This window comes from Pipistrellus kuhlii, unplaced genomic scaffold (genome assembly GCF_014108245.1).
Source record: "Pipistrellus kuhlii isolate mPipKuh1 unplaced genomic scaffold, mPipKuh1.p scaffold_m20_p_45, whole genome shotgun sequence".
In the NCBI taxonomy this organism is placed as follows: Eukaryota; Metazoa; Chordata; class Mammalia; order Chiroptera; family Vespertilionidae; genus Pipistrellus; species Pipistrellus kuhlii.
In genome coordinates this window covers 634,730-774,889 of record NW_023425546.1, presented here as the reverse complement: position 1 = coordinate 774,889, position 140,160 = coordinate 634,730, and the positions used below count along the sequence as shown (strand labels likewise).

General features: G+C 51.9%; 3 protein-coding genes, 1 long non-coding RNA gene and 4 other non-coding genes across 11 annotated transcripts; 2 read left to right on the top strand and 6 right to left on the bottom strand.

The window, feature by feature from the left end:
- Positions 1-23,567: 23,567 nt before the first annotated feature.
- LRRC75A (leucine rich repeat containing 75A) lies at positions 23,568-72,934 on the top strand. 2 transcript variants are annotated; one of them, XM_036412570.2, is made up of 4 exons: positions 23,575-23,902; positions 61,114-61,242; positions 69,055-69,170; positions 71,546-72,934. In XM_036412570.2, the coding sequence occupies exons 1-4, from the start codon at positions 23,654-23,656 to the stop codon at positions 72,078-72,080; spliced, it is 1,029 nt and encodes a 342-aa protein (XP_036268463.1). In that variant the 5' UTR covers positions 23,575-23,653; the 3' UTR covers positions 72,081-72,934. The 2 variants fall into 2 exon arrangements, with proteins under 2 accessions (XP_036268464.1, XP_036268463.1); XM_036412571.2 differs by lacking the exon at positions 69,055-69,170 and having other exon boundaries at positions 23,568-23,902; positions 71,546-71,991.
- An 875-nt stretch (positions 72,935-73,809) lies between these two features.
- On the bottom strand, positions 73,810-75,873 carry LOC118704677. 2 transcript variants are annotated; one of them, XR_006739920.1, is made up of 5 exons: positions 75,171-75,873; positions 74,906-74,948; positions 74,488-74,677; positions 74,122-74,193; positions 73,810-73,898 (listed from the first exon to the last, which is right to left on the bottom strand). It is a non-coding gene; the product is annotated as an uncharacterized LOC118704677 (long non-coding RNA). The 2 variants fall into 2 exon arrangements; XR_004983479.2 differs by having other exon boundaries at positions 74,488-74,553; positions 75,171-75,867.
- Positions 73,964-74,035, bottom strand: LOC118704710. Its single transcript, XR_004983491.1, has one exon. It is a non-coding gene; the product is annotated as a small nucleolar RNA SNORD65 (small nucleolar RNA).
- LOC118704713 lies at positions 74,633-74,700 on the bottom strand. The gene has a single exon (XR_004983494.1). It is a non-coding gene; the product is annotated as a small nucleolar RNA SNORD49 (small nucleolar RNA).
- Positions 75,031-75,100, bottom strand: LOC118704714. The gene has a single exon (XR_004983495.1). It is a non-coding gene; the product is annotated as a small nucleolar RNA SNORD49 (small nucleolar RNA).
- A 3,534-nt stretch (positions 75,874-79,407) lies between the features above and the next one.
- TRPV2 (transient receptor potential cation channel subfamily V member 2) lies at positions 79,408-105,207 on the bottom strand. Its single transcript, XM_036412560.2, has 15 exons — positions 104,962-105,207; positions 103,146-103,373; positions 101,182-101,312; positions 93,013-93,306; positions 91,971-92,269; positions 89,000-89,173; positions 88,540-88,695; positions 87,932-88,027; positions 87,119-87,189; positions 86,505-86,670; positions 83,298-83,364; positions 82,858-83,195; positions 81,896-82,023; positions 81,133-81,212; positions 79,408-79,517 (listed from the first exon to the last, which is right to left on the bottom strand). Exons 2-15 carry the CDS (start codon positions 103,343-103,345, stop codon positions 79,423-79,425), a joined length of 2,295 nt encoding a protein of 764 aa, XP_036268453.1. The 5' UTR covers positions 103,346-103,373; positions 104,962-105,207; the 3' UTR covers positions 79,408-79,422.
- A 12,864-nt stretch (positions 105,208-118,071) lies between these two features.
- Positions 118,072-118,199, top strand: LOC118704708. Its single transcript, XR_004983490.1, has one exon. It is a non-coding gene; the product is annotated as a small nucleolar RNA SNORA19 (small nucleolar RNA).
- A 12,764-nt stretch (positions 118,200-130,963) lies between these two features.
- UBB (ubiquitin B) lies at positions 130,964-133,831 on the bottom strand. Of its 2 annotated transcripts, none has more exons than XM_036412572.2 (2): positions 133,677-133,831; positions 130,964-132,253 (listed from the first exon to the last, which is right to left on the bottom strand). In XM_036412572.2, the coding sequence occupies exon 2, from the start codon at positions 132,245-132,247 to the stop codon at positions 131,102-131,104; it is 1,146 nt and encodes a 381-aa protein (XP_036268465.1). In that variant the 5' UTR covers positions 132,248-132,253; positions 133,677-133,831; the 3' UTR covers positions 130,964-131,101. The 2 variants fall into 2 exon arrangements, with proteins under 2 accessions (XP_036268465.1, XP_036268466.1); XM_036412573.2 differs by lacking the exon at positions 133,677-133,831 and adding an exon at positions 133,365-133,460.
- Positions 133,832-140,160: the final 6,329 nt, after the last annotated feature.

Genomic DNA, 140,160 nt, shown 5'->3' with positions numbered 1-140,160 from the left:
GCCAGAACGTCCTTTGGCCAACCAGTGGGAGCAGTGGTCTGAGGAGGGGTTATCCGTAGGACTGTCACAATTCAGATAATGTCAGCACGCTGATGTTTTCCAAAAACTAGATGCAATTAGTCTCCTTATCCTTTTTTCCCTCTGACTCCCTTTCTTTCTTTTTAAAAAACTAATAGTTTATTGATTTTTAGAGGGAGAGGAAAAGAGAAAGATTGATATGAGAGCATAGCATCGATCAGCTGCCTCCTCCATGCTCCCTGCCAGGGATCAACCCAAGCATATGCCCTTGACCGGGAATGCTGAACTAGACAACATGGAACCCGCTGAGGCACATCAGCCAGGGCAACCTCTGTCTCTCTGTGAGCCTCTCAAGTGTCAAGTTTATCACATACGCAGACTAATTTTTTTAAATTTCAATGACTGTTTTTCATTTTCAAAATGTGAAGATTTTTGAATTGTTTTTAAACATCATCAGTTCCCACTTTGTTTTTTATTACTTTTTAATAATTTCTTGCTTTTTTTAAAAACAAAGTTATGTTTTGAGCCTCTCTGAGCATGACACACACACTTTAAAGTCTTCATCAGAAGCGTGAATTTAGAGTAGATTCACATCCAAATCTTCTATTTTCTTGGAAAGTCATTTTTAATTTTTTCTTTCTTACTCTGGACTCAGCCCTCACTGTGGAGTGGTTTTGCAGCTGTTTCATCTGACGCCTGACTCAGCCGTGATCTCACAGTGACGTCATGGGCTGAGGAGTCAGCAATAGCCAGCTGCCTTCCTGTCTTCCTGCCTTCCTGGTCTTGCAGCTTTTGAAATGCCCCATCCCCAGGTGGTGAGCAACAATGGTTGTTTGTTTTTCCCCAATTTCCTTTCATGACCTATTTTGCCCCTCACTTCCAGCAGTGAGCCTTCTGTGGAACATTTTTAGTTCTCTTTGTCCCAGAGGATTCAAACCACCACCACCACCACCACCCACCCCCCAACCCCATCAGTTCTACCAACTTCCAGACTAGAACATAGCAAACCCAAACCCTGACTTACATTTCTGCTTCCTCTTCCCTACTTTCAAGTATTCATCTAACCTCTGAGCTTATATTGGGCAAAATTTTTCAATATTTTATCTGTCATTGCTATACGTTTGGAGCACAGAATGTATATCAAAGCATGAACTCTCCATCTGATCCCTCACCTTTCTTCTCTGCCCAGGTTTTTATGTCTCGTGGCCACAGTGAAAGGGAAGTTTTGTATCTATAGAGGCAATGGGGTATCTGGTTCTGTGTTTACAACCCACCATGTACCATAGAACTCCATCCACTGCCTGATCTTCACGAGATAGATGGGGAAGGCTCTATTTCTGAAGGACTTAATAGATTATCTCTCTCCATGTCTGGAAGCACAAAAGAGATGTTGAACTGCAAAATCAGAAGTCTGTCATAGATTCAATGACCTACCATTAAGATGCTACTTAAGAGGAATGCACAGCAGCCAAGTTGTTCTTGAGAGTTTTCATCGGTGACTCAGTAATAACCAAACGTGGTTAGGAGCGCGTTAGCTCATCTCCTCCTAGGATACGTAACACTGAAAAGCATGCTACAGCCTCCCCACAGGCTGTCCCTGCCAGCGAAGGGCTGGGGAACACTGGCCACCTCTAACCCTGGAGACCACTTACAAATGGGATGCCTCTAATTTAGGAAGTTCCTTCTCTCCGCTCCATGGTGGGCCTTCACCAGTTCACCAGTTCACCAGTTCAATTCCAGTCATGGCACATGCCTGGATTGTGGGCTTGATCCCCAGCAGGGGGCGTGCAGGAGGCATGTAACTATCTCTCTATTTCCCTCCCTTCTCTCTCTAAAAATCAATAAAATCATATTTTTTAAAAAGAAAAATATCCTTGGGTGGAGATAAACAAAAAAAATGATTAAGATAGTAAATTTTATGTTGTGCATATTTTATCACAATTTTAAAAGAGAAGAACCACCTGTCAGCATCTACATTGGCTGTACAACTGCTATTCATTTCTTTGTTCAATAAGCTTTATTGTCCTAGCCCAGTGGTCGGCAAACTGCGGCTCGCGAGCCACATGCGGCTCTTTGGCCCCTTGAGTGTGGCTCTTCCACAAAATGCCACGGCCTGGGCGAGTCTATTTTGAAGAAGTGGCATTAGAAGTTTAAGTTTAAAAATTTGGGCTCTCAAAATAAATTTCAATCATTGTACTGTTGATATTTGGCTCTGTTGACTAATGAGCTTGTTGACCACTGCCCTAGCCAGTTTGGATAGAGAGTCAGCCTGCAGACTGAAGGATCCTGGGTTCGATTCCAATCAAGGGCATATGCCCGGATTGCAGGCTCGATCCCCAGTAGAAGGCATGCAAGAGGCATCTAATCAATGATTCTCTCTCATCATTGATGTTTCTATCTCACTCTCACTCTCCCTTCCTCTCTGAAATCAATAAACATATACTTAAAAATAAACACACTTTTATTGAACAAACACTCTCCAGATCCTGTGTGAGGCGCAGTTACTCCCACGAGGATGAGGCCTGGCCCACCCAGAAGCGCAGCAGGCAAATAAGCCCCAGATGCACTGAAGTGTTCCGGGAGGCGAAGGCCTCATGATGACAGGAGAGCGCGAGGGAGCAAGCGGCCAGTTCTGGAAAGGCCACCGTGAACGTCAGAGATCTCTTCTGGAAACGGAATCCTGAAACCTGAAGAAATCGTCATGGAGGTGTGGGAGTTGGGGAGGGAGAAATTCGAGCGATGCGGGAGCCTGACTTGTCCAGTGTGGTCATGGCCACGCACTTGGTTCTGCTGGCCTCCGGATGGCAGAGGCCTGGGCCGAGCAGACGGGGCCTGAGCGGGAGGCAGAGGCCAGACCACAGAGGGCGTGTGAGCTTCAGGGGAGCCGTCCTTCAGCAACACAAGATTGTTACCCTGTCTTTCATTGTTGTTCCCTGACTACAGAGCGACTGGTAGAAGGTGCGGTTTTCAGGCTCAGAGAGAAGGGCGCGCCAGCCTGCAGACATCACTCGTGGGCAGGAGCAGCAGTTACCTGTTTGCACACAGAGCTGTCTGGCCTCACCTGTTACTTTGTGCGACTCCACAGCAGAGAGAAGGTCTCTCTTCCCTTTTCCCAGCAGGACTTTAAATTGAGTGTTACTGTTTTGGCCTGGCATTTCATTTCAATCAAGTGGCCTTCAAATTTAAAGGAAGATTTAGGTAACCAATTTTACTTAAAGGTCAGGAACCTTGCATACTCCCAGTAAGTCAGGAAACTATACAGTTGACCCTGAACAACACAGGTTTGTACTGTGTGGGTCACCCAGCCTTGTTAAAGGGTAAGGTGACCAGAAGTCCCGATTTTTAACAATTTGTCTAGAGTCCCTCGACATTTTTAAAACGCCACGGGACAAATTGTTAAAAATCAATTGTCCCGCCAAAAGTGGGACATCTGGTCACCTTATTCAAGGGTCAACTGCACTTTACACTGGCAGCTAACACAGGCCTAGAGTTCATGATCAGGGACTGCAGCCCAACCTGACGCTGGTCCCAAGGTCTCAAGGAATCTGAAGGAGCCTGGCTTCTGAGAACTAGCTTTCCTACGACGTCAGAACAGCTGTTGGGTTTCTGCGAGGAGGAGAGAACTGTGCTTTGCTCTCGGTAGTGCCACCAGTGTGCAGCAGGCCTTCGGTTTCCGCAAGGAGCCTCTGCTTCCTCCAGGACAGCCCATTCCCTGCAAACCGCCCTCCCAGGGTCTGCTCCCTCTAGTTCAGCATGCCCGTTCCGACCACAAACTCGCCAGGAGCTCACAAACATTGCCTGGGATAGGCAAGGGATCAAAAAACTAGACTTCTCCCCAAAATCTCAGAGAATCAGCACCACATCACTTAGAAGGCCAGTTCTTTGCAAACAAGCCCGTGGGGGCCTGGGTTTTGAATGGAATGGACTGAAAGCCTTCACAGAGCCTCTGCTTGCTTCTGCTCTGGATGTGACCAGCATCTGCAGCATCTCCTCAGCAGGATCCTCACCATGTGCTCAGGGCCTGAGGGCGGGAGTTCCCATCGCTCACGTCTCTGACTCTTCAAGGTGGCACCTCAGCTAACCTGTCTGTCAATCTGGTGAGCAAACACTAGACTCGAACCATGAACTTCCAAGCGATGAAATGTGTGGCCGCTTACTCTGTGCAGTTCATCCCTGGGTGACAGAAGATTCTGACGCTGTTCTCCCTGTCCAGAGCGGTGGTTCTCAGGCGGGGGGCGGGGGGAGGGGGGAATTCTGTGCCGCAGGGACACCTGGCAATGTCTGGAGACGTTTCTGATGTCTTCACTGGGACTGGACGAGTGGGAAAAGGGGTGCTATTGGCATCAAGTGGGTAGAGGCCAGAGATGCTGTAAAACATCCTACAATCCACAAGGCAGCCTCTCTCCCCGCCCCCTCCCCCCGCCACCCCCAAAAAACGATCCATTCTAAAATATCAGAAGTGTCAAGATTATGAAATTCTGGACTAGAACTAGATCCCAAGCAGCTGAGTGCGTACCATTTATTTAGTCCTGTCAGGAAGTCAAACGTTTCTACTCACTAAAACTATCCTCCCCGTTTGTAGCCGTGGGGTTTATAATAAGGTGCAAAACTAGACTACATTTCCCAGGCTCCTTTGCAGTTTGGCCATGCAGCTACCGTAGTTCTCACCCACAGAATGTGACCTGAAGTGACATGTGCCTCTCCTGGCCAAGGCTCCTGAGAATCACCTTTCCCCTAGTGCTGGCAAAGGTGTAGATGACAGGTAGGCTCTGGGGGAGCCATAGCGTGGGCCCCGCACCCCTGAAACACCGAACGGGAGAAAGCCAGCTGCTGAATAAGACCACGTGCTGTTCCGCGAGTGAGAAGTAAACCTGTGTGTGAGCCCGTGGTCGTCCTTGGGCCTCTGTCACAGCAGCTTAGCTCATCCTAGCCAGACGGTCCCAATGGGGAGCGAGACCTCTGAATGGGGCAAACATGGCCCGGCTCTTCGTCCCTGAGGAGATTTGGGGCTTCCCTCTCCTCCGTCTGGTAGAGCTACACATGTCAGAGCGCACTGTTGAGGGGCCCTGGCTTTGCTCAGCACAGCCTCAACTTCGGGAGCAGGCTGTGAAACCGTCCCGGCTCTGTGTGCCTTCCGTTGCTTCACCACGACTGCAAACGTGGTAAATGGCAGACCGCAACCAGAACTGAAGCATCCATCTTGTATGAAAACTGATGTTTGAAATTTTAACCCTGCTATTTAGCTTCTATGGACTTAACCTTCCCCAAACAAGGTCATCAGTGCTGGCGCCAGGCCAGGCCTCTGGTTGAGGTCTCAAGGCCCCAGTACACACTGACTCTTTAAGAACTTGCAAAAACCGGCTGGAAACACTCCATATTTGGGAGACAATGAGGGTAAATCATATAAAAAGGGAGAATTCCTGCATGTTGGGGCCCAGAATTTGAGATACATTTTCCTCTGGACCTACATGTATTAAATGTAGTTCCATCTCTCTAAGTATTGCTTTGTTCTTCTTCTGTTTTCTGTAATAGAACCAGCTTGGGCAAAAGAAAAGAGAGAAGAGGCTCAGGTAAGCCACCCACAGAAGGGACAGCCAGCGCAGCACGACCCTCTTCCCACCTCCCGTCTCCGCCTCTGCATAGGCCGGCTCCATTTCTGCTCTCTGCCATTCAGCCTCTTCACACGGAGAGGAAAGGCACCGTCATCGCTGAGTTCGTTCCCTCATGCTTGGCCAGAGGAGAGGGTCCTCCATCTCCAGCCGGAAAAGCACTGGGAGGGACTGGGGCTGCGCATGTTCTCAGGACTGAGGACTGGGTTCTACGCCAACAAGAACAACAGCCCTACACACACACTGCTCACCGAGTCTGCTCACCCTCCCCGTCACCTTCCCTTTCGCCCTCCTGGGGCCGTCCTGCCACCGCCTGCAGCTCTGCCAGAGGATCCGAGTGCGGCCTCAGGAAGCCCCGCAGGATTCTTCTCCCCTCCGCCCCTCGCGATGCTCCTCCCCACGATCCTCAACACGCTCCTCCCCACGTTCCTCCCTATGCTCCTCCTCACGCTCCTCCCCACGCTGCTCCTCACCACGCTCCTCCTCCCCACGCTCCTCCTCCCCACGCTCCTCACCACACTCCTCCCCATCGCTCCTCCCCACGCTCCTCCTCACGCTACTCCCCCCACGCTGCTCACCATGCTCTTCCTTCCCACGCTCCTCCTCACGCTCGTCCTCCCCACGCCCCTCACCACGCTCCTCCTCCACACGCTCCTCCCCATGCTCCTCCTCCCCACGCTTCTCACCACGCTCCTCCCCATGCTACTCCCCAGGCTCCTCACCATGCTCTTCATCCCAAAGCTCCTCCTCACACTCCTCCTCCCCATGCTCCTCCCCACGGTCCTCCTCACCATTCCTCCCCACGCCTCTCCTGACACTGCTCCTAACGCTCCTCCTGACACTCCTCCCCACTCTCCTCCCCACTCTCCTACACACACTCCTCCTCCTCACACTCCTCCTGACGCTCCTCCTGACACTCCTCCCCACGCTCCTCCCCACGCTCCTCCCCACTCTCCTACACACACTCCTCCTTCCCATGCTCCTCACCACGCTCCACCTCACCGCTCCATCTCACCGCTCCTCCTCACCGCTCCTACCCATGCTCCTCCTCACCGATCCTCCCCACGCTCCTCCACATGCTCCACCTCCCCACGCTCCTCCACATGCTCCACCTCCCCACACTCCTCCCCATGCTCCTCCTCACCGATCCTCCTCACACTCCTCCCCACGCTCCTCCCCACACTCCTCCCCATGCTCCTCCTCACCCTCCTCCCCACACTCCTCCTCATGCTCCTCCTCCCCCTCCTCCCCACGCTCCTCCTCATGCTCCTCCTCACCCTCCTCCCCACGCTCCTCCGCAGGCTCCTCGCTTGGCGGCCAGGGTTGTCTGAAATGTAACAGGACAGCTGAAACCGGTTTGGCTCAGTGGATAGAGCATTGGCCTGGCCTGCAGACTAAAAGGTCCCAGGTTCAATTCTGGTCAAGAGCATGTACCTTGGTTGCAGGCACATCCCCCATTGGGGGTGTCAGGAGGCAGCTGATTGATGTATCTCTTTCATCGATGTTTCTAATTCTCTATCCCTCTTTCTTCCTCTCTGTAAAAAATCAATAAAATATATTTTTTTTTAAAAAAAGAAAAAGAAGAAATGTAACAAGAGAAAATTCTAACTAGCACGACATGATAAATCATAAACCATGGTGGCATGTAAAACCTACTATGTGACTAAAGCTGGAAACTTTTCAGCAGCACATACTGATACCACAGATCTCAAGGAATCCTCCTCCAGCTTGTACTGGCTCATCCTCGTTCACTGCATTCACGGGATTTATCACCCTCTGCGGTCTGTGTCCACTGCCATCTCCCTACCAGGATGTAAGCGCCAGAGGGCTGGGATCTTGTTTGTCCCGCTCCCTTTGGCCCCTCCGTGCCAGCACAGCACCCAGAAGGCCCGTGTTCTGGGAATTCCCATTTTTCTCTGTGTGCAGATTTAAATGTCTGCAGGAACTTCTCTGAATCGACTCTTGCTTCACCCCTTGCAGACATTCCTTACAGTCTCTGGCAGCTAGACAGCTGCTTTCTCCGCATTTCTAGTGTAATTTCCTACTTCTTTGTGATACCCTTTTAGTCATCCCAGCGACAACCTGGAGGATGGAGGCTCCTGGCACAAAGGGAGGCCTGGAGAGCAGAGAGGCGTGGACTGCTAGGACCCCATCTCTGTGGGGATGGTATTCGTTGTCTCACCTCCCAGGTGTTCCACTTCATCCCAGGAATAGTCATGCCATTGGCAGCGGCTCAATTCACTTTCTTGAGCCGGAAGTTCCAAACCCCCGTGTTGCCCTGTCAGCAGCCCTAACCACCACTGACTGCACTTCCTTTTCTGGCCCTTTCTCCCTTGGCTTCCCCAGTGCCTCCCCTGAGCTTGCCCTCTTCCTGCTTGCATTCCCTCCTGGTTCTCCTCCAAGACTCCTCTTCCGCCTCCAGCCTGCCCTGCGACACAGGCCCCTTGGTCTGTCCCAGTCCATCTCCTCACTCCTATGGCCTCACCCCCTCACGTGGCTCTGCTTATTCTGACTGCGGTGGCTCTCCCTGCACAGGCCTCGCCGGGCCGCATTCCTGGGCTTCACTTGTGCTAGACTCAGAGCAGTCAATGTTTCCCACACTCTTGCTGCTCTAGCTTCTTCTCTTTTCCTTGGCATCTTCCCGGCCCTTCTTCAATTGTAACCAAGTCCTGTCAAATCCAAATCTTCTGCATGTCTCCTGACACTACTGCTCCACTCTGACCACCCTTCCTTTGAGGTCAGCACCAGTTTTACGTCTACTCTTACGTCTCTGTCTCCGTCTCCAGGTCGCCGCTCCTGCGCCGCCTCACACCTCCTCTAGAAGACTCTTCCCCAGCACAGCATTTCCTACACCCTCTGACTTTAACTTCTCAGCTCTCTAATATCTTCAACGCAGGATGGAGCCCCAAATCCTGGTGGAAAAGGCCTTTCATGGCCAGCCCCTGCCCACCTTTTCAGCCTCCCTCCCTCATCTGCACCCTGTATTCTAGCTCTACGGAACCATTTGCAGGTGCCCGATGTGTCCAACTACGTCCCACTGCTTCCCCTTTGCAAGGCGCCTCCTTGGTCGGCTGGGAAATGCCGCCATCTCCAGCACGAGGTCAGCGGGCCTCCGCAGGACCTTCTTCCTCCGGGACTCACTGTGCCGCCCTGTGGGACCTGTGCTGCTGGGCAGGCTGGAGAGGAAGGAAAGTCTTGGAGGAGAACGGGGAGGGAATGCCAAGCAGGAAAAGGGCAAGCTCAGGGGAGGCACCAGGGAACCCAAGGGAGAAAGGTTCAGAAAAGGAAGTGCAGTCAGTGATCTCCACAGGCCCTGTAACACTTGGTTTATTTTATTACAAGTCTGTCTTCCCGCCCAGACTGTACATTCCATGACACATAGTAGGCTTTCAATATATGTTCCATGAGTGAATATTATAAACACATAAACTCCCTTGTAGGGAGACTTTGTAATTTTATACATTGCTACATCCTTAGAGCCTAAAATAATGCCTGCATCCCAACAGATATTCAACAAATATTTGTTGAACCTGTGTGTGAATGCAATAAAAATACACACACCAAACATACATCATGTACACATGTTCTAGAGACTAACTTTCCAGGAGTCTTTAAAACACGCCCAAGGAGACATCCCTACTGCTCCTTCCCCTCAGCAGCTAGATGCCAGCCAGGCGGCTGCCAGCTTCCTCCCGGCCTCCGGATGACTCAGGAAAGCTTCCTTGGGGACGAGTGGGAGGTGATGGTTGGCAAAAATAACCAGACACTTGAGCATCATCCAGTCTCTGTCTGTGGAGTGAACAGCAGGGGGAAGGTTCCTCGCAGGCCGCATGAGGCAGGCTTTCATCCTCCCAATGCCGAGGGTTACCAAGCACAGTAAGACCGACACAGGGGGGGTGCAGTGAGACAGCCGGCTCCTGAGCAGCGAGCTGCTGGTGTCAGGTGCGGGCGCTCTCTGCAGACCGAGGAGAACACGGGGGAGCAGTGGTGGCTGTATGTTATTGTGCTGATCATTCCCTCTGTGTGATCACAAAGGGCTTTCCCATACTTTTTCTCATTTGATAATCATGACAACCAGGAGAGAAGGGCAATTTTACAAACGAAGAAAAAGACTCAGCGAGAACCTGTGACTCGCTTAAAGCATGATTCTCAAAGCGGTCCAGACCAGCAGCAGCATCACCAGGGAACATGTTAAACATGCAGATGCTGGCCCAGCCTGATCTCCTGAGCCAGACACAGGATGAGGCCCAGCCCGGGCCTGCAGCAAGCCCTACAGGGGATGCCAGTGCGTACCAGAACTTAAGAACCACTGACTTAGGATCACAGGGATAGCACGTCACAGACCTTGGGTGAACCCAAGGATGTGCTAAGGTGCTGTCTTTCATTGCGTTTTTGCATATTAATAGCTTATAGTTTCTTGTTCCTACTTTTCTATGAAGCCCTACCCAGGCCAGTTCCAGCTACATCTCCAACCTCCCTCCACTCCACTCTCCCTGCCACTGGCCTAATCTGTCCCTTAGTCATGCCAAGTTTGTTTCCACCCCAGGACCTTTGCCACACTTTTTCCACTGCCTGGAATGCCATCCATCCTGGCTTGATTCTTCTCAACTTAGGTCTCAAGGCAAGTATCCTCTCTTCACTGAGACCTTTGTAGGGTCCCTCCATGACTCTGTCAGATCCCTCTATTATTCCCCTTGCTTGCTTACTAGAAAGTAAACTCCTCGAGGGTAGGCTCCTGTCTTTCTAATCCACTATTATACTTCCAGTGCCCAGCACAGTATTAACAAATGGAAGAAACTCAGCAAACATTTACTGAATAAGTAAACCACAAACATTGGAAGAAACCAAGATGGCAACATATGAAATGCTGCCTCGCACAACCACTTCAAAACTACAACTAAAAGACAAAGCAAACATCACCCAGAACCACAGGAAGGCTGGCTGAGTGGAAATTCTACAACTAGAAGGAAAGAGAAAAGCACACTGAGACTCAGAGGAGCTGCGGAAGTAAAGGGAGAGGTAAGGAGACGTGCACATGTGGAGAGGGGTGGCAACTGAGTACAGGGCTGTCTTTTAGAAGCAGGAGGGAGACATAATCTCCTTACTGCTCTAAACTCCAATTCCAGGTGAGACTCTGGGGACCCAGTCTCATATGGGGAGAAACTGGACTGTCTGACAATGGGTGAAACTCAACAGTGGCTTTCTCTCAGAGGTGCTTACAGCGATTACTGTGGGACAATGAGACCCAGGGGCCTCTTAGGGCAGGAATGATGGGAAGCCATTGCTGTTTGCTCCACCCTAAGACTCCAACCCACCCCAGCTGTACACAGAGTCTTTTGCATTTGAATGGCCAGGTCCTTTGCAATCTAAACTTACCTACAAACTGCAGCTGAGTCAGTGAGACCCAGAACATCCAAAAGCAGGCCTAAGGCCCCAAAGCAATTTGCATTGCTTCACAGCTGGGCCTCATCTGGGCACCTCCAAAATACAAACAAAGAAGAGGAATCTGCATATCTCTCCTAGCTCCTGCTGGGTGGCATCAGGCAGAGACTAAATTAGCACCTACTTTGAGATCCAAGAGCCAGTGTACCCAGGGGTCAGAGTAGAACCATCCAGATTACAACTCCTCAGATCCATAAGGGACACACTCAGGGGGCAGACTCAGTGAACACCAAAGCCCCACTGAAGCAAGTTTTGCTTCATAAGGGTGTCTCCAGCACAGAAGTTCTCCCATAATAGATACAGCTGATCCTCACAGCCAATTGGCCTGGAGGTCAATTTCTTCCAGTGATACCAACAACAATCAAGGCTTAACTAGAACAAGACTGTGCACTCAGCCCACAGAGGGGTGCACCAAGAGTGTCCACCTCAGATAACTGGGGAGGCTGAGCCACTGGGTCCTATAGGACACCTAGCAGACAAAGCCACTCTATCAACTCAGGGAAGCAGCCAAAATGTGGAGACAAAGAAACAGGTCACAAATGACAGAAATGGAGGAAAACAAAACACTGGATATAGAGTTCAAAATTATGGTTATAAGGTTTTTCAAGAATTTACTAGAAAAGGCCAATAAATTTAGTGATACCCTCGAGGATATGAAAAAGGACCAACTAGAAATTAAGCGTACACTGACTGAAATAAAGAATAATATAGAGATCCAACAGCAGACTAGAGGATCGCAAGAATCAAGTCAGAAATTTGAAATACAAAGAAGCAAAAACACCCAACCGGAAAAGTAAAAAGAAAAAAGAATCCAAAAATATGAAGATAGTGTAAGGAGCCTCTGGGACAACTTCAAGTGTACCAACATCAGAATTATGGGGGTGCCATAAGAAGAGAGAGAGAGCAAGATACTGAAAGAAATAATGACTGAAAACTTCCCCCACCTGGTGAAAGAAATAGATTTACAAGTCCAGGAAGCACACAGAACCCAAACAAAAGAAATCCATAGAAGACCACACCAAGACACATCATAATTAAAATGCCAAGAACAAAAGACAAAGAGAGAATATTAGAAGCAGCAAGAGAAAAACTGTTAATTACCTACAAGGGAGCACCCATACCATTGTCAGCTTATTTCTCAACAGAAACTATACAGGCCAGAAGGGAGTGGCAAGAAATATTCAAAGTGATAAATAGCAAGAACCTACAACCAAGATTACTCTACCCAGCAAAGCTATCATTCAGAACTGAAGGTCAGATAAAGAGCTTCACAGATTAGAAAAAGCTAAAGGAGTTCATCACCACCAAACCAGTTTTATATGAAATGCTAAAATATATTCTTTAAGACAAGGAAGAAGAAGAAAAAAAATAAAGATAAAAATTATGAACAACAAATACATATCTATCAATAAGTGAATCCAAAAATCAAGTGAATAAAAAAATCTGTTGAACAGAATAAACTGGTGAATATAATAGAATCAGGGGCAAAGAAAGGAAGTGGACTGACAATTCTTGGGGAGGAAGGGGTGTGTGGGGTGCAGGAAGAGATTGGACAAAAACTGTACACCTTTGAATGAGGACAGTCGGAGGGAGGGTAAGGCAGAGGGTGGGTGGGAACTGAGTGGAAGGGAGCTATGGGGGGGGGGCGGAACAATTGTAATAATCTGAACAATAAAGATTTATTTTTTTAAAATGCACACATATGCACACAGTTATTAAAATAAAGTATAAATAAATAAACCACAAACTAGAAGCAACTCAGAAGAAGGAAATAGCAGTTTCCTTGGCTCCTGACTCCTAAGAACGGCCTATCTAGACTTTCCCTTGGGGAGGGGGCAGGGAAGGCAGGGAACATATTCTTAGACTGTCAGGGGGCATAGACCGATATGACAATGATCTCTCTTTGGAGATGGTATTCATTGTCTCCTGGCTAGTGGCTCCTGGGGTCTGGGTGAGGGCAGTCTTGATTTCTTGTATGTCTTTCCTCAAGGCGCCTGCCCAAGAGGGTGGGAGCAGTGCTCACCTCCTGTGGGATCAGTCTGCACTGCCCCTGGTGTTCAGGAGGCAAGAGTTGTTCCCATTACCTGGGTAGGCCCACCCTCTGAGAGCATGCTCCAGAGAAGGGCAGTTCTTTTTATATTTCCAGAATCAAAGGAGAAAGCATAAGGAGAGTTACCTGAAATCAACTGGTGATAGATTAAGAAGATGAGAGAGAGTAAAGAAGGGAAATCCTAGGATTAGATAAAAAATAAAATGGAGAGCTACATACTACCTCTACCTTGGTGGGTTCAGAATAGTTAACATTTATTTATTTATTTATTTATTTATTTATTTTTATTTATTTAATAAGTTTTTATTGTTCATATTATTACAAATGTTCCTTTCCCCCACCACCACCATTGCTCTCCTCCACCAGGTTCCCACCCCACCCTCTGCCCTTTCCCCTCTCCCCATTGTCCTCATCCATAGGTGCAGTTTATGTTCAGTCTCTTCCCACGCCCCCCTCTCCCCTTTTCTCCAAGAATCATCAGTTCACTCCCCTTCCATACCTCTAATTCTATTATATTCAACAGTTAATATTGTTCATCAGATTTTTTTAATTTCCTTGGTTTTTAGATTCACTTGTTGATAGTTACGTATTTGTTGTTCATAATTTTTATCTTCGTTTACTTTCTCTTCTGAAAGAACCCCCTTCAGCAATTCATATAATTCTGGTTTGGCGGTGATGAACTCCTTTAGCTTTTTTTTATTAGTGAAGCTCTTTATCTGGCCTTCGATTCTGAGTGATAGCTTTGCTGGGTAGATTATTTTTGGCTGTAGGTTCTTGCTATTCATCACCTTGAATATTTCTTGCCATTCCCGTCTGGCCTGCATGGTTTCTGTTGAGAAGTCAGCTGACAATCATATAGGTGCTCCTTTATAGGTTACTACCTTCTTTGCTCTTGCTTCTTTTAATATTCTCTCTTTGTCTTTTGCTCTTGGAATTTTAATAATGATGTGTCTCTGTGTGGTCCTCTTTGGATTCCTTTTGTTTGGAGTTCTGTGCGCTTCCTGGACTTGTAAGTCTAATTCTTTCACCAGGTGGGGGAAGTTTTCTGTCACTATTTCTTTCAGTATGTTTTCGATATCTTGCTCTCTCTCATCTTCTGGGACCCCCATAATTCTGATGTTGGTTCGTTTGAAGTTGTCCCAGAGGTTTCTTACATTATCTTCAATTTTCTGGATTCTCTTGCCTTCTAGCTTCTGTGGAGGAGTGTCTTCTGGCTCTTTATGTTCCAAATCTTTGACTTGATTCTTGCGATCTTCCCTTCTGTTTTTAGGACTCTGTAAAATATTTTTTTATTTCAGACAATGTATTCTTTATTTCTTGTTGATCCCTTATCATTTCTTGTTGACTCCTTATTAATTCTAGTTGATCCCTTTTCATATCCCCATAGGCCTTATCCATCTTTTCTAGGAAATTCTTGAAAAACCTTATAAGCGTAGATTTGAACTCTATATCCAGACTCTTTTTGTCCTCCATTTCTTTCGTTTATGATCTATTTTGTTGTCGCATTTCGCAGTTACAGATGGGACGGGGTTTCAGGGTGGAGCCTGCAGCTTTGGCTTCCGTCAGCCCCGCCCTATGCGGGTCCTTCAGTGCTCGCCGCTGCCGGCGCCTCTGAGAGAAAGGTGCCCTCAATTTTCGCCTGCTGCCAAACAGTCTATGCTCTCCCCCAATGAGCCTGGTATTGGGGTTCAGTTCAGTTGGAAGTGGAGTTGGAGGTGGCGTTCAGAGCAGTCTGGAGCCCCTGTCTCCTTCCCGTCAGGGCACTCCCATGGCACAGCCGACCATCCCTTCTCTGCGCGCAGTGTGCGCGCCACCGGGACCTCCTTTCGCCTCTCCCCGGGGTTCCGCCTTACAGCCCGGCTCCCTATGGCTGAGCCTGAGTCCCCGGGGTCTGGCCTAGAACTGGGGTTCAGAGCAGTCGGGGGCCCAGCACAGTCGGAGCTTTTATCTCCTTTCCGCTAGGGAACGCCCGCCAGGCACTCGGCCTTCCTCCTCTCCAGCTCCGTCCTCTCTGCGCGCGTGGGCACCACTTCTCCGTACCTTGGGCTTTTCCAGCTCCTCTGCGTCTCCTTCTGGTTTTCTCCTTGCTTCTCGCTGTAGAATTTCCAGTCAGTCAACCTTCCTGTAGTTCTGGGCAATGTCCGTTTTATATTTTAGTTGTATTTTATTGAAATTGTTGTGTGCGGCTGCGGCTAGGTGTTCACCTGGGCGCAGCCATCTTGGATCTCTCAGAATAGTTAACATTTATAGGAAACAGAGATGGTAGGCAGGCAACAAGGAAACAATGAGGATTTTCATAGTCATTGTGTTCCTGTGCCTGCATTGATGTGTCTAGAAAAGTACTCTGACATTTCAAAGGGATGTTATCCTGGATGCAAAAGAACAATGGATAGGGCTCACTAAGGCCAAGACTGACATTTTACTAAGGAAGCTAATCACCTGGGACTCTGCTCACCAGGACCTGCCCTGGTAGGAGTGTATGACCAGATCCTCCCGTAGTTACTTTCAGTCGCGTGGCTTGAGCCTGCCATGTAGCCTCTCCTTCATTCACATGTGGCAAAAGAACTTGCAGGTATTAAGAATCTTGAGGTGGGCTGAAACCGGTGTGGCTCAGTGGATAGAGCGTCAGCCTGCGGACTGAAAGGTTCCAGGTTTGATTCCGGTCAGGGGCATGTACCTTGGTTGTGGGCATATCCCCAGTAGGGGGTGTGCAAGAGGCAGCTGATCGATGATTCTTCCTCATCAATGTTTCTGACTTTCTATCCCTCTCTCTTCCTCTCTGTAAAAAATCAATTAAAAAATATTTTTTTAAAAAAAAGAATCTTGAGGTGGGAGAGGTGATGTTGTGATTTACATTTGGTCTTTGTTCACAATCCCTGCCTCGGAGCTCTGGGAACTCTTGGGATTTCTCAGCATTGAGAAGGGAGTTTTGTCTTTTGTCCTGTGAATGAGGTGACTTGTGGACCCCATCTAAGGATGGGGGTCAGTTGTCAATGAAACCAACCATGTGATTAAAATTTTGGAAGGTTTAGTCCCTCCCGCCACCACCCCCACCTCCACCCACCCTTGTCTTCACCCACCCGTGCCTCCCAGATGGGAGGTGGAATCAATCACCAATGCCCAATGATCTAATCAATAACACCTACGTGACAAAGCCTCCATAAAATAAATAAATAAATAAATAAAAACAAGAGTTGGGGGGCTTCCAGGTTGGTGAACATGTGAGATTCAGGGAGAGCAGCAGCTTGGAGAGGGCAGGGAAGCACCTCCTCTTTGCTCATAGATTCCCTATCCATCTCTTCCATCTGGATGTCCCTAAGTTATATCCTTTTACAATCAACCAGTGGTCTAGAAACATGTTTCTGAGTTTTGTTAGCCATTTTACCAAATTAATCAAACCCAAGGAGGGATGATCTACAGCCATTTGACCAGAAGTCCAGGTAACAATCTGGACTGTCAATTGATCTCCTGAATTGGAGGAGGTCATGGGAACCTTCCATCTATGGTCCATCGGCCAGAAGCACAGGAAAATTGGGTTTGTGTCTGGCATTTGAAGTATGCATGTGAGTGGGGCAGCCTTATAGAACTGAACGCTTAACTTGTAGAATCTGATACTTTCTCTGAGTAGATGGTTTCAGAATTGAGTCTGTATGCTGGTTTCCAAGAATTGTTTGTGGGGGTGGACCCCCTATGATGGGAAACTGGGTCTCAGAACACCAGTTTAGAAGATTATCCTGGAATATTTGGGAAAGACCAATGTTATCACAAGTGTCCCCCAAGAGGGAGAGAGGGGGTCAGAGAGAGGAGAGGTATGACAACAGAAACAGAGGTCAGAGTGGAAGAGGGACGGACCTGAGCAACAGAAGGAGGACAGCCTCTGGAAGACAAGGAAACAGATTTCCCCCTAAAACCTTCAGAAGGACAAAAGAAGTGAACAACAAAGGAAATACATGGGTCATTAAGCAAAGAGTCAACTTCAGGCTGCCAGAACAAAATGTGCAGACAAGGTGGCTTAGAACAGACCACAAAGAAAAGTCGGGAAGAAGAAAGGTGTGACAGGTACCAAGCAAGTCCCAAACCTATTCTTTGTTATGGCCATCTAAGCTAACTAAGACATCAGTTCCTGAGGAAGTTAAGGCTCCCAATAAGATTACATTTTAATTGGTAAAGTAAACGGCAAAAAGTAATAAGCCTATCAATACCAAGCATTAGAGGGAAGAGGATATGGAGGGGTGGGGAGTAGGATCTTTCATACAAAAGTAGGGGTGGGCACTAGTTAGCATTTATTGTAAAGTTACACCATTCGATTTCTAGTACCATCCTAGATGCTCAACAAAAACGTGCAAGAATATTCATAAGAGCACTCTTCTCAAGAGCAAAAGTCTAAAATCTACTTGAATGTCCTCCTGTGGGAAAGCGGAGGTAAACCAAGATATTTTCATACAATGAACATGAATGAATTACAATGACATACATAAACAAGGGTGATTCTTACCAATACAATAAAAAGGGGAACTAGCTACTTTTTTAAAAAATATATAGCTCTGAAAAAAAATGTCATGGTGCAAGATACAATTTTATAAAGGCAAAGACACCCAAAATAATAAACAGCTACCCATACGGAACAATGTAACTGCAATACCAGTGTGGAGAGAATATGGAAACAGAGGAAATAGGTGGGGATTGGATTAAACAAGATTGGGCATGACTTGGAAAGTCAAAATCTGGACCATAGTAACACCAGTCTCTCCCGTTTTGCATATAGTTGAAATCTTCCATTATTAAAAGAAATTTTAAATAATATAGAAAGGAAAGCAAGGAACAACAAACAGGGTTCAGTGGGCAGGGTCGAGGGACAGGTGGGAAACCTACCGATGAAATGACAGCTATTGCCAAGGGACTGGATTGGCTTCATTTTGTTTTGGATAGTGAGTTGATGGGCACTTATTACATAACTAATTAAGCAGATGTGTTAAAGCAAGCCAAGCATGGAGTAATGAAGAAATAATTAGAGAAGCAGAGAAAAAAGCACTGGAGTCAGCCTTGGATCCCAGGACCCAGCCCTCCAGTGCTCCGTGTGCAAGGAGAGATCCTGGAAGTGGTGGAGGCCTGGGTGCCAGTCCTCCCGCCCTCCGTGGGCCCCTCTCCCCTTGGAGGCTATGTCCCTCATCTGTGTGCCTGACCAAAGGCCTCAGCAAGGCATCCTAGAACTTCTAGGTTCCTAATAAGAGCTTGTCAGAGTTGCGAATGCCATGCAGGTTCCTACTGATGGACTTTCAGACTGAAATGTGGGGGTTGCCTTTCACCTCCCACACATGTCATTATTCAGAGACCCTGACATTTTACCTGGCAGCTGAGAGGAGGCACCAAGTGTCGGAGGAGCTGCTGAGAGAGTAGGCTAATGGGTCTCCTAGAAAGGATTAAGAGTCACAGAGCCCTCTCTTTCTCTCTCACCCCCCCCCCCATCTCTTTCTCTGTGTGTGTGTGTGTGTGTGTTTTCAGTGTTCCCTCAGGGTCAGTTCTTTTTATTTTATTTTATTGATTTCAGAGAGGGAGAGAGAAATAGAAACATTAATGATGAGAGAGAATCATTGATTGGCTGCCTCCAACACACCCCACACAGGGAGACAAGCCCACAACCCAGGCATGTGCTCTGGCTGGGAATAGAACCGTTACCTCCTGATTCATAGGTCAACACTCAACCCCTGAGCATGCCAGCCAGGCTCAGGGTCAGTTCTTTCAGGGGAACTCTGACTTCTGCTGAGTCCAGAAATGGTTCTGTCCCCTTTTGCAATCTTAATGAACCCACAAGAGAGAAAAACTGTTGCTCCCTTCCTCCCTAAGCCTCAGCTCTTCCAGATCTTCTCAAACTGTGGTCCCTAGACAGACCCAATGGCAACTTCAGGATCCCTGGAAATTCACTAGAAATGCAAATACCTCTGATTTACTGAATCATAAACTCTTAAGGGTGGCCCTCAGCATTTGGGTTGTTTTTTATAATTATTATATTTTTTGTATTGATACATCCCAGAGAACAGATATTATATAAATTAATATGTGATCACCCCAATAAATCCTGCATCCATCCAGCACCTAGATTATTGACTATATTCTCTATCCCGCACTTTACATCCCCATCACTATTCTGTAACAACCAATTTGTAATTTTTAATCCCTTCACCTTTTCTGCCCACCCTTCCTAATGGGCAACCATCAAAATGTTCTCTGTACCTATGAGTCTGTTTCTGTTCTGCTTTTTCATTTTATTTGTAGATTCAGTTGTTGATAGATATGTATTTATTGCCATTTTATTGATAATATATTTTATCTTCTTTTCTTCTTAAGAATACTCTTTAACATTTCATATAATACTGGTTTGGTGGTGGTGAACTCCTTTAGTTTTTTATTTTCTGGGAAGGTCTTTATATGTTCATTGATTCTAAATGATAGCTTTGCTGGGTAGAGTAATCTTGGTTGTAGGTCCTTGCTTTTCATCACTTTGGATATTTCTTGTCACTCCCTTCTAGCCTGCATAGTGTCTGTTGAGAAATCAGCTGACAGTCTTATGTGAGCTTCCTTCTAGGTTACTAATTGCTTTTCTCTTGCTGTTTTTAAGATTCTCTATTTGTCTTTAGCCTTGACATTTAATTATGACGTGTCTTGATGTGGGCCTGTTTGGATTCATCTTGTTTAGAACTCTCTGGACTTATAGGTCTGTTTCCTTCAGCAAGTTAGGAAACTTTTGTGTCATTGTTTTTTCAAACAAGTTTTCAATTTCTTGCTCTCGCTCTCTCTCTCTTCTCCTTCCAGTACCCGCAAGATGCGAATGTTGGTACACTTGCCCCAGAGGCTCCTTATACTATCCTCATTTTTTAAAATTCTTTTTTCTTTTTGCTGTTCTATTGGGTATTGTTGTTTTGTTCTGTTTTATGTGTTGTTGTGTTTTTGCTTCCTTATATTCCAAATCACTGGTTTGATTCACAGCTTCATCTATTCTGCTGTTAAATCCCTGTAAATTATTCTTTATTTGTTAGTGTAGCCTTCATTTCATTTCTGGTTAATTTTTATGCTTAGTTTTTATCCTCCCTAAGTTCCTTGAGCATCCTTACAACCAGTGTTTTGAACTCTGCATTTAGTAGATTGCTTGTCTCCATTTTGTTTAAAGGTGTGTGTTTTTTTGGAGTTTTGTTCTGTTCTTTCGTTTAGGATATGTTTCTTTGTCTCCTCCATTTAGTCACCTCCCTGTGTTTGTATTTATGTTTAGGTACAGCTGCTATGTCTCCTAGGCTTTGTAGCATGGCCTAATGTAATGGGTGTCCTGCAGTGTCCAGTGGCACAGCCTCCCCGATCACCCTAGCTGGACACTGGAAGGAATTCGGCCCCCTCTCCCCTTGTAAGATGTACACTTTCCTATTGTATTTGAGTTTTGATTAGGAGGAATTTACCCAGGCTGATCAGCTAAAAGGACTGGCTGTGAGCACTGACCACCAACCTCCAACCACCTTGGAGGATCAGCTATGCAGGGACCCACTGTACAGAGCAGGACTTACTTCAGCAGGGATCTGGTACCCAATGAGTCGAACCCTTGAGTGTGTTGCTTGTGGAGGTGGTTGGGTGGTGGTCCTTCTATGTGCTCTGAAGCTGTCCACTGGGTGTGCTGACTCTGGAGCTTCCCAAGAGGTGCAGGCCAAGGTCAGCCACAATTTTTGTTCTGCCTGGAGCCACCACACATAAGCTATATAAAGCAATATGCTAATGAATGCTTCTTGTGCTGGGCTTGGAGTTGCCTGGGAAAGGCCAAGCTGTGAACTGTGGGCTGCTGCTAGTGCTGGGCCTGGGGACACTTAGCTAGAAGTACAGGATTCACTGAGGCCAGATGCTGCTTGTTTGAGAGATCTTAGGAAAGTATGAGGAGTGAATGGAGGTAACAAAGGTGTGATAATAAATATAAGGATTTCCAAAAAGCTTAGCAAAAAGGAAAGAGCTCATATTGGTAAGCAGAGGGAATGGGAAAATGAAAGCATTCTTTCTAAGTAGGTGGAAGAGAGTGAGGAGAATAAGCCATTAAAGAGGGAAAAGTTGGGAAATTAAAAGCAATTTGAAGAGGATAAAATTAGGCCTTCAAAGAAGAGGAAAGGGATGACATTCAGATCCCAGGCGAGGGTCTGGGATGCCCCAGCCACACACCCTCAAGCAGGCTTACCTGCTAGCCTGCGCCATCCCTAGGGAGGGGCCTGTCCAGCAGGTTTCCATGTAACCACTTCGCCTGGTAGGCCTGCAGCCAGAGATGAGAGGCACCAAAGTGTTTTCCAGCCTGGGTTCTCTGGAGCTGCCAGCAGGGATGTTCCACACACAAAGGGTCCAGGCATGTCAGGAAGGTGCTGCCCTAAGCCCTGTGAGCAGTTGGCAGGCAGACTGAACGTTCTCTGCCAGCAGAGATGGGCATTTGGAAGTGGGCATCAAAGGGATGAAAGAACCTGCTGGGGGAGACACAAACCTCACCCCTCAGATACTCAAGATCCACAGAGAAAACACCTGTGGGGAAAGGCGGTGATTGCTGCCTGTGTAGGAAAAGGAGCTGTCCTTCGGGAGCACCTGTACTCTGCTTGGAGTTCTGTATCTGACTCTCCTGGGCAGTGTTTTATCCCAGTGGGACAGAGGAATTCGCTGGGACTTGCCTGATGCCCACCTGTCAGCACATGATGGGCTCCAGCTCTCTCTGATTTGGGATCTGCTCTCCTGCCCCTGTAGCCCACACAGTCCTTTCCTCCCCAAACAGCACCTAGGGCCTGGGCCAAAGGCAAGCACACACCCTGTGCCTGCGACCAGGACAGCCATGCCAGCCTGCCAGGTGGTCTGCGATAGGGAAGGTCCTCCAGGTGTCTTCCTTAGCCTTCTCTCTGGCAGGGCCCTGGTTCCAGACTTCAGGTGATTTGGTGCATAGAGACTCAGCCTGGCAGAGGCGGCCAGGGAGGGAGGGGCCAGCAGGAGTGTGCAGTGCCGCTGCTTTTTTGTACGGAGATTTGTTCTGTTCTGTTCTCTGTTCCCAGGACCCTCTCCAGAGGTGTGAGAATGATAACAAAAGGCAGCAGTTCTTTATACCTTGATGGTCTAGACTTGCGGCTTGCCACAGCAGGCACACTGGTGTGCCGCAAGAATTTTTATAACGTGCAATACCTGACTATTAATCAGGGTCACTGACTTCTTTTCCTTTAGATTGTCAAATTTAAAAAAAACGACAACTGTCAACACAACAATAGCCAAACCATGTGAATGAATCAAAATTATACCGTCAGATTGGCAAAAAATATATATTTTTTGGTGTGCTGCAAAATTTTAGTAGTTTATGTGTCATGAGATGAAAAATAAGAGACTGATGAAAGCAAGAGATGAACTCTCCAGAAAAGGACACACACACACACACAAACAACCTTGCAGTTTCTAGGTCCATTCACCCACCACCACCACCACCAACAGGCAGGTGTCAAAGGGTAACCGGACAAACAAGGGGTCCTGCTGCCTGTCAGTGGAGCAGAGACAGGGCTGAATCATACATGAGCGTTTATCCCACTGCTGCCGCAGTGGGGGGCAGGGGCAGCCACAGACATCTGCTCTGCAGCCAGCTGCTCATTTAGCAAAGGGCTGTGCACAGACAGGCAGAAGGACTAGGGGTCTTCAAAGGGCTGAGTGATGTGCAAGGGCTGGGGTTCCAGGGAAGAGCCAGGGGGCAGTTCACAGGTGAGAGGCTGGCGGTCTGCAAGGCCTGCGGGGACGCAGCAGGGCTGGGAGTCTGGTTTCCGCAGCACAGCTGTCCGTGTTTCCGGAGAGCAGGCAGCTCCGGGGCAGCTCCAGCCGGGGCGGAATGGGCCTCCTTTATCAGAACAAAACAGTCACGGGCAACAGAGCATGGTGCCTGTTTCTCACATTCTGGCTGGTTCCCCAGCCTTCTGTTTCTGCCCGCTTTCAAAAAGAGTGTGCATCAAAATCAGCCCGAAGCCTGGCTGGGAGACCGCTCTGCGTTCCAACTTTCCCCTGCGGCAGGGCACCCGCACCGGCTCCCGGGGCCTCCCCAGGGCGCACCGTGGAGGAAAAACCTGGGAAATCCGGTGGGACCGAGAGCCATGGCTCCCGGGGCCTGCCCGGCCCGCAGCCTCCCCGCCACGGCGCCCCGGGAGGCGCGGCGCGGTGCCCGCAAAGGGCCGGGTGCCCGGGCCGACGCCGCGGGGACAGCCGCCCGCCCCCAGCCGTTGCCCGGGAGGGGAAGCAGAGGGAGCGAGGGAGGAGGCGGGGAGGGAGCGGAGAGGAGGGAGGGCGGCGCGGCGGCGCGGAGCCGGCGCGGGCGCGGGGCGGGAGCGGAGCCGCGCCCGGGGCGGCCGGGGCGGGGGCGGCGGGCGCCGGGGAGCGCGCCCGGGAGCGCGGAGGGCGGAGCGAGGGCAGCGCGGGCCGCCGCCGCCCCCGCCCCGCCCCGCCCGCGCGCAACAGTTTCCCCAAAGTTGCAGCCCGGGAGGCGGGCCGCCGGCGCGGACGCGGCGGGATGGGCACCCGGCAGACCAAGGGCGGCCTGGCGGAGAGAGCCCCCGGCGCGCCGCCCGCCGCTCGCCGCGAGCGGCCCGACTTCTGGGCGTCGCTGCTGCCGCGCGCCGGGGACAAGGCGGGGCGCGCGGGCGCGGGCGCGGGGCTGCCCCCCTACCACCGGCGCGTGGGCATGGTCCAGGAGCTGCTGCGGATGGTGCGCCAGGGCCGGCGGGACGAGGCCGGGTCGCTGCTGCAGCACCTGCGCCAGGTGAGCGCGCGGGGCCGGGGGGCGCAGCTGCGGGAGCGCCCCGCCCCTCCCGGGAGGCCGGGCAGCGTCCAGGGGCACCGCCCTGGGCCCCCGACCGCGGGTACGGAGCCCGGGGTGGCAGCAGGTGAGCGCCGGCTCCCGCGGAATTTGAGGCCTCCGGACCGGGCGGAGGAAGGATGGCCGGGCGAGGCTGGGTTGCGGGGGGACCTGTTGAAATAATGTCCGCGCTTCTCTCCTCCCCTGGCTGGGAGGCTGGTCCCCGGGAAGGCTGGTGGGAAGGGGTTCGGGGAGGGTGGCCTGGGTTGGCCAAAGGCGCTTTTCTTCCTCTTTACCCAAGGGCAGTCCCCCCTGCCAAGGGTCCTCAAGGAATGCGTAACTGCCAGCTCCTCTGGGGAATCCAAGGGCGCAGCCGCGGGGCTGGTGAGATGCCAGTGTGTGTGGCTGCCCACCTGGAGGCATGCTGTATTGCGCCTCAGGTGGGAGACGGTGTTTACCTCCCGCTGAATAACTTGGGCAGGTGCTCAGCAGGCAGCGCCCGCTGAGCCGTGGAGGGGAGAGGGGGTTGGATTGGTTTCCTGGAAGCTGCCAGCGCTCTGCCCTCTGCCTGTCCCTGTGCCCCTGGTTAGCGACTGACTGCCAGTCTGGCGTCCCCTCCACTTAAGGGCTGTCCTGAGGGCATTCCTTTCCCACCCCCCCTCAACCACCCTCCTCTCTTCCACTCCTTTTCCTTCCTTACTTTTGAGAGCCGGCTGGCCTGGTCCATGGATTTTGTTGAGTGGGAGAGAGGCAGGAGGGTGTCTTCACTCAGCTTTGGGGGCGAGTTTGGACTTCATATTCTTGCTAGATTGACCCTCCTAGTGGTGGTGTCCATGCCGATGGGACAGGGAGGTCTCGGGTGGCCTTTCTGAAGTTTCCCCATCGCCGATGAAATATACAATAGTAATAATTATGTATGGGCACCTTCCTAGGAGGAGTTTCTACAACCGACTCAGAAGTGCATCCCTGCTGATTTTGTGGCGACCCCTCCCCCCTTATACCTGACACACTGGAACCCCCGGAGTGTGTGTTCCCAAGGTGTGCACAGCGCTGGGAGAGAGAAGCAGAGACCTAGGGGCTAGGGAGGGATGAGGTCCGCTCTTGGCCTCACTCTTCCAAACAGAATGAGGCCTGAGATGCCCCAGGATGCTCAAGAGCCTTCTCTGAATTGATTCATCGAAGAAAGATGACATTACCCATCACTAACCTCAGCTCGTGTATTTATTGGTCTCAACAATTGAAAACCAGTGCAAGGCCTTTGTGGAAACTCTTGCTTTCCAACAGAATAATGGATTTTCCAGACCATCACATCCCATTTGCACACCAGATAGCAAGAAGACTACTGATCCCATGCTGTCCCCAGCACTGCGGTGCCTGCTTCTGGGAAGCAGGAGAGTGGAGGGGCTGACGGGAAGGGTGCACACAGCTCTTCTTGGAGGGGAAAGAACAGAGTGAAGTCAGCATTCTTGAGGGCCTGTCACGGGTCAGGCACCTGGGGTCCCTCTGAGGCTGAGTAGGACCCCACATCCTGAAGCAGACCTTCTCCCTGGCTTTCGGAGGACAGAAGTCCCTGTGGCCCCACAGGGTCCTTGAGACAGGGAGTATTTTTTGAGAAATGTTGGTCTTGTCGGTGTCCTGACCCGCTTCTGAGTGGCGGGCCTAGGAGAGCTGATGGGGGCAGGATGGGGCTAATCAGACTCCCCTTTTTTGTGAGGACAGTGGAAGGACTTGCCCGCAGCTCTTGGCAGGTCGACCCCCTTAACCTTAGCTGTGGGTAGGGTCGGTGGGCCTCTGCAAGCCAGCAATGGGTGTGCCTGGGGGGGCCGGAGAGCTGCCCTGTTGCCTGGAGGGTACAGGTGAGGCACCCAGGCGGTGGTGGGAGGGGAGCACCAGGGTCCATATGTCTGTCAGGATCAGGGAGGCAGTTTTTCCAGGACCCTGAGGCTAAAGGAATGTTGAGCTGGGTCTGTGCTGTGTGCCAAAGTAGCCCTTTCTCCCAAATTGTGTTTCTCATTCTGGTCTCCTTCTCCAACCTGGAGTGGTGATGTTCAAAAAGGGGGTGAACAGTCACTGAGGCAGAAACACCAGGGCCTCTGGGGGCAGACAGCAGAGCTCAGGGTGCTCAGTCCCACGTGATGTTGTTGAAGCATCACACACACACACACCCAAGCTGTGTGACTTGTTACAGGCTCAATATATGGAAACAGACTGAGGGACCACGTGTGGCATTTCATGGTGGCTGCAGATGCTGCTGCTTCTGAGTGCCCCTCATTCGACTCTAAGATTGGGGTGAGGTTCCCTGATTGGAGACTGCACTGTCCGTGCTTGTCACTCGCTGAGAGATAGAAGGAGATCTTACTTAACGTTAACAGTGCTGAGCTGCGGCCAGTGGTGCATCCCTTTAGGAGCAGTGTGGTCATGGGAAGAGCCTCGGCTGAGAGTCCGTGCAGGCCTTCTGGTCCTCAGTCTGCTTTGGCCTTGGACCCCACAGATAACCCAAGTTGTGTTTCCTCATTTCCCAAAGGGTATCTGGGGTACTGAGCAGAGCAAACGCTGCAAAGGGCTTTGCAAATCAAGACAGGCTTTTCCAGCGAAGATGATAAGGAACAGAAGAATCTGCCCTAATTTGGGTCTGGCCAGGCCATGGGCAATGTCCCCTGTCTCAGGCCAGGCTCGAGGACCTTTGGGATTCCGTCTGCCTGGCCAGGGCTCCGGCTGGATCCGCAGCTCACGCAGATTCAGAAGCTGTCTGGAGCAGGTGCGCATGGGGATAAAAGAAGCCAACCATGGGAACAAGAGGCCATTACCGCCCCCCCCCCCCTTCCCCGGAACCCGTCCGCAGGCCTCACCCTGCCCCATGTGCCCTGCCCTGAGTCTGGGGATCAGAATTGCCATCTCTAAGGAGCGCTGGAGAAGAAGTAACATTTAGTCATGAAGTGGGGGTGAGTGCCAGGCTATGTGCAAGGTGGGGTGTCATCTAGTCAGCCCACCAGTTCCTGAGTCCCCAGTTTTCCAGACTGGGGTGTTAGCTAGCTTCATATAGCACCAGCACAAGGGGGTCCCAGGATACAGGCTGAAGTGACTCACTTCCGCCTGTTCACCAGCCTCCCTGCTTCCTTGTATAGAGGGTGTGATTGTGTTGTTTCACTGCCTCTCAGTATGGCTCTGCCCAATGGTGTGCTTGGACAAGGACTCAGTCCACTGTGGCCAGGGTGGCAGAAATGCCTTCACTGTACAGGTAGGAGCATGAACCACATCAGCTAATGCAAAACAAGAACGCCCACCCAGGACCGAGGGTAACTTGCTTCCCCAGGGCAGCTACATAATGGTCAGGCACTTGGAGGCTCCCTGGCATCGGGAAGTGGGGTAGGTCTTTCCTACTCAGAGGCAGATTAGTGGAATGGCCTCGAAAGTCACCTTTTCCCTCTGACATCCACCTATGAAAATCTCTGTAGGTGAATAGACTGCAAGGTCACCAGACACCAGCAGGGAGGCCTCCACCCTGGACTGTGATCTTAGCCTTCTTCACCTGGAATGCATTTCCAGATTTCTGCTGAATGTTCCTTACCTTTCCCAGGCTATCTTCCTGGACAGTGTCAGCCTGTGGTTCTGAGATGCAAAGGTAATTTAGGTCCTACTGTTGTGGGGTTGAACCCCACACTGGGTGGTTGTGGGAACCCCTTTCATGTCCCGCGTGGTTCAGGGTTCGGGTTCTGGAGAAGGCCACACGCAAATGAAAAGAGACTAGAAAAAATTTAATTTGGGGAATTGGGGGCCAGGCAGGAGCCCACCTCTAGGGAGAGGACTACCACTAGGCTCTGGCTTTGCTATCCCTTTTATTGAGACTATGGGATACACCCATAGCCCTTAGGCAGGTAATAGGCAAATTATCACATCAGTAAGGATTTACATGATTATTTGATGGGGAAGTTGCCTCAGATACCATTGTCTCAATTAGATAGGGAGTGGTTGGCTTTGACCTTTCAGAGCTTCAAGATTGACCAGCTTTCCACATCTTTCTATCAGTGAGACTGTGATCGGTTTCGGGTAGGTGGTATTTCATCACCATGCACAGATTCCCCTTGCACCCATTTTGTTTGTCATCTGATGTTTCCTGAGAGGAGACACTGCCACCACCTTCGGCCCTGGCATGGTACTGACCACCACAGGCCTGTAACATTCTTTTCTTAAAAAAATCTTTATTATTGAAAGTATTACAGATGTCCCTCTTTTTCCCCCCATTGCTCCCCTCCATGCAGTTCCCGCCCTGCCCCAGGCCTTCATAGCTACTGTCTATGTCTATAGGTAATGCATATCTATTTATATGTATATATAAAAGGCTAATATGCTAAGTGTCCGACCATCCAGGTAACGACGTCACGTAGCAGCAGCCAGATTCCTCTCCCTAGCGACTAGCCTCCTTGCAGTTTCTTCAGCCCAGGAATACGACCTGCTTTATATCCACGTGCAAACATTTCACACTTTAGCCAAATGTCTGTGAAGCCTTTTCCTGTGCCTCATCTCATTTGATCTTCACAGAAGTCCTGGAGTAGGTAGATAGGAGACTTGGTGGAATCTTATTTTCTTTTCATTAGCCGGAAATTAGAGATTTAGGAAGCTTAGAAACTTGAACCGACTGAAGAGAAATAAGGAATGGTGGACCTTGAAAATGACTTCAGCTTTTCTCACTGTGCAGAATATAGTCAAACACTGCTGCAATTACATATTTTACCTTTGTTCTCCCTGCATGATCTACAATAATAATCTGCTTCGTGTTGATATTTACTGCTGTGTTGATGACAATTACCTGAAAGAGAAGTTGGGGTGCTAGACCGGCAGGAAATAGTTTAGCTAAATCAGAAGCTAGTCTAATTAAGCAAGTTTATTCTATATCTGTAACAGGCTAAGTTGACTCATGCAGGTCGATACATATAAAGCTCTTGTTGGTACCAATTGCACACGTGTGTTTCCATCTGTCATTGTCTATTGTGAATTTGGTTGACACTTCTATTATAGAGAAAGGGTGAATAGTGACATTAAAATATTTCTTCTAATTAATTTCCTTTCAATGTGCACGAATTCATGCACCAGGCCACTAGTATGCATATAAGATCTTTGGTTAATCTCTTTCTACATAGCCCCTCTCTCCTTCCCTCTGTGTTTCCATGCCTCTGATTCTGTTATTCAACAGTTTATTTTGTTCATTAGACTTCTTGTTCATTTATTTTGATTTTCAGATTCAATTGTTAATAGGTACTTATTGTTCATATTTTTAGTCTCTTCTTTTTTTTCTTCTTCTTCTTCTCCTTTATTTGACCTTTAATTCTAAATTATAGCTTTTCTGAGTAGAGTAATCTTGGCTGTAGGTCCTTCCTATTCATCACTTTGAATATTTCTTGCCACTCCCTTCTGGCCTGCAAAGTTCCTGTTGAGAAATCAGTATGATGTATCTTGGTGTGTGCCTCTTTGAGTTCCTCTTATTTAGGACTCTGCGCTTCCTGGACTTGTACATCTATTTCTTTCACCAGGTAGGGGAAGTTTTCTGTCATTATTTCTTCAAATAGGTTTTCAATACTATTTTTGAATAATATTTTTCTATTCTGTTTCTCTTCTCCTTCTGGCACCCCATGATGCAAATGCTGGTACATTTGAAGTTGTCTCCAAGGCTTCTTACACTATCTTCATATTTTCTTATTTTTTTCTGTTCTCATTCTGTGTTTTTTGCTCCCTCATATTCCAATCATTGATTCGATTCTCAAAATATTGAATTCCTGATAATTATCCTTTATTTCAGTTAGTGTATGCTTTATTTCTGACTGGTCCTTTCTCATGTCTTTGACATTCTCACTAAGATCCTTGAAAGTCTCACTAAGTACCTTGAAGTTCTCATGAAGTTCCTTGAAGCACTCATTAAGATCCTTGAGTAACCTATAACCATTGTTTTTAACTCTGTATTCAGTAGTTTGCTTGTTTCCATTTCTTTCATTTGTGACATGCTTCTTTGTCTTCACATTTTGGCTGGCTGCTACCCTGTGTTTTTTTCTGTGTATTAAGTGGAGCTGCTCTGTCTCCTGGAACTGGTAGAGTGGCCCAGTGGCTCAGCCTCCCCATCACCTGAGCTGGGCATTCTAAGTGCGCCCCTGTGTGGGCTGTGTGCAGTCTTAGGGTTGAGCCTTGATTGATGTTGGCCTCACTGGGAGGAATTGATCTTCAAAGCAATTGGCTGTGAGGACCAGCTGCATATACAATGGAGGAGCTGTTATGCAGGAGACACCCCTAAGGAGCAGGACTTGCTTCAGTGAGTCTGCCCCTTGAGTGTGTTGCTTGTGGATGTGTAGAGTTCTATGGGGTGGTCTGAAGCAGTCCACCTGGTGCACTGGCTCTGGAATTACCCAACAGGGCTACAGAGAGATCTGAAGGTGGCTGCAAGTTGTATTGTGCTAAGACAGTGGTCAGCAAATCACGGCTCGTGAGCCACATGCAGCTTTTTGGCCTCTTGAGTGTGGCTCTTCTACAAAATATCACGTGCGGGCACACACGTACAGTGCGATTGAAACTTCATGGCCCACGCACAGAAGTTGGTTTTCAGCTCTCAAAATAAATTTCAATCATTGTACTGTTGATATTTGGCTCTGTTGACTAATAATTTTGCCGACCACTGTGCTAAGAGTACCCAGGTGAGGCCCCACTGTGAAGTAAGTCAGGTTGGTGCTAGTTCCAGGTCTTGGGCCTTTTATTGATAGATTTGGGGCATGCTGACTCCAGCTGCTGCTTGTTTGAGAGATTTTAGCAAAGTCTGAAGCCTGAGCCAGGACAGGCTATTCATATGAAAAAACAGCTGCAAACAGCTTGAGTGGGGCTGCAAATGGCAAGGGGTAGATCTCAGAGAATTATTAGGGTGGAATGAACAGTGTAGGCCAGGCTGATGGAAACTCAGATATGGCTGCCACTCAGCTCTGTGATGGAGGAGATCCCAGCACAGGGACAGTGACCCTGAGAGCACCCTTGTCTGGGAGAAAGTTCCTAGACAGGCACAGTCCAGTTTCTCCCCATGTGTCTCTGGATTCCCCCAAAGCCACTGCCTGGCATTGGAACTTAGAGGAAGCAGGACCATGTAAGTTTGTGTGTGGGCCCTTTAAGAGGATCACCTGGGACTGCACGGCTTCCTTATCACTAGCCACAATCCCCGCTGGTTTTTACAGCCTGAAATTACAGGGACATCTCTTCCCAGCTCTGGAACCCTGGGACCTCCTGTTTTTCACCGGACACGGACCAGCCCCTTTTGTGCCTCTGCCCCGCCCACCAGTCTCAGTGTACTTTCTTCTTTCCTTTTGTAGTTGTAGGACTTCCATTCAGCCAGATTTCAGGCAGCTCTGGATGATGGTTGTCTGTATTTTAGTTGTAATTTTTATGTGTTTGTGGGAGGCAGCAAGTACTGGTGGTTACCTACGCCACCAGCTTGGTTCCTCTCCCCATGTAACATTCTTCAGTGGGTCCGAGCTGTGAAGGTGTGTCCTCAGAAAGCATTTGGCTCCCTGGCCAAAGCTGTGTCTCTGGGGCATGTTCACCAGGCCGTGGCAGCTGGCATGTTTGCCTTCTGTGTGGTAGGATTCCTGGGAGCAGGGTCCAAGGGGCTTGGCTGTTCCTGGCAGCCTGCCAGGGGGTGGTATTCTTGGATAGAGGGGTGGCATGGTGCCCAGCCTCTGTGGGTACCTCAGGGATCCCATCTGGCAGGTGTGGTCGGGCACCTCCGCCAAAGTGGCGGGAGGGGATGGAGCCTGCGGGAGAGCCTGGCCTCTGCATCTCGGATCCGCTGCTTGTGCTGCATCATGTTCATTCCAGCCACAAAGAGGAGCCTGGCTTTTTACGTTTTATTTATTTATTTATTTATTTATTTTGTTAATTCTCACCCAAGGATATTTTTTCCACTGATTTTCTTTAATAGTATAGAGACTAACTTCTGAGGGCTACTTTTTAAATATATATATTTTTATCGATTTCAGAGAGGAAGGAAAAGGAAGAGCGAGATAGAAACATCAGTGATCATTGATTGATTGCTGCCTCCTGCATGCCCCACACTGAGGATCAAGCCCACAACCGGGCATGTGCCCTTGACCAGAATCAAACCTGGGACCCTTCAGTCCACAGACCAGTGCTCTCCACTGAGCCAAACTGGATAGGGCTCTATTGATTTTTAAAGAGAATAGAAAGGAGGGAGGAGTGGGGGGAGAGAGAGAAACATCGATGTGAGAGACATGCCTGACCACCAGGGCTGGGATCAAACCTGCACCCAAGGTACATGTCCTTGCCTCGGAATCGAACTGGTGACCCTTTGGGGCACAGGCCGGTGCTCTAAGCCAGCGGTGGGGAACATTGGCCCAAGGGCTGTCTAAGGCCACGAAATCATTTGGCCAAGGCATTAGGGGTGAGTAAACTAAATGTTTGACCAAATAGAGCAGGCTGATTTTTGAGTTGATGATTTTGTATTGCCCATGAATAACGTTATAAGTATCCAAGTGGTCCTTGGCAGAAAAAAGGTTCCCCACCCTCACTAACCACTGATGCATGCCCACCAGGGCAAAACCTCTCTGACTGGGCTGGTCACAGGCGCTCCCCATGCTAAAAATGCAGAAGGAATCAGAACCGGGACCTGCTTCACTGCTTCCTAAGGCCAGGGACACAGCCTGGTGCAGCCAGGCGTGACCTCAGGGCAGGTGCTGGGCCTGCTCTCCTGACTCCAGGTCTGGTTGGGTGGGCGGGGCTTTCTCTTTTGAAGCAAATGCCCACATTCTCAGCGAAGACCAGACCTGCTCTCTCCAGAGCCCACAGACACCCCATGCCCCTCCTGGAAGCACAGGCGCTCACTCTGCTCCTCCCCTAATGCTGTTCCTTCTCCCTGCACACTCTCCTAGGCAGAGGCCATAGACCTGTCCTGGGCACAGCGGGTTTTCAGGAAATCCTTAAGCTTCCGAAGGAACTGCTGCTCTCAGCCCATGGGGCCCAGCAGGCTCTGGCTCAGACGTACCTAGTGTTCCCCAGACCAGGCTGTCCTTCCAGCACCACAGTCACTCCCCTCCGTTCTCAGGGTTCCAGCTGCTCCTCTGCAACCCACACGCCTCCTGCAGGCAGGGCCTCTTTGCAGAAGGTCATACAGGTGAGTAGGGTCTTTCTCTGGCTTCCCCACCAGGATCCCCAAGAGGTGGGATCAGTATTTGAGGAGAGCCCTCGTTGGTTTGGCTCAGTGGCTAGAGCACTGGCCTGCAGACTGAAGGGTCCCGGGTTCCATTCCGGCCAAGGGCACATTCCCAGGTGGCTGGCTTGATCCCCAGTAGGGGGCATGCAGGAGGCAGCCAATCAATGATTCTCTCTTATTATTGATGTTTCTCTCTTATTATTGTGTTTATTTTCCTCTCCCTTCCTCTCTGAGATCAATAAAAATATGTTTAAAAGAAACATTCAGTGAGGTCAGTACTGAGGTGGGGCTCTGGGCCAGCCATCTGCCCCGCATTTCCTGTGAGAACAGCGCACACGTGCCCTCCGAGCTCCGCCTCCACTAGCTGGCTCCGATCGCTCTCAGATCGCGCTCACCGGGAGGAATGGGGCTGGAGGGCCCCGCCGTATCCTGGCTCACTCACCCGGGAGCTGGCTGTTCCAACGCGATCAGTGACCTTGGCGTATGACCTGCTGTCCACCCACCACCTCCCCGCCAGGCCTGAGCAGTGCCACGTGGCTCTCTGGGAGCCTTTCCCAGCTTCTTATTTTTATTTTTTTAACTTTTATAAGCTCAAACTCCTGGTTGCTGCAGCCATGTGGAGTTTTGCCAGTGGCTGCTGCTCAAGGGATGTGGCATTTGGATGTTTCCACCTTCTCTCCCTCAGGATGGACGCAGGAGGCCTGCCGGGTGGGCGGTGCCGAGCGCCTTTGCCCGCAGTGGTGGCCTCAAGTTGGGTCTGAGTTCTGTGCCCCCCTCCAGAGCTGCCCGCCACCCCTTTTTTGCCCTCCATGGCCATGCCTACCTTCCTGCCTCCCTCCTTCTCTTTGTGTCTGTGTATTTCCCTTTCTCTCCCTTGCCTGCATGAGAAGCACTTTTCATCTCTTGTTAGTTTGCGGGATCTTGGCCCGTGTCCCTCCGCGTTGGGTGCCCTGGCCTCCAGGGCAGGAGGACGGGAGGGGCCCTGAGAAGTGGGAGGAGGGGTTGAGAAGGTCCCTGCTCGTCCTGGTTGTGCGGCTGTTGGCTCAGGGCCCTGGGTGCAGGGCAAGCACTGGGACCCTTCCCACCTGCCCACTGCTTTCTAGTCCATGACGCGTGTCCTTGTGTTTATTTTGCTCCTTAAATAGTCTTGGTAGATTGGTAGGATGTTTCTTAAGTAAAAGGTGGCAGGTTTTGTAATAAAAAGCATTGTATGATTACAGGAAAGTGAGAAATACCAGTGAGCACGAACATGATGCTGTCCGCTCCCCCAGCTCTGTGTGGGCTGGAGGCAGCGGGCAGCAGGCAGGAGACCGTGCGTCCTTGTTCCCTGCCTCGTGGCGGGGCCTGCGGACCCAGGAGGACAGAGCTAGTGGCCAAGCGGAGTGCGGCCCAGAGGAGGGGCCCGTCCGTGGCTGTGGCTGTGGCTGGCTTCGCCGGGAGCCATGAGTTCTAGTCCCAGCTCAGACCCAAGCTCGCCCAGCCCCTTCCTTTCCTTCTCCGGCCCATTTTCCCTCTAAAAACGAGATGACCACTGAGCCCCCTGCCGCTCAGGTGCCAGTCCACCGTCTTCCAGAGGGGGCGCTTCCTCCCACGCTTGGTTGGTTGGTTGTTTCTTCAGCTCTGAGCGGCTTCACATCCGTGCCCGTGAGGTCACTCCCTCGACCCAGCCAGTGCGAGAGCCAGGGCTCAGGGAAGGGGCTTCCGCAGGAAAGCAGCCCCAGAGCCCTGCGGGTGCTCCCCCACCCCCACACTGGCCACTGCAGAGGCCCGCTGCCCTGGGAGCTGGGCCTCTCCCAGGGTCCGGGGGGAGAGCCGCCTGGGCCTGCTGCCTGCCGGACACCTCTCCCTCCGCCTCCTGTGAGGCTGCCCCCCCACCAGGCCCCGCTCCGAGGTCACTCAGTGCTCATCTCCCCAGGACCCAGACTGCCCGTCTAGGAGAGCTTTGGCGCCTGCAGTGCCTGGTCCCTCCCGGCCGCCGGTGCCTGCCGGGTGGATGGCACCAGGAAGAAGTGGGAGTGGAGGGCCTGCCAGGTGCTCTTTCTAGAACGGATCAGGGCACAGCTGGTGCTGTAGATGGGGGTGGTGCGTGCAGAGCGGCCGTGGCCGGTCAGATTCCGGCTCTGCCATTGCCTGGCCGGGCTGGGCAGAAAGCCAGAAGCGTGTCAGTAGGGACGGCGTTGGGGGAGGGGACACTCACAGGTACAGGGCACACAGCACACGCCAGCTGCCGTGCGAACCCTCCTCCCTAGGGTCCCAGACGGGCACGGGCTCGGCCGGGCTCAGGGAGTCATCCTCATTGGGCTGGGCCTGCCCTGTGCTGCGTGGACCCTCTCGGCAGCTCTGATGCTCAGTCCTGTCCCTCTCCTTCCCGTACCCTCCGCCCAGGGCTCCCCAGGGCACAGCATGCCCAGCAGGAAGCCCACCCCACCTCACAGTGCCGTCCCCGGGGAGCCATCCCCCACGGCTGCACCTGACCCAGAGGGCCTGCCAGGATGCTCTTTCTAGAACGGATAAAGGGATACCCCTCTCCAACGGAGGGCCGCCAGGCAAGGGGCAGGTGCCCTCCCCCTCCAGCACCCCGGCCACCGCAGGGAGTCAGGCGGGTGGCCTGGGAGGGGCAGCCTGCACCCCCAGCTGCTGCCCTGAGTGTGTAAATACAGTCACTGCCTCCTGGCACACCGCTCTGCCCACAGCGTCCTAGGATGGTGCTGGGGGCAGGCAGGGCTCAGGACCTGGACCTGGACCTGGACCTGGACCTGGAACTGCCCATCCCAGCACAGCCCTGCCACACCCCACTGGTCCCAGCACATGTGGGAGCCCCACCCCCTCCACCCCCTTCTCCAGGGCCTGGCCCCACAGCATGGGCCTCTGGCTTGTCTGGGACCCAGCCCAGGGCGCTGCGGTGCAGACAGGGTGGGAAGGAGGGGACAGGAGCTGCAGGTGCTGCCAGGGGGGCTTTGGGGTCCCAGAGAAGACCACACGTTCACTCCTGGGGAGTGGTCAGACTGCAGCTGCTGCCCGCCAACGGGCTGTTCCCAAAGGTTCGATGCTGGACTGGGCGTCACTTCTCCTCTGTTAAATCCAGGCTGCCTCGCCAGCGGTACACCAGCCTGGTGTCTCACTCAGGCCCCGCACAGCCTCAGACCCCTGCAGGGTAGCCCTCCGGAGGTTGTCCCTCGGTGCACCTGCCAGGACTCTGTGTTCTGGAGAGGACAGCAAAGGCAGCGTGCCTGCGAGGTGGTGGCTGAGACCCGTGTATGATCTCTTATTTGAGGCTCTCGATGGCCCTCCCCTGGGAGGTCACTGCCTCCCTGGGTGTGTGAGCGAGCAGGAGCAACAAGGGCTGCAGAGAGCAAACCTGTCCAGTGCTGGGCCAGCCAGCCAGCCCTCAGCGGGCCGCCTGACCATCTCATACATTGTGGTCTGACTGGCTCCAGCCACCCGAGTATGGACAGGGCTGGGACTTGATGTCCTCAGAGGTCCTAGGGGCCTGGGGGAGCTGGAGGGAAGGGCAGGGGCTCCGTGGCTTCCTTTGGTGAGCGGGCACGCGCAGTCAGAGCTGAGCGTTCTACGGAGCTGTGCACCCCCGAGGACTGGCCCGGCGCCTGCCAAGGCCCCCTCCCCCCAGGGGCCCCGGGAGCAGCGGGAGGGAGGCTCCGTCTCTCCCAGTGAATGGCTGGTTGTCTCCCGAGCCGCCTCAGGTTGGGGTGCTGGCTCGGGCCCATTCGCAGGGGCAGCATGAAGGGTGGGCTGGGGCTCACGTGGTGGGGAGCCCTGCTGTCCTCACTGCTGCCTGAACCTCCGGGACCGGAGGTGGGAGGGAGGGGTTGGGCAGCACCATTCCCCTGAGCATGTTCTAAGTGACGCTTCTTCAGCAATTTATTTTTTAAAGGAAGGTGTTGAGATGAGGCTCAGGCTGTGATGAACTGGCGATGGGGGAGGAAGCAAGGGTGGTCCAGCAGTGGCCTGTCCGAGCTCCCGCCCCCCTGTCAGCGGGGAGGCCACGGGTGTGCAGGTGTGGTTCAGAGACTCAGGCAGCTCCTGCCTGCACAGGGCACAGGGCACAGGGCTTGGGAGGAGGGGAAGCCGGCTGCCTGTGTGCACCGCCCCACCCAGGTGACCGGGCAGAGCACGCCTGGCAGCCAGGCCTGGCAGCCTCCGCAGCCTTGGCTCCAAAGGTCAAAGCCTGCCAGCTGAGGCCATGGGGAGCGGTGCGGGGACAGCCGGAACCCACCTCTGCCTCTGCCTCTGCCTCTGAGCAGGTGCTTCCCTCTTCCTCCTCAATCGAGGAGCTGAAAGAATTGGGCATCATATTCTAGAAGGTTCCAGCTCAACACTCTGGCCGCTCAGAGGGTGTCAGACAGAATAGAAGGTGGCCTGCTGGGTCTGGAGTCGGCCTGGAGGGGAGCACAGGGGCGGCGGCATCGTCCAGCTCTGAGGACGGGGGCGGCTTCCAGGCTGTTCCCACTGCGCCCGGGAGAACAGGGCTGGCTGCTTCCCTGCCCCTCTGCACGAAATCCTTCCATCCCATCTCGTTTCTCCTAGGCTGTACCAGTCTCCTGAACTTTTTATGATTCTCAACTACAGACTTGTTTCAAACTGCCTTCTATTGTAGATCTGTGGGTTTTGGAGTAAAAACGCTTTTCCGTGGGATCCTTGCCGATGGGGTTCCAGACAGCTGCCGGCCCGGAGCCCATGGGCGGGCGCTGGGGCAGTTCTTGGATGTGGGACTCAGACACGAAACATGCCAGTGACCTGTTCCAAGAATCCCATCTCCAGAGACTGCCTGCGGGTGGGGAACTGGCCAGTCACGCAGGGCGGGGACAATGGGAATGTTAGCTACGATGCATCTCAGGGGGAGGCTGGTCCGAGGGTGCGGCCCAGCGAGGGCCCTCCGAGGGGGACGGGACCGAGGGGGAGGCAGGCCTGAGCAGAAGACGGGGGTTGGGCTGGAGTTCGGGAAACCGGTTTGGAATTCTGGCCAGAGGCTGATGGGAACCCGAAGGGAGCAGGAGGGCAGGGGTGGAGCAGAGCCTGCGCTGCTCTGAGGGACGAGGTCCAGGAGGGGGTCCTGGCCTTCTCTGGCACCCCAGAATCCAGGCAGGGCTGCTGGGCTGGCAAGAGAGGCCGGGACCCTGTGAGAGCTCTGCCTTCACCGGTCTACTGCTTTGCTCGGTTCATCCCACCCCCCACCTCCACCTCCCTCTCCCCCCCCCCTCCTAGCGCCCCTGGGTTTGTGGGGAACCCAGTGACCTCCTAGGAACCAGGCAAAGCCCCTCCCTCCCCCAAGGACACAGCTTTCACACCTGCCTTACAGCCTTTCCATCTCAGAGTCCCTTCTCGCTGCTGCTGGTCGTGGCTTTTCTCCCTCTGCAGCAGGGTGAGGCCTGGAGAACAGGCTTTAAGGGGGGACATGTCTAAGGCACTCGGGGCTCCTGTCCTGGGGCCCCTGCCCTCCCCGCGGCCCAGAGAACCGCCTCGGCTCCTTCCTGGTGGCCTGGTGCCTGCTGGCCCTGGCCTGACAGGTCGGCTGAGCTTGGACACATAGGCAGGGCCTTGCTCGAGGCGGGGGCGGGGGGGGGGGGCGTCCTCCTCCCTCCCCAGGCTCTCAGGCGCGCCTGCTGGCCTCTGCCTGGAGTTTTAAAGTGGTACAGACCTTTGTTTATGTGGCAGCGTGCCCAGGCCGTGGTGCCCAGTTTTTGTCCGTTTGTTTTTGTTTAACACAGTGTTTCCCAAACTTCTGACATGTGTGCACCCCTTCTATAATTTCCGTAACGCTGAGTAGCCCTCGTACTCATGAGAACGTAGAATTAGGCGCAGCTAAGCAGGGCGCAGTGCATATCCCCACCAAACTCCGGTGCAACGCGTACCCCCACCAGACTCTTCCCGTACCCCTGAGGGTGCGCGTACCACACTCTGGGAAACACTAGCAGAAGCAGAGTTATGGAGAGCACCCATGTGGATTGAAGCCGCAAGCCACGTCCAGAACCCTGTGCCCTGGGCAGAGGGAGAGGGAGAGGGCAAGGGCACTTTTAACTCAGGGGGTGGACTCCTCAGTGTGTGCTCACACAAGCCTAGGTGCTCCTGCAAAGCTGTGTTTTAGAGGAGATCAACGCTTGAGCCGTTGGACTTTGAGTAAAACAGATGACCTTCCATAATGGGGTGGGCCTCATCCAATCCATTGAATCCTTCAGAGAAAAGACTGGAAGGACTTCTGCCTCCAGAACGCGCTCAGGTTCAAGGCCGCAACATGAGCTGTTCCCTGGTCTCCATCCTGCAGACTTCGGACTTGCCAGATCCCACAATCCCATGAGCCAGTTCCTTACATCAGTCTCTCTCCCTTCCTTCCCCTCCTCCTCCCCCTCCCTCTTGCCTTTCTCTCCTCCTCCCCCTCTCTTCCCTCTTTCTCTTCCTCCCTCTCCCTCTTCCTACACACACACACACACACACACACACACACACACACACACACACGCACTGTATGGTTCTGATTCTCTGGAGAATCCTAGCTGATAGCACACTTGTCCCCAAGGCCTGGCAGCTGGGAGAGATGGAGTTAGAAGCTTCCGGGGGCTCTGAGACCCTCTTGGCCCTGCCACTTGCTCACTGTTTGGGATGGCCCTCTAGCCCTCAGCTTGTCACGCTGAGAAATGGGCTGTTCTGGTGAAGCCGGAAATTCTTGGAAAGCAGGTTATCAGGGAGCCAGCATAGCCTCTGAGTCATTCCTCCACCTTGTTGTCATGGCCAGGAGTTCCTTTGACAATGAATCCAACTTTCCTCTGAAACAGACAGTGTGCCGAGGGGCTCGTGGCTTCAGCGCTTCAGCGCTCTCCCTGGGAGGCCGGACACTGACTCCATTATGTCCCCGCCAGCGGCCGGAGGCTCTGGGTGGGTCACACAGGCAGAGAATCCGTGGAATGAGGCGCGGGTGGGCAGGCCAGGGACTTCTGCAGAAGAATTCTAGTCCCAGGAGATGCTGGGGGCGGCGGGACCTTGAGAAAGAGCTTGGGGGATCCTGCAAATGCCACACCCTTCACTGAGTCATGGAGTGCAGAAGCTAGCCAGTCTGAGGGAAAAGGAAATGGCTATTCGTTGAATTTCTTACGTTCCAGACTCTGTGGCCCAAGGCTGTCGCCTGCCTCTCTCTGCTCTCTCTTTGGGAAGCATGAGCGGGTGGGCCTCGTGTGTGTGTGTGTGTGTGTGTGTGTGTGTGTGTGTGTGTGTGTAGCGAGCCAGGGCCCTCCACCCCCACCCCCGCACCATGCCCTGGGCCGCCTGCCCAGCCAGGGCCTGGGTGGAGCTCCATCAGGGGAGCAGACCAAACCCTGCTAGCTGCTGAGCCTTCCAGCGTTCCTTTTATTTTATTTTTTAGAGAAAGCATCCTGTTGGTATTTATTTGTTGTTGCTGCTATTTCTTGGACTTTAATTAAATTCCCTTTGGCAGCAGCCAGCATCTGTTCCCAAGGCCCGTTTCGTCAGAGGGTGTTCTTTTTAAAGACTTCAGGTTAAAATACAAACAGGGCAGCCATGAAGCCCTTCCCAGCAGGGCTGCCCGCCCCATAGGGGGCCATCTGGCTGGAGTGCTTGTCAGAAGGAGGAGGGCTGTCCCTGGCCAGTGTAGGTCAGTGGATTGAGCATCAATCCATGAATCAAGAGGTCGCTGGCTCCATTCCCAGTCAGGGCTCATGCCCGGGTTGTGAGCTCAATCCCCAGTAGGGTCAGCCAGCTCCATGTGATTCGCTCATTGATGTTTCTGTCTCACTCTCCCTTTCCTTTCCTGTCTCTAAACATCAATAAAAACATTAAAAAAAAAAAAAAAATCCAGGAGGGCCAGCCTGCCAGGATGCCTGGCTTCAAAACCCCGCAGGGCTAGGCGACCTTGAGGGAGAGGCACAAGCTGTTCATGGGGGGCGGGGAGAAGCAGCCCTGGGTGAGACCAGAGAACCCCACCCCCTGCCCTCACCCCGCAGCCAGGGGGCAAGTCGGGCAGAGGCGGCCAGTGGCGGCGTGGGGGGGAGCCTGTGGGTGTGGGGGGAGCCCGCGGGCCCTCGGAGGGGCCCTCTCCAGTAGTGCCTGGCTGGTGTCCCGTGAGCAGTGTGTCCCTTTGGGTGCCACCAGCTCACGGGCCTGTGGCGTGGTGCGCCCCCAGCCGGCCTGCCCTTGGGGCCAGCGGCCGGGCACTTGAGCAAGGCTGCCCGTGTCCAGGGCGGGGTCTGCTTCTTTCATGGTTTCTGCAAGTTTGCTTTGCTGCCTGCTGTTCTGAGCAGCAAGCAGCAGCCCTCCTCTGCTGGGCCGTGGGCTCCCCCACCCGCAGGCTCCCCACCCGCAGGCTCCCCCTCCCACAGGCTCCCCCCACACCTGCAGGCTCCCCCTCCCACAGGCTCCCCCCACACCCACAGGCTCCCCCCCACACCCGCAGGCTCCCACACCCACAAGCTCCCCCCACACCCACAGGCTCCTCCCCACACCCACAGGCTCCCCCCCACACCCGCAGGCTCCCACACCCACAGGCTCCCCCCACACCCACAGGCTCCTCCCCACACCCACAGGCTCCCCCCCACACCCGCAGGCTCCCCCCCCACAGGCTCCCCCTCCCACAGGCTCCCCCACACACCCACAGGCTCCTCCCCACACCCACAGGCTCCCCCTCCCACAGGCTCCCCCTCCCATAGGCTCCCCCCCGCAGAGGAAGAGCTGTCCTCCAGACCACAACTGCACAGTGGTCCCTGGGACGGGGTTAGGGGGCTGTTGGTGTGCCCGCGTGTGTGCGCGCGTGTGCACACACACACACACACACACACACGCACTCTGTTTATGGCTACTTGGGTTTCTTAGTTACTGTTCAATCTATTGAAGTGGAATTTTTAAAAAAATATATCTTTATTGATTTCAGAGAGGAAGGGAGAGGGAAAGAGATAGAAACTTCAATGATGAGAGAGAATCATTAATCAGCTGCCTCCTTCATGGCCCACACTGGGGATTGAGCCTGCAACCTGGGCATGTGCCCTGACCAGGAATCAAACCCTGACCTGGTTCATAGGGCTATGCTCAACCACTGAGCCATGCCTGCCAGACTCAAGTACATTTTAAGTTGGAATTGCAAGGCTAATCTGTAGGTGCTCTGAGAGACCTAGTTCTCTGAAGTGTTACGAATGTGTGAAATACCAGATTCATGCATTCCTCGATGTATCTGAGCAGATTTACTTCTGTGTCTCCTGGTTTATTTCAACCCTTTCTGGACTAAGGACACTTCATCACCAGGGAAGCAGCAGTTTTACTCTTTAGAGCCAGTGAGCTCAGAGATGTGGGTATTTGGGCCTTTGAACTCCAAGTGCCACCTCCAGCGGGTGGTACAAGGTACCTGTTTTGTTCTCCAGTCTTCAGTTCCCCCACCCAAACTCCCCCTGCCCACCCAGGTTACTTCATTGCAGGACTAGATTCTATTTATTTATTCACTAGAAGCCCAGTGCACGAAGATTCGTGCAGGAATGGGCCTGCCTTCTTCTGCTGCCGGCACCATCTTCGCTCCGGCCAGAGCCGCCTTTCCACCGTCCCACACTGCCCAGAGGCCCAGAGCCGCTGGGGTGGTGCGGAATGCCTGTGTCATCGCCATGGCAACGACACAATGTCCCGCCCCCACCACCACCACTCAGCACCCGTGTATGCAAATTAACCCGCCATCTTTGTTGGGTTACTTTGCATACTCCTGATTGGCTAGTGGGTGTTGCAAAGGTACAGTCCATTTGTATCTTTCTCTTTTATTAGTGTAGATTTATTTCTTTATTTTTATTGATTTCAAAGAGGAAGGGAGAGGGAAAGGTGGAAATATCAAGGGTGAGAGAGACTCATTGGCTGCTTCCTGCACGACCCCTAACTGGATATCGAGCCTGCAACCCAGGCATGTGCCCTCGACGGGAGTTGAATCCAGGACCTCTCAGTCCACAAGTTGATGCTCTGTCCACTGAGCCAAAATGGCTAGGGCATAGATTCTATTTATTGCTTGATTCTCAGTCCTCCCCCTTGCTTCCCATCCTCAGGGCCCACCTCTTGCAGCTATTTAGTGGCATCCTCGGATGGTGCCACCCTCACACCTCAGCTCTGCCAGCATGCTTCCCAGGCCATGCAGTGTCTCACTCCTGCTTACAGCTTCCAATGACTGAGTGCCCGCGGTGGTTTCTTAGTGGCAGAGAATACGTAACATGGAGCTCACCATCTTGGCCACCTCTAGGTGAAGAGTGCGTTGCATTAAGTACATTCCCATTATGGTGCCACCATCACCTCCATAGTGAGCTCCTCATTCTCCCGGACTGAAGCGCCGTGCCTGTTAAGCACGCCCTCTCCCTCCCCCAGCCCCGTAACCTCCGTTCATTCTGTCTGAGTTTGATGGCTAGGTGCCGCATGTAAATGGAATGATACAGTATTTGTCCTTTGTGTCTGGCTCATTTCCCTTCGCATGATGTCCTCAGGGTTCACCCATGTTGCTGCATGTGTCCGAATTACAACTTGATTTAAATGTTCTTTCTTATGTTGAGCTGGGATCCATCTTAGGGCGGCATTTCTGACTCGCCCAGACCCCCTCTGGGAGCAGAGAGCGAAGTGCCACCCGGGACCAGGCTGAGGCAGCAGCAGGTGGGGGTCTGACCGCCGCGGTGCGTGGGGTGCAGGCTGTGGTCCTGGCCGAGGCCAGCGCCGCCCGCCCGAGGGTGCGCTCCCAGCCTGTTCGCCCTCCCTTCGGCTGGTGCACCCGGGGGATGCCACCGCCAGTCCCATCTGGCGGTCAGTTCCCTGGAACGGCCACAACAAAGGACGGCGACTTGGTGGTTCAGAACAACAGAGACGTGGTCTCTCACAGTCTGGAAGCCACAAGTCTGCAGGGCCTGCTCCCCAGACAGGCTGTGGGGAGCCTCTTTCTCTGCCTCTCAGCTCCCAGGGCTTATGGCTGCGGGACCCCTGCCATCCCTGCCTGTCTCCATCGCCTTCTGTGTCCTTACAAGGACACCTGTCTCTGGGGTGAGGGCCCACCTGGGTAATCTAGGACGTTCCCATCGCAAGATCCTTAGTCACATCTGCAAAGACCCTTTTCCAAAGGCGGTCACCTTCAAGGTCACATTCGGACGTGGACATGTCTCTGGGGGCCACACGAGCCCCCGCCTCCCACACCTGTTTCTGCAGGCGGTGTGGGGGTGGCCCCGGCGTCCGCTCCCCTGGGCACCCTTAGGGCTCTGCCCTTCCTCCAGAGAGCCCGCACCTGCACCAGCCCCTTCCCTCTGAGCCCTGAGCGCTTCCCTCCTCTCTCCTCTCTCCTGGGAACCCTCCCCGCCCCAGGCAAGCTAGCGTGGGGGAGGGACAGGGAGTTGAGTCACAGCTCAGGCCTATTCCCCCACCCGTCCCCTTTCTCGGGAGCAGCTGTGTGATGCTTCAGGACTGCAAGAGGCAGCCTGCCCCGCCAGCCGCCCCTGGGCCAGGCCCTGTCCCCGGTGACGGTGATGGTGACAGTGATAGTGATTACGGCCCTGGAGCAGCTCTGCGCAGGGTGGGTGGTGTGACATCCCAGCTGTCCACCTTTCTTCGCTGTGAATACTTAATGCTCGCTGCCTCCCCCCCCCCCCTGCTGCAGAAGCTGTGGGGGGAGGGGGGAGGGGGGAGACAGATACAAGCTCATTGCCTGGGGGGCCTTCCTCCTGGGAAGGGGAGTGGCTGTGGTTTAAATTAGCCTGACAGCCTCCTGTGGCTTCCCACCCCCACTGAAGTCAGGTACAAACCGGGAAAAGGCTGAAAACAGATGGGGGAAGCGGTCCCCAGAGCCTCCCCAGCTCTGAACGGTGGCGTGGTTCCAGGCTCCCAGGAACCGAGGCCCCAGAGGCGGGCCCTTTCTTCCTCAGTCCGAGCAGCACAGTGGCCGTCAGCCGGCCCCTCCGCACGGGAGGGAAGATTTGGGGGAGAGTGTTGCTTCTGCCTTCTCCACATGCCTCCCCCCGACCTCCTACCCCCTTCCCCCCCCCCCCCCCCCGAGAAAGCAGCTCACGGAGTCCCCTCCGCAGCCGGGGAGAGGGTCCGAGCCGAGGCCACCGCCGTCCCGCACGGCCAGTGTCTGGCCACGGAGGAGGAAAGCCCTGGAACACGGACGCTGTTGTGGGTGCCGTGGACTCCGAGTCGCGGGCGCTCCTGGCACCAGCCCATCCCCAGGTGAATTGGGGGCTTGCCAGCAGTCACCGCCTTAACAGGCACACGATGCCTTTGTCACTGTCTTCACTCGGGAAGTTCGGGGGTTAGGGATTCTGGCCACAATGTGATCTGTCAGAGTCCTCGTGACAGACACAGCGTGCCCCTGACAGCCAGAGTGTGGGCGACTGGCGGGGAGGCTGGGTCTCCCTGGACATGCCGCCTTCAAGGGTGAGCCAGTGGGAACGCTCTGGGCGCTTCCACGTGCTGCGAAGTGAACCCGGCACCCGAAAGTGACCTACGTGGGGTCCGAAAACCATGGGGGGGGGGGGGAGGGCCAACAGGGCACCAGGGAAAGGGAGATTAATGAGCAAAGTAAGAATCTCGGGTGTGACATGGAGCCCACATGCAGAGGCAGCGGAAGTCCAGTGGATGCTGCCGAACAAGAAGTGAGCGATGGGAGGAGACGGGACCCCGCGAGGGTGCGCTGGGGCAGGGCAGGAAAGACCAGGTCCGGAAACGCTGAGCCCGCACCACTTTTGCTGGAGAGACAGGCTGTAAGGTCCGTGTTGGTAGATGGAAAGCCCCAACGCTGAGGGTGAATTTAAAACAAACATCTGCAACATTTTTAATGACCACGTGTGCTGGCAGAAAAAGTGTCCAGATACACGTTCCCCCTACTCTGTCCCCTCCTGTCTCAGGAAGCAGCCTGTGTTTGCCTGACAGGGTCTTGGAATGTTTTATTCTTCAAATTGTGGCATAATACACAACACAAAATTTACCATCGGAAGAAGCATTTTTACAGTTCAGAGTTAAGTACACTCACACTAGGGGCCCGGTGCACGAAATCATGCATTGTAGGGTGCCTAGGTCTGGCCGAAGATCCGGGCTGATCTGTGGGGCGACTGGTGGAGAGATTGCCCCCCACCCCTGCTGGCACCTGCCTTGGCTGGCCTGGGGCCTGCAGGTGGGGGCAGCTCCTGCATTGATCGTCTGTCCCCTGGTGGTGAGTGTCTGTCATAGCGACCAGTTGTCCCACTGTTGGTTGAGTTGCATATTAGGCTTCTATTATATAGGATTGTTGTATGACCCATCTCCAGAACTCTTTTCATCTTGCACAAGTGAAATTCTGTGCCCATTGAACACCCTCCCCCAGCCCGTCTCCCTGGCAGCCCCCACTTACTTTGTGTCTGTGAATGTGACTGGTCCAGGTACCTCACAGAAGTGGAATCATCCTTTTGTGACTGACCCATTTCACTTAGCATAAGTCCTCAGTGTCTTCTATGTCATATGACATAGCGTGTGTCAGGTTTCATTTTTTATGGCTGAATAATATTCCATTGTATGCATAAGGCACCACATTGTGTTTATCCCTTTACCATAGAAGTCAATGGACAGCAACTTGGGTTGTTTCCACTTTTGGGCCATTGTGACTAATGCTGCTGTGAGCGTGGACATAGAAATAACTCAAGTAACTTTTGGGTCCCTGGTTTACATTCTTTGGAGTGTAACCCAGAGTGGAAACTTGTGTTTAATTTTTTTAAAATAAATCTTTATTGTTCATATTATTACAAATATTTCTCATTTTTCCCCCCTCCACCAGGTTCCCACCCCACCCTCTGCCCTTCCCCTCCCCCCATTGTCCTCATCCATAGGTATTTGTTCAGGCTCTTCCCGCACCCCCCCACTCTCCTTTTCCCCTAGAATCGTCAGTCCACACCCCTTCCATACCTCTGATTCTATTATATTCACTAGATAATACTTTTCATCAGGTTTTTTGTGTTTTGTTTTTTTTACTTTTTTTCATATATTTTATTGATTTTTTACAGAGAGGAAAGAGTTACAGAGAGTTAGAGTTAAAAACATCAGATCAGCTGCCTCCCGAACCTCGCCTGGCTGTGCCCAGGGCCCCGATGGCGATGGCGGGATCTCGAGGGGACCCTCCGACGACAGCCAGGTGGCCGTGGCCAGGGAGACGCCAGGAGGACCGGACCGCCCTGGGCATCCACAGGCCTGGCCGCCCCGTCTCTCCATGTCCGCACGCCTCACGGTGCTCCCTGCAGACGGGGTGTTCATCGGGTTTTTTAATTCCCTTGGCTTTTAGCTTCACTTGTTGATAGTTATGTATTTGTTGATCATAATTTTTATCTATATCTTCTTCCTCTTCCTAAAGAACCCCTTTCAGCAATTCATATAATTCTGGTTTGGCCGTGATGAACTCCTTTAGCTTTTTTTTATTAGTGAAGGTCTTTATCTGGCATTCGATTCTGAGTGATAGCTTTGCTGGGTAGAGTATATTTGGCTGTAGGTTCTTGCTATTCATCACCTTGAATATTTCTTGCCATTCCCGTCTGGCCTGCATGGTTTCTGTTGAGAAATCGGCTGACAATCCTATGGGTGCTCCTTTATAGGTAACTACCTGCTTTACTCTTGCTGCTTTTAATATTCCCTCTTTGTCTTTTGCTCTTGGAATTTTAATTATGATTTGCCTTGGTGTGGTCCTCTTTGGATTCCTTTTGTTTGGAGGTCTGTGCACTTCCTGGACTTGTAAGTCTAATTCTTTCACCAGGTGGGGGAAGTTTTCTGTCACTATTTCTTACAGTATGTTTTCGGTATCTTGCTCTCTCTCTTCTTCTGGGACCCCCATAATTCTGATGTTGGTTTGCTTGAAATTGTCCCAGAGGTTTCTTACACTAACTTCAACTTTCTGGATTCTCTTATCTTCTTGCTTCTGTGGAGGAGTGTCTTCTGGCTCTTTATGTTCCAAATTTTTTACTTGATTCTTGCGATCTTTCATTCTGTTTTTAGGACTCTGTATAATATGTTTTCATTTCAGACAATGTATTCTTTATTTCTAGTTGATCCCTTTTCATATCCTCATAGGTCTCGTTTATTTTATCGGCCTTTTCTAGGAAACTCTTGAAAAACCTTATAAGCGTGGTTTTGAACTCTATATCCAGTTGCTTCTTGTCCTCCATTTCTTTTGTTTGTGATCTGTTTCCTTGTCTCAGCATTTTCACAGCTTCCCTGAGTTGGTAGGGTGGCTTTGTGTGCTAAGGTGTCCTATATGGTTCAGTGGGTCAGCCTCCCAGTTACCTGAGGTGGACAGTCTTGGTGTAGCCCTTTGTGGGCTGTGTGTGCAGTCTTGTTGTTAAGCCTTGCTTGTTGTTGGTATCACTGGGAAGCGTTTATCTCCAAGCCAATTGGCTGTGAGGATCAGAAGTGTCTCAGCTAGGACACACTTGAATGGGGCAGAGTCTCGGGGTGGCACAGCCAAGCTTTGGTGAATCCCGCAAGATTGGTTGCAGGTGCGCGCACCTCTTTGGTATAGGTGCAGATAAGCTTTGGATTCCTGTCTGTCCCTCCTTAGGAGAGTCCTACTCCCTGCAAACGAGGAAGCTAGCCACTGGAAGGGCTTCTGTGCTCTGCTTGGATGGGGCAGAGTCTCGGGTGGTGCAGACAAGCTTTATTCAGCCCCTCCCTACGAGGGTCTGGTTTCTGAGTCCCGCAGTAATGGCCACTGGCTTCACACACCTCTGAGAGATCTCTGCCCACTGCCTGACAGTCTGGCCTCTCCCTGTCTGGGGCCGTCTATCAGAGCAATAGGGTGGGTCTGTTTTCCTCCCGAACAAGAAAGCTAGCTGCCGCGCATTAGCTGTCCACCCTCTCCGTGCACAGGGAATAAGCCAGTAGCGAACTCGGCCCGCCCTCTCCGCGCTCCACAAGCAAGCCAGCAGCAAACTCTGCAGCTGCCTTTTCGTGCGCAGTTCTCCGCACCTTTACAGTTCCTGAGGTTCATTGTGCCTTCTCTCTCCTTCCCAGATGGTAGAGCCTCCTCTCAGCCAGCCGTCCTGCGCGTCAGGGCGATGTTTCCCCTGTTTTCCAGTTCTAAATTCAAATTTGTTGTGGTAGGCTGCATCCGGGTGTCTGCCCTATGCCGCCATCTTGGTTTCTCCTGTGTTTAATTTTTTGAGGAGTTGCCACACTGTCGTCCACAGTGACGGCGCCGGGTTGCCTTCCCACTGACAGTGCCCAGGTGTGCCAGCTGCTCCATGTGCTGGGAGGGGTGGTCTGAGAATCGGACCAACCAGAGAAGGTAAGAGGATTCATATTAGGAGGGAATGGCTGAGGCTAAGCAGTTTCCAGGGTGGAGATAAGAACCGAGGAGCAGATGGGGTTGTGGGAAAGATGCAGAGAAGGAATTTTAGGAGTTTCAGGGTGTTACAAAGGGCTGCCCTTTTTGTGATGCAGAGAGATGGTTGGAGTTATCGCCGGCTTTCCAAGCTGCCCTGTATGTTGAGCCGGTGCTGCTGAGGAGAGGACAGCGCTGGACAGTCAGGAGAGGCAGCGGGAGGTTGGTGGTGAAGGCCATCCTGTGGGCATCTGGCAGAGAGAGCAGCAAAGACCACAGGATCGGCAGCCTCGGAGCCGCCTACAGGAGCAGAGAGCACAACTCAGTGCATTGTGAATGGGACTTCCCTCAGCCAGGATATCTTTCCGTGCAACTGGGCGGGAAGGGGGGGGGGGGGGGGGGGCCCGCTGAGCTGAGGAGGGAAAGCACGCTGAGTTCATTCGAGGGAAGGGCTGGTTCTGGGTTCCCCAGCAGCAGGCACCCAGCACAGGAGGGCGTCCCACCCCAGGGAAGCCTGAGGGACAGCCATCTCAGCCCCAGCTGCTTGCAAACCCATGTTCAGACCTGAATGCAAAACACCAAAGGCATTATTGACAAAGTTGTTTTAACATTTTTAAAAAATGAGAGCAGGCTCCTGCATCTACCATCTCCACCAGCAACAGCCACGCAGGGAGCAGCTGGCGGGCAGGCAAGTGTCAAAACCGCCTCCAGCCAGGGCTCCGGTTCTCAGACCAGCCCAGGCTGGTCCCTGGGGCCAGCGCAGTCCCTGGAGGGAATGTCGCTGCTCCTCCCAGAGACCTGCTGTGGGTGTGGGGCGAGCATCCCGTTCGCCCTCTCTGCACCTCCCCCAAAGCGCAGGCCGGCACCTCAGGGAGGGTCAGGGTGATGGGAGGGAGGGGAGAGAGCCAGCTGTGTGCCTGGCTTTTCCAGGACCCACAGGGATGGCCTTGGGGTGAGAAACCCTCCCTCCCTCAGCTGGTCCTTCCTCCCAGGGGTCCCGTGCTTCCAGCCCTGCAGCTCTCACACTGCTTTTGCAATCAGGATCTCTCTTTATACTCTGTTTATCTGTTTTGGGAAAATCAGTGAACTTTTATCCAATCATAATTACAAGTACAATTTTAATATCTGTGGCCTTTTCAGAACGCATTCACAGTGCCTTGCCATTTGCTGTGATATTGTAGTAAGCAAGCACTGCTTTGTCAGAAGAAAAACTCCGTGATCAGACAGAGATCATACTCACAGCGCTTTCAGCGAACACATTACTCAGTTCATGAAGCAGGACGTGCTCTGAGGGGCAGAATGCGCCAAATTCAGGTTGTAGAAACGTTAATACAGTTTCCGCTACATCAGAGTTCCATGTGGGTGTTTATACTTTGCTAGTTTTAAGGACAAAAAAGAGCAATTATTTAATTCTTACAGAGTAGAGAGGCCTGAATGAATAACCACTGGGCATTAACATGGAATTTACCCCCAAAAAATTTTTTTTAATTTCAAAGACTGACCTATATAACCTAAATCTTTTTATTCTTTTTCATATGCCTGGATAGCATGTCCCATCCCTGGCCGGTTGTGTGTCTCTCACACTGAAGTCTCTCTCCCTCCCTCCTTTCTTTTTTTTCTTTTTTTTACTCACCTGGATTTTTTTTTTAATAAACCTTTATTGTTCATATTATCACAAATGTTCCTCATTTTTTCCCCCTCCATTGCTCCCCTCCACCAGGTTTCCACCCCACCCTCTGCCCTTTCCCCACCCACTATTGTCCTCATCCATAGGTGCACAGTTTATGTTCAGTCTCTTCCCACATCCCCCTCTCCCCTTTTCCAAAAGAATCGTCAGTCCACTCCCCTTCCATACCTCTGATTCTTTTATATTCACCAGTTAATATTGTTCATCAGATTTTTTTTTAATTCCCTTGGTTTTTAGTTTCACTTGTTGATAGTTACATATTTGTTGATCATAATTTTTATCTTTATTTACTTTCTCTTCCGAAAGAACCCCCTTTGGCAATTCATATAATTCTAGCTTGATGGTGATGAACTCCTTTAGCTTTTTTTTATTTGTGAAGCTCTATCTGGCCTTCAATTCTGAATGATAGCTTTGCTGGGTAGATTATTTTTGTCTGTAGGTTCTTGCTATTCATCACCTTGAATATTTCTTGCCATTCCCGTCTGGCCTGCATGGTTTCTGTTGAGAAATCAGCTGACAATCCTATGGGTGCTCCTTTATAGGTAACTACCTGCTTTACTCTTGCTGCTTTTAATATTCTCTCTTTGTCTTTTGCTCTTGGAATTTTAATTATGATGTGTCTTGGTGTGGTCCTCTTTGGATTCCTTTTGTTTGGGGTTCTGTGGGCTACCTGGACTTGTAAGTCTAATTCTTTCACCAGGTGGGGGAAGTTTTCTGTCACTATTTCTTTCAGTATGTTTTCAGTATCTTGCTCTCTCTCATCTTCTGGGACCCCCATAATTCTGATGTTGGTTTGCTTGAAGTTGTCCCAGAGGTTTCTTACACTATCTTCAACTTTCTGGATTCTCTTGTCTTCTTGCTTCTGCAGAGGAGTGTCCTCTGGCTCTTTGTGTTCCAAATCTTTGACTTGATTCTTACAATCTTCCATTCTGTTTTTAGGACCCTTAGACTTTTACAGCTCCTCTGATTTTCCTTCTGGTTTTCTCTTTCCTTCTCATTGTAGAATTTCCAGTCAGTCGACTTTCCTGTAGTTCTGGGTAATGTCCATTTTGTATTTTAGTTGTATTTTATTGAAATTGTTGTGTGAGGCTGCAGTTAGACGTCCACCTATGCAGCCATCTTGGATCTCCCTCCTTTCTACTCTCTTAACCTGCTAATCGGGGAGTTCCCTTTTTAATTACGCAACGTACAATGGGCGCATACTCTTTCACTAGGATGTGTCAGTACGTCACGCCCAGTGGATGTAATTTTATATTATTTTTTTTATTTATATTTAATTAAAATAAATGAAATATTTTTTTCATTTATTTATATATAAAGCACAAAGGAAAATACAAAATTACAAACAAATAGAAAAGAATACCAACAAAAAAATGGAAACATCGAATTAAAAAATTAGAAATTTTACAATTATAAAGATTACAAAAAATATATCTTTTTTATTTCTATACACAATAAAAAATATAAAAAAGTTAACAATTACAGAACAATAAACAAAAGCACACAAATAAAATAGAAATATTGAGTTTAAAAAATTGAAATATAGATGTAAAAATTCAAAACTCAACTTCCGTGTGATATATTTTAAAACAATTGTTGATATATAGTGCTACCTTACAATCTGGACACCAGTATGTAGATTCTTTCCTCACACCTTTTTTGTAGCAAACTCGGCATTTCCTGGATTTAGTTTTTCCTATATCGCTTTTCATTTGTTTTGGAAAATGCCTTTCAACTAAGCGTGATGGTTTAAATTTAATACCTTTGATGTTCGGAAATATACGCTTAGTTGATGTCTTTGGGTGGGTTTTCACTATGTTGTTATCTACCAATTTCTCTACACACTCTATCAAAAAGTATAATCTATCCAAATGACCTTTATCTTTTTTGTATATAATATATGCATTGAAGCAGCACATATCAATTAATCATAGAAAAAAAATTTTATAACCCTATTACAGGCAGTCGTGTAGGCCACCATAACTCCATCTCCCAAATCTACGCCATCCATATTCTTGTTATAATCCAGGACAACATTTGGTTTTTCTTGCCTTCTTCCTCTTTTTTCAATCATTGTCTTTTCATCATTATGAATAGAACTGAGCATCAATACGTCTTTTTTATCCTTCCATTTTAAAACCATAAGTTTGTCTTTGATTCTTACATATGTTCGTTTTTCTGTAATTTTTTTGTTTTTATTTCACCGGGGATTCCGACTCTGTTTATCCTCATTGTTCCAACAATGTCTGTATTGTTTTGACACAAGAGTTCAGCCAAATGAATTTACGTATAGAAATTATCTAAGTAAATCCTATACCCTTTATTCAGTAAGTCATGTGTTAACTCCAAAACAATTTTTGTTGATTGTTTTTCTTGTAGGTAGTTCAAACCATAATTTGTGTCCTTGCCTGTGTATAAAATTATATTTTGTACGTATCCAGATTGGCTTTCACTCAAAATAAACAACTTCATTCCAAATCTAGCTTTTTTTGTAGATATATATTTCCAACATAAATATGCATATTTCTCATTCACATACATAAAAACTTCTAAACTTTTCTTTTTTTTCTTTCTTTTTTTTTTTAATAAGTTTTTATTGTTCATATTATTACAAATGTTCCTTTTTTCCCCACCACCACCATTGCTCTCCTCCACCAGGTTCCCACCCCACCCTCTGCCCTTTCCCCTCTCCCCATTGTCCTCATCCATAGGTGCACAGTTTATGTTCAGTCTCTTCCCACGCCCCCCTCTCCCCTTTTCCCCAAGAATCGTCAGTTCACTCCCCTTCCATACCTCTGATTCTATTATATTCAACAGTTAATATTATTCATTAGATTTTTTAATTTCCTTGGTTTTTAGATTCACTTGTTGATAGTTACGTATTTGTTGTTCATAATTTTTATCTTTGTTTACTTTCTCTTCTGAAAGAACCCCCTTCAGCAATTCATATAATTCTGGTTTGGCAGTGATGAACTCCTTTAGCTTTTTTTTATTAGTGAAGCTCTTTATCTGGCCTTCGATTCTGAGTGATAGCTTTGCTGGGTAGATTATTTTTGTCTGTAGGTTCTTGCTATTCATCACCTTGAATATTTCTTGCCATTCCCTTCTGGCCTGCATGGTTTCTGTTGAGAAGTCAGCTGACAATCGTATAGGTGCTTCTTTATAGGTTACTACCTTCTTTGCTCTTGCTGCTTTTAATATTCTCTCTTTGTCTTTTGCTCTTGGAATTTTAATAATGATGTGTCTCGGTGTGGTCCTCTTTGGATTCCTTTTGTTTGGGTTTCTGTGCGCTTCCTGGACTTGTAAGTCTAATTCTTTCACCAGGTGGGGGAAGTTTTCTGTCACTATTTCTTTCAGTATGTTTTCAATATCTTGCTCTCTCTCATCTTCTGGGACCCCCATAATTCTGATGTTGGTTCGCTTGAAGTTGTCCCAGAGGTTTCTTACATTATCTTCAATTTTCTGGATTCTCTTGCCTTCTAGCTTCTGTGGAGGAGTATCTTCTGGCTCTTTATGTTCCAAATCTTTGACTTGATTCTTGCGATCTTCCCTTCTGTTTTTAGGACTCTGTAAAATATTTTTATTTCAGACAATGTATTCTTTATTTCTTGTTGATCCCTTATCATTTCTTGTTGACTCCTTATTAATTCTAGTTGATCTCTTTTCATATCCTCATAGGCCTTATCCATCTTTTCTAGGAAATTCTTGAAAAACCTTATAAGCGTAGATTTGAACTCTATATCCAGACACTTTTTGTCCTCCATTTCTTTCGTTTGTGATCTATTTTGTTGTCGCATTTTGCAGTTACAGATGGGACAGGGTTTCAGGGTGGAGCCTTCAGCCTTGGCTTCCGTCAGCCCCGCCCTATGCGGGTCCTTCAGTGCTCACTGCCGGCGCCTCTGAGAGAAAGGTGTCCTCGATTTTCGCCTGCTGCCAAACAGTCTATGATCTCCCACAATGAGCCTGGTATTGGGGTTCAGTTCAGTTGGAAGTGGAGTTGGAGGTGGCGTTCAGAGCAGTCTGGAGCCCCTGTCTCCTTCCCGTCAGGGCACTCCCGGGGCACAGCCGACCGTCCCTTCTCTGTGCGCAGTGTGCGCGCCACCGGGACCTCCTTTCGCCTCTCCCCAGGGTTCTGCCTCGCAGCCCAGCTCCCTCAGGCTGAGCCTGAGTCCCCGGGGTCTGGCCCAGAACCGGGGTTCAGAGCAGTTGGGGGCCCAGCACAGTCAGAGCTTTTCTCTCCTTTCTGCTCGGGAACGCCCGCCAGGCACTCGGCCTCCCTCCTCTCCGGCTCCGTCCTCTCCGCGCGCCGCGTCTCCGTACCTTGGGCTTTTCCAGCTCCTCCGCGCCTCCTTCTGGTTTTCTCCTTGCTTCTCGCTGTAGAATTTCCAGTCAGTCAACCTTCCTGTAGTTCTGGGCAATGTCCGTTTTATATTTTAGTTGTATTTTATTGAAATTGTTGTGTGCGGCTGCGGCTAGGTGTTCACCTGGGCACAGCCATCTTGGATCCTAAAACTTCTAAACTTTTCTGACAAATTATTGATGATTGGATCAATTTTATATGTTTTTTTATTATATAAAGGTTGGAGATATAAAAAAATATAAGTAAATAATATATAATACGAAAATAGGTAGGTAAGTGTAAGTACATACCTGTCACTGCTCACCCAGAACACGTCCACCACTCTCAATAGCGAAATTATACTGATACCCTCCGTGTCTTAAATTCATGTCGAGACATGTATGGATGACTAATACTTTTGTTGTTCGGAAATATACGTTCCGCCCGTTTCAGGGCGCAACATATATTTCAAGGACGTATTCATACGTCCTACCCGTACCCGATATTGTTTATGTTTGACGTATTTATACATCCCGCTTGGTTAACAGGTTAAACTCAGTGGAAAAAAATATCCTTGGGTGAAAATTAACAAAAAGGATCGAGTCTCTTAGCAAGGTGAATGTTGAGAACACAGTTTTGTATCTATAACCCTGCCTGTGTGGGTTCCTATTGCAGGTATGTGCCCTAACCTCACCCATCCCCCAGCCCCTGTAACCACCATCCACTCCTTTTTTGAGTTTGGTTCCTTTTAGATTGCACATACTATACAAAATATATGGTATCAGTCTTTCTCCCTTTTTTATATATTTTTATTGATTTCAGAGAGGGAGGGAGAGATAGAAACATCAATGATGAGAGAGAATCATTGATCCGCTGCCTCTTGTACACCCCACACTGGGGATCAAGTCTGCAACCGGGGATGTGCCCTTGACTGAAATCAAACCCAGGACCCTTCAGCCCAAAGGCCAGTACTCTATCCACAGCTAAACCAGCTAGGGCAGTGGTCGGCAAACTGCGGCTCGCGAGTTTGCCGCTCTGTTGACTAATGAGTTTGCCAACCACTGCTAGACTAAATGTTACCGTGTAGTTGGAAGCTGTGAGGATTAGGCCATTGTGGCATATTGTGTGCAAAGAGGTGAAGGGTAGTATATGACAGTGGTCGGCAAACTCATTAATCAAACTCGCGAGCCGCAGTTTGCTGACCACTGGGCTAGGGTGTCAGTCTTTCTCTTTCTGGCTGACCTCTCTCAGCATAATGTTCTCAAGCTCCATCCGTGTTGCTCAGATGGCGGATGTCCTGGCCGAAGGGCGTTCCGTGATATTTATCACATCTCCTTCTTCCATTCACCGGTTGGTGGGCACAGCTCTGCCTCTGCTCTGGCTCTCCGGCTTCCTTGTCTGAGCTGTTGTGATCATGGGAGCACAGCTCTCCGATGGCCTGTCTTCACTTCCTCTGGGTGGATCCCCTGAAGCTGGACGGATTGTATGGTAGCTCTAGTTCTGAAATTACTGAGGACTTCAAAGAGGCTCTGTGTGTAAGCTACATCTAATCAAAACAAAAATATTTTAAAGATTTATTTGTTTAAAATTAATAAGCTTGTCTGAAAGAATTTTCTATAAAAATTTTCCCTTCCTCGCTCCAAAAGGAGAATTTAGTGGCAAGAGGGGCATGGCCACACGGTCTGTGAGTCTAACGTGCGGCTCAGCGGACAGCGGGCTCTCACACCGCTGCCAGCTCCCCGGCTCCCGGCTCTGGCTCGCCGGCTCTGGCTCCCCGGCTCCGGGCTCTGGCTCCCCGGCTCCCCGGCTCTGGCTCCCCGGCTCTGGCTCTGCTCTGCTCTGGCTCTGCTCTGGCTCCCCGGCTCTGGCTCTGCTCTGGCGCCCCGGCTCTGGCTCCCCGGCTCCCGGCTTCGGCTCCCCGGCTCTGGCTCCCGGCTCCGGCTCCCCGGCTCTGGCTCCCCGGCTCTGGCTCCCCGGCTCTGGCTCTGCTCTGGCTCCCCGGCTCTGGCTCCGGCTCTGCTCTGGCTCCCCGGCTCCCCAGCTCTGGCTCTCCGGCTCTGGCTCCCCGGCTCTGGCTTCCCGGCTCCCCGGCTCTGGCTCCGGCTCTGCTCTGGCTCCCCGGCTCCCCGCTCTGGCTCTCCGGCTCTCCGACTCTGGCTCCCCGGCTCCCGGCTCCGGCTCCCCGGCTCTGGCTCCCCGGCTCTGGCTCCGGCTCTGCTCTGGCTCCCCGGCTCCCCGGCTCTGGCTCCCCGGCTCTGGCTCCCCGGCTCTGGCTCCGGCTCTGCTCTGGCTCCCCGGCTCCCAGCTCCGGCTCCCCGGCTCTCCGACTCTGGCTCCCCGGCTCTGGCTCTGCTCTGGCTCCCCGGCTCTGGCTCTGCTCTGGCTCCCCGGCTCCGGCTCCGGCTCCCGGCTCCGGCTCCGGCTCCGGCTCCCGGCTCCGGCTCCGGCTCCGGCTCCGGCTCCGGCGGTGGGGGTCAGTTGCAGTTTGCACGGTGTAGCGGACTTGGGCAGTGGTTGGCAAGCGGACGCCCAGCGCCCCGGGAGGCCTCAGGGCCCCTCCACAGCCGGAGATGCTGTCCTCACTCCTGTGTGAAGCTCTGCTTTCGCTTTGGAAAGCCACCCCTCTCGCTCTAGCGTTTCTCTTTTCCTTGGAACGAGCCCCAGCCCCGTTCTTCACGCTCCAGTCACATGGGCCCCCGTCCGTGAGGTGGCGAGCGCTGGCCTCTGGCCCGGTCCCAGGCCAGTGATGCTCGCCAAGCCGCACAGTGGCTCAGGCCCCTCGGACGCCCCGGGTTTGCTGCTGAGAAGCCGCCCGCAGCTCCTCGAGGCCGCACCGCTCGGCGCCGTCCTCCGGAAGCTGGGCTCGCCCCGGCCTGGCCCCTCCGAGGCCAGCGCCGTGCGCAGGGCGTGTGGGGGCCACGCTGGCTCCCATCCCTCCGGCCCATGGCGTGCGGGCAGAGCGGGCAGGGCTCTGGGGCCTGTGGGAGCGTCAGTGAGGCCGTTGGTGCTAAATTGGGACACAGTTATCCTGGCAAACCAGCGCGGGAGGACCAGAGGCCTCCATGGCCTGCGTCCTCAGCACAGTGCAGGTCCGAGAGCTCACACGCATCCGGAGCCTCGGAGGGTCGGAGGAAAGAAACAGCCAGCAAACGCGGCCGCCTGTCTGGAGCCCCTGGCCTTCCCGAGCCCGACGCCCCTGGCTCCCTGGATTCGCCGGGAGGGCCGGGCCTGGGACTCCTGGGAGCCGCTCCACCCCGTCCTACCTCCCCAGCCCTCCCCTTCCCAAGCAAGGACCAGGAGCCCAGGCAACAGCAGCCTGGAGAGAGCCCACGATGGGAGCACGGGCCCAGGGGCCCCGGGCGGGACGTTTTGTGCCTTCCCACCCTGCCCAGCCTCCCGGTCCTCTGGCCCCTCCGGGACAGGGTGGCCTGTGATGGGGGCAGATGAGAACATGGGCAGGGCTGGTGGGAACACAACAAACCTAGGGATTCCTCCGTCCGGAGTTTTCAAACTTCTTTCTTTTCCTGCAGGAGTCTGCAGAGGCTCCCGGGGGGGGGGGGGGGGGGGGGGGGCACTCCCGCCCACCACCAGCCAGCCCCCCAGATCCTTGGCCCTCCTCAGGCTTGGGGAACCTCTGTCCCAGTGGGTTTCTTTGTTGTTGCTGAGAGAATTACATGTCCCCTCCCCGCCCCCACCCATTGACCCTTTCTAGCCGCCCCAGGCCTTCAGCACCCTATTGTCTGGTCCATGGTTATGCATATTTGCATACAAAGTCTTTGGTTGATCTCTTCCCACCCAGCTCTGAGGTTCAGCATCTGTTCCCCCCTCTGTGCCTCTGGGTCTGTTTTGTTCATCAGTTTATCTGGTTCATTAGATTCCACATACGAGTGAGATCATGTTGTCCCTGTGGTTTCTGCCACCGCTCCCACCCCACTCCGTGTCCCCTGCACAGCTCCCTCCTCTCCCACCAGCAGGACCCACGGGACACCCTCTCCCCGGGAGCCCTGCTGGGCCTTCTTCCTGCCTGGCAGCTTCCGCAACCCCACAGCTCAGCGCCCCCCCCCCCCAGGCAAAGGGACACCGGGGTCAGGTCATCTACAGAGGAAGCAGGGAAAATGGCCTCCGAAGCCAGAAAAAGACGAGCTTTGTGTCCGGTGCTGTCCCCTCGCCAGGCGTTTCCAGGCGTGCCGTCTCAGGTCCGCGGATGGAGAAGCAGCCAGGCGCCTGGCCCCAATCCTTCTCCTCCTCCTCCTCCTCCTCCTCTTCCTCTTTCCCCTCCTCCTCCTCTTCCTCCTCCTCCTCCTCCCTTCCTCCTCCTCCTCCTCCTCTTTCTTTCCCCTGTTCCTCCTCTTCCTCCTCCTCCTCCCTTCCTCCTCCTCTTCCTCCCTCCTCCTCCCTTCCTCCTCCTCTTCCTTCCTCCTCCTCCTCCTCCTTCTCTTCCTCTTTCCCCTCCTCCTCCTCCTTCTCCTCCTCCTCCTCCTCCTCCTCTTCCTTCTCTTCCTCTTTCCCCTCCTCCTCCTCCTCCTCCTCCTCTTCCTCTTTCTCCTCCTCCTCTTTCTCCTCCTCCTCCTCCTCCTCCTCCTCCTCCTCTTCCTCTTTCCTCTTCTCCTCCTCCTCCTCCTCCTCCTCCTCCTCCTCCTCTTCCTCTTTCCCCTCCTCCCTCTTCCTCCTCCACTTCCTCCTCCTCTTCCTCCTCCTCCTCCTCCTCCTCTTCCTCTTTCCCCTTCTCCTCCTCCTCCTCCTCCTCCTCTTCCTCTTTCCCCTCCTCCTCCTCCTCTTCCTCCTCCACTTCCTCCTCCTCTTCCTCCTCCTCCTCCTCCTCCTCTTCCTCTTTCCCCTCCTCCTCCTCCTCCTCCTCCTCCTCCTCTTCCTCTTTCCCCTCCGCCTCCTCCTCCTCTTCCTCCTCCACTTCCTCCTCCTCCTCCTCTTCCTCCTCCTCCTCCTCCTCTTCCTCTTTCCTCCCCCTCCTCCTCCCTCTTCCTCCTCCTCTTCCTCTTCCCCTTCTCCTCCTCCTCTCCCCTCCTCTTCCTCTTTCCCCTCCTCCTCCTCCTCCTCCTCTCCTCTTCCTCCTCCTCTTCCTCTTTCCCCTTCTCCTCCTCTTCCTCCTCCTCCTCCTCTTCCTCTTTCCCCTCCCCGCCTCCTCCTCTCTTCCTCTTTCCCCTCCCCTCCTCCTCCTCCTCCTCTCTTCTCTTTCCCCTCCCTCCTCCTCTTCCTCCTCCTCTTCCTCCTCTCCTCCTCCTCTTCCTCCTCCTCCTCCTCCTCTTCCTCCTCCTCTTCCTCCTCCTCCTCCGCCTCCTCCTCCTCCTCCTCCTCCTCTTCCTCCTCCTCTTCCTCCTCCTCCTCCTCCTCCTCCTCCTCCTCCTCCTCCTCTTCCTCTTTCCCCTCCTCCTCCTCCTCTGCGTCCTCCGCCTCCTCCCGGGGAGCCTGAGCAGGGATAGTGCTGTCCCCGGAGAGGGCCTAGGCTGGCGGCCAGCGCAGGGCTTGCCTGGCGCCCAGGACGCTCTCAGATGCTTCCTGGACGGTTAGGAGGCCTCTCGGAGGGGGCCTCCCTTGCAGGGCCGGGCTGTGTGGGAGCTGCGCTGCCTCCAGGGGTTTGGGCCTTTGGAGGGGTGTGGGGGCAGGGCAGGACCGCCCCTGACCTCTCGCACCCTTCATCCTGCAGGACCTGGGCATGGAGTCGACCTCGCTGGATGACGTGCTGTACCGCTACGCCAGCTTCCGGAACCTGGTGGACCCCATCACCCACGACCTCATCATCAGCCTGGCTCGCTACATCCACTGCCCCAAGCCGGTAGGCGGCTGCGTCTAAGCCAGCGGGTCCGGGGGTGTGAAGGGCATCTTTCTGGGCAGAGCAGCTCCGTGCCCCACAAGGGCTGGTCGATGTACCCAGGCCCAGGAGGACAGGCCCCCGCGTGCAGACAGCAGAGGGCAGAGGCAGGCCGGAGGCCCGGCATCCACGGCTGAGGCTGGGCCTTGGCACCATCAGCACCAGTTTTGCCTGGCCATGGGGCTTTAAATCCGGATTTATTGCCAAAGTTTAAAAATGCAGATACTTCACACAGTCCTATAGTCAGTGGCCCTTGGAAATGGGGAGCTCCAGCAACGGGAAGCCCGCATTTCCGCGCTGTGAGGCCGGGGCCCCTCCTGTCGTCCATTGCGCCCTGCACAGACTGCGGGCACAGAGACAGTGCTGACCCTCTCTGCCCACCAAGCCGTGGCCACTGGTCCGACTGTGCCCACCTGGGGGCTTTTCCTTAGGTGTCTGGTGGCGGCCCTGCATGGCCTCAGTCCCCGCCCCAGGGGACTTATTTCACACCCAGCTCCCTCCTTGTGCCCGCTCTGGCCCGGCCCCTTCAGGTGGGAGGGTCTGTCCCTCTTTTTGTGGCCCCAGGCTGGCTTACACAGACCTGCCCACGGGACCTGGTGGGGAGGGACTCCATGCTGTTAGAAATAAGGCGAGCCCCCCAAGTCAGGGGTTCTGGTAGAACACAAAACACCCGGGAGCCAGGCAGCAGGGCAAACATATCTACTTCTACGTAGAAGGGCGCACACACATGGTCTGGAAGCACACCCACACAGAGCAGGCGGTCTGCTCGGTTTATAATCCCTGACGCACATGACCTGTCCCTTGCTCTTGATCGGAGCTCAGGTGCACAATCGTTCACAATTGGCTAATTCAAAGGGAGGGGTTGGCCTTTGCTTTTTAAAGATGGCGGCCCCCAGGGGAGCTGCAAGCCATGCGGCCAACATGGCGGCTGTCTAAACTTCTTTGACAGAAAAGATGACTTGCTTATCTCACAAGGCCTTGGCTTTTCTCTTGTCTCCATCCCTTCTCTTCCATCCCTCCAATGCCAGCAGCTTCCAAAAGACGCGCTTCTCTGTGGCAGGGAGGGAAGTCTTCACGCAACGGGTGCTGTGATTTCAGTAAAACCCAGACTCCTTCCCGGCCCGGCCCAGCGCCCCCTCCACCCGCCAACTCTGCTTCAGCCTGGGGCACCCTCAGCCGCAGCACCCAATCCTCTCCCGACTGAGGAGCTCTGCTGCCCCCTGGCCGCTCCTGCGCCTCTGTCTCAGGGCCCCTCGCCCAGACCTGGTGGGCTTTCCTCTGGGGCTGGCAGCTTCTCCCGCCCCCGGGCGTTTCCGGGCGCCGCCGCCAGGTCTGGGGACGGAGAAGCAGCCGGCAGGTCGCCTCTCAGAGACCTTTGGTCGGCCGCCTGCTCAGCCCTGTCTCACACCCTGTTCCTCTCCTTGTTTATTTTTATCATTTCACTCGTCTCCAAAATCATCTGGCTTACTGCTCTGTTGGCTAATGTAGTGTCTGCCTTCCCCACGAGAAAACAAACGGCAAGGGGCGAGAGACAGTTCACGGTCACATCTGCACCAAGCCGAGCAACGTGACGCAGGAGACCCTTCCCACTGAATTTTTAAGAGCAATTATTAGGAGTCCGGGCAGGGAAAAGGAAATGAATGGACATGGAGACCCCAGCAGCAGGAGTCATTGCCAGGGCGGCGCTGGAAGCCTGCTGTTGCTGAAGCCGGGATGAGAATGCCTCTTCCAGATGGGGGGGGGGGGGGTCTATTGCTGCCTGACAGACCGCCTGAGGCTGAGGGCCTTACACTGCTGTCCAGTCTCCGTGGGGCAGGCACCCTAGCAGCTAGCTTAGCTCTCGAGACACTGGCTGGCCCAGGCTGAGTACCTGAAGGCTGGACAGAGGTGGCAGCCCGCCCCGCCCCCAGGGTGGCACATTGGTGGTGGTTGGCAGAGGCCTTGGTGCTTGCCGAGGGGCCTCTCCATAGGAGCCCTGAGGGTCCCCACAGCATAGCAGCCGCTGCCCCCAGAGTGGGTGACCCAGGAGCGGGCAAGGCAGATGCACAGTGTTCTTTATGACCTCGCCTGCCATCACCACCATATTCTGCCAACTGCCTAGGTCAGCCCTGAGACGGTGAGAACAGAGACTGGGCGAGGGCACAGAGCCAGAATCGCAAGGGCTGTCTGGGAGGCTGGCTGCTGCAGGCTGACGCAGGGAGGGAATGAAAGAAACGCTGACCTTTCCTCCTGCCCTCTGACTTCCCTCGCACAGGCTCCGTTAGTTAGCTGAATGCCGCTGGGAGCCCTGGGCCAGGGGCTGGGTGATGCCCAGCCTTCAGAGCGCACAGGACAGAGAGTGGCCTGGGGAGAGGGGGCAAACAGGAGCCCAGCACAGTCTCCAGCTGGACCGCTGAGTGAGTGAGTTTAGGAATGGGTGATGAGAGCTCTGCGTGTGTGCCTGGGGCCGCATGTAAGGTGGGTGTTGCTGTCTCAGAGGAGACATGGGGCCTGTCCGAGCACTGGGGCGCTCCGGGGGGAGGAGGGGAGGAACACCTCGAAGAGCGTTTCTGAGAGGTCAGTCCCTCGGCACCCTTCTCCGGGGCCTCCAGCGGTGCCCACTCTCCTGACTTGCCCCGAACCCTCTCCTGCCATCTCCTTCCTTGGAGCTTCCAGTGTGGCTAGGACTCGGCTGCTCAGGCTAGGGAAAGAATTTGCCCTGACACTGAGGGGCCGAAAGAGGGACTAAACCTGCAAACAGTGCAGACTTCTCCCCTCTGCTACCGCCCCCAGACCCACCCACTCTTCCCTGCTTTCCCAGACACGGGGACCAAGCCCATGGCTTCTGATTCACACCCCTGTCCAGGCCGGAGGAGGAGTCAGGATGCAGAGGAAGGGCTGATTGGCTGCGCTCTGCCAGTGCCCGCTTCTGGGCCAATCAGCTGTCGCTCGGGAGTGGCATGTGGTTGCAGGAAGGGCTGCAGCACTGTGAAAAGGGAGTGCTCAGCCCAGGCGCAGGGCGCAGGGATCACTGATGTGCATAACATGTGCTGCTCATTGTCAGAGCCCCCAAGGTTACAGGGGGTGTGAGCTGCTCTGTACCTGAGAGGCACTTTCTCCTTCTTTCCCTCCTCCCTTCCCTCCCATCGCTCATTCCCCACCTCAAGCACTGGCTCCACTCTGGGCCAGTCCTGCTTTGTCCTGTCCTCCGCAGGAGGGAGGCCTGGGGTGGGGCTGTTGGAAAGCAGTGGGGTGAAGGAAAATTCGAGGGGGCTGCTTAAGTCTTTTCTGGGTGCAAGGATAGAAGCGCCTCTCCCGGGGGCATTGCAAAGCTCAGGGCCTGCTGGCAGGTTGGGAGCCCAGCCTCCTGCAAGGCCTGGAGCTTTGGATCCTGATTCCCTCTTTCACGTTGTGTGGCTTGCCAGTCTGTTCAGCTTCTTGATGCCCAGGTTCCTCATCTGCAAAGTGGAGCCACCAGAAGCCCTTTTCCTGGGACTGCTGTGTGTTGCAGCGCTGTGAGGAGCTCACGCAGGCAATGCAGAGGCAGTGCCTGGCATTCACCCGTGGGCGCTCCAGCAATGTTGGCGGTTGTTCCCTTAGTCCAGACACGTTTGTTTAGTCAGGACTTGCGTGAGGACATGGCTTACATTTGCCTCTAGTGGCTTAGTTAGGTGACGGCATCTGCTGCCCCCATTGAGTGGAGCAGGAACCGCTCCTCCAGTCTCCAGGTCAGCAGCCAGAGCCTCGCCCTGCGCACAGCTGCCCCCTTGTGGCAGTGCCGCGCACTGGCGTTGCTTTGTCTCCTCTTTTCCCCCTATCAGGGCCCAGTTGCTCAGATTTTGGAAACCTTGGGAAGTGGTTGGAGAGGGGCACGGTTCTCAGCTTTGATTTTACAGAGAAAAGGAGCGAAATATCGATTCGTTGGTCCACTTATTTATTCCTTCACCGGTTGATTCTCATATGTGCCCTGACAGGGGATCAAAGCCACAACCTTGTTGTATCTGGATGATGCTCTCACCAATTCAACTGCCCAACCAGGGCCCATTCTCAGCTTTGGAGCAGGCACTGGGGAGACTGGCAACACTCTGTCCCAGGGTCCAGGAGAGATGCCAGGCAGACCACCAGCTCTCACCCACTGGTCCTTCTTGCCTGAAATGGCGCTCTCCACCTCAGCAGCACCTGGGGATCACCTGGGGAGCTTTTAAAACCCGTGTGCTGGGCTGCCCTGGCCACCGAGGGTACGAGAGTCCTCGGTGAAGAACTGCAGCTGTAGAGCACCGTATCCATTGTCACCTCCCTTCTCCCTTTGGCCTCCAACTTGGCCTTCACCATGCCAGCCCCTCCTGGCGCCTTCGCTGGCCAAGGCCCTCGCCGCCCTTCTCCTCGGTGCCCGGGGCTGCCCTCTTGCTCCTCTGACTGACCTCCTCGCCTCCGTGTCCGGTCTGTCTCTGACCTTCGGTGCTGCAGCTGTTCCCCCGCCTTCCCCGCGGCTCACTTCCGGGCCAGAGCTTCCATCAGATCCCACGGGGCCTGCCTTGAGCCCAGCCCCTAAGTTCATCACGTCTCCCAGCTGGAGATGGGCCGGGCATTCCTCCTGGTTCTTGTCCAGAGCCCCTTGCCAAAACCAAGACCCCCTCATCCTCCCGTCCCCTCCCCTCCGTCCTGTACGTGGTCAATCGCGTGTAGTGGCCTCCGTCACTTCAGCCATTGCCATGGGCCCCGCAGGGGTGCCCAAACCACATAAGCAGATGAGCTGGCCCTGAGTCGCCCTGTCTGCCTCCAGTCCACCCCTTTCTCCGTCTCCCCGTCAGAGGGACAGAGGATGCAAAAGTGGTGCTGTCTGCCCTGCAGGGATCCCTCTGGCCCCCATGGTGGAGCCCTGCCTGCTTCAGCACCATTTTTCCCAACGCACACCCTATGTCCAGACTCAGCAAGAAACGAAGTCTAGGAACCTACAGGCTGTAAATGCATTTGCCCGGAGTGACAGGTGACATCTGTTTCTCTCACAGGCAGCCTCAGGCACTCGGAAGAGGTGAGGTTTGTGGAGAACCAGACCAGAGGTTTCCTTTAAACCAGATTCATTCTGTCTCGGGCCTGCCTCCATCTGCTGATTCTTGTACATACGTTCACCGCTTCAGACACTCGGCTCCCCTCTTCCAACTCCTCTGTCTCTGGTCTCCCTCCCTCAGAGTCTTCTCTTGCCTTTTCATCAGCCTTGGCCCTCTGAGCCTGTTTCCTCCTCTGTGAATGGAGATAATGAAGGCATGTGCTACACCAGGGTGTTGTGTCTGTGCACTAATTCAGGTTACAGACAACAGCAGCGTGGGCCAAGGCAGTAGCCATGGAAGTGGCGAGAAATCAGGCTCCAGATTGTCACCTGTCCCACGCCTACAACACCCTCCACACCCCCACGCCCCGACAAGTGTTGTCACTAATCTATTCTTAAAGCCGGCTCAAACCTGAGCCTGGGCAGAAGTACGCTTCCTCCTTCACCCTTCTGAAGTTCTGTTTGTGCCATGTCTGTAATACAGCGCCATATTTTTTAATTTTTGTTAATCCTCACCTGAGGATATTTTTTCCACTGATTTTTAGAGAGAGTAGAAGGGAGGGAGGAGGAAGAGGGAGAGAAACATCCATGTAAGAGACAGACACTCCGATTGGTTGCCTCCTGCACGCGTCCCAACCGGAGCTGGGGATCGAACCTGCACCCATGTCTGTGCCCTTGACAGGGAATCAAACCTGTGACCCTTCAGTCTGAGAGTTGACACTAACGACTGAGCAACCAGCCAGGGTTACAGCCCAGTATTGATTCAGCGAGCATTCCTGGAGAGCATACTGTGTGCCCAGCTATACTCAGAGTACTTCATTCCATCCCCTGTGAGGTTGGTACTGTTATCCCTTTACAAGTGAGGATCAGAGGCATAGAGGTCAAGGTATTTTCCCAAGGTCACATAGGAGATGACAAAGCAAGGATTTGAATCCACAGTTTGGTGCCATGTTCATCCTCTTAATGACTCAATGTGCTGCTCCTCTGTTAGCAGAGTGAGGATGACTTATACTAATAAACGGGTAATATGCCAATTAAAGTGGACGTCTTCCAGACTTCCATCTGCACAAAGCCACAGCGGCTGTGAAGCCGGGCCTCAGGCAGCCGTGAGTCCTGATGGCTTCGAGGCCCAGGGCTCAGGCCTAGCAGCCACCGCAGCCAGCAATGGCAGCAGCAGCAGGTTGATGGGGGTGATGCCTTCTCCTGATCAGCCTAGTCGCCTCCTGAAGAGGGGCCTGAGGGGAGCAGGCCTAAGCCATCAGTAGGACATCCCCTGACTGTGAGAGGGGGCAGGTCTGGCTGAGAGGACTCCCCCCACCCCCCAGCCCAGTGCACAAATTTTCATGCACCAGGCCCCTAGTAATGATAATAAAAGCCAAGCTGGCTTTTACCAAGGGCTCACTCTGCTGGGTGCAATGCTGAGCCCTGGGCCTGGGTTACCAGCTACCCCTCCCCACACCCACATTGCTGTCCCAGGTGGGTCTTATCCCAGCCCTGGCACGCTGGCCCCAGCCTATCTGGTGGGAGCACACACTCAGCCACTCTCCCAGGGCTCTGGCTGTTAGTTGATTTGACTTCCCTTGGGATGGAGTTGGAGTAGCTCTGGAATCTCTCCGCTGCCTTCTTTAATCCATGGTGTTCGTGTGCTAGGGCTGCCGTGAAAAAAACACCACTTACACAACAGGAACTTATTTCTCCCAGTTCTGGAGACCAGAAGTCCAAGTTCAGGGTGTCTTCAGATTCCTTTCCTCTGAGGTCTCTCTCCTTGGCTTGTAGATGGCCATCTTCACAAGGTCTTCCCTCAGTTCAAGTCTGTGTCCTAATCTCTTATGAGGACACCAGCCACTGGGTCAGGGCCCACCCACAAGACCTCATTTCACCTTAATTCCTCTTTAAAGGAGTCACATTCTGAGGTATTAAAGATTGGGGGGCGGGGGAGGCCCAACCAGTGTGGCTCAGTTGGCTGAGCATCATCCTGTGCACCAGGAGGTTGACGGTTCGATTCTCAGTCAGAGCACATGCCTGAGCTGTGGGCTGATCCCCAGGTGGAGGCGTGCAGGAGGCAGCCAATCAGTGATTCTCTCTCATCACTGATGTTCCTATCACTCTCTCCCTCTCCTTTCCTCTCTGAAATGAATAAAAACATTTCTTTTTTTAAAGAGTTTTAGAAGGACACAATTTAGTTCATAACCTCAGGATCTCAAACTCAAACACTGATGAGCCAGACAGGTAACAGATGAATGAACTGGGCTGGGGAAGACATGCTCCTTCCTTCTTTTACTTTCCCACTTTCATCCTGGGTAAGGGACATGGTGACAGTGTCTCACTCTCCTCTGTCCAGTGCAAAGTACAAAGCAAGGACGTTTGCTCATGGCTGCGACCTCAGCTCCGAGGACAAGTGTCTGGCACCAGGTGCTTGGTAAGTATTTGTTGAGCAAGTGAAGGAGCAGAATGGCCCTGAGTGCAGGGGAGTGGCCGGGACCAGAGTCCTGCTAAGGGATCAGCTGGCAAGTCGGCCCCAGTGAGTTGTCGGATCACCTGGCATCCCGACTTTTCTATAAAGCTCCAGTTTTCAATCACAGCAACTAATTCGCGAAAACTGAAACCATCATGCAGGTCGTTTTAGCCACTGCCCTCTCCGAAGGGCACCCACTTCGAGCCAGAGGATCAGCGCCCCAGCTCAGCCTGCAGGACAGGAAGCTGGAGGTAGGGCTGGGCTTTCACACACACACCCTGTGGTTGCTCTGCAGGAAGGCGATGCCCTGGGCGCCATGGAGAAGCTGTGCCGGCAGCTGGCATACCACCTCAGCCCCCACTCCCAGTGGAGGCGGCACCGGGGGCTGGTGAAGAGGAAGCCACAGGCCTGGTGAGTCACCATCTGCCCGCCCCACTGCCCAGGCTCCTTCTCCAAGGGCAGCGCAAGGACAGCCTGTCAGGCTGGGTGTGTGACACAGCACCCTCCCAGGGCGTGGGTGAGGAGAAGAGCGGGAAGGCTGCCTCGAGCGGCAAGCAGGAGAGAGCTCAGTGGTGGGCCTTCCAGGGGGCAGGGCCCTCTGTGGGGTAGGAGCTGGGCATGTGGCTCATTCTAATGGTCGGGTGGGGAGGGGGGGCATGAGTTTCTAATTCCCGGCGCAGTGAACGTGGGCACGATCACTCACTGAACCCCCAGTGCCTCCTGGTTATCCCCCTCGGGAGACCCAGACCCCAAGCACATCCCTGGCTCATGCAGAGGGAGAACCCTCGGGGTGTGGCCCCTGCAGACTGGGGAGAGGAGGGCACACGGACACAGAACCTGTGGCCATGGCAGGAAGTGGATGCAAGGGAGCCCGGAAGGAAGACTTCCTGGGGAGGACGTGGGCGCAGAGCCCCCCGCGTTCCCAAGGCTGCTGTGGGCTCGCCCTGCCAGGCCTGCAGCTGGGGAGGGAGGACTGCCCCTCCCTGAGAAAGGGGCTCCTTTCCCTTCCAGACACCCCCACCCCCAAGCGGGAGGGGCAGGGGGGAGGAGCATGTGGGTCCTGGGAGGCCTTTCCAAGTGGAGGCAGTGAGGCTCCCACTGGCTGGGGGCAGGGGCTGCTGTGCAGACAGCAGGAAGGGAGAACCTGGCACCTGGAATGCCAGGACACTTGGTGAGCTAGCCGTTTAGGTCTGAGGAGCTGGAAACGTGAGCTCTGCCGGAGTCCAGGGGCCTCTTCTGGCTCCCCAACTCACACGCATGCTCAGTCCACTCTTCATTCGGCTTTGCACCTCTAAGGCGCCTCTGGTCACACTGCGTGAGATGCAATCAGGGCCTTACGTGATGGGTCCCCAGCCCTCATCCTCTCCCCTCCCACTCTCCTGCGCCCCTGCCACGCTTTCCTTCTTGCCGGTTCAGACGCACCAAGCTCTCTCCAACCTCGGGGCCTCTGCACTTGCACCTCCTCTGCTGGAACTCTTCCAGCCCTCCCGATGGCCTGCTTGTTCTGCGCTCAGCTCGGAGGTTACCTCCGTGCCTCTCCCCCACCCCGGCTACTCTCTCACCTGACTCTCAGGTTATCTTGTTTGTTGTCCAGCCCCTCTCCAGCGGAATAAAAACAGGAGTCTTATCCATCTTGTTCACATGGCCTTGGTGCCCAGGGCCGTGCCTGGCACCTAAGCTGACCAAGGTAGGAGCTGTTACTGTTGCTATTTGGCCACATCGACCAGCTGATAAGTGGCAGGGCCAGATCCACACCCCAGGCTCAGGCTGTTAACCACCCACTTCCTATTTCCCTGCTGGCATAGGCCTGCTTTATTAATGACATGAATGAGAATTACAGCCAACACTAAATCACCCTAAACCAGGTCGGCAAACTCATTAGTTAACGGAGCCAAATATCAACAGTACAACGACTGAAACTTCTTTTGAGAGCCTAATTTTTTAAACTTAAATTTCTAACATCACTTCTTCAAAATAGACTCTGCTAGGCCATGGTATTTTGTGGAAGAGCCACACTCAAGGGGCCAGAGAGCTGCATGTGCCTCGCGAGTCACCGACCACGGCCCTAAACAATGCCAGCTGTGTTCCCGGCCCTTAGATGTCAGCCTGAGAGCTTCACCTGCAAACGCCCTGCGGCTGGGCCTCTCAGCTCAGGAGGCCCCGAGCACAGAGGATAGGGGTTCGCCTGCTCAGGCTGCTGCTGCTGTGTGCAGACTGTTACCACCGCCCCCTCCCCTCCTGAGACACCTGCAAACGGGGAGCTGTGGCCAGAGCAAGGAGCAGGGGAAGAGCGAGCAATGGCAGAAGACAGGGAGCGGAGAGCACTCGGCCACCAGGGTCAGCAGCTCCCACCGGGCAGGCAGCGTCTGCTGTCTTGTGGGAATCTCCCTAAGGATCGCCATCCGATAGGGAAGATGGCCTTAAAACCGGAGGTGTCAGAGATCAGCTCAGGTGATTAATGTCAGCAGCAAATATATTTATTCATCACCCAAACAAGGCACTTTTTAAATGCTTTGCATTTATTTTCAGATAACAACCCTGTAGCACTCAACTAGCTCATTTTTTCCAGAAAATAACTGAAGAGCAGAAAGGTTGAGGACCTAATGTCAAGGTCACACTCAAACCCAGGCATGTGGCTTGAGTGCACCTTAGTCACTGCAGAAGCATTGAGCTTTCCCTGTGGTCCCTCTGGCCAGCGGGCACTGCCAGGCCCGATGTGGGGTAGTGCCGGGAAACGGGTCTGTTCCCTCCCGTAACCTAACCTGCTTGTCCCTCCTCCTCTTCAGCCTCAAGGCTGTCCTGGCTGGAAGCCCTCTGGACAACACGGTGGACCTGTCGGGCATCCCGCTGACCTCCCGCGACCTGGAGCGGGTGAGCAGCTACCTGCAGCGCTGCGGGGAGCAGGTGGACAGCGTGGAGCTGGGCTTCACGGGCCTCACCGACGACATGGTCCTCCAGCTGCTGCCGGCACTCAGCACGCTGCCCCGCCTCACCACGCTGGCCCTCAACGGCAACCGGCTGACCCGCGCGCTGCTGCGCGACCTCACCGACACCCTCAAGGACCCCAGCAAGTTCCCCAGTGTCACGTGGATTGACCTGGGCAACAACGTGGACATCTTCTCCTTGCCCCAGCCCTTCCTGCTCAGCCTGCGCAAGCGCGCCCCGAAGCAGGGCCACCTCCCCACCATCTTGGAGCTGGGGGAGAGCCCGGGCTGTGTAGAGGCTTGGGATGGAACAGTGGGCCAGGACCCTGCAGGGGACCATGAGGCCCCCCCTAAAGACCTTGAGGACGGGGAACCTGCAGGTCCAGCTCAGACGTGACATGGAAGTGAGGCCTCACCAGGTAGCCCTCGTGGGGTGCGATGGCTGAGGCAGAGTAACCTATCGACAGCCCCGCCTGTGGAAGCCCCCATCAGAGAATCCGGGGAAGGGTGTGCTCCTCACTGTCCACCATACCAATCTCCGTTATCTTTGTTTGGCTCGGAGCAGTCATCCCTGGCTCAAGAGTCCAGCCCTAGGCCTCCCCACATACAGGTTGGCATGCTGGAAGCTTGAGCTGTGAGCGCATGTAGTTGGGGCCTACATCCAACCCAGGACTTTCTGATTTTACATTTGGAAAGTTGTTCAGGGCAGCAAACTCCAGCCAGATGCTGTGTGCTCAAGGCAGGTTGGCATCTTGGCACCCCATCTCCTGAGTGGCCCTTGGGGTAGGGAGATGGGGCTGCTGGCTGCGGGATTCCAGGAGCAGTTGCCCTCCTCGTGAACCCCTGGGTTCCCTTTACCCCATGATTCCAGAGTCCTGGCCAGGGGACCAGCCACCAGCCTTCAATGTAGAACATCCTAAACGTCTGGAGCAGATGGGAACGTCCCCTGTGGACCCCCCCATCCCCCCATCCCAAGACTGTTTAACAGACTTTTCCATGGGTTGTTCCAGTGTTGCTAGTAAGGGCCCATTTCCAGTACCGAGTCTCCCAAAAGCTGTCATGGAAGGTTCTTATCAAACACCCAGGACTAGAATGCAGATCCGGTCCATTATAAGACAGCCATAAGGCAAAGTTTCCATCCATCCTTAACCAAGCTTTTAAAAATCCTTTCTAAATAAAAACAGCAAATCCTAGGAACCAATCCTGAGCCAGAGAAAATCACGTCAGGTGCCTGGTGTTACCTCCTCAGGCCAGCAGGCAAAATGCCAACACAGGCGCGCGCGGGCGGGGGGGGGGGGGGGGGGGGGGGCGCGGGCAGGCACAGCACACTTTAGGGGTTACTAGAGGGCCAGGACTCTGGATGCTTCCGTGCCCTGGGACTTACAGCCTAAGACAAGAACAGCAGACCATAGGTAAGTTGACAAGTGCTGGACTGACTGCTAATATTTCCCAGCAGTGACCAAGTTTAACTTTCTACAAATACACATGTAAGAACCAACACCCAAGACCATCCTTGTTGTCTCTGGTAATTGCATAGATGCTAATTTCAGGAGCAAGCTGCCAACCCTTGCCTAATATAACAATGAGTGAGGGACACAATGGTAACGACACCAAGGTGCTTGTCCTACTAATATAGGGGTGTCGAACTCAATCAGAGAAGGGGCCAAAATCTAAAATCCAGCCTAAATCGCGGGCCGAATGGTTTACTGAACAGTCATAAACTGTCATTGTGATGGAAACGCAGCGGAGTGCAGTGATGACAGCGCGGTGCGGGCCACATCGCAAGGCCTGGCGGGACGGATTTGGCCCGCAGGCCTTGTGTTTGACACGTGTACTAATAGGTGGTCAAAGCCCATTTCTTGGCCCTCATTGGTAAGACTGGCCTGATAATCAGCACAAAGCAAGACTTTTTAAAAAATATATATTTTTATTGACTTGAGAGGAAAGGAGGGAAACATTGATGAGGATCATTGGTTGGCTGCCTCCTGCACACACACCCCCAACTGGGTATCAAGCCTGCAACCTGGCCACATGCCCTTCAGTCTGCAGGCCGATGCTCTACCCATTGCACAGAACCAGCCGAGACAAGGTGAGCCTTCACCAAATGTAGAAGCCTAGGCTTCCGCCTGGAGTCCAAATTGATGACCGACTACTGGTCCTTGGAACTTCAAATTCTGCCTCTGCTGCAGCATGGCTGACCATCTGGAAAAACAGCCTGCAAGGAACTAAGTGTCAGTCACACGTACTACTCCAAAAGCAGTCCCTCACGGAGTAGGATATCTTCAGAAAACCGTAAGTTCACCACCACACAATCTGCCGGTAATTCCAGCTATTTTGGTGATTTCATCATTTGATATCCTTTTCTGCAAGTTAATAAAAAAAGAACTAGCTGCTCATTCATTGACCATGGGGCAATCACTGCCCAGATGGAATCTTACCTCTTCCAGGGTAAGCTGAGCTGCTGCCCACCACCAGCTTTGGCCTGCCCAGGTCATTCCTCAGGACACAGCCTGCGGAAGGAATACCAGTCAGTAGATGCAGTTCTGATCACAAGTCTCAACTACAAACTGAAGTCCAATAAGACCTATTTGGGTTCTTAAACATTACAAACCTAAGGCTATCATCTTTTAGAATGAAAAAAATCACATGTTTTAACAGAAAAGCAATTTCCTCAGGATTATACATCCATAAAGTGAAAAAAAAAAGGACTCCAGGGTATGCTCTGCCCTCTGCTCCACTGCCATATCTGACCTAGTTTTACTTCACTGGACTCAACTACCAGCTAAGCATGCTCACCCACTCACCTCTCCACGACCAGCCAGTGCGACTCACTGCCGTCCTCAGCTCCTCACAGTTCATTCATTTGCAACCTGGGTGAATATAGAAAGCAAGGGTCAGTCCCGACCAACTGACGCCTGGGCACCAGCCACCTGAGCACGTGTTGACTGCAGTCAGCCCGGAATTATCGTCAGTTATCGCTTCTGACGGCACTTCCTATGGGTGATTTCATCAGAGCAGTCAAGCCCCTCACCATCCTAGTACTGCTCCATGTTGACTGAGCCAGGAGACATTTTAATGGGGTTTATACTTATAGCTGCGATTTAAATGGTTCAGTTTAGGGCAAGGATCTCCTAGCCATTGCAATTATGCAATGAGGTAGTGCATAATAAACTTGAAACAAGACACCCAAGTCCCATACTAAGCCCGCTGCCTAGGCCTCACCGCAGGGCGGCGCCGCTCCTCCTGGCCCTCTTCCGTGGGTGTGCTGTCGGAACAGGAAGAGGGACACGCATTTAGGGCGGATTCTGCTCGTTATCACCACTAAGCTATCGAGGTCCAGCGACTGCGGTCAGATGACGTGAAAATCGTCAGTTATCGCATCAGACGGCACTTCCTAATGTCAGTATCATCAGGGCAGTCGACCACGTCCTGAGCCCATTAAACGCCACCCACGTGTAGCGCCCTTGGGTGCAGGGCCCCCGCTTACCGAGTTCTCTCGGGTTCGCTCACTCCCAACGACGAGCCAAGGGGTCCCGGCCTCCGGCGACCTCAGGCTCCGGGGGCGGCGGGCCTGCGGGGCAAGCACGTGCCGCCGCGGCCCTGCTGCGTGCGCCGCCCCGCACGGCGCCCGTCCGAAGCCGCCGGGGCGCCGCCCGCTGCCCTCCAGTTAAGCTCCCCGGAAACATCTCCCAAACCTGACAAAGGCACCAGCTCGCTTGCCCTCGCCACCGGCTCCCGGCGCCAGGGTTTGGGACGCACCAACCCACAGCAGCCGCGGAGAAGAGGCCGCTTCCGCCGCGGCCCGGGCCCTTAAGGAGCTGGGACATTCCACTCCGCACAGAGCGGGGGGACAGCGGCCACACTCGGGGCCCTTCCGCCTGTTCTACAGCCGGCGCGGTCCACCGAGCCACCCCCCGCCCGCGGAGCTGTGGTCCCTTCCGCGGCCCCCCCCGCCCCGCGGAGCTCTGGTCCCTTCCGCGGCCCCCCCCTCCCGCGGAGCTGTGGTCCCTCCCGCGGCCCCCCCTCCCGCGGAGCTGTGGTCCCTCCCGCGGCCCCCCCTCCCGCGGAGCTGTGGTCCCTTCCGCGGCCCCCCCCGCCCGCGGAGCTGTGGTCCCTTCCGCGGCCCCCCCCGCCCGCGGAGCTGTGGTCCCTTCCGCGGACCCCCCGCCGGCGGAGCTGTGGTCCCTTCCGCGGCCGCGGAATTCTGGGTCCGAGGCGCGCGCGGTCCGGGCCTGCGCGGGGGCGGGGCGGCGCGCCGGGGGCGGGGCGGGGCGGGGCGGGGCGGGGCGGGGCGGGGCGGGGCGGGCGGGGCGGGGCGGGGCGGGCGGGGGGCGCGCAGGGTGGGGAAGGCGGCGCAGGGCGCTAGGACGGCGCGCGGGGCGCCGGGGAGGCGCTGAGGGTTGGAGTTGGGGTTTGGGGGGCGCCGGGGGCGCCTTGAGGTCCCGCCCGGCCCCGGCCCCGGCCCCGCAGCGTGACTCTGAGCAAAGTGCTCCTCTGTGAGGTTCCTCGCTGGTCGGGACGGTGGAGAAACCGGGCCACACCGGGCTGTTCTGACGTTCACAGGAGATGCCGCACCCGAACCGGCAGAGCCGTGGCCGGGCGCGGCCACCGTCGCCAAAGTAGTTGGTCCCGATTCTGAGAAACGTCGCCAGTGGCGCTCTCCCCGCAGCCGATCCAAAGCCTCCGCAGCGCGCTCGTCAGCATGACCTCCGAGGGGCGCCTGCCTCCCCGCCCCTCACTGGTCCCGGCCATGGAAACCCGCCTGTCCGCAGTGGACACACTCAGGGCTGCCTTCCACTTAAAAAAAAAATGCAGCCGGGACGGTTTGGCTCAATGGATAGAGCGTCGGCTTGGGGACTGAAGGACCTCGGGTTCGATTCCGGTCAAGGGCATGTTCCTTAGTTGCGGGCATATCCCCAGTAGAGGTGTGCAAGAGGCAGCTGATCGATGACTCTCATCGATGTTTCTAACTCTCTATCTCTCTCCCTTCCTCTCTGTAAAAAATCAATAAAGTATATTTTTTTTAATTTTTTAAAAATTAAAAAATATGCAATCGTGTATACACATTATATAATACCCATTACCCCAAGGGAGAGCACTTCATTCATTTTTATTTTTAAAAATCTATTTGGGTAAATAAAGATAAAAATTATGAACAACAAATACGTAACTATCAACAAGTGAATCTAAAAACCAAGGAAACTAAAAAAAAAAAAAATCTGAGGAACAATATTAACTGGTGAATATAATAGAATCAGAGGTATGGAAGGGAAGTGAACTGTTTATTCTTGGGGAAAAGGGGAGAGGGGGATGTGGGAAGAGACTGAACATAAACTGTGCACCTATGGATGAGGACAATGGGGGGTGGGGAAAGGGCAGAGGGTGGGGTGAGAAGGGGGGGAAAGGAACATTTGTAATAATATGAATAAAAATTTATTTTTAAAAAAATAGTAAAAAATAAAAAATCTATTTGGTATTGATTTCAGAGAGGAAGAAAGAGGGAGAGAGATGCTGCCTCCTGCATGCTCCCTACTGGGGATTGAGCCCTTGACCTGCTGGTTCCTACGTCGATGCCTAACCATTGAGCCACGCCAGTCACTGAAGAGAAATTCATTTTGACGAGTAAATTGGAAAGGCTATATAAGGTGTTCCAAAACAATGTATACACACTTCAACAGATAGTAGCTCAATTTTAAAAATGAAATTATTTTAATAAGCACTGCCTTTATAATTAATTATTTAGAGCGTGTGTATACATTTTGGGGGGACATCACAATTTTTATACATTTGTGTATATAAATGTGTATACATTTTAGGGGGGACACCCTATATAGTGAGATGACAACTCTTGAGCTGGTCTTAGAAATAAGTGTAGTATCTTATTGGAGGGAGGGGATTTCTTTTTATTTTAAATTAACTCTTCATTGTTGAAAGTATTATACATGTCCCCTTTATTCCCCATTGCTCTTCTAGCCCCCTCCCATACCAGGCCTTCACCACTTAATGTCTGTGTCCATATGTGCAAACAAATTCTTTGATTGATCTCTTCCCACCTACCTACCTCTACCTCCTTCTGAGATTCCACAGTCTTTTCCATGCATCCGTGTCTCTGGATCGATTTTGTTCATCAGTTTTTTTGTTCATTAGATTCCACATGTGAGTGAGATCATGTGATTCAGAGGGAGGGAATTTCTGATGGGGAACTCAGAAGTTAAAAAACTAGCTTCAGATGTATAGTTAGTAGGCTTGGTGACGGCACATAGAAAGCTGTTGCTCCAGAGACTGCAGTGTATGGCTGGCTGCCCTGGCTTCACGACACCCGCACGCACTGCCACCTTTGCACCCAGGAGGACTGCAAGGCGGTGCCTGAGCCTTGTGCTCCTGGGAAGGATGTCCACCGCCCAGGGCACAGACAATCACTGGTCAGGCCTGGCCTGCATGGCTCAGTGGTTGAGCATCGACCTCTGAATCAGGTGGTCAAGCCACATGCCCGGGATTACAGGCTCTATCCCAGTAGAGGGCGTGCAGGAAGCAGCCAATCAACGATTTTCATCACTAATGTTCCTATCTCCCTTTCCCTTCCTCTCTAAAATCAATAAAAATATACTTTTAAAAAAAACAACACAGAGGTGGGCTGGGAAGGGTCAATTGGGGGGGAAAGGAGACATATGTAATACTTTCAACAATAAAGAAAAAGAAAGAAGGAAAGAGAGAGAGAGAAAAGAAAGAACAGAATCATCTGTCAGCAGGTGAAGGGATGCTGGGAAAATCCCTGGACTGCAGCTTTTATCTGATTAACCTTTTCCCCTGAATTTTAAACCCCTCACCTGTTTTCTCCTGAATTCCAAACCCTTTACCTACACTTTTCTTCTCCTTATAAAAAGGGCCGGCTTAATATGAGATGTAAGGGATTTTTTAGGGTACATAACCCACCATCTTCTCGGATCACAAACATAAAGGTGCAATCCTTATCTCCGCTTATTGGTTCTGATGATGACAGGCAGCATGAACACCTGCTTTTCCAGTTTCATTTCCAGAGAGAGCCAAGCCAAGGGATCAGACACACATGAGGCCCTCACCTGAGGAAGAATGTGGAAAGTACTAAGGAGAACCTGGGGCAGCAGGGGTGGCAGAGACGCCTGGAACTGCTTGGGCCAAACCGCGGCGTGCTGGGGACGCCAGCCAGGGTGCCTGGGCGCAGGGGCCTTCGGAGCACAGGGCATCACGTTCCTCTGTGTCTCAGGACGGCCCCTGCCTGCTCTGCAGAGAACGACTTGCTGGGTATCAACTGAGCAGGAAGCCCAGCGGGGAGAGAAAGCAGCACTCCAGAGTCTAAGCCTTGGCCCTCACGGGCTTTGAGGACAGCGTGGCGGGGGCTTGGAGGGGGCTGGGGCTGGGAGGGAGGACGGATGGCCGCGATTGTGCAGGCCCACCGCCTGGCCACTCCCTGCGCCAGGAGGAGAGCCGCTGGGGCCGGGCTGCAGGGGAGGCGGGAGCCCAGCCACAGACGCGGCTGGTGCTGACAGTCATGCAGACTTCGGCCAACCAAGGGGCCTGGAAACTGCTCAAACCTCTCCAGTGGGGTTAGTCATGAGAAAATATTTATTTGTCTGTTCCCTGGGAGAGTTCCTTGGCTCCTCCTGCCGGCCTCCGGCTGCGTCTGGCCGTCAGGGGCCGTCAGCGGGCCGTCAGGGGCCGTCAGCGGCTGTCAGGGGCCATCAGCGGGCCGTCAGGGGCCGTCAGCGGGCCGTCAGCGGCTGCAGGGGCAGGTAGTCTTCCTCGTGGGCACCGCCCTTCCCGGGGCGGCCGGCCAAGGCAGGGCTCTCCCCGGGGCCTGCGGAGGGAGGGAGGGGGGCAGTGACGTGCCCTTCGGCGTGTGCGGGAGGGGGAGGGTGAAGTCCCCAGCAGCCCCTCCCCGCCTCCCTCCTTCCACAGCGTTTGCGGAGCCCCTGCCTCTGCCGGGCTGGGCCTCTCCCAGAGGCCAGGCCACCAGAGACACCAAAGAGCCGGAGGGAAGTGAGAGCTAGGTGCTCGGAGTCAGAGAGGGGGCCGCACCACAGGGCGAGCAGATTGGACCCCAGAGGAGCAGAAGGAGCACCTTTGGGAGAGGAGACCCGAGGCCAGCAGAGGACAGGGAGCACATGGACGGGACCGGCTGTCATGTGGAGAGAGCGCGGGGTGGGGTGGGGTGGCGGGACAGCAGCTTTGGTGCTTGACCTCCGCTCTGAAAGCGTGGCCTTCAGTAATAGGCCGTGTAGTTTTTTCCTACAAAGAGGAACTGGAGGGGCTAAACCGGGAGAGAAAGACCTGTCGGGAGGCCGGGTACAGGCTCAGCAGCCCCCCAAGCAGCACAGAATCAGCAGGAAGGAGGAGTGGGCCGAGCGGCAAGTGCTGGCTGTGGGGCCTCAAGGTCCCTCAGCACCAGACGGGGGAGGAGGGCGGGAAGCCGGGAGGCCTCTCACTGCTGAGAGTGGGGCGGCGACATGGGCCAGCAGGACCGCCCCTCTGTTCCTGTTCAATGTCCGGGGGAGGCCCAGCAGGCACCGGGGTGTGCGGGTGAGGTACGGGGTGCTTGGGGCAAGATGAGGAGCAAGTTGGCTTTTGAATCTGGCAATGACATGGTGGGGCAGCAGGACTCAGGATCAAGGACAAAGAGGCAGGCAGGAAACCCACGGGGCACCAGGCCTTGGTCAGGGACCTGGAAGCCAGTGGGCTCTGGAGCAGGAGGCAGATAAGTCCCCTACAGGCGTCATAGGAGACCAGGAGCTGCCCTGGGAGGGGCTGGGGTCAGAGGCACAAACAGGTGGAGTCTTCTGAAAGGGACAGGACAGAGGAGAGAGCTCCGGAAGATGAGATGGGAGTTACGGAAGGTTCCAGAGGCTGAGCTGTGGAGAGCTAATTCTCAGAAGAGTCCTCGGGTGGGGGAAGGAGTCACCGTGGTGGGAAGCAGAGGGGCACAGAGGGGCTGTCACACGCTGGGAAGGAGAGGACACAGGCTGGAGAGACGGGACAGGTGCCGAGGAACCGGCTGGAGGGGGGAAGAGGCTCGGTGCTCTCAGCAGGGCGGAGAGGACAGAGCCCGTTGGGGCCAGTGCGCGGTGGGGGGGGCCTCCTAACTGGTTCCCCGGCTGGGCTCCAGGCTCAGCCCTGGCACCTGAATGGGTAGCAGGCTGTGGGAGGAGGAAGGGACGGTGTGAAGAGGCGGGAGGTGAAGGCAGGTGAGGAGGTCGGGTGCAGTCGGGGTGCAGGCTGGGAAAGCACTAACGGCCGGAGGCTTTCCGGGGGGGCGGGGGGCCTCCACTTTCAGGGGACACTTATTCAAATGAGTGTAGCTCAGCAGAGCCCACAGCAGTGCTCCTGCCCCAGACTTTGCATAGGTAAGTGGCCAAGCACACACACATACGAACACGCACATGCGAACAGACATATGTGACCACACGGCTGCTCACCAGTGTCGCCGGGCCCTGCAGGCTCCTCACGCACAGTGGGCAGCGTCTGCTCCCAGGCAGCCCAGTTCACCTCCTCCGACCTGCGGGCAGGGCGGCGCTGAGCTGGAGCCAACGGGGGGCCCTGGCCCTGGGGGTGGGCTGAGCAGACGTTCGGGGGACCGCGGACTGCCAGGAGGACACCGGCCACCACAGCCCCCTGAGCCAGGTGCCCGCGGGAGGAACAGGCACCTGTCCCCCAGGCCGTCCCCAGGGTTTAGGGCAGCTGTGCCCGTGTCCCCGCCGGGCATCGGGGCTACACGACCAGCCTGAGACTCGCCCTCTCCTTGCTTAACTCTCATCTCACGAAAGCGTGTTTCTGTCTGCGTCTGTCACCACGGCCTCGCTCAGCACCGGGTCTCCCCCGGGCAGGGACAGGTTGTTCTCTGTGAAAGGCTGGGCCCCTGGTCATGTGCGGAGTTGGGAGGGGAGGTCAGACCAGCCACGGCGAGGCTGGCGTGCTATAACCGGAGGGTCCCTCTGGCTTCGTGGCCTCTTAACTGTACCCAATTCCAGGCCAGAGGAGTAGGTCAGGCACCTTCAGCTTAAGCCGCAGGGACAGGCAGAGCGACCGGCAGCGGCAGCCCCTGACCTCGCCTTCCCGGGGCAGGGCAGTCCCTGTCACTCCTGAGTCCTGCCTCTCCCAACCGCCGGCTGCTGGCAGCTGTGCCGGCTTTCAGAGGGGTAAGGCCGGCCTCCGCCAGCCCCCTCCCCGGCCCTCACTCACCTGAAGCACCACCGCTCATCCGGGCTACCGTCGGGCCTGGTGCCAACCCTGAGCTTCACCCCTGTTGGCCGCTTCTTCCTCCTGCACCACCAGTAGCCGTGCTCCATCTCCAGGACCGAGATGGCTTTCTGGGGACAGAGGACACTCAGACAGGCCCCAGGAACACGCGCCACGCACTCACAGTAAGCACAGGCCTAAGTCTCCGAGCGTGCAGGCTGGACCCAGCTCCCGTGTTGGATTTCCCGCGGGCCTCAGTTTCCTCACTTACAGACCCGGTGGCTTAGGGGAAGTGTGCTTGTAGAGTGCCCAGCCATCACTGGCTATCGCATCAGTACAGGTCCCAGAATTTCACACCAACGGTACTAACCCACTCGTGTGCCTGCCCACTGACACACAGATTCGGTGGGGACAGAACTCTGCAGGCAAGGACACGGCGTCTCAGAGAAGACAAGGCTCACCCAAGGTAACACAGTCCAGCCTCCTGGGCGAGGCTCTCCCTCCACAACTGCCCAGACCACACCCAGCCCTCCCAGGTCAGGGAGCGGCTTTGGCTTCCTCCACTGCAGGTGGTGCCTTGTCCGCGCCAGCTGCAGGGACTCTGCCGCACAGCCCGCTGCCTCACCCACCACCACCACCCACTCAGTATGTGCTGAGCGCAGGGCGGGAGCTACACGAGGCAGACTTTGTCTTGTTCTCTGCGTTCAGAACCTAAAACGGTGCCTAGCCCCAGAGTAGGCACTCAAGAGATACTGAATAATTTTGATGATAATAACTAACACATTGAGCACCTGCTGTGTGTCAGGCACTGATCTAAAGGCTTCAGATATGAGCTTATCCAAGCCTCACGGCAGCCCTTCGAAGAAAGGAACGGATGATGGACCCCAACAAAGGCAAAACCCAAGCCCCGGGCCCGGGTCTGCTCCAGGGCCAGCTTGGGAAGGGGGCGGGGAGCCCCCAGGCACCTGCAGCTTCCAGGTGCTCCAGCTGTCGGTGGTGACGCTGCTGACGGTCTCGTTCATGAGGGCGATGAGCATGTTGAGCAGCAGGATGTAGGTGAGCAGCACGTAGGCCAGCAGCAGCAGCAGCACGGCCCCGCGGAAGCGCAGCCGCTCCTGGAAGGCCAGCTCGCCCATGCCGATGGTGAACTTGAAGAGCTCCAAGGCGGTCTCCATGATGCTGCGGTAGGGCACCTCGCCGCCCTCCGCGTCCTCCTGTCCTGCCCCAGACAGCGCTGCCTCCGTGGCATTCGAACTTGCGGGGACCCTGGAGTCCCGGACCTCCTGGCTCAGGCTCACCAAGGCTGCAGGAGGGCAGAATGGGTGTCAGCCTGGGGAGGCCAGCGGCAGACTTGGGGGTTTACATGGCAGCGAGGGATGGGCAGGGGCCGGAGGGCAACCTTTACCTACAGAGAAGCCGAACAGGAAGACTAAGTACACCAGGAGGAAGCGGAGCAGGTCCCGCAGAATGACCTGGAACACACGGACCAGGAGCTGGGGCAGGTGGCTGTGCCACCAGACATGACCCCAGACCCCTGCATTGACCCTAAGCATGAGTTCCCATGTCCATGCCACGTGTGTGTGTGTGTGTGTGTGTGTGTGTGTGTGTGTACACAGGCCCTGTGGAGCTACAGTGAGCAAATGGGTCTTTTAAAAATCTACATCAGATCATATAATTTTCCTGCTTAAAACCCTCGTGAAAAAAAATTAAACATAGAGTTACCATATGATTCAGCAATTCCACATCTGGGTATGTACCCAAAAGAATTGGAAACAGGAACTCAAATAGATATTTGTACACACCAATGTGCAAGCAACGTTATTCCCAATACCAAAGGTGGACACAACTCAGGTGCCCATTGATGAATGAAGGGATAAACAAAACATGGCATGTCCATCCAATGGGACACTGTTCAATCTTAAAAGGAAGGAAACTCTGCCCTGGCCTGCATGTCTCCATGCTTAGAGTGTGGCTCCATGCACCAAAGGGTCACGGGTTCAATTCCTGGTCAAAGGCATGTACCTGGGTTGCAGGTTTGATCCCTGAGGCATCTGCAGGAGACAACCATCAATGTGTCTGTTTCACATTGATGTTTCTCTCTCTCCAGCCTCTCTTCCTCCCTTCCACTCCCTCTAAAAATCAATGGAAAAAGAATATCTTTGGATGAGGATTAACAAAAACAAAAACAAAAAAACAAAAAGGAAGGAAATTCTGACACGTTACAACATGATCAGCCTTGAGAATACTATGCCCAGTGAAATAAGCCAGTGACAAAAGGACAGATACTGTGTGATTCCATTCCTCTGTGATACTCATAGAGACAGAAAGTAAGAATATGGCTGCCATGGGCTGGTGGGGGGGTGGGGGGTGGGGGGCCAGTGCAGAGTTTCAGTGTGGGAAAATGAAAGTTCTAGAGATGATGGGGGTGATGGTTGCACAACAATGTGAATGTGCTTAATGCCACAGACCTGCACACTTAAAAAGGTTAAGCCTAGCCGGCTTAGCTCAGTGGATAGAGCGTTGGCCTATGGACTGAAGGGTCTCGGGTTGGATTCCAGTCAAGGGCACGTACCTCAGTGGGGTGCATATGGGAGGCAACCAATTGATGTGTCTCTCACATTGATGTTTCTCTTTGTGTCTCTTCTCCTCCCTTCCTCTCTCTCTAAAAATCAATGGAAAAATACCCTCGGGTAAGGATTAATAATTTTTTTTAAATGTAAAAATTGTAAATTTTATGTATATTTTACCACAATTAAAACATTTTTAAATCCTCCTGGGCCTCCTAACCCCTTCCCATGAGCAACAACTCCCCTCAACTTCATCTCCTTCGCTCGCCCAGCCTCCTCTCAAGCACTTCACTCTTGTTCTGACACCTGGCCTTTCCTTGCTGTTCTCTTTGTCTCGAATCTTCTTGCTTGAGTCTATGCTGAGTCATTCTTTCAGGTCTCAGTCGCCACCTCCTCAGAGGGGCCTTGCAGACTAAAGCCCTTCCTCTGGTGCCCTTCACAGGAGCCAGCAGTCAGCAATCTTCTCATCTGTTTTTGCAGGGCCTTCATTTCCCCCAAGAGAATGTCAGCTTCAAAAGAGCGTGGACTGCCAAAACCGGTTTGGCTCAGTGGATAGAGCATCGGTCTGCGGACTGAAAGGTCCCAGGTTCGATTCCGGCCAAGGGCATGTACTTTGGTTGTGGGCACATCCCCGGTTGGGGGTGTGCAGAAGGCAGCTGATCGATGTTTCTCTCTCATCGATGTTTCTAACTCTCTATCCCTCTACCTTCCTCTCTGTAAAAGATCAATAAAATATATTTTTTTTAAAAAAGAGCGTGGCCGAAACCGGTTTGGCTCAGTGATAGAGCGTCGGTCTGTGGACTGAAAGGTCCCAGGTTCGATTCCGGTCAAGGGCATGTGCCTTGGTTGCGGGCACATCCCCGGTGGGGGGTGTGCAGGAGGCAGCTGGTCGATGTTTCTCTTTCATCGATGTTTCTGGCTCTCTATATCTCTCCCTTCCTCTCTGTAAAATATCAATAAAATATATTAAAAAAAAAAAAAAAAAAAAAAAAGAGCGTGGACTGCCCCAGCTGGTTTGGCTCAGTGGATGGAGCAACAGCCTGCGGACTAAAGGGTTCCAGGTTCGATTCCAGTCAAGGGCACGTGCCTGGGTTGCAGGCTTGATCCCCATTAAGGGACATGCAGGAGGCAGCCAATCAATGATTCTCATCATTGATGTTTCTATCTCTTTCCCTTTCCCTTCCTCTCTGAAATCAATAAAGATATATATTTTTTTAAAAGAGCATGGACTTGTCTATTTTGTTAGTGAACAGAATAGTATATTCTTTTTAAAAAAATATATTTTATTGATTTTTTACAGAGAGGAAGGGATAGAGATAAAAAGCCAGAAACGTCGATGAGAGAAACATCGACCAGCTGCCTCCTGCACACGCCCCACTGGGGACGGGCCCGCAACCAATGTACATGCCCTTGACCGGAATCGAACCCGGGACCTTTCAGTCCGCAGACCGACGCTCTACCACTGAGCCAAACCAGTTCCGGCTATTCTTTTTTTTTTTAAATATATTTTACTGATTTTTTACAGAGAGGAAGGGAGAGGGATAGAGAGTTAGAAACATCAATGAGAGAGAAACATCAATCAGCTGCCTTCTGCACGCCCCCCACCAGGGATGTGCCCGCAACCAAGGCACATGCCCTTGACCGGAATCAATTCTTAAACTTAAAACAGGGTCTGGCCCATAGTCTGGGCTTCCTAAGTGTTTGTGGCATAAGTAAATGCAGACGCATCCATATGCCCAGCTGGCCAGGCATATAATGAGCGTGTGTGCACAGTCTCCGCTCCGTCGGTGTGCAAGGATGCACGTGCTCCCAGGTGGCCGCTGGCAAACACACGGGTGCAGGCATTTGCTTGCGTAGGCAGAGCGCAGACCCCCGAGAGCAGTTGTGCACAGCCACACCCGTGCTGACATTCAGCGAGTGCGGGTGTGGGATGCACACACCCATGTTCTCCTCTGCCCGATGAGCTGTGGGAGAAGCCGAGGCTGCCGAGGCCGAAGGAGTCCCGCTGGAGGCGGTGTCCGGCGCCCGCTCCGCCTGCCTCTCACCTTCTGGATCATGACGCTGTAGATGCCTGTGTACTGGAAGCCGCGTGTGTAGTAGAGCAGGTTCAGCCAGCCCAGCACCAGCGAGGACACGAGCAGAGGCAGGTACCACTCCACAGCCAGGAAGTGCAGCGCCTGGGACAGCACGGTGAGCAGGGCCTGCAGCAGGCTGATGGGGAAGGGACGGGCACAGGCTCAGCTTGCAGGCCACTGACAAGACCCCCTGAGGCTCCACTGGCCAATGCCTCTGGTGGGTGAGTGCTCCTCTGTCTGGGGCTAGACCATCATCCTGACCTCCACCCCGGGGGCCTCAGTTCCCTCCCCGGGAACATGAGGTAACAGCAACCACCTGACTCACAGAGCATTTGTGAGGATTCAGTGAGACCAGACACAGAAAGCGCTCAGGCTCCATCAGGGCACAGTGAGGGGCAGTAAATGCTCTACACGGATGGGAGCAAAGGGAACCCCAAGCTGGACAGTTGGACTCGTGAGTCTGGCCTCTGATTCCAACCCCTTGGGACCCCCCGGCCCTGGATCCTCCCCTCCATAGCCTGCTGGGTGCCCTCTGCCACACCGCCCCTCGGGGCCTGAGGAGAAGGAGGAGTGAGGCCACATACAAGAGCAGTTCAAAGTAGCTGTCCAGGAACGAGATCCAGATGAACAGACGGCGCCTCCAGAAGTACCACAGCTGCGGAAGGGGGGACAGCGTGTGAACCTTGCTCTCGGGCCACACACAGCCCTGCCACCCCCTGGGCCGGGCAGGGCTCCCACCTGCCCCTGCCTCCTCGCCACGTGGGCCTGCTGTGACTTTTCAGAGGAGCTCATGAATTTTGCTGATAGCTTAGAAAGGTTAGGACCCTGCAGCCACCCACAGACACCGAGGCGAGGCCAGGGCCCCCGGCTTCGTGTGGGTCAGAAACAAGAGCTCCTGCACTGCTTATGGTAGGGGGTGCTCCCTGCCCTCCCTGCCCTGCCTCCCGGCCTGGAGTGGTGCCCAGGTTCTGCCCACTCTGAGAGAGTCCCGGTGCCATGCCCAGCCTGCGAGCTTGCAGCGCTTTCAAATGCAGAAGCCTTGCTGGGGGAGCCGGACTGAGCCCCACCTTCCTGTGCTCCCTGGGGAGGAATGCCCCGCTCGGGAACTTAGCAGAGCTGGCACTGGCAAGGAGTCATAGGAGCCGTCTCCCACGCCACGGGCAGTCTAGAATAGCGGGCCACCGTGGTCCACGAGGTCCGAAAGGCTGGTGACCGCTGCTCCAGAAAGCTTAGTAGGAGGGTGGCAGCCCCAGCAGGGAGGCCTTCCCCTGCCCGGGGCAGTCAGGGTGGGGCTGGGTCTGTTCCCGGACACGAAGGTACGTGGTTACCTGGCGCTAAGGCTCCTCGCGGCCGGGCAGGCTGGGAGCCAGGCGGAGTGGGGAGGGGAGGAGCCTCACCTGGCCCGCCAGGAGGTAGCCGCCCCCAAGCAGGATCAGGATGTGGCCCAGGAGCTGCAGGGAGTTTCCCACGGTCCCTTTCATGGGGAGGAAGGCCTGTGAGGAGACACTCAGTTAGGCCCTGGGGGCCCTCCCAACGGCCCAGCCGCCGAGCGCCAGAGCTGAGGCCCATTCTGAGCCTGAGCTGTGCAGAGGCCCCCGGAGCGCAGAGGGAGCCGGGGCTGCGGGCAGGCCCGCTGGACTCTAGTCCACCGGGCGGAGCCGTTGTGAGGGGCATGGGAAGCCGGGCTGCCGGCTCCGACCCCATCTCCACTCTCACTGTGTGAGCCTGGGCGGTACCTGCCCTCTGTCCCGCCCCCTCCACTGTAAGCGGGACACGGTTCACTTCCGATGGTTGTGAAACTGATTAAAATCTCATGCGGTGAGTGCGCCTCCTGTGGAGCTGGCAGCCCACTGGCCCTGGAGAGCCTGAGGCCACTCAGCAGGCAGAGCCTGGCACAGCATTTGCAGGATGCGGGCGGGGGAGGGGGAGGGCGCTCTTTGTCCAGCTCTTCCCGGGCTGCTCCAGGAGCCCCCCCCCACCGGGGAATGCCCCTCCCCAGCCTTGCCTCTTCCAGGACAGGCTCGCAGTAGACCACGGCGGTGAAGATGAGCATGTAGATCAAGAAGCACAGGAAGTTGAAGAAGAACCTGGGCGTGAGCAGGTCCCATTTCGCCTGCAGCAGTCTGTTCAGCGGCTCCAAAACCACCATTTGGTGTCGGTGCTGGTGGGAATGTGGCGCCAGGGGCCATTCAGCAGGAGTACACGGGGGCCCACTCGTGGCCTCAGTGCAAGGCCTGGGGAACGAAGAGGAGGATGGGGGCCCCGAGTGACCCCTCCCACCTGCCTCCACCCCACCCTCCTGACTAGGGAGTGGCCTCGGCCTCTCCTATCCAGAGCAGTGGGACAGGCGAGTGGGATGAGTGTGGGGTCAGGACGCGCAGCCACCCCACAGGTGCGGAACAGGGCAGCGGGGCCAGCAGGCAGCCGGCGGGGGCCCTGCGGGCGCTCTCTGCAGGGCGGCTCACCGGGCTCCTGCAGTGGAAGGCGATGATCTCCAGCACTGAGTTCTCCTCCCAGCTGTCCACAGAGGCCAGGTCATACAGGGACACCCGGACCGGCCCGTAACACCACTCGGTGAACTTCCGGGAAAGGCACTGGTAGGGTCCCGAGAACTCCCGCTGCAGGATGTGTCTGAAAATCTGCAGGGCGGGTCACGTGAGCTGGCCCTCTGGACCACCTCCCAGCATCACGGGACTCTGGGAAGCACTCTGTCTGCAGAACTGCGGCTGGCATGCACACGCCCTGTCCACATGGGTCCTGGTATGTATAAACACTCAGAAAGGGTCCCTAACCAGAACTGGGCTGGTGTGCTCAGTAGAGCATCAATCCATGCACAGAAGGGTCTCAGGTTCCATTCCTGGTCAAAGGCATGTACCTGGGTTACAGGTTTGATGCCTCCCCCTCCCTGATCAGTGTGTGTGTGGGAGGCAACCAATCAGTATGTCTCTCACACATTGATGTTTCTCTCTCTCCTTCTCTCTCTCTCTTTCTCTCCCCACACCCTCCATTCTACTCTTGCTAAAAACCAATGGGGGGGAAATCCTCACTCCTCTGGGAGGATAAAAGAAGAGAGAGAAATAATTTGGTTTCACAAATGAGAAGCGGGGAAAGAAAGGGGCAGTGGGGAGCCCCTCACAGCCCTGCCTCCAGGCACAGAGGCCAGTTTCCACACCGGAGCCTAGAGGTAGATGTACCCGTGTTTGCTTCTCTCTCGGCCGTTAGGAGTGCCTGTGTTCTAAGCTCTCTCGAGGTTTGTAAGCTACGGGGGTCAGCCATGAAGCCAGCCCTGACAACAATGAGGACTGGTAAGCATTTTGGAAAACAAGTAGAGCTGGATCATGTTTACTCTTTATACCAAAATGACTTCACAGTTGTAGGCACATTCCTAGCTAGTTTGGCTCGGTGGATAGAGCATCGACCTGCGGACTGAAGGGTCCGGGTTAGAGTCCAATCAAGGACACTTAAAAAAAAAAAAGGTTGTAGCCGAAACTGGTTTGGCTCAGTGGATAGAGCCTGCGAACTGAAAGGTCCTGGGTTCGATTCCAGTCAAGGGCATGTATTGTACTTTGGTTGCAGGCACATCCCCAGTAGAAGGTATGCAGGAGGCAACTGGTCGATGTTTCTAACTCTCTTCCTCTCTGTAATAAATCAATGAAATATATAATAAATAAATAAAAGTTGTAGGCATTGAAAGTGAAACTGCAGCCCTAGCCAGTTTGGCTCAATGGATATAGTGTTGGACTGAGGACTGAAGGATTCCAGGTTCAATTCCAGTCAAGTGCACATGAATAAGTTGTGGGCTTGATTCTCAGTATGAGACGTGCAGGAGGCAGCCAATCAATGATTCTCTCTCACCATTGATGATTCCATCTCTCTCTGTTCTTCTCTGAAATAAATGAAAAATATTTTTTTTTAAAAGAAAGTAAGCCAAAAGCAGTTTGGCTCAGTGGTAGAGCGTCGGTCCCGGGTTTGATTCCTTGGTTGCGGGCACATCCCTGGTGGGGGGTGTGCAGGAGGCAGCTGGTCAATGTTTCTCTCTCATCGACATTTCTGGCTCTCTATCTCTCTCCCTTCCTCTCTGTAAAAAATCAATAAAATATATATTTTTTTAAAAAGTGAAACTGAGAAAGTCTGGGAGAAAATAAGGATGTGGAATACACACACACAAGGTTACAGATAACATGATCTTGCTGGAGGATTAAGAAATAGCAAAACTCTTAAGGAAAGGATAATTATAACCTGTAAAGTTAGAAATGTGGCAATTCTGAGTGGCAAAACACCATAAAAAATTTTTAATGTTGAGCTGGGAAAATTTTGCAACTGTGAGAGCAGATAAAATGCTAATTGTTCAGCCAAAACCGGTTTGGCTCAGTGGATAGAGCATCAGTCTGCGGACTAAAAGGTCCCAGGTTCAATTCCGGTCAAGGGCATGTGCCTTGGTTGTGGGCACATCCCCAGTTGGGGGTGTGCAAGAGGCAGCTGGTAGATGTTTCTCTCTCATCGACATTTCTGGCTCTCTATCCCTCTCCCTTCCTCTCTGTAAAAAAAAAAATAAAAAATGCTAATTGTTCAGTATAAAGGACACTTACCAACAAAGGTGAAGAAAACACAAGAGCCAGTCTAATGGCAGAATAGGCAAGGACATGAATATATTGTCTCCTAATCAAGAAACCCAAATGACTTTGTTGTTGTTGTTGTAAATCCTCACCTGAGGATAGTTTTTCATTTATTTTTAGAGAGAATGGAAGGAAGGGGGAGAGACACCGAGAAACATCAATGTAAGAGACATACATTGGGTGGCACATGTGTCAAACACAAGGCCCGCGGGCCAAATCCGTCCCGCCAGGCCTTGCGATGTGGCCCGCACCGCGCTGTCATCACTGCACTCCGCTGCGTTTCCATCACAATGACAGTTTATGACTGTTCAGTAAACCATTCGGCCCGCGATTTAGGCTGGATTTTAGATTTTGGCCCCTTTTCTGATTGAGTTCGACACCCCTAGGGTGGAGGATGGAGCCTGTAACGGACGTACATCTTCTTCTTCTTCTTTTTTTTTTTTTTTTTTGGTACATCTTCTTGACCAGAATCGAACCCAGTACCCTTCAGGCCACGGGCTGACGCTCTTATCACTGAGCCAAACCAGCTAGGGCCCAAATGACGTTTTTAAAAAAATGCCTGTGATTTATTGAAGCCAATGTCACCCCAATAAATTCAATAAAAACTAAAATGGGGAGAATCCCTGTGCTTTATAATGTAATATATTAGTTCAGTAGTTAGATACAGTCTCTCAATAAACACACGTGTCAGAGGTGCGTGCTGAAATGTTCTTGTGAATAGGGGTGCTCAGTTGAAAAGTGGGGAGACCACTGCTTTCCACCACCCTCCTGAGGCTCTGTCTGCTTCCTGGGCAGGTGGGGGGCGGGGGCTGCTGCTCACCTCTATTTTGCCCTCCTGGGCAGCCAGCTTCAGGGGTGTCAGGCCCTGCAGGTTGGGGATGTCCTCGAGCTGCAGGGAGGGGCAGAGGCCGGCCGCAGCCTGCAGCAGCCTGTCGTACATGTGGGTCACCAGCGCGCTGTTCTCGGGCGAGTTGTCTGCGATCATCACCAGCGCGTGCAGGACCGTGTTGCCCAGCGAGTCGGCAAACCGCAGGCTGGCGGGCTGGTGCTGGTTCTCCAGGAGGTAGGCCACCACGTCCCACTGGTTGGTGCACGCCGCCAGCGAGAGGGGCAGCTCCCCTGGGGGCGGGGGGGGGGGGGGCAGAGCCGTCAGGCACCGGGGGGAAGGATGGAGCACTGCCCCAGGCCAGGCCCCGCTGGGGGCAGCTGCGCCTTCTGAGAACACTGGTGATGGCAGCCTGTCGGTTCCGACACAGGGAGAGGGGACCAACCGCTACCACCCGAGGACCAGGACGGGCCAGCCAGCAGGGTCCCCGTCCTGCTGCCTCTCCCTCTCCGTCAGCAGCCCCAGGCCCACTGCGGCCTGACGTAGGTGCCCTCAGCCAGGCCCTGTCTGGTTGACTCCAGCCACATGCCAGTTCTAGCAGCCATGCCCAGCCCTGGCCCAGCTGGGGGACGTGGCCGGCCTCTTCGGCCAGACTAGGATAAACATCTCTAAAGACAAACTGCTTGCCGAAACCGGTTTGGCTCAGTGGATAGAGCAAAGGGCTGTGGACTGAAAGGTCCCAGTTTCGATTCTGGTCAAGGGCATGTATCTTGGTTGTGGGCACATCCCCAGTAGGGAGTGTGCAGGAGGCAGCTGATGGTGTTTCTCTCTCATTGATGTTTCTAGCTCTCTATCCCTCTCTCTTCCTCTCTGTAAAAAAATCAGTAAAATATATATTTTTTTAAAAAGACAAACTGCTCTGCAGGCAGCCTGGTGGTTGGAAGCCCGGCCTCAGGTTGGCCAGAGTAGGTTTGAAGGGCCAGCTCTACCACCTCTAACCACGTGCCACCCCACTCCGCCCGTCAAGACTCCTCACCGAAATAAAAACAGGCGCCGTGGCTTTTCTTCTGGAAGAAGCGGCCGCAGGCCCGGGCATGCACGTCGGCCCCGTTCTCCACCAGGAGCCGCACGCACTGCAGGCTCCGCTTCTCGATGGCGATGTGCAGGGCGCTGTGGCCTCGGTAGTACTCATCTGTGCACTGGGCATTGACCAGGGGCCTGGGGTTGCCCGAGTCCCGGTCGATCTGCAGCAGCGGCAGGATGCAGGCGTTGGCTCCGTCCTGGAGGTTCAGCACAGCCTTCATCAGGCACGTCTTCCCGGTGGAGCCCTCTGTGGGAGGGGGGAGGGCACGGGGCACGAGGGCGCTCAGACCTGGAGCAGCAGGGCCCGGTGCCAAAACGCCCTTGGGAGGATGGATGCCACCCGGGACTGATGGGAGCACAGCCCCGGTGCAGGGCATTATGGCTCCAGGGACCACGGTTTCTGCCCTAGAAACTGTTTCAGACATAATGTGTCACGTGTACAACGTTGTCTGTGCAGTAGCATTGGCCCAGCGTTTGTTACGTGGCTTCCCCGCCTAATGGCTCTGTCTCCTCACTCAGGTCACTTGGCCTCTCCCAAGCTCAAGTGTGAAGCGGGAATGCTCCCGGGTTGTGGTGAGGATCAAATGGAATTCTATGCAGAATGCTTAGCACACAGAGGGCCTGGGCCACTGTGTGGAGGCCGAAAACTACAAACAACCTAAACGAGCACCAGGAAGAAATGAGTTAGTGAGGTTACGGTACAGCCATGAAATGGAAGACGCTGCAGTGGTAAAGTGGCTAAGTCAGAGGTGTATATACTGAATGGCAAGTGTTATGAGATGTAGTAAGCAGGGGGAAGCACATTACAAACAAACGTATATACACGACCTCATATAATATGTAAATAGATACCTAATATTTTTAAAAAATGTTTTTATTGATTTTTTCTTTTCTTTTCTTTTTTTTTTTTTAGAGAGAGGGGGGAGGGAAAGAGAGAGGAAAAGAGAGAGAAAGAGAAAGAGAGAGAGAGAGAAACATTGATTGGCTGCCTCCTGCAACCCCCAACTGGGGATCAAGCCCACAACCCTGGCATGTGCCCTGTCTGGGAATCGAACCTGTGAACTCTCAGTGCATGGGACAACTTCAACCAGCTGAGCCCCATCGGCCAGGGCCACGTAACATATTTAAATAGTTTGAAAAGATGTTTCCCAAACCATCCACAGGAATCCAGGACAACAGACATTTTACCCCCAGCTTTATATTGACATTTCATTTCTATTTTAATCTTCTAGAAAGAACAAGTTATCTTTCTAATTAGCCTTAAATAATAAAGATATTTTAGATTTGGGGTAAAGAATGCTCTGAGATGGATGAAGTATATCATATGTGTAATATCTATATATATAAAAGCTAATATGCAAATTGTCCCCAAAGGAGTTCGACCGGGAGACCAATCGCTTGCTATGATGTATGCTGACCACAGGGGGCAGCACAAAACAAAGGAAGGCCCCAGCCAACAGCTGGCAGCCGGGAAAGGGAGGCCCCAGCTCGCAGCTGGAAGGCCCTGATCGGCCTTGATCACTGACCAGGCCTAGGGATCCTACCTGTGCACAAATGTCACGCCCCAGGCCTCTGGTCCTAAATAATAAAATGCTAATTGCAAATCAACCAAACAGCAGAACTGGTCACTATGATGCACACTGATCACCAGGGGACAGATGTTCAACACAGGAGCTGCCCCCTGGTGGTCAGTGAGCCCCCACAGCACGAGCACTACTCAGCCAGAAGCCAGGCTCACGGCGGGCCAGTGCAGTGGTGGTGGCATGAGCCTCTCTCACCTGCACTGCAGGCAGGTGGTAAGGAGTGAGGACTCCCAGACAGCACTCCCCGAGGGCTCCTGGGCTGCGAGAGGGTACCGGCAGGGCCGAGGGACCCCTCATCCCCCCAGTGCACAAATCTCATGCACCAGGCCTCTAGTATCTCAATAATGCTGTTATTTAAAAAGATCAAAGACTTGCCAAAACTGGTTTGGCTCAGTGGATAGAGCATCAGCCTGCGAACTGAAAGGTCCCGGGTTCGATTCCAGTTAAGGGCATGTACATTGGTTGTGGGCACATCACTGGTGTGGGGTGTGCAGGATGATTCTCTCTCATCGACGTTTCTAGCTCTCTATCCCTCTCCCTTCCTCTCTGTAAAAAATCAATAAAATATTTTTTAGAAAATAAAAAATAGCCAGGACCGGTTTGGCTCAATGGATAGAGCGTCGGCTTGGGGACTGAAGGGTCCCGGGTTCGATTCCGGTCAAGGGCATGTACCTTGGTTGCGGGCATATCCCCGGTAGGGGGTGTGCAAGAGGCAGCTGATCGATGACTCTCTCTCATCGATGTTTCTAACTCTCTATCTCTCTCCCTTCCTCTCTGTATAAAATCAATAAAATATATTTTAAAAAATAAAAATAAAATAAAAAATAAAAAATAAAAAAGATCAAAGACTCGAGGAGAAACCAAGATGGCAGCATAGGTAAACACCTAACTCACAACAATTTCAAAAAAATACAACTAAAATACAAAATGGACATTATCCAGAACTACAGGAAAGTTGACTGACTGGAAATTCTACAACAAGAAGGAAAGAGAAAACCAGAAGGAAAATCAGAGGAGCTATAAAAGCCTAAAGTACGGAGACATGGTACGTGTGGGGAGAGGATGGAGCCGGAGAGGAGGGAAGGCTGAGTGCCTGGCTGGCGTTCCCTAGCGGGAAGGAGATAAAAGCTCCGGACTGCTGAACCCCAGATCCAACAGCACTGAACACCAGTTCTGGGCGAGACCCTGGGGACCCAGGCTCAAACAGAGGGAGCTGGGCTGTAAAGTGGAAGCTCAGGGTAGTGATGAAAGGCAGTCCTGGAGGCGTGCACATTGCGGGAAGAGACTGTGCCACTGGATTGCCCTAGAGGGAAGGAGACATAAGCTCCAAACTGCTCTGAACACCACTTTCAACCCCACTTCCAACTGCACTGAACCCCAGTTCTGGGCTCATTGGGGGAGAACCTAGACTGTTTGTTAGCGGGCAAAATTCGAGGGCACCTTTCTCTTAGAGGTGCTTGCAGTGAGTACCGAAGGACACAGGAACACTGAGGAGAATCCAAGATGGATGTCCAGGTAAACACCTAGCCACAGCCACACACAACAATTTCAATAAAATGCAACTAAAATATAAAATGGACATTACCCAGAACTACAGGAAAGTCGACTGACTGGAAATTCTACAACGAGAAGCAAGGAGAAAATCAGAAGGAAGCAGGGAGGAGCTGTAAAAGCCTAAGGCAGTGTTTTTCAACCTTTTTTGGGCAAAGGCACACTTGTTTCATGAAAAAAATCACGAGGCACACCACCATTAGAAAATGTTAAAAAATTTAACTCTGTGCCTATATTGACTATATATAAAGTAATTCTCTTGAATAGGAATCAAATAAACACAAAGAAAGTATTTTATAATTACTTTATTATGAAATATTAAGTAAACAAAATAGTGAAAAATTATAAAATTCTTGTCTTGTCTGCACCTACGGCACACCAGGCAACATCTCTGTGCCGCGGAACAGCGGTTGAAAACGCTGGCCTAAGGTACAGAGACACGCAGCGCGGAGAGGACGGAGCCGGAGAGGAGGGAGGCTGAGTGCCTGGCTGGTGTTCCCTAGCTGGAAGGAGATAAAAGCTCTGACTGTGCTGGGCCCCAGTTCCGACTGCTCTGAACCCCAGTTCTAGGCCAGACCCCAGGGACCCAGGCTCATCCATAGGGAGCTGGGCTGTAAGGCGGAACCTCGGGGAAGCGGCAAAAGGTGGTCCCGGAGGCGCGCACATTGCGCACAGAGAAGGGACGGTTGGCTGTGCCGCGGAATTGCCCTGGTGGGAAGGAGACAGGGGCTCCAGTCTGCTCTGAAAGGCACCTCCAACTCCATTTCCAACTGAACTGAACCTCAATACTGGGCTCATTGGGGGAAAGCCTAGACTGTTTGGTAGCAGGCGAAAATTGAGGGCACCTTTCTCTCAGAGGCGCTTGCAACGAGAGCTGAAGGACCCAGATAGGGCAGGGCTGACGGAAGCCAAGGCTGTAGGCTCCACCCTGAAACCCCGCCCCATTTGTAGCTGCGAAATGCGACAACGAAATAGATCACAAACGAAAGAAATGGAGGACAAAAAGCATCTGGATATAGAGTTCAAATCTACGCTTATAAGGTTTTTCAAGAATTTCCTAGAAAAGATGGATAAGGCCTATGAGGATATGAAAAGAGATCAACTAGAATTAATAAGGGATCAACAAGAAATGATAAGGGATCAACAAGAAATAAAGAATACATTGTCTGAAATAAAAAAATATTATACAGAGTCCTAAAAACAGAATGGAAGATCGCAAGAATCAAGTCAAAGATTTGGAACATAAAGAGCCAGAAGACACTCCTCCACAGAAGCAAGAAGGAAAGAGAATCCAGAAAATTGAAGATAATGTAAGAAACCTCTGGGACAACTTCAAGCGAACCAACATCAGAATTATGGGGGTCCCAGAAGATGAGAGAGAGCAAGATATCGAAAACATACTGAAAGAAATAGTGACAGAAAACTTCCCCCACCTGGTGAAAGAATTAGACTTAAAATCCAGGAAGCACACAGAGCCCCAAACGAAAGGAATCCAAAGAGGACCACACCAAGAAAAATCATGATTAAAATTCCAAGAGCAAAAGACAAAGAGAGAGTATTAAAAGCAGCAAGAGCAAAGCAGGTAGTTACCTATAAAGGAGCACCTATATGTTTGTCAGCTGATTTCTCAACAGAAACCATGCAGGCCAGAAGGGAATGGCAAGAAATATTCAACATGATGAATAGTAAGAACCTACAGCCAAAAATAATCTACCCAGCAAAGCTATCACTCAGAATCGAAGGTCAGATAAAGAACTTCACTAATAAAAAAAAGCTAAAGGAGTTCATCAACACCAAACCAGAATTATATGAATTGCTGAAGGGGGTTCTTTCAGAAGAGAAAGTAAATAAAGATAAAAATTATGAACAACAAATACGTAACTATCAACAAGTGAATCTAAAACCCAAGGAAATTAAAAAAAAAATCTGATGAACAATATTAACTGGTGAATATAACAGAATCAGAGGTATGGAAGGGGAGTGAACTGAAGATTCTTGGGGAAAAGGGGAGAGGAGGATGTGGGAAGAGACTGAACATAAACTATGCACCTATGGATGAGGACAACAGGGAGTGGGGATAGGGCAGAGGGTGGGGTGGGAACCTGGTGGAGGAGAGCAATGGTGGGGGGGGGGGGGAGGAACATTTGTAATAATATGAACAATAAAAATTTATTTAAAAAATAGAAATAAAGAATACATTGTTGGGAGAAACCAAGATGGTGGCATAGGTAACTGCCTAACTGCAGCCTCACACAACAATTTCAAAAAATACAACTAAAATATAAAGTGGAGCCGGGACCCGTTTGGCTCAATGGCTAGAGCGTCGGCTTGGGGACTGAAGGGTCCCGGGTTTGATTCCCGTCAAGGGCATGTGCCTTGGTTGCGGGCATGTCCTCAGTGGGGGGTGTGCAGGAGGCAGCTGATCAATGACTCTCTCTCATCGATGTTTCTAACTCTCTATCTCTCTCCCTTCCTCTCTGTATAGAATCAATAAAATATATTTTTTTAAAAATAAAATAAAATATAAAGTGGACATTATCCAGAACTACAGGAAAGTTGACTGACTGGAAATTCTACAACGAGAAGGAAAGAGAAAACCAGAAGGAAAATCAGAGGAGCTGTAAAAGCCTAAGGTACGGAGACAATGTGTGCGCGTGCGGAGAGGACGGAGCCAGAGAGGAGGGAGGCCGAGTGCCTGGCTGGTGTTCCCTAGCGGGAAGGAGATAAAAGCTCTGGACTGTGCTGACCCCAGTTCTGGGCGAGACCCTCGGGCCCCAGGCTCATACAGAGGGAATCTGGGCTATAAGGTGGAAGCTCAGGGGAGCAGCAAAAGGCAGAGTCCCAGAGTCGCGCACATTGTGGGCAGAGGACAGACTGTTGATTGAGCCGCTGGATTGCCCTAGTGGGAAGGAGACATAAGCTCCAGACTGCTCTTAACCCCACTTCCAACTGTGAGATCATGTAATCCAACTGCACTGGACCCCAGTTGCGGGCTTGTTGGGAGAGAGACTAGACTGTCTGGTAGCAGGCGAAACTCTAGGGCACCTTTCTCTCAGAGGTGCTTGCAGCGAGTACCAAAGGACACTGAGGAACACTGAGACTCAGGAACCTCATAGGGCGTGGCTGACAGAAGCCAAGGCTGTAGGCTCCACCCTGAAGCTCCGCCCCATCCAAGCTGAGCACAGAGGCTCTTGCAGTTTTCCAAGTCTAGTCAAATAAGGCTGTCTCCTGGCATAGATACAGCTGATCCTCCCACCCTACCAACTCAGGGAAGAAGCGAAAATGCCGAGACAAGCAAACAGATCACAAACTAAAGAAATGGAGCACAAAAAGCGACTGGATATGGAGTTCAAAACCACACTTATAAGGTTTTTCAAGAATCTCCTAGAAAAGGCCGATAAAATAAACGAGACCTATGAAGATATGAAAAGGGATCAACTAGAAATAATAAAGGATCAACTAGAAATAAAGAATACATTGTCTGAAATAAAAAATATTATACAGAGTCCTAAAAACAGAATGGAAGATCGCAAGAATCAAGTCAAAGATTTGGAACACAAAGAGCCAGAGGACACTCCTCCACAGAAGCAAGAAGACAAGAATATCCAGAAAGTTGAAGATAGAAAAGAAACCTCTGGGACAACTTCAAGCAAACCAACATCAGAATTATGGGCATCCCAGAAGATGACAGAGAGCAAGATACCGAAAACATACTGGATGAAATAGTGACAGAAAACTTCCCCCACCTGGTGAAAGAAATAGACTTACAAGTCCAGGAAGCACACAGAACCCCAAACGAAAGGAATCCAAAGAGGACCACACCAAGACACATCATAATTAAAATTCTAAGAGCAAAAGACAAAGAGAATATTAAAAGCAGCAAGAGAAAAGCAGGTAGTTATCTATAAAGGAGCATCCATAGGATTGTCAGCTGATTTCTCAACAGAAACCATGCAGGCCAGATGGGAATGGCAAGAAATATTCAAGGTGATGAATAGCAAGAACCTGCAGCCAAAAATACTCTACCCAGCAAAGCTATCACTCAGAATCAAAGGCCAGATAGAGAGCTTCACTAATTAAAAAAAAAAGCTAAAGGAGTTCATCACCGCCAAACCAGAATTATATGAATTGCTGAAGGGGGTTCTCTTTGAAGAGGAAGAAAATAAAGATAAAAATTATGAACAACAAATACATAACTATCAACAAATGAATCTAAAAACCAAGGGAATTAAAAAAAATCTGATGAACAATATTAACTGGTGAATATAATAGAATCAAAGGTATGGAAGGGGAGTGAACTGACGATTCTTGGAGAAAAGGGGAGTGGGTGGGTGCGTGAAGAGACTGAACATAAACTGTGCACCTATTGATGAGGACAATGGGGTGGGGGGAGGGCAGAGGGTGAGGTGGGAACCTGGTAGAGGGGAGCAATGGAGGGGGGGAAAATGAGGAACATCTGTAATAATATGAACAATAAAGATTTATTTTTAAAAATCAAAGAAAGAAGAAAAGAAAGGTGGGCAGGCAGGAAGAAAAAGGAAAGAAAAGGAAAGAGAGGGGGAAGAGGAAGGTAAGGGAAAGGGCGAGTGGAGGGGAGAGGAGGGGAAGGGAAGGAAAGAAGGGGAGGGAAGGGGAGGGAAAGGGAGAGAGGGTTAAGAGGGAGGGAAAGGGGGAGGGGGACGAGAAGGGAAAGGAGAAAAAGGAAGCATTGAGGATGCCTTGGTGTGCCAGTGGGATGGTGGGAAGTGGTTGGCACAGCCATGACCGGGAGGTAGGGGGAATTCTTGTCTCTGTCAGCAGGGCCCCTGCAGCCATTCCAGCAGGAGGGTCTGCTGCTAAGAACAATCCCCCTTAAAAAAAAAAAAAAAAAAAAAAGGAAAAGAAAACCCCCACCCCTTGTCTTCTCCTGACCATGGTCGAGACCCACAGCCAGCACGGCCCCGCACAGCCGGGACACGGGCTCCGCGAAGGGCGGGCCTAGGGCCTACCTGTGTACTCGGAGTCTGTGAGGTACTTGCTGGTGGCGCGCAGGTACTCCGGCAGCCCCGCCAGGTCCTGGGGGTTCCCCCGGGCAACGGCGCTGAAGAGCCGGTCCCGGTCAAAGCGGTTTGGGTCCTGGCTGCAGGGATGAGATCTGTGACTGATGCTGGGAGGAGCCACGCCCCCAGGGAGCCCATCCCAGGAGCCCAGTGAGCACTGCATGCCGGGAGCCCAGGGAGCCTCCCCCAGAGCAACCGGGGGACCCCAGAGCTCAGAGCCCAGGAGCGGGGGTGGGGTGCCTGGAGAGGGGGGAACAGGACCCATGTCCGTGGCTCCAGGCATCACAGCTGCTCCCCACACAGGTCCTTGTCGTTTGCAAGGTGCCTGAGGATCTGTCCACAGGCTCACTGTCCCACAGGGTGGGTCTCAGCACAGGGCCTTCCCTGGCCCCTGAGCTAGTCAGGCCAGGCCCTCAGGGGCTGTGTGCCTCGCTGGCCTTGACAAAGGGGTCAAGGGAAGCCCCTCATCCTCAGAAACCACGTTTGGACAAGCAATGCAGCATCTGCTTTCACTTCAGCCTGGGGGTCAGGAACCCGCTTTCTCTTTTAGACAAAAAAGGCAATAAAGTGACTTCCCCAGGCACACGATGCAGAGCCCAGGGCTCCCACGGGGCCTGTCTAACCACCGCCCACCGGACTCCCAGCCCGAGTCCTAGGCGGGCACAGCGCTTTCTCACCGGGCCCAGCACATGCTCGCTGAGTCTGACTGAGAAGCCACACTTCCGGGAAAGGGCCCGGAGGGGCCTCCTAGCTCTTCAGAATCTCGCGGAGTCTGGTGACAGGAAAGGGAAGGAGTGCCCCTCCTGGGCTTGGCACTATTCAGAGACAAGCTTATCCTCGGGGCCCTGGCCATGACCAGCAGACAGGGAGGGACAGACAAAGGGGCCTATAACGTTGGGGACCCTCAGGTCCTAGCTTCACAGCTCCCATAGATGGTGGTGACCGCTGAGTGAGGGGATTGTTGGGATCAGTTGTGTCTGAAGTCATGTCCACATGACTGAGGGCCGGACCGCCTCCTCCACCCCCGGAAGCTGCACCTCCGCCTCGCTGGCCAGACGCACATCATCTGCCCGCAGACCACGTGGCCACAACGTGCCAAAGGCTCTGCCGCTGCCATGGCCCTGCGGGAGCCCAGACAGGGGAAGTGCCTGTTTGGACAGAGTTCTCCCTTTCTTAGGGTGACATCACAGTCACAGGGTGGGAAGCCCCTCAGGGACACAGACTGAGATACCAAAGGGCGTCAAGGGGCCCATTCTGCCTGTCCGCTGGCTACCCAGCTCCCAGCAGCCTCTGAGCAGCCTCTCCGTCTCCGTCTGCATCTGGCTGGGGGCCTCGGGCACAGCGGCAGGGGCTCTGGGCTGGGAGGCCACGGCCGGCGGCCCAGGCCTGAGGAGGAAGGAAGGGCCTTCCCTAGAGTCCCACCTGGCCCGCGGAGAGTCTCCTGGTCAGAACTTGTATGTCAGACCCACACATGTCAGACCCAGACTCCTCTCCCCTGAGCCGGGCTGGAAGAGTCACTCCTGGCAGGAGGGGTCTCACACAGTCTGAACTGACACAGATCCCGGGAAACGCTACATGAAGGTGCTCCCAGCAGAAGCCTGCCGTCCACCAGCCCAGAATCCACACCCGTGGCTGACCGGCTCAGCTTGGACGGGAGTGTGGATCCTGCTACCGTCTGTCATAGGGGGGGGCCGAGGCAGGCATAAACGGGGGGATGCAAGTGCCAGCTGGGCACTTGGAGCTGGAAGAGTATGTTCCTTTGAAGAAGAGCGTGACCTCAGAAGGCAGAAGGGCAAGAGCAGAGAAGGTTCTGGAAGGGGCAATCCCCAGAGCAGAGCAGAGGTCAGCCTGTCGGGGCCAGTGCTCTGCTGGAAGTGAGGGGCCCCGGGCTGCACCCCCGTTTGCTGCCTTACCTGGCACCTGCTCCCTTCCGGTAGTTGAGGTTCACTTTGATCTGAGGGGAGAAGTTCCGGTCCTCGCCCACATAGGGTGACTCCATGGGGGGCAGCACATCCCCGAGGCCCCGCTTTCCTCCGTCCACATCAGCTCCATCTTCCGGGCCCCCGTCAGAGGTCTCCAGCCTGAACGCCGGGCGCCCGGAGCCCGAGGCCATGCTGGCGGCGGCGGCCCCGCGGCGAGCCCTGTGGGGAGAGATCAGAGCCCGCCCGCCTGCGCCGGCCCCGCCTCCGCCCCAGGGGCAGCGCCCGGGTTGGAGCCCGGCACACCCGCCGCCGTGGGGGCGGCCCAGGGGGATGGCGGAGGGGCTGCGAGGAAGGAAGGAGGCCACCGGCGAGGAGGAGGGCGTTCAGGGTGAGGATGGGTCCTCAGAGGGGGAACAGGACCCACAGGTCTGCCTCTTAGACGCGTCCCACGGAAGGGGCCGTGGTGGGCCCTGGCTTTCCCTCCAGGACTGCCTGACGCTGAGGCCACAGCCCCGCCGGCGGGAGCAGCGGGGCACCCAGCACCAGCCTTTCCGCCCCGCAGCCCCCGCAGCCCCCGCAGCCCCCGCAGCCCGCCCCGGCAGGTCCTCACCGCCCGCCGGCGGCGGCAGGGGCGCAACTCTCACCGCCGAGGGCGCTGGGGGCGGAGGGGGGTGGAGGGGGCGCTGGCGGCGCTGGGAGGGGGGAGGGGACGCTGGGCGGTGGAGGGGGCGCTGGGGGCGCTGGGGGGTGGAGGGGGCGGTGGGGGGTGGAAGGGACGCTGGGGGGTGGAAGGGACGCTGGGGGGTGGAAGGGACGCTGGGGGTGGAGGGGGCGCTGGGGGGTGGAAGGGACGCTGGGGGGTGGAGGGGGGTAGAGGGGGCGCTGGTGGGGGTGGAAGGGATGGAGAGGGGTGGAAGGGACGCTGGGGGGTGGAGGGGGCGCTGGAGGGGGTGGAAGGGGTGGAGAGGGGTGGAAGGGACGCTGGGGGGTGGAAGGGTGCTGGGGAGTGGAGGGGGTGCTGGGGGGCTGGGAGGGTGGAGGGGGGCCGTTAGAAGCCCTGCATCCGCCGCTGTCAGCTGCAGCCCAAAAGGGGAAGTGACTGCCCCAAGGTCGCTAGCTGTGGCTACACCACCGCCCCAGACGCTCCTCCGACCCCCCTGAAGGCCTCGAGCGCCCCTCTCTGCGCCCCAGGCTCTCGGGCCTCCAGAGGGGGGACCCCCTGGCTGCCCAGCGCCCAAGGCCGGCAGCCCCGCCCGCGCTGGGCCCAAGCTCTGCGGCCAGCGCTGCGCCCCCGTCCCATCCCCCCGCCGCGGGGCCGGCACCCCGGGGAGGGGCACAGAGGAGGCGGTTAGAGACGGGGGGCGCGGCAGGGACCGGGGGCTGGGAGCAGAGCGCAGAGGGAAGAGGAGGGGACCTGAGAGGGGGCGAAGGGCCTCTCCCTCCAGCTCCCGCCCCAACAGAAACGGGGTGGGGGGGTGCGGGGGCCAGACTGGATGCCTCCGCAGGCAGCGCTGACGCACCATCTTCCTGCCCACCCTCCCAGGAGCACCCCATCCAGCCTGGCCTGCTCCCCATCGCCTGTGTCCCCACCTCCCAGCCTCCGCAGCAACAGTTGGGGTCCAGCCCCGCCCCCTCCCGAGCCCCCCGGAGCCCCCGGCCCCGCAGGGAGGGCAGGGGTCTCGCCCCCGGACGGAGGGAGCGGGCTCCGCGGAGCCCCACTCGGGCCTGGAGAGGCGAGAAGCCCACTCGGGGACCCCATCCCAGCACCCACTGTCAGGCTTGGGGACCCCGGATCGCCCCCACTTACCCCGCAGGCTGAGCGGAGGCTGCGGAGCGCGGGCGGCGGAGGAAGTGGAGCCGGAGGCGGACAGCCGGCGGGCGGCACTCCCAGCTCGGGCTGCAGCCGGCGGGGGGCTCCGGGGGCCCTCACCCTCAGCCCGCGCGCCCGCCGCACCGTGGGAGCGGGGTGCACTCCCCTGGCAGGGCCGGGGGGCATCGGGGACTCACCCGCTGGACACTGGCCACACCCCGAGAGGACACGCCCTGCTCCCGCCCCCACCGCTGCCTGGGCCTGCGGGCGGCGGGGAGCGAGCAGGGGCAGCCATGGGGGGGGGGGGGCGGCATTGGTCTACTTCAGTGGCACCTCCCCTGCCCTCCCCTCCCCTCCCCTCCCCTCCCCTCCCCTTCTTCACCACCGGCCTCCTGACAGCCCTGTGGCTCATCGCAGAACAGAGAGCTGATGTGGATGGCGCCAGGGGAAGGGGGAGAGAGGAGAGAGGGAAATGGGGAGAGGGGGAGGGGGAGGGGGGAGAGAAGAGGGAGGGCGAGAGGGAAACAGGGAGAGAGAAGAGGGGGGCGGGGGAGAGGAGAGGAAGAGGAAGAGGAGAGCCTCAGCCCAGCACACGCCCCAGGGAATTCACCCACCCACCCACCCACCCAGCAGTTTGAAGGGACTTTCCCACCTCCTGGGGCCTCTCCCTGCCCCCAGCCAGGGGCCCAGAGGACTCCGGGACATCTAGCCATTGGGGGGGGGGGGGGTAGCTGGCTGTACTGCCCTAGTCTGGGCTCATCCTTGGATGCTTGCGGACACAACCACCATCCAAGTAGCCCTGGGATGCCTCTCTCTCCCTCACCCGCCCCCCCCACACACACACACAGAGCAAATGTACCAGATGTATCTCTGTGTCTGGCCCAAGCCACCATCATCATCACTCCCTGGGAGAATGCAGCCACCTCCACACTGGGCTCCCACTTCACTCCTGCCCACCCTCACCCTCATAATACACTCTCCTTACAGCAACTGGAGTATCTTTCAGAAACAAAACCAGATCACCCCCCTCCCCAGCTTATCTCCCCACCCAACTGACGTCTCCTCAGGGGCTTAGAATAAAACCATCCTCCACACACAGCCCTGTGAGCCGGAGGCGCTGCCCGCCACCCCCCTGGTCTCTCATTGACCCCTGTTACTCTCCAGACCTTTGCTGTCAATATGGTGGTCACATTCAAACTAATTATAATAAAATAAAATTAGACATTCAAGTCCACCGTCACATTCGCCACTTTTCAGATGTTCATAGTCACATGTGGTTGGCTAGTGGCTATCATTGCAGAACTTTCTCGTCATCACGGAATGCTAGCACTGTTCTAGACCTTCTGAACCATTTTAGTCTCTCCTCTGTTCCTCTGAGCCTTCGCACAAGCTGTCCCCTCTGCCAGCATCACCACACACACACACACACACACACACGGGGGTGTAATGGTGAGCTAGCTGCCTTCACACACCGCTTTCCCCGCGTAGCCTGAACTGGGCTGGGAGTCCCCACTATGTGTTCCCATGACACTGTGTACTCCTCTGTCCATAACTCATTATTCATTATCGTTAACATTCACTAATCGTCTGGCTCCGCCGTTAACAATCGCAAATGCCTGCTGAGCACTCACTATGTGCCAGACACCATGTAAGTGCTTTACATTTAACGCTCAGAGGAACCTCATTTCACAGATGAGGAAACTGAGGCTAGGCAAAGTTAGGTACCTTCCCAGGCCGTTCAAATCCAGAGCCATACCCTTACCCCCAAGCTCTCCCCAGGGTGAGATCTGGCCTTCATTGTCATTTTTGTTCTGTGTGCCAGCACCCAGCACAGTGCCTCCTGGTGCACAGGAGGCTTTGAAAGACGGGGTAGCCAATCATATTGCAGAGGGCATTACTGTACTGTTGGGGGGATGGAGAGCGAGGGGAGACCCTCAAATCCCCCAGAGGCATCCCCACATCAGGTGACAATGACAATTGGGCAGACAACCCCAAATGCAAAAGCAGCAGATGGGTAGCCATGAGGGAAATGCACAGCCCCTGTGAGATACCACTTCATACCCACGAGGATGGCCAGAAAAAAGAGGTGGGCAATACAAGCGTTGGTGAGGATGAGGAGAAATTGGAATTTCGCATATTCTGCTAATGGGTTGTAAAATGGTGCCGCCAGGAGGGAGGCACTCAACCCAGCACGTCACTCGGCCACGTGCTCCAAAGACGGGAGCAGATGTCCACAGCACTCTCACACAAGTGTTCACAGCAGCCTTCCCCTAAGAGCTGAGTGGAAACACCCCCAGTGCCCACAGCCGGTAAGCGGGAAAATAAAACGCGGTCTCTCCACACAATGGAACACCATTCAGCCACAAAGAGGAACAGACTACTGATGCGCACTCAACAGGGATGACCCTTAAAGCAATTAGGCTAAGTGACAGGAGCCAGCTGCGCCCTGGCTGGTGCTCAGTGGGCTGAGCGTTGTCCTCTGCATGAGAGATGGCTGGTTCAATTCCTGGTCAGGACACACGCCTGGTTTTGGTTTGATCCCTGGTTGGGGTGAGCTGGGGAGGCAACAGGCTGATGTTTCTGTCCTGCTTCTCTCTCTCTCCCTCTCGCTCTCACTCTCGCTCTCTCCTGTTTCTCTCTCTTCCTCTCCCTTTCTCTCTAAAATCAATTTTTTTGATTACGTGACCGACACAGGAGGTAGTTGGCAATTCCCACTCTCACACTGTTGAGTTGAGTTTCCTATGCCCTGCCAGCCCGGGACTCCAGGCAGCGAACGGACATCCCCCAGGAACAGCCACGCTAGGATTGGGGGAGTGGTGGGGGGCGCAGTCTTTTTGGGAACAGAGAAACCTGTGGTGACACCAAGAAAAATACTAATATCCTGCTGAGAAACCCTATCATGAAAACACTGTGGGCAAACCCCAGGACTCATTGCCTTCATCAAAAAGTCCCTTAAGTCGAAACCAGTTTGGCTCAGTGGATAGAGCGTCAGCCTGCTGACTGAGAGGTCCCAGGTTCGATTCCGGTCAAGGACATGTACCTTGCTTACGGGCACATCCCTGGTGGAGGGTGTGCAGGAGGCAGCTGGTCGATGTTTCTGACTCTCTATCTCTCTCCCTTCCTCTCTGTAAGAAATCAATAAAATATATTTTTTTAAAAAAAGTCCCTTAAATTTGTGGCTTTGGGACAGTTGTCTGTTTATCAGACAGTTGTCTGATTCCGTCCTTTGGCCCTTCCCTGACAGGAAGTTGGAACCTCCATGAGTGCTGGCAGTGATGGGAAGCTGGGCCTGCGACACTGCAAATCTCAGGCATGAAGACGGAGAACAAGATCTGAGAGCTAAAATGAATCTCCACCAAGGACACGGCTCTGAAAGTTTCATACTTACGGCAAGAAGCTTGTGGATATAATCTCCTCAGCATGGTATCCGCTAAGACCCTTGTTCATACATTTAAAAAAAACATATGGCTCAGTGGATAGAGCGTCGGCCTGTGGACTCAAGGGTCCCAGGTAGGATTCCAGTCAAGGGCAAGTACCTTGGTTATGGGCAAATCCCCAGTAGGGGGTGTGCAGAAGGCAGCTGATTGATGTCTCTCTCTCTTGAGTGTTTCTAACTCTCCCTCTCCCTTCCTCTCTGTAAAAAAAATAAAAAAATTAAATATATATATATATATATATATATATATATATATATATATATTTAAAATAAATAAATAACCCATAGAGTTGACTCACAAAAACGTGATTTGCCTTAACACAGAAATTATCATAAAAGATGGACATTAGAGTATACTCAGTACCTCAGCTATTGCTCCAATATGCCTCCGGGATATTGAAAGGAGATTAAGACTGCACAAGGTCTCTTTTCTGTTTGTTGCTTTAATTTATTGTTGAAAGTATTACCGATGTCCACTTCCCCCTCCCCCATTGGCCCCTTCTAGGCTGCACCGGCCCCAGGCTTCACCACACCATTGTCTGTGCCCACCGTTATGCAATATGCAGCATCTTCTTTGGTTGACATTTCCCCCCCTCCCCCCCCTGCCTGTCCTCTGAGGTCTGACTGTCTGCTCCATGCTTCTATGTCTCTGGATCTATTTTGTTCACCAGTTCATTTTGTTCTTTAGATTTCACATATGAGAAATCATGTGATATTTGTCAAAAAATAAAATCCATTTTTTAAAAACCCCGTCACAAGAGATCTCATATTGTATGAGTTCATTTATATGAGCTGTGCAGAATAGGGAAATCTATGGAGACAGAAAGTACCATAGCTCTCTCTTTTCCCCTCCCTCCCTTCCACTCTGAAAAGCAATGGGAACATATACTCAGGTGAGGAAAGAAAGAAAGAAAGAAAGAAGAAAGGAAGGAAGGAAGGAAGGAAGGAAGGAAGGGAGGGAGGGAGGGAGGGAGGGAGGGAGGGAGGGAGGGAGAGAGAGAGAGAGAGAGAGAGAGAGAGAGAGAGAGAGAAAGAAAGAAAGAAAGAAAGAAAGAAAGAAAGAAAGAAAGAAAGAAAGAAAGGAAGAAAGGAAGAAAGAAAGAAAGAAAGAAAGAAAGAAAGAAAGAAAGAAAGAAAGAAAGAAAGAAAGAAAGAAAGAAAAGGAGGGAGGAAGAGAGGGAGGGAGATCAGCTTAGTAGGCTTGATAGGGGTCCTGTTACAAGGGAGACAGAGGGATATGAAGAAAATGCAGGCTGAGGTGGGCTTGGTCCTCAGAGAGGCAGAGGCACTTGCCCTCCCCCCGCCCCCCAGCCAAGGGCACGCCCCGGAGGCGCAGGAGGCCAGAGGCCGGCGGGTTCTCACAGCCGCCTGGCCCGAGAGGATGCTCGCTCAGCAGGGCTGCCTCTCCCTCCAGGACCAGGACAGCCCCGCCAGGCCCGCCGGCTCTGCGCCGGGCTGCAGGGCTGGGCCTCCACGGCCCCTCTCGGTGAGTCACCGGAGACCAGGAGACAGGGAGGGTCTGCCGTCGGGGCCCCCGCCCCGGAGAAAAGGCCGCGGCAGGCGGAACTGAGATCGAGGTGAGGGGAGACCAGCGACGGAGACGAGGGCGAAGGGCAGGGAGGTCCCGGTGGCCCGGACTGAAACAGGGACCACCCGCCGCCCGCAGGTCCAGCTCGGGGGGAGGATGCTGGGTGCGGCTCACCGCCCGCCCGCCCGCCCGCCCGCCCGCCTCCCCAGGACCCACTCCCGCGGCCCCGCCGCGGCCCTCCCCCTTCTCCCCGCGGCCCCGCCCCCTCAGCTCCCCCACCGCGGCCCCGCCCCCTCAGCTCCCCCCCGAGGCCCCGCCCCTCAGCTCCCCCTCCCAAGCGCGGCCCCGCCCCCTCAGCTCCCCCCTCCCAAGCGCGGCCCCGCCCCCTCAGCTCCCCCACCGCGGCCCCGCCCCTCAGCTCCCCCATCGCGGCCCCGCCCCCTCAGCTCCCCCACCGCGGCCCCGCCCCCTCAGCTCCCCCAACCGAGGCCCCGGCCCTCAGCTCCCCCCCGCGGCCCCGCCCTCAGCTCCCCACCGCGGCCCCGCCCCTCAGCTCCCCCCGCGGCCCCGCCCCCCCCTCAGCTCCCTCCCGCGGCCCCGCCCCCTCAGCTCCCCCCCCGCGGCCCCGCCCCCTCAGCTCCCCCACCGCGGCCCCGCCCCCTCAGCCCCCCCCACCGCGGCCCCGCCCCTCAGCTCCCTCCCCGCGGCCCCGCCTCTCAGCTCCCCCACCGCGGCCCCCCCCCTCAGCTCCCCCCACCCGCGGCCCCGCCCCTCAGCTCCCCCGCGGCCCCCCTCCCCCACCGGCCGCCCCTCAGCTCCCTCCCCGCGGCCCCGCACCTCAGCTCCCTCACGCGGCGCCCCGCCCCCTCAAGCTCCCCCCACAGCGGCCCCGCCCCCTCAGCTCCCTCCACGCGGCCCCGCCTCTCAGCTCCCTCACCGGCCCGCCTCGCGCTCCCCCACGCGGCCGCCCCTCAGCTCCCCTCCCCGCGGCCCGCCCCCTCGCTCCCCCCCCCTCTTCCCAAGCGCGGCCCCGCCCCCTCAGCTCCCCCACCGCGGCCCCGCCCCTCAGCTCCCTCCCCGCGGCCCCGCCCCCTCAGCTCCCCCCCTCTCCCAAGCGCGGCCCCGCCCCTCAGCTCCCTCCCCGCGGCCCCGCCCCCTCAGCTCCCCCCCCTCTCCCAAGCGCGGCCCCGCCCCTTCCCAGGAATATCACACGCGCGCACACACACACACGCGCGCGCACACACACACACACACACACACACGCACACGCACACACCCGCTGTGCGGCGGGCGGCGGGCCCGGCTGAGGTTGGAGGGCCGCAGGGAGCGGGGTGTCCTGATGCCGCTGTCCCCCCAGGTGACGGTGCGGGGACCGGAGCCGGGACCTCCGCCTCCCTCCTACGGAGCGGGTCACCCATACGGAGCGGGTCACCCATACGGAGCGGGTCACCCAGGGGCAGGAACAGGCACCCCCTCCGGCCTGGAGGGCGCCGGGCAAAGCCAGGGCTTTTTCTTCTCCCTCTCTCTCTCTCTCTCTCTTTTTAAAATATATTTTATTGATTTTTTACAGAGAGGAAGGGAGAGTTAGAAACATCAATCAGCTGCCTCCTGCGCGCCCCCCACCGGAGATGAATCGAACCCAGGACCCTCAATCCGCAGGCCGACGCTCTATCCACTGAGCCAAACCGGCCTCGGCTCTTCTCTTTTTTAATCCTCACCTCCACCCTGCGAGGTAGATCCTGTTGGAATCTCCACGTCAGAAAAGGGGAAGGAGTCGGAGATGAAGTCTGTTTGCTTTGCACATTGCAAGTGGTGGCAGTGGGATTTGAACCCAGACATTCTGATATCCTTTTGCGTTTTCATCTCTCTTTTACAAAGAGGGAGGAGAGCTGAAGCCGGTTTGGCTCAGTGGCTAGAACGTCGGTCTGCGGACTGAAAGGTCCCGGGTTCAATTCCGGTCAAGGGCATGTACGTTGGCTCCGGGCACATCCCCAGTAGGGGGTGTTGCAGGAGGCGGCTGGTCGATGTTTCTCTCTCATCGACGTTTCTGGCTATCTCTCTCCTTTCCTCTCTGTAAAAAATCAATAAAATATATATTTTTTTAAAAAACAAAGAGGGAGGGGAAAAGGGGAAGTTTATTAATATATATATTATTGATTTTTTACAGAGAGAAAGAGAGAGAAACATTGATCAGCTGCTTCCTGCATACCCACTACTGAGGATGTGCCCACAACCAAGGTACATGCCCTTGACCAGAATTGAACCTGGGACCTTTCAGTCCACAGGTTGACGCTCCATCCACTGAGCCAAACCCGTTTTGGCAGGAAGTTTTTTGTGTTTTTTTAAATTTAAATTCTTTATTGCTAAGTATTACATAAGTCCCCCTTTTCCCCCATTGAACTGTCCTCACCCCCCAGCACATGCCCTCAAACTCCCCCCAAACTTCTCCTCCCCCCCCCCCAAACCCCCTCTGTGTCCACTGGTTATGCTCATATGCATACAAGTCCTTCCGTTGATCTCTTACCCCCAGGAAGTCTTTTTGTAGTCTAATTCACCCCCTTTAAAAAACACTGACAGTTCAAAAACTTTTGACAACCCTCGCCTGTGTGGCTCAGTGCGTTGGACATCATCCCATGCACCTGGGGATTGCCAGTTTGATTCCAATCCGGGCACACAGTTCAATCCCTGGTGGGTGGCGTGCAGGAGGCAGCTCATTGATGTTTCTCTCTCCCTCACTCTCACTTTAAAAATAAAATAAAATTAACTTCTGACAAACGTGTAGATAATTGTATTACCACCACAGCTATCAAGACACAGAGTGTTTTCTTCACCCCAAAATGCTCTCTGGGCCCCTCTGCCCTCCCCTCCAAAACTGGCATGCTCTGATAACCACTGATCTGATCTCTCCTCTTGTAGCTTTGCCATTTCCAGGATGTCACATGAATGGAGTCACACAATCTGTGTATCCCTGGCTTTTAAGGCCCTACATCAGTGGTCCGCAAAAGTGCGACTCTTGAGCCACATGCGGCTCTTTGGCCCCTTGAAGTTTTTAGCAAAGGCCAGCTTAGGAGTACCCTAATTAAGTTAATAACAATGTACCTACTTATATAGTTTAAGTTTAAAAAATTTGATTCTCAAAAGAAATTTCAATCGTTATACTGTTGATATTTGGCTCTGTTGACCAACCACTGCCCTACATCAAGTGTGTCAAACTCAAAGCTAGCATGGCCAAGTGAGCAAGGTGTAAGTTTCTGTGGCCACAAAAAAACAAAAGCTTCAATTTTCATAGAAACGTAGGTTTATTTCAATAGGGCTGAAATAGATGAGTCATTGGTAACATAAAATAATAGAACATTTTAATAAAAACTAATACTTTTTATTGAACATTAACTTACCAGACACTGAATAACTGCACAAATTAATAAGCATAATGCAAATAAATCTATTTTTCTTGTCCTCTGAAAGTGAAATATTTCCTGTTGCGCACACCAAACAAGTCAGTCCAGACTAATGACGTGGCCATCGGCTGCTAAAATACTCGCTGCTAGTATGAGTGGAGAGAAATGGTGCACCTGCGATAAGGCACCAAAGGGAAATGAATGCAACACGATGATAGTAATTAGTCATTAGCCAAAGTTGTAGTTCATTATTAATAATTATGTATAATAGGACATTGTAAAAATTGTTATGAATTTTTTATTAAACCATTTCTTACATACTGTTATAATATATTTCTTATATACCGTTATATTGGCTGGGCCACAAAAATATTCGTTGTGGGCCGTGAGCTTGACATGCTTGTCCTGCATAGCTTGTCCTTGCTGCGGTTTCCTTTGGCAGCGTCTGTCCTGCTCCTAGACCCCAGCTGTGAGGAGAGTTTGCTGCCACTGCCTGGGGGTGACTCAGGCCTGGGAAGGGAAGGATGGGCTGGGTTCTACTTCTGAAGAGAAAAGTTGTCCGTCTGTTTGGGTTGCTATAACGAACCACAGACTGGGCAGCTTGTACACAACAGAAAGGTATTTCTCAACGCTCTGGAGGCTGGAAAGTCCAAGGTCAAGGCACCAGCATGGCTCCATCCTGGAGAGGACCCTCTTCCTGGCTCACAGCCAGACACCCTCTTGCTGCTTCCTCTTTACAGGTGCTAACCTCATTCCTGAGGGCTCCGCCTTCCTGCCCTCAACAGCTCCTAAAGGCCCACTCCTAATACCATCACTTCTGGCCATCGGGATCTCAGCATTAGAATCTGGGGACACCAGATATTTAGGCCACAGCAGAGAGATGACCAATTGAGTAAAGAACTAGGGACAAGAGTTTAGGAAATTTCAGCAATGTAGACTTTATCATGTAAGTAATAAAGAATTGTTTAGATTTAAGTGTTAGACCCTCTCCGGAGCCCTAAGATTACCAGGACCTGCCTGGTTTCTGCTAAAGCTTCTCTGAAGAGAAAAGTTGACAGCCAGGTTTGCTCCAGGCTTGGATGCTTCAGGCCTCACATTGCCTGGCCCAGGGCTAGGGCCACAGTGAGAGAGAGAAGGGAAAATTCGGCATCAGTTTCCTGTGTTCCTGTGTTGTCTCCTCTTACCTCCGTTTCGGGGTGTGTGTGTTTTCCTGCCTCTCCAGGCAGAGACTTTCCTCAAATGTCCAGTACATGGAAGGGGCTTGCTTAAGCATCCCCTGAGGGTGATGTCATGGTTCCCAGAGTCTGGTACGCAGACATCCACTGCATTCCCCCTGGTTAGCAGGGTCTCATCCGTTTGTGGGTCCCCCAGGCACCGAGGTCTCAGCTTCTCTCCTGAGTTATCAGTGTCATCCTCTGTCTATGGCGCACACGCTCCTGGCCACGCCTCTCTGCCTGGTCTTCTCTCCTACTCTCTCTGTCCTTGAAGGTTTACACCTTTCTTATTCATTTTCCATCTTTTAGAGGGGACTCTTCAGGGCACATGCCTGGGTCTCGGTCTCGATCCCTCTTGGGGGACATGCAGGAGGCAACTGATCAGTGATTCTCATCATTGATGTTTCTATCTCTCTCCCTCTCCCTTCCTCTGTGAAATCAACGACAATATTTTTTTTTAAAGAGAAATAAAACACCAGATTTATGGTTGGGCTCATGTGCCCTGAACAGGAATAGAACTGTGACCTCCTGGTTCATAGGTTGACACTCAGCTATTGAGCCATGCCGGCCAGGTTTTATTTCTTCTTCTTTTAAATTTCTTTTTTAAAAGACAATCTGGATCCAGAAATAAAAGTGAAGAAGCTGAAGCTGAGACAGCGTGCAGACCGTCCTTTGGAGGTGTCCCACCATGTAGGAAGCCGGGAAGTGGGGCCCGCACTGAAAGGGCTGGGGAGGCGAGTGCTTGTTTAAAGGTCACAGACACAGGGAATGAAAGGTGCTCTTTGATGCCGATGGACTGTCCTGGAGCAGGGGGAGGAAGGAGGGCACCTCAGAGAACCCAGTCCCTGAGAAGATGAGCAGATGGCCCAAGTGGAAGAGTTCGTCTCTGCTCATGTAACGGAAGACAAGAGACAAGGCAGGTCCAGGTGTGGACAAGTTTCAGACCAAGTGTGAGAAAACCAATTGCCTCTGTTTTCTCAGAAAGGTGAGGTTGTGCCGAAACCGGTTTGGCTCAGTGGATAGAGCGTCGGCCTGCAGACTAAGGGGTCCCAGGTTCGATTCCGGTCAAAGGCATGTACCTGGGTTGCGGGCACATCCCCAGTGGGGAGTGTGCAAGAGGCAGCTGATCGATGATTCTCTCTCATCGATGTTTCTAACTCTCTATCCCTCTCTCTTCCTCTCTGTAAAAAAGCAATAAAATATATTAAAAGAAAGAAAGAAAGGAAGAAAGAAAAAGAAAAGGAAGAAAAGAAAGGTGAGGTTGCCCTGGCTGGCATGGCTCCGTTGGAAGAGCATCATCTCATGCACCAAGAAGTCGCCCCTTTGATTCCTGGTGGGGGCACATGCCCAGGTTGTGGGCTCAATGCCCAGTAGGGGGCGTGAGGGAGGCAGGCTATCAATGTTTCTCCCTCTGCCTTCCAATCTTTTCCTTAAAAAATGAATAAAAACATTTTTTTTTAAGCAAAGTGAGGTCACTAGCTGAGAGTAAAGGGGCAGGTGGGGAGGTTGAAGAAAGAAAATGAAGCATATCGCGTCTCAGACTAAAGGAGTGAAATTGCCTGGCAGAGTCAGAACCCTTTGCGTTGTGCAATCACAAATTTAAAGTGAAACCAGGCTCCTTAGCTGTGTGACTCCCTCCACCCCACCCTACCCCCCGCAGGTGGGTGCAGGTGGGGAGAAACAGGTGTTGGAGTTGCCCAGGCCCAGGGTTGGAGAGGAAAACACAGCCAGCTGTTCCTCACCCCTCCGCACAACTGCGCACCATGTTTTCACACTTTGCTCTTCGGAGAGAGGCAGCGTGAGTGAGGAGGACTCACCCCTAAAATGTCATTCCCGAGGCCTGGGTGTTTGGAGGGGGGTGAGTAGGCAACTGCCAGAGCCAGGCAGGAGCCACCTGCTTTTCTTAGCACCTCCCAGGCACAGGCAGCTGGATGCCGATTTGACGCTGAGGTGCCTGGAGCAGAGCCCGAGTCAGAGGGGGAGGTAGGCACCTTGCTCCAAGGCAATAGGTGGGGAAGCAAGACTGGAGGCCCTCTCCCCCATCTTATCTTCCAGGCCAAACAGCACACCCCTCCCGCCCAGCAGGCGGCTAATTCAGCATCTTGTTTGGCCCTGACCTATCATGGTATTTACCACCCATATTACAGGCGTCTCTTCACTTGCCTGTTTCTACCCGGTGATTGGGTATATTTATCTGGGCAGCCTTAGCAATTGGCACAGGGTAAGAAAGGCCACTTTTATTTCACAAATATGAGGCTCTAGAGTAGGGGTGTCGAACTCAATCAGAGAAGGGGCCAAAATCTAAAATCCAGCCTAAATCACGGGCCGAATGGTTTACTGAACAGTCATAAACTGTCATTGTGATGGAAACGCAGCGGAGTGCAGTGATGACAGCGCTGTGCGGGCCACATTGCAAGGCCTGGCGGGACGGATTTGGCCTGAGGGACTTGTGTTTGACACATGTGCCCTAGAGTAAGACTGAGGACATACTTATTTCCTTAGTGTTAGGTCTGATCAAATAACGGCCATTTCACGATAGACACTCCCCTTTGCTGAGACTACATCCCATTATCTCCCCTGCGGACCTGCACAGAGAAGTCTCCGCCCAGATAAAGCGCCCAAAGTCCTTCAGAAAGTCCAGCTCCGCACTGGGGGCTGGAGAATCCAGGCTCAGCCACCTGGTGTGCGGACATCGAATAACTTCGTGATCCCTCCCCACTCTGATCCCTCCCCACTCTGGCCTCCTGCGCGTTCCTTCCTCCTTTGGCGACCGAACACTTAGGAGATGCTATGGGCCTGGACTCACACAAAGCGTTTTGGCCTCACCTTTTCAGAACGGAAGGGGTGATATTCGCCTGTTTCTGGGTGTTCCCAAGCCATGTCCCCCTTTCTGTGGTTTGGGGTCGCCCAGGAGCCTGCGCAGATGGTTATTCACTTGGTGGGATGTCTTCAGGCACAGGCCCCGGGGTTCAGTATGAATGTCCATGTTAGACCACCCACCTCAGGCGGAGCCGGATGAACGCTCTGGCCTGGAACACGCGTGCAGAGGCCAGAGCTGAGCGGGAAGCAGATGAACTATTTTAAGTGGCTGCAGTCAGTCTGCAGGGAGCAGCTGCTCCGAGTGAGTCATCAGACATTGCCGGAAGCCTCAGCCTGCCTTCTGCTTCTGCACAGAGGCCGGCGAGACAGCAGAGCACCAGCAGCTCAGGGAGGCTGGGGCCAGAGAGCAGAGGACGAGACACTGCTGTGCAGGCTCCTCCCGCCCCCAGTTTGCCCCCTCAGGCTCTTCCTTCCTTCTCCAGGGGTCTCCGTTTGTGTGCGGCCCCTAGTCATGCTTTCCGGGGCTCAGGGCCTTCCCTTTCCCTGGGCCTTGGCTGCTGCGGGGACAAGGAGCCATCTTGTTCCAGCAAACTGCCAACCTGCTTCCAGGAAAAGCTCAGGGGAGGAGGGGGAGGAGGATTACCTAAAAGGCCATCAGAGCTTCTGGCTGGAAAATAGAGGCGGCCATTTGGGCCTCTGGAGGCAATTACAATGCGCATTTCATTGACCTGCCTTCCGGTATATACCGGCAGTGTTATTTCTCATGCGCTGTACAAATAGCTGAAGCTTAATCAGCAGTATAATTCAGTAGTAATGCTGCCAGCCTCCTTCAGACAAACAGTAAAAATAAAAAGACAAATGCGATTACATGCAGGCTTGTTGCTCAGAAAAACAGCTTCCACAGTGGCAGGAGGGACTGAGGTGCTGCTTCACAGGAAGCCACGGCAAGCAGAAGGTGCTGGAAGCCTCCAGCTAACCCAACAAAGTGGTGTGTGTGAAAGCTTGGTTTGCTGAAAGGTCGCCAAGAGCGTATTTAGCCTTAGAAGTAAGTTCTTCCTCTGATAAGTCCCAAAGGCCTATTTTCTCCCCCAAATGCTAGTGCACCCCTTTGCTGGATGCAATGGTCACTGTTTGACACTCTGACTCTGGGTGAACTAAGCAGTTCTGAAAATTGGGAGCATTGCCTGCATTCGTCAGGCCGGTGCTTGGAGGTGGGGCCAATGCTGAGGAAGCTGAGGGCGGCCCCTGTGCTCTGCCTGTCTCTGCCTCAGAGCCACGGGTCCCAGAACTTAGCCCGTGTCCCCCATGGGCAAGCTCCTATCCATCTCCACAGCCGAACGGGACCAAGGCGGATGGATGCCTGGCTCTCCTGAGCTTCCCCTCCTTCGGGTTCCTCGGATGTCAGCCGCTGACCTGGAGCCTAGCCCTTTGTCCAGCGCAGGAGCAGGAAGGAAGGTGCAGCCCCTGAACCACCCACAGAGCTCATAAACGCCACCTGATTCCACAAACATTCTCTGGTGTGGATGGGAATCCACGTAAAAAGATGGGCTTGTCTCATTGAGGACCTGGCAAGCTGTCTTAAATGCCTTATAATTGTGGGGAAATTCCTGAAACTCTAAAATTTAACCACTAAACAGAATTGCAGCGTCTGCAGCAAAGAGTAAATGTTCTTAGCAAACCAGTAAGTAAGACAATTGAACAAAATTTTTAAAAAGTGAAGATATGAGGGGACAGTTCACAGGAGAAAAGGATGCTAAACCTCACTCATCAAATAAATGTGACTTTTTATTAATTAATAATTTATTTTAGTAGATAATATTGGCCCATGATGAAAATTCACACTGTTCAGAAGGTATTTTCTTTCTGGAACCAACCATGGTTAGTTTTTTCCCTCTTTCTTTTATATTAAAAGTATTTGACAAACAGCATTAGCAATTTCTATGTATTCTTCTAGAATGATTCTACATGTGCTGGCCAGCAGCCCTGAGCCACGGATGAATAGATCACTCTGACACATGTTTCTGTGAAAGAGGCTAAGGGGGTGGTTGGCATTAGGCACCAAAAACAGCCTCAATTGCCTGCCTCCTTAGGTTTTTATTGTAACAACAGCTTGAACTCAAATTAACCTCTAGATACAATCAGCAGGGCAAGTATCCTTGAGAAAGTATATGCTTCTACCAGATTGGATCTTAAAGAATAAACATGAGATTCCAGCAAAACACCCCAGGGATTGGATTTGTTTGGAAAAAGTCAAGGTAGGGGCTGCTGCCTTTGGCAAGGTTCCCCCAGATGCCCCCCGACCTTTTGGAGAATCCTCCTTACAGACTTTACAACCAAGTCCTGTGCTTCCCCACGTACATGTATGCAAAATCATTAACATATAAATAACCCCCTTTCCACACAGGTGTTAACACATACAGCTATTCATATTTATGTCGTTTTTAGTGCATTGCTACTGTTAAGAAAATAGGAATGTACATCTGTGTTCATGCTTCTTCGTTCACATCTGTGAGAACATCTGAAAAATTCCTAGTAGTGGAATTGCTGGGTTAAAGGGCATGCACATTTCACATTTTCATAGGTACTTACCAACTATATTCCAAAGAGGTTTTACCAGATTATGCTGAACAACAATGCATAAGGATATATTTCTCTACTCTCTTGGAAAGAGTGTACTAGCAATCCTGTTTTATCTTTGTTAATCTGAAAGATATTTTTTAAATGCTATTTCATATATAATACTTAATAGTCATTTTTTCTTACTGCAAGTAAAGCTGTACATCTTTTCATAGGTTTAAGAACCACTTTCTTTTCTGTGAATTGTCTGTTTTTATTCTTTGCCTTTTTTTCTATTGGATTACTAATCTGTTTCTTATATATATTGTAGAAACTCCTTATACATTAAAGAAATTAGCCCTTATATATGTTGTAAATATTTTTTTCCAGTTTGCTATTTATCTTTTGATAAAAATGTGAAAAGATGAATTCATATGATTAAACAAATTATGATACATACAATAGAATGTTGTGCAGCTCTTTACATGAAGATGTATAATTATTAACATAAAATAATATAAATACATAGTAAGTAAAAAAGCAGAATATAAAACATTATGTGAGCCCCTATTTTTAAAAATGTGTGTTAAAGCCGAAACCGGTTTGGCTCAGTGGTAGAGAGTAGGTCAGACTGAAAGGTCCCAGGTTCGATTCCTGTTAGGGACATGTACGTTGGTTGCAGGCACATCCCTGGTGGAGGGTGTGCAGGAGGCGGCTGGTCGATGTTTCTCTCTCATTGACGTTTCTGGCTCTCTCTCTCTCTCCCTTCCTCTCTGTAAAAAAATCAATAAAATATATTTTTAAAAAATGTGTTAAAAATATGTATGTTATTGCCGAGACTGGTTTGGCTCAGTGGATAGAGCATTGGCCTGTGGACTGAGGGGTCCCAGGTTCGAATCCGGTCAAGGGCATGTACCTTGGTTGCTGGCACATCCCCAGTCGGGGGTGCGCAGGAGGTAGCTGATCGATGTTTCTCTCTCATCGATGTTTCTAACTCTCTATCCCTCTCCCTTCCTCTCTATAAAAAAATCAATAAAATATATTTTTTTAAATGTATGTTTCCAATAGTTAACACTAGTTGGTAGAAATTCAGGTAATTTATTGAGGTTATTTTATTTTCTTCTTTTTTCCATTCTAGATTTTCTGAATTTCTAAAAAATTATGAAGTTGTGTTGTACTGTCCATTTAACAAGATAAAAAATATGAATTAAGCTATTTCCATTTAAAAAAAATAAAAGTAGCCCTAGCCAGTTTGGCTCAGTGGATAGAGTGTCAGCCTGTGGACCAAAGGGTCCGAGGTTCAATTCTGATCAAGGGCACATACCTCAGTTGCAGGCTCCTTCTCGGTGCAGGGCCCTAGACAGGGCTCCTGCAGGAGGCAACCAATCCATGTGTCTCTCTCACATCGATATTTCTCTCTCTCTCTCCCTTCCCTCCACTATCTCTGAAATAAGTAAACAGATAAATAAAATAAGCTATAAGTAATTCTAAACAAGGCAAACATACTTAAAAATACAAAAAGAATCATGGGGCTATCATCTGAGTGACAGAAAAACAATTATAATAGTGTTCAGTGTGCTTGGCAAAATATAGTTATATAATAGAAAAGGCATTTATTTGTCAAGGCCACTACTAACACTGGAGTTAAGATAGGCATTACAATAATCCAGTGATTTTCAACCTTTTTCACCTCATGGGACACATAAAATAATTATTAAAATTCTGTGGCTCACCATAAACTGTATTATATATTTTGCTGATCTGACAAAAAATATGGCTATGTGTTAGCTATTGTCATTTTTTTATTTGACAATATAAGAGAAAAGAGGTCAGTGTCCTGGACTAAATAGTCAGGTATTGTATGTTTTAAAAATTCTTGCAGCACACTGGTTGAGAATCAATGCATTAATCAATGGCTTCAAAGAGTCTCAACCACCCTAGCTAGTTTAGCTCAGTGGATAAAACATTAGCCTGCAGACTGAAGGGTCCCGAGTTCAATTCCAGTCAAGGGCACATACCCAGGTTGCAGGCTCAATGGGCAGGAGACAGCTGATCAATGATTCTTATCATTGACGTTTCTATCTCTCTCTCCCTCTCCTTTCCTCTCTAAAAAAAGAGTCTCTGCCATTGGCATGTTGATTCCTGTGGGGAAGAATGGTATTATGATCTGGGAGTCATGGCAGGGGGCATGTTTCTCTTCCTGGAATACTCTTCACACAGAGGGGTGTAGAAATATTGATGATTCTGATTCTGTTTCTTTTTTTAAAATGTATTTTATTGATTTTTTACAGAGAGGAAAGGAGAAGGATAGAGAGTTAGAAACATCGATGAGAGAGAATCATCGACCAGCTGCCTCTTGCACACCTCCTACTGGGGATGTGCCTGCAACCCAGGTACATGCCCTTGACTGGACTCGAATCTGGGACCCTTCAGTCCACAGGCTGATGCTCTATCCACTGAGCCAGACCAATCAGGGCTGATTCTGATTCTTTAAAAAATGTGTTGTAGTTACACTTTTACTTATTTTTTTGGCCCAGAAGTAATACAGAGAAAGACTGCCAGATTCTCTTTCAGTTTCAAAACTTCTGTTTTGACAAAAAATACCATAAACAAACAGTGAGGTAATAGTTTGAAAGACACTATTTATCTCTATTATAACAGATAGGTTATTACTTTTTAGAAAATATAAAAAGAGGTCCTACAAATTAATAAAAAGGGCCAAAGTGTGAAAAGGTAATTCTCAGTACAAATTAATGTAAAAAATACAAAAATACAAATAGTGCTTTATCTCATAAGGTTAATCAGAAACATGCAAATTAAAACAATAAGGTGTCCCCTGCCAGGTACTCAGTTGGTTAGAGCATCATTCCAATATGCCAAGGTTGTGGGTTCCATATACGGTAAGGGCACATATAAGAATCAACCAATCCTATATAATAAAGAGCTAATATGCAAGTGGTCATCATGCCCTCATGAACTGCTCACTCAACACTGGGTAGAAAGGAATGGGGACCAGCCAGGCACAAATGAGCTCATGAGAGAGGAATGGGGACCAGCCAGGCTGCAAGCCTGGAATAGGAACAAGCCATCTACCCTGCAGTGCCAGGCACCAGCACCTGTGCCTGTGGCCTGGCAAAGGGACAAGCCATACACCAAAGCCTGCCTGGGTCCTGGGTGTCTGTAGCTGGTCAGAGGCAGAGAAGGCCAGGTCCAGGTGTGGGGTGAGGCAGAGGCAATTAGGGGTGATCAGGCCAGGAGGGGAACAGTTAGGGACAATCAGGCAGGCAGGCAGGCGAGTGGTTAGGAGCCAGTGGTCCTGGATTGCAAGAGGCAGTTGGACATCCCCCGAGGGGCCCCAGTTTGGAGAGGGTGCAGGCCAGACTGAGGGACACCCCCTGCCACCTGTGCACCAATTTCATGCATGGGGCCTCTAGTGAATAAGTGGAACAACAACTCAATATCTCTGTCTCTTTCCCTCCCTTCCTCCCTCCCTTCCTTCCTCCTTCTCTCTATCCCTAAAATTAATCTTTAAAAAAATTTGTCCTTCAAATTATTCAAAATTAAAACAATTTGTAATGTATGTTAATGAGGGTATGAAAGGCTAGGTACTCTTAGGTCATACTAATGGAAATTTATGTTGGCATAGTTTTTAAAAAAAATTATTATGGTATAAGATACATAATATAAAATTTATCCATTTTAACTTTTGTTATTGTTGTTGTTAATCCTCACCCTAGGATATTTTTTTCATTGATTTTTAAAGGGAGGGAGGGAGAGAAGATTGGGGTGGGGGGAGGAAGAGAGAAAGAAACATCAATGTGAAAGACATCAATTTGTTCCCTTTTGCATGTGCTCTGACTCGGGCTGGGCATTAATTGAACTTGCAACCCAGGTATCTGCTCTTGACCCAGAATCAAACCCACAACCCTTTGGTGCACAGGTTGATGTTCTAAACACTGAGAAACACTGGCCAGAGCCATTTTAAAAATTTTTAAGTGTTCAGTTCAGTGTCATTAGGACATTCACATTGTTGTGTAATCATCACTACTATAATCTCCAGAACTTTTCCATCATCCCAAACGAAAACTTCATATGTATTAAACACCAACTTCCCGTTCCCTCTCCCCTAGGCTCTGGCAACTCCATTCCACTTTCTGTCTATACAAATTTGATTATTCCCTATACTTAATGTAAGTGGAATCATGTAGTATTTGTCCTTTTGTGAGTGGCTTATTTCACTTAGCATCATATCTCCCAGGTCCATCCATGTTGTATTAATAGCATGTGTCAGAATTTCCTTTCTTTTTAAAGCTGAATAATATTCCACTGTGTGTGGTATAATCTTTTTGAAGGGAAATTTTGTAGTAATCAAATTGTAAAATTTCATCTTGATACAGCAATAAGAGAATTTACAAGGATGTTCATTGCAGCATTATTTTAACAGTGAAAATTTAAAAACATTCTACATATCCATCATCAAGATAGGTAAAGTGTGAGATGTCTATACTATGAAATACAGGGTGGGGAAAAAAGTAGGTTTACAGTTGTGAGAGTTTGCACGTAGAGGCCTGGAACCATGCGCGATCCACAGTGGAGATGGGAAAGGTCATGGCTGGAACAGTGTTTCTCAAAACGCGAGGGACATTCATAGAAAAGGTTAAATAAAAGGTGAAATTGAAAAACACTGGGTTAGCCTGGACAGCATGGCTCAGTGGTTGTTGACCTATGAACCAGGAGGTCACTGTTTGATTCTTGGTCAGGGCACATGTCCAGGTTGCGAGTTTGATCCCCAGTGTGGAATGTGCGGAGGTAGCCAATCAAAGATTTTCTCTTATCATTGATGTGTCTAGCTTTCTCTCCCTCTCCCTTCCTCTCTGAAATAAAATACATATTTGATTTTTTTTACAGAGAGGAAGGGAAAGGGAGTTAGAAACATCAATGAGAAACATCAATCAGCTGCCTCCTGCACACCCCCTACTGGGGATGTGCCCCAAACCAAAGTACATGCTCTTGACCGGAATCGAACCTGGGACCCTTGAGTCTGAAGGCTGATGCTTTATCCACTGAGCCAAACCAGTCAGGGCAAGGCAAAACTTCTTGAGCCTTTAATATGGTAGTGCATATCATAAGTCTCCAGGAGAGAGGAAATAATTTCCTGAGCCCTTGTGACCACAACATCCTTCTTAGAGTGGCTATGTTTGGAGGACAAAGTTTGGGAAACACTGATACTAGAAATTTCTGAAAGTAAAGGTGTTCCTTAAGAGGAGTTGTGGTATGTGTGGCTGAGGAGTAGGTGCTAGAACAAATTATAGGGGTTGGCTGATACCTACTAGCTGGGAAGCAAACTTTAACACTCAACTTCTGACAACAATAAAATAATTAAATTAAAAAAATAGTGTGTGTGTGTGGGGAGACTAAGGGATGTAATGGGATCAAGAAAATATGAAAAAAGTAAAACCCCAAAACTTACTTCCCCGTTACTATTGTTGCACTGAGTGCAATATGCTTTCCCAGAAATCAGCATCTGTCTCAGGTTGGAGTCTGCTGAGCCTAACTAAAGGGAGCATGACTTGTCCCTTCAGATTATTTAAGGAATGAGCAGAGTATAATTAAAATGAAGGCTCTGGAGGTTAAGGAATTCTCATGAGATATAGTTTCTGGAGGCCCTGGGAGATGCATAGACTTGTGCATAATAAATCAGGAACTCGATCCAATTTGGGAGCATAATTTGACTGCAGGGTAGAAGTCCTTTGCTGGCTCTTGAACAGGGATGTGTGTTGTGAACAATACTGAGGCTATGTTGCAAATGACTTCAGGCCTCCTTGAAGCCTATGGGTTGCAGATGAGAAAATATCTAGAATATTGGTAGAGTTTAGATACATCGCCCTAACCCCTCTTTACCTTCCTGAAGGAACCAATGTTAAACAGGGGCCCACCCTTTTGTGTGTTCCTAGCCAGTAAGTGGAGCCAGATTTAAATTCAAGTAATCGTGTCTCCAGAGCCACACTCAATCATTTTATTATACTGCAACACTTTTATACAGTGTATAATCTTTTGAATTGAATGGACTTCATAATTTATGTATAATCCATTGTTTTGTTCTCACTTATTTTTCATTTCACTGAGAACTAGCAAAAACTTTATCTTGGAGTGGCATCAGGCTACTGAGACTTGCTTTCAGCATGCCAAGCAAGCATTCTTTTTTAAAATATATTTTTATTGATTTTTTACAGAGAGGAAGGGAGAGAGATAGAGAGCTAGAAACGTCGATGAGAGAGAAACACCAACCAGCTGCCTCTTGCACACTCCCCACAGGGGATGTGCCCGCAACCAACGCACATGCCCCTGATCAGAATCGAACCTGGGACCTTTCAGTCCGCAGACCGACACTCTACCACTGAGTCAAACCGGTTTCGGCAAGCAAGCATTCTTTTAAGACAACTTAGCACACAGGCACCTTTCAAGAAAGTTCTTAAGAAATAGAACATATTAATGAACTCCTAAATAGAAGGTAGACAAAGAAGATTATAATTGGGGATAGTTAAGAGACACAGGGCGAGTCTTTTCCTTGCTCAAATTTCAAGTGTGTGTAGGATGAATTTGCTGAGACCCATGAATACCTTTGGGGACTCCTATGGAAGAGATCCTGAAACTTAAGAGACAGGAACAGCTGGAAAACCTTTTTCACAAGATCCATTAGCATGTCAAGCTGTAGTGAAAATTTGGTAGAAATCTCAATTGTGCAAGTCCTATTTCCCCAAACTAAATACTGTTCAGTGAAATGTTTTTTCCTTTTTTTTAAAAGGTATTTTATTGATTTTTTACAGAGAGGAAGGGAGAGGGATAGAGAGCTAGAAACATCGATGAGAGAGAAATATCGACCAGCTGCCTCCTGCACACCCCCTACTGGGGATGTGGCCGCAACTAATGTACATACATGCCTTTGACGGGAATCGAACCTGGGACCTTTCAGTCTGCAGACCAACACTCTATCTACTGAGCCAAACCGGTTTCAGCTGAAATGCTTTTATTCTTTGTATATTTTTATTTATATACTAGAGGCCCACTGCATGAATTTGTGCACAAGTGGGGTCCAGCCAGCCCGGTCTCAATAGGAGTGATCCCCTGAATGGGATGGGGAGCCTATTGGAGATCAGCAGCTGAGGGAGGAGCGATGGGAGGTTGGTGGGCCAGCCCCACCCCCAATTGATGGGGGGGCCAATCTGGGGTGGGGCCGGGCAGGAGGGGCTGCAAGAGGTTGGCCAGCTGGCTCCACCCCCTACTGGAATGGGGGCGGGGGGGGGGCAATCAGAGGTGGGGCCAGTCAGGGGGAGGGGTTGCAGTCCAACGCGGCCAATCAGTGGTAGGGCTCACAGGAGTTGGCCTGCCAGCCCCGCCCCTATTGGTGTGAGGGGCAATCAGGAGCAGGGCCAGGGGAAGTTGGCCAGCAAGTCCCAAACCCTCATCACAGTGGGCATCACACAGCAACCAGTCATGGAGTTCCAGTCACTGGCTTTTTATATATAGACTTTTTGTTAACCCTCATGTGAGGATCTTTTTCTCTATTGATTTTTTTTGAGTCAAAGAGGAAGAGAGGGAGGGTGGAAGGGAGACACATCAATTTGTTGCCTCCAACACACACCCGTTAAGAGTTCCGGGATCAGAGGAAACCGGTTTGGCTCAGTGGATAAAGCGACGGCCTGCAGCCTGAAAGGTCCCGGGTTTGATCCCGGTTAAGGGCATGTACCTTGGTTGCAGGCACATCCCTGGTAGGAGGTGTGTGGCTGATTGATGTTTTTCTCTCATTGGTTTCTAACTTTCTATCCCTCTCTTCCTCTCTGTAAAAAATCAATAAAAATATATATTAAAAAAAAAAAAGTTCCGGGATCAAACCTGCCACCCAGATACATGCCCTTGCCAAGAAATTGAAGCCAAGAACCTTCAGTGTGTGTGTATGTTTTAAAATATATATTTGCTTTTAGAGAGGGAGAGGGATAGAAACATCAATCTGCTGCCTTTTTCCCATTTGCCTCACACCAGGGATCAAGCCCAAAACCCAGGCACATGCCTTGAACCGTGGCCTCCTGGTTGATGGATCAATGCTCAACCACTAATTATTGATTTTGGAAACACCAATCTGTTGTTCCATTCATGTATTCATTGATTCTTGTATCTGACCAGGGATCAAACTGAAAACCTTCGTATATGGGAGCAATACTATAACTGAGTTGTCCAGCCAGAGCCTATTCAAGTTTATTAATCAAGGCTTTTATTAGTGTTAGGAAAAAGGAAAAAATGTTTAAACATAAACTTTAAAAATACACACATTTTGTGCAGGAGGCAGCTGATCGGTGTTTCTCTCTGATTGAAGTTTCTTGCTCTCTATCCTTCTCTCTTCCTCTCTGTAAAATAAATAAATAAATAAATAAATAAACAAATAAATAAATAAAAACAAATACACACATTTTTATTGATTTTAAAGAGTAAGGGAAAGGGAGAGATAGAAACAATGAGAATCATTGGCTGCCTCCTGCACACCCCCTATTGGGGATCAAGCCTGCAATCCAGGCCCCTAGGTATGTGGCGTTGACTGGAATCAAACCTGGGACCTTTCAGTTCGCAGTCCGACACTCTATCCGCAGAGCCAAATCAATTAGGGCTAAACATGAACTTTTAGAGGAAGAAACATTGATGTGATAGGGTAACATCAATCCATTGCCTTCTGTACATAGCCTGACTGGGAATGGAACTTGTGACCTTTCAGTGTAAGCAACAATGTCAGCCACACCAATCTTTAAAAATTCACTTTACTATTAAAAAGTCTCTTTTTCCAATTATTACATATTCAGCAAAATGCCCGCTTAATAAAAGCACTAGTTTGGACATTCTTAAGGGGTTAGAAACCCAATATAATCTCATGGACTTTTTGAGCTATGTATTCCAATCATTGGTTTCCCAACAGGAACTAAGCCTTCAGCAAGTTAACCCATGTAATGACTGATGGAACTGGAGAGGTCACCTTCCTTAAACCTAAGGTAGGCTTTTAAAGTTTTTCCCTAGCTGGTTTGGCTTAGAGGATAGAGCAACGGCCTGCAGACCAAAGGGTCCCAGGTTTGATTCCAGTCAGGGGCATATGTCCCTGGTTTGAGGGCTGGATCCCCAGTAGGGGGCATGGAGGCGGCAGGCAGGCAACCAATGATTCTCGTCAAGATTTCCCTCCCTCTCTGAAATCAATAATTATTTTAAATGTTTTGACTTTAGAGATATAAACATTAATGAAACATTGATCAGCTTCCTCCTGCAAACTGGGTATGTGCTCTTACAGGAAACTGAACTGGGTTCCTATTGAAGCTCAACCACTGAATCACAGCCAGGCAGGGAATTTTTTTTTTTTTTTTCTCCACTTATTTTCTCACTTAACACACTTGTGGACGTAGGAGGCTGTAAAGCAGCAGCGAGGGAGGAGGGTGGGATGCAAGCACCTGCAGGCAGGACAGGACACCAGGGGAAGGCAGCGCTGGGGGTGGCTGTAGAGGGCAGCCTCCCCACCCGCCTGCCTTCCCATGCACATCAGCGACCCCCAGGTGATTCTGTAAATGTAAAGGGCATTCCTGGTGTCTTCGTGGACCCCCTAAGGATGAGGCAGGTCTGCTCAGGCCAGCCCGCTGCACAGCCTGGCCCAGAGGCCCATGCCTGGGGACCCCATTCCTAACCTCAGTTGGTGGGCAAGCACCTGAGAAGCCTAGAGCTACAAGACAGCAGGGAAAGGGGAGAATCCCAGAGCGCTTTCCAGGGGATCACTTCCTTGGACAGCTTCAGCCACAGGCTTCCATTCAAGAGGGTACTGCTCCTCCGGTGTGGCTAAGTGGTTGAGCATTGCCCAATAACCAGGCCAGTTCCATTACTGGTCAGGGTGCATGCCCAGTAGGGGGTGCGCAAGAGGCAGATGATCTGATTCTCTCATCATTGAAGTTTCTATCAGGAAAGTTTTAAAAGCTTTTTTCATTACCACCCCCAAGGGTTTGATATATAAGCAGTTGGCCCTCTTTCTGGCTCAAGTATTCGAAGTATTCATACACTAAATTGGTCTAAAATTAAGTGCTATCTCCAAGTTTCTAACTTAAGTACTCCCAAATTTTTATGCTCAAATATTTGACAATTGCTAAGGCAGAATATGTCCCAAGTCATTTTGAGGTAAACCTGGACTATCAAGGGTTAGTTCTAGGCCTGATACTTGGTTTTCTATATTTTAACAATGCACCTCTGGACACCTCCCCATCACCTCAACAAACACCATTCAATTTTGTTCCAAGTTGAAAAACCACCATACTACAGGGAACTGTTTGTAAAGGAAAACGAGGTTGAGAACTTGTAGAAAACTCCCTTTACTCTGTAAAAAACTCCCTTTACTCTGTAAAAAAAAAAAAAAAAGTAAAAATATATTTTTAAAAATTCTCTTATCAGCAATATACTCCTGCCTAGTGTTACTGGTATGGCAACATAAAAACTGCTTGTGTTAGCTTTAGGTAAAACTTTTATCAAGTCCCAAATTAGAGAATTTCATTTGCTGTTGCAATCTTATCTTCCTTATAATAATGTAGAGCTATTAGTATCTTAAGATTGTTAGGACCTACCTTCATTTGCTGGCTCACACACCAGTGTCTGCAAGTGGCCTTAGATCAGAACCTTTTTAACTTCTTTCACACATTGTTTCTTGCCAGCCAGCCTTCTTTCAAATTTAAGGGCTCCACTTGATTCTTAGCTGACTTCACATAAAACAGACAGGATTAAGTTTCCATCTTACTACCTAAAGTACTTGAGTACAATGCTCTACTGAGCAAGAAAAGCACACAGTAATTATAATTACAATACTAAGACCAAGTTCCTATATCTTGGTCTTAGTCTTGCAATTATGTTTACCCAAGTCCTATGGCTTAATTTTGGTCACATTGGCATCAAAATTAAATCCCTTCCTTAAACACCATTTTAACCATATAGGAATCCCCACATCACTATATAATTTCATGACAACAGACACCAAATATGCTACCATGCAACAAAACTTTTATTAACATTTTGAACAGATTCAGTTATTACTGAACTGGTAATTTCTAAACTTAAATTGGGGCAAATGGCTAGAATGCATAGTGCCATTATTGGACACTATGAATGCAAAACTGAAGAATTAATAGCCACCCCTCAGACGGAGGACCAGGTGCAGGGTGGACTCTTTCTGGATGTTGTAATCAGAAAGAGTGCGGCCATCTTCCAGCTGCTTGCCAGCAAAGATGAGCCTCTGCTGGTCAGGAGGGATGCCTTCCTTATCTTGGATCTTGGCCTTGACATTCTCAATGGTATCACTGGGCTCCACTTCCAGGGTGATGGTCTTGCCGGTCAGGGTCTTCACGAAGATCTGCATACCACCCCTCAGACGCAGGACCAGGTGCAGGGTAGACTCTTTCTGGATGTTGTAATCAGAAAGAGTGCGGCCATCTTCCAGCTGCTTGCCAGCAAAGATGAGCCTCTGCTGGTCAGGAGGGATGCCTTCCTTATCTTGGATCTTGGCCTTGACATTCTCAATGGTATCACTGGGCTCAACCTCCAGGGTGATGGTCTTGCCGGTCAGGGTCTTCACGAAGATCTGCATACCACCCCTCAGACGCAGGACCAGGTGCAGGGTAGACTCTTTCTGGATGTTGTAATCAGAAAGAGTGCGGCCATCTTCCAGCTGCTTGCCAGCAAAGATGAGCCTCTGCTGGTCAGGAGGGATGCCTTCCTTATCTTGGATCTTGGCCTTGACATTCTCAATGGTATCACTGGGCTCAACCTCCAGGGTGATGGTCTTGCCGGTCAGGGTCTTCACGAAGATCTGCATACCACCTCTCAGACGCAGGACCAGGTGCAGGGTGGACTCTTTCTGGATGTTGTAATCAGAAAGAGTGCGGCCATCTTCCAGCTGCTTGCCAGCAAAGATGAGCCTCTGCTGGTCAGGAGGGATGCCTTCCTTATCTTGGATCTTGGCCTTGACATTCTCAATGGTATCACTGGGCTCAACCTCCAGGGTGATGGTCTTGCCGGTCAGGGTCTTCACAAAGATCTGCATACCACCCCTCAGACGCAGGACCAGGTGCAGGGTGGACTCTTTCTGGATGTTGTAATCAGAAAGAGTGCGGCCATCTTCCAGCTGCTTGCCAGCAAAGATGAGCCTCTGCTGGTCAGGGGGGATGCCTTCCTTATCCTGGATCTTGGCTTTCACATTCTCAATGGTATCACTCGGCTCCACTTCCAGAGTGATGGTCTTGCCGGTCAGGGTCTTCACGAAGATTTGCATTTTGACCTACAGAGTTCAAAAGGCAAAAGTGTATCATTTCAGGATCTTTACATTTATATCTAATCAATTCTTCAAAACTCAACAGTTTTTTCAAATGTTTTAATCTACATCTCTCACAAACCTCCAAATGTTTTAATCTACATCTCTCACAAACCTACTAGACAAATTAGTCAACCCAAAATTCCTTTAAAAAAATAAAATTTAACCCCTGCCCTGGCCGGTTCTGCTCAATGGTTAATGTTGGCCTATGCATGGAGGATTCTTGGTCAGGAGGATACACTGATCACCCCGTGCTGATGTGTGCCTCTTCATATCTTGTGCCCCCCCCCACTCTGAAAAGCAGTGGGAAAATTTTCCTCAGGTGAGCATTAATAACAACAAAAAAAAAAGATTTTGTGGCAGTGAGAAGATCTTTTTCTTTTTTAAAAGTATATTTTATTGATTTTCCACAGAGAGGAAGGAAGAAGGATAGAGAGCTAGAAACGTCATGAGAAACACTGACCAGCTGCCTCCTGCACACCCCCTGCCGGGGATGTGCCCACAACCACTGTACATGCCCTTGACCGGAATCGAACCTGGGACCTTTCAGTCCGAAGACCGATGCTCTATCCTCTGAGCCCCGAGGTTCTTGTACCTTGACCAGATTGTAATCCGAAACCCTTCAGTCCCCAAGTGGAATTCTAACCACCGGAGCAATATCTCCTTTTGACAAAAAAAAAAAAAAAAAAAAAAAAATCCTTACCCAAGGATGTTTTTTGTTGAATTTTAGAGAAAAAGTAAAGGAGGAGAGAGTAAATATTCATTCGAATCCCTAGGTTCTCACCCACCACCTTTTTTCTTGGTGTACGGGGTTCCCAATCAACAGACACCCGGCCAGGGCCAAATACTTTAGTCAAGGCTTCTTATACTGGATGAGGTATCCAAAGTGCTTTGTAATTTCACCATCCAGAGCTTTCTTCCTTAACCCCAGAATTTCCCCAAAACTTAAGCATAGCACCTGAAGTAAAATTTTACAAAACCCACAGAACCGGAAAAATAAAAATCTCCTTTAAACGGAGCTGGTAAGCGACATCTGTGCTGCGATTCGAAATGAAAGGGTTTCCAGAAGTCACCCTACCGTTTTTCCGCCTTCCCCCTCTGAAACAGACACGATGGAACCGCCATCGGTTAAGCGTCCGTTAGCCCCTCTCCGCGCGCGCCAACCGCCCCGCCCCCTTCACGTAAACAAGGCCCACCTTCCGGAAAGGCCGGGCGACGCGCGCGCCGCCGCCGCCGCGTCAGCTCCTCCCCTCCCCCCACCAAGGCCCACCCAGCCCGAGACCGGGCCGTTTCCTCACTCAAGCTCCCTCGCTCCCGCCCGCCCGCCCGTTCGTCCTCCCTCGGCCCCCGGCCCCCGGCCCGCCAGGTCTCGAAGGCTACGGGCCAGTACCGGTTAGCGAGTGCGAAAATGCCGCAAGTGCAATCCCGTCGAGCCGCCTCAGCAACGACACAACCCCGACAATGCCCGGCGCTTCTGAGAGTTCCGGCTAGGCGGAGCTGAAATTTATGCAACGTCTGTTGATGACTTATCACTCCTACGTAACCGCCGTATCCGTGCGCCACTGAAAATAGTTCTCTCGGCCGCACCTCCCGCGACGCAGTTAGACCCTTCCACTAGGCCCCAAACTCCTCAGAATCTGCAAAAGGGACCCTAAAAATCAAGCTCCTCTCTATTCCAGGCTATTTCTCTCCTCCTTTAGGAAAAAGTAGGTAAGTCATCAGGCGGATGAATTCGAGTTGAGAGAACCGTCCTCGAAAGCTCTGGAAACTTCCTTGCGGCGCCCGCGCTGATTGGTGAGGCGGGTGAACACCAGGCCGGCGGTGATTGGTTGCAGACTCGGCGCTCCGCTGTTGCTGGGCTCCGGGCAGGCAGAGCCGACGTCGCTAGGTGACTGAATGCGCGTGCGCCCCAGAGGCGCGCCTCCGCGCCAGCTGGGTGTTTCCGGTGGAGGTGGGGGAGGGGACCTCCGCTCCCGCCTCGGAATACCAAACCCCAGGCGAGGGCCCTTGACTGCGCTGTGAAAAGCCAATATATTAAAGCAATGAAAGCATGCAGCTTTATTGAAAAAGCAAATCAAGCGAGCCTGTACATCCGGCTTATGAGGCACAGACGGGGTCTGAGTTGTTATGGACCCCCTGCCTGTAGGTCTCAGAGCTCCTCTGCTGGGTATTTTGTACAGATTAATTCTCAAGGTCTCTATTTACTTTATTGTGGCCCTCCTAGAATTCATGGGAAGCACTTGGCCTTGAGACTGCTGGCTTAGGGGTAAAACTGCCCTTTTTCCTCCTTCCCCTCCCCCCTCCCTCTGCATTCGGTCGTCAGGGCTAGTTTGTTTTAATCATTCCTCTAGTGCTGGGGAGAACAATGGCTCCAGATTGCCCACACGGTTTGGCCTTGTTTCCGTGAGCCTCCTGCCCTGGAATCTCGGCAGGCTCTGTCTGCTCCTTCCTCATAAGCGTTGGGACCGCGCCTGTGGGTCAGACCCTCAGAGGGCGCCCCAGCGGGACCCGGCCTTCGGGACCCGGCCTTCAGGCCCCGGGCTGCGTGGCTCCCGCAGGAGCTGCCAGTCCCCGCCCCTCCTTGCTGTTGCTGTGACTCTGGGGGGGAAGAAAGGCAGGTTAGGGGCCGGAAGCCCTCCTCAAGAGACTGGGAATTCACGTACAAGAAATAACGAATATGTCTACCATTAAAGTGCTTGTGCCAGTGACACTAACGGTGGCTAAGCCGGCGGGGGCCGGTGTGTTCCCCCGGCGTGGCCACCGGTCCGAGAGGCGAGGCCCGGCCGCGAGGGGCGGCTGCTGGGCTCCGAGGCCGGTGCTGAGCCCGGAGCTGGGGCTGCAGACACACGGCGGACGGCCTCGCTACACCGGCCTTCCTGGTAAGACTCCTTTACAGATTTGCATCAATGCCATTAGCTGGATGTCACTTAGAAACGGTGGTTAAATCACAGCATTTCTAAGCACAACATTAAGAAACGATGTCAATACAGACAGGTATATGAGCTAACACCTAGAGAGCTTTACATTACATTTACTAAATCTTGGTAAGGTCTACTTATTTTAATAATCAGGAGACAGAAATAACATTTCTTTAAGATAATTTTGCGCTAGGAGGTAGTTGGTAACATGTTTATTGTACAAAGTATGAATTTTCATTTTTGTAAATCCAGCAGTGAGTCAGCTCGTTTCGCCAACTCGCAGCTTCTCCTGAGTCATACTTGTTGATTCTAGAATGTTCTAGATTGGAGATTCATGATTGGTAATGATGACATTGCTGGGAGTTCTAGCAGTTGCCAGAAGTTAGTCATACAGTTTCCTGGTTTAATATTTTGCCAAAGTGGGTCATTTCGTAACCTCAACAAAACAAAAATGTTTTCAGAAGGAAGGCATCTGCTGTCCAAGAACAATTTTTTGTATGTTTAAAAAATGAAGCTTTTAGTAATATTATTTCTGATGGTAAATTGTGAAGGTAATTTGTTAACAAATTAAAGACTAGAACACAAAGATCAGGAATTTGGTAATCTTGCACAATATTTGGCAATGTGCTCAAATGTTTGTTCAGGGAAGTGCAATTTCCCTTTTATTCAAATGGAAAAAGAAACACAACTTTATGACAGCCTTAGGCCCTAAAGAACAAAGCAAAAAGACAGTACTTAATCTCAATTGGCAAACAGTTTTTGCCTAGGCAGTTCCTTAGAAAGGAACAAAGGAGTCGATTCTGAGATTCTGAATGATTTTACTTGACTAGATGTTTTTTAATAAAAATCTGAGAAAAATGTGGTTCTAGTTAAAATTCCCAATTGTTGTCTTTACATTATCAGTTGATATTTAATATATGGAGTTAGTTTGTGGTTGGTCATTTCCTCATTTGTCTGTTTCTCTCAACAGAATTATGATATTAACTCCTAATTTATTACCAGTGAATTAGAAACTTTAATTTTGAATGCCCAAAATGAACACAGAGCAAAATTCTGCATCATCATTACACTGGGCCTCAAAATTATAGAAATCTGTCCAATTAAAGTAGCTACTTAAAAATGTTTTATTATGAACTATTACAAACATATGTACCGTATTTTTCGGACCATAAGACGCTCCGGACCATAAGACGCACCAGTTTTTAGAGAAGGGAAATGAAGAAAAAAAGATTCTGAAACAAATAGTGTCTTAAATATTTTATGTGCATTAAAACCCAACATCACAGTCATAAACACATGTAAAAAACCCTGAAAAGTAAACAGCAGCATTTAGAACCATTTTAGAGCCGGGCAAGCACACAGAGACCACACAGAGCCGGGCAAGTAAAAAAACTTTTTTTTTAAAGTATATGTGTAGGCTATATTTGGACCATAAGACGCAGGGACTTTTTCCCCCCACTTCTGGGGGGAAAAAAGTGTGTCTTATGGTCCGAAAAATACGGTAAATGAAAGTTGGATGTTGTGGGGTCGAACCCTGGGTTCAAAAATAAGACCACCGGAGGCTGATTAATTAATTTTAAAAAAGCAGGCAAGGATTTATTGACTGGCCAGGACAGCCACAAGAGCACCACATGCAGGTGGACTCCAAATGACTGCACCGTTTCAGGGGTAGGCAGTCCCTTTTAAAGATTCAAACCACAGGAATTTTCCTTTGTTCTAATAAAATCCTAAAGACTAAATTCTCAAGACTGGGGACAGCCCGCAGGGTCGGTTCCCAGTCACATCCTGCTAGACTTTGGAATGTGGCCCTACCTTGTCCATAATACAAAAGCAGTCAATCTCCTGTAACTACCCTATTGTTTAAGCAAGTAATCGAAGGTCAAGTCAGATAGCAAGGTTAAAATTCAAACAGCAGTTTTTACCAAAGTATGGTCGCCACTGTATTTCATTGGAGATATAACAAACACCTTAAAATCACAACCCAACTTTATTAAGGCTTAATATTTTGCTGTTTTGCTTCAGCCTAAACATTTTTTAGTGTATTAAAAAATACAATATAAAACTTAATTGTTTTTAAAATATATATATTTTATTGATTTTTTACAGAGGAAGAGAGAGGGATAGAGTTAGAAACAGCTGCCTCTTGCACACCCCCTACTGGAGATGTGCCCGAAACCAAGGTACATGCCGTTACCTGGAATCGAACCCAGGACCTTTCAGTCCGCAGACTGAGGCTCTACCACTGAGCCAAACCGGTTTCGGCCATCTTACCAGTTTTAAGTGTACAGTTCAGTATGTGTTAGCTATAGTCACATTGCTGATCCCTGGAACTTTTTTATCTTGTAAAACTAAGACTCTATATCATTAAACCATAACTCCCCATTTACCCCTCCCCCCAGCCTCTGATAATCACCATTCTACTTTCTATTTTTTCTGATTTTAAGTACTTTAAATACTTTGTATAAGTGAAATCATGCAGTATTATTTTTTCCTGTGGTTGGCTTATTTCACTTAGCCTAGTATTTTCAAGGTTCATTCATACATTTGACAAAATTCCCTTCGCCGGGACCGGTTTGGCTCAATGGATAGAGCGTCGGCTTGGGGACTGAAGGGTCCCGGGTTCGATTCCGGTCAAGGGCATGTACCTTGGTTGCGGGCATATCCCCAGTAGGGGGTGTGCAAGAGGCAGCTGATCGATGACTCTCTCTCATCGATGTTTCTAACTCTCTATCTCTCTCCCTTCCTCTCTGTACAAAATCAATAAAATATATTTTTTTAAAAATTCCCTTCTTTTTAAGGACTAATATTGCGTGTGTGTGTGTGTGTGTGTGTGTGTGTGTGTGTGTGTTATCTATTCATCTGTCTATGGATATTTAGGTTGTTTCCACCTCTTGGCTATTGTGAATAATGTTGCAATGAACATGGGTGTGAAATATCTCTTTAAGATGTTGCTTTCCATTCTTTTGGATATAAACTCAGAAGTGGGATTAATTGTATTTTTAGTCTTTTAGGAGCCTCCATTCTGTTTTACATAGCAAACAGCAATCACAAAGTGTTTCAGTTCTCCACATCGCCACCAACATTTGTTATTTCTGTTTTTTTAAACATTAAATTTTTAAAATTTACTTTAGAGAGAGAGAGAGAGAAGAAAGGGGGCAGAGAGAGTGAGAGGAACATCAAGGTGTTGTTCCACTTATTTATGCATTCATTGGTTGAGTCTTGTGTGTGGCCTGACCTTGGCATATTGGGATGGCATTCTAACCAATTGAGCTACCTGGCCAGTGTCTACTTTCTGATTTTTATTGTTTATACAGTGGCAGTCTTACTAGTGTGGAGCAAGCATGCCAAACTCGAGGCTGGTGGGCTGCATTCCTCATTTTAGGCTCTAAAACGCTCTCGTTTTAGTCATGCAGCCTGCTTGCCGTGTGTTTAACATGCTTGGTGTGGGGTGTTATTTTGATTTGTTTTATCATAATGATTTATTTTTTTATTTTTAAGCGATTATAGACCCATAGGAATCAGAAACAGTACAGTGAAGTCTCATTGTACCCTTGACCCAGTTTCCCACAATGGTAACATCTTATATAGCTGTAGTAAAACATCAAAACCAGAAAATTAGCATTGGTTAATTCACAGACCTACTCAGATTTCAACAATTTTGCAAGCATTTTAGTGTGTTTGTAGTTCTATGCAATTTTATCACATGAGTAGATTCACATAATCACCATCACCATCAAGACACAGAGTTGTTTCATCAACACAAGGATCCCTTGTGCTACCTCTTTTTTTTTTTTTCTTTTTTTTTTAATTGATTCTATAGAGAAGAAGGGACAAGGAGAGAGAGAGAAATATCCATCTGCTGCCTCCCTTATGCCCCTAACCAGGGATTGAAACTGCAATCTGGGTATGTGCTCTGATCTGGAATAGAAGATGAGACCCTTCTGTGCATGGGACAACACTCCAACCAACTGAGCCACACAAACCAGGGCTATCCTCTCTCTTTATGTTTATAAGCTTCTCCCATCGCTTTCCTTCAAGGCAACCACTAATCTCTTTAGTATCTTTATAATTTTGCCATTTTGGAAATGTTATAAAAATGGAATCATACAATATGTAACTTTTTGACATTAGCTTTTTTCACTCAGCATAATTTCGTTGATATTTATTCAAGTTATTGCATAGATTTTCACTCCTTTTTGTTGCTGAGTAGCATCCCATAGTATGAATGTACCATAGTTGGTTTATTCTTTAGAACTCTTTTCATCTTGCAAAACTGAAATTCTGTACCCATTACACATTCTCGTCTTCCCCTTAGGCCCTGGCAACCACCACTCTACCATGAATTTGACTACTTTAAATATCTATATATATAAAAGCCTAAGCAACCATTTGACCAGTAGCTATGACATGCACTGACCACCAACAGGCAGATATTCAATGCACAAACTGATGAATCTCAGAGAGAACAGGAGAGGGGGCGCAGGGGGAAAGAGATTTTATATGCATACTAGAGACCTGGTACATGGATTTGTGCACCGGTGGGATCCCTTGACTGGCAGTCCAACATCCCCCAAGGGGATGAAATAATGATATATAAATGAAATAATACAGTATTTGTCCTTTTGTCACTGGCTTCTTTTACTTAGCACAATGTCCTAAAGGTTCATCCATGTGGTAGCATCTATCAGAAGTTCCTTCCTTTCATTTATTTAAAAAAATATTTTTATTGATTTAATTAAAAGTAAGGAGAGAGAGATAGAAACATCAAATATAAGAGAATTATTGACCAGCTGCCTCCTGCATGGCCCTACTGATTACCAAGGCCCCAACCTGGGCATGTGTCCTTGAACAAAATCAAACCCAGGACCCTTTAGTCTACAGTTTTACAACTTAAACAATATTCAGCCAAAACCGGTTTGGCTCAGTGGATAGAGCGTCAGTCTGCGGACTGAAGGG

Bases quoted from the DNA above. Each gene is read 5' to 3' on its own strand.
- LRRC75A (XM_036412570.2), top strand. From the start codon at position 23,654: ATGGGCACCCGGCAGACCAAGGGCGGCCTGGCGGAGAGAGCCCCCGGC. The intron at 23,903-61,113 runs GTGAGCGCGCGG...TTCATCCTGCAG, and splicing joins TGCTGCAGCACCTGCGCCAG to GACCTGGGCATGGAGTCGAC. The intron at 69,171-71,545 runs GTGAGTCACCAT...CCTCCTCTTCAG, and splicing joins AAGAGGAAGCCACAGGCCTG to CCTCAAGGCTGTCCTGGCTG.
- TRPV2 (XM_036412560.2), bottom strand. From the start codon at position 103,345: ATGGCCTCGGGCTCCGGGCGCCCGGCGTTCAGGCTGGAGACCTCTGAC. The intron at 101,313-103,145 runs GTAAGGCAGCAA...TCATCCCTGCAG, and splicing joins CGGAAGGGAGCAGGTGCCAG to CCAGGACCCAAACCGCTTTG. The intron at 89,174-91,970 runs GTGAGCAGCAGC...CCCGCCCTGCAG, and splicing joins CCCAGGAGGGCAAAATAGAG to ATTTTCAGACACATCCTGCA.
- UBB (XM_036412572.2), bottom strand. From the start codon at position 132,247: ATGCAAATCTTCGTGAAGACCCTGACCGGCAAGACCATCACTCTGGAA.